Source organism: Leopardus geoffroyi, chromosome B2, assembly GCF_018350155.1.
Source record: "Leopardus geoffroyi isolate Oge1 chromosome B2, O.geoffroyi_Oge1_pat1.0, whole genome shotgun sequence".
NCBI lineage: Eukaryota > Metazoa > Chordata > Mammalia > Carnivora > Felidae > Leopardus > Leopardus geoffroyi.
In genome coordinates, this window is record NC_059332.1 from 78,053,577 (window position 1) to 78,197,755 (window position 144,179).

The window sequence follows — 144,179 nt, forward strand, 5'->3', positions numbered from 1 at the left end:
CATGTTTCTGAGTTCCCAAATGGACATACATTTTCGTTTTCAAGTACTCACAACAAAGGGAAACATGTTAAATAAGTCTACTATGTAATAAAAATAGAGTTAAGATTAATTTTAAACTGCTAATTAGTAATAATTTTGGTGTTTTCTTAGAATTTAGAGGGACTTTGAGTAGAATGAATTAATGGACTCAATAAATTTCAAATTTTTAAAAAATTTTAAAAATACCCCACCTTGAATGAACCCTGTAGTACTGGATTAGAATCAGAGACATCAGTATAAACTCATGTTTAACTGAATATAAATACAAATGGATATATACAAAACCAAGTATAGACAGGGGTGTGTAAATGGGTTAGTATACATATATATATTACCTAGCTCTGTCTTCAGAGAGGGCCTAGAAGCAATGACACCCCAAACTAGTAATGATCAAAACCAAACTTTTGCTCTATGGAACTCATCCAAGGGGGTGGGGGACAGGCAATATAACAACAAATATAGAAAGTATCAAGGATGGTGAGTTCTTAGGATGAAAAAGTATGGGAGCTAAACATAGTAATTTCATAGTAAATTTTGAATGAATTAAACTATCAACCTGATAATATTTTCCCAAACCTGAGATTCTAGTTATTCTCAAAGCTACTTAAAAGTTGAAAGGATAAACCCATAATTACCTATATACTGTTCTCCTAAATTCATCAATTCTTTATTCTTTTTTTTAATTCAGCAATTCTTAACAATTCCCTGCATTTACTTCCTCTTTTCCCCAGTAGAGAGAGGGGGGGGGGGGGGAGACTGTTTTTACATTATTTAACCTTTTACTGAACTATTTGAAAATGAATTGTAAGAATCATGACTTTATCCCTATTTCAGCATGCATTCCCTAAGAATAAGAATATTCTCCTACCTAACTCCAACATACTTATTTCACCTAAGAAAATTAATAAGGTATACTTGTTGCTGCTGGGGTATAATTGCTTCTGAGATATTTTAGTGAAGATAGACAAGAATACATATACACAATTAGTTCATACTGCTATCTCCAATTCAAACCCAACATCCCAGCAGCCTTCCTTAACTACTCCCATTCCATATTTGTATCCTCCTTCTCCCACAATGAAAAGCCTTGTTTCCCTCCAAAATCTACATATTCACTCATTCACTAACTACTACACGAACAAGATAGTTGCAGAGTTACAACACCGATATCACTAACAACAAACCCAATAAGAAGAGTTCATATTTGTTTTGTAATTGTCTTTATCCTTGAAATAGTTCATCTAAGTGTATATGATCAAAGTACTGTGTTCAAAGTTACTTTAGTTAATTCCTTTTTCTGTGTTGTTATGATAACAACTTTAGACACAACAAAGATTGTATTTGTATTAACGTTTGGTTTTTATTTCATCCTTTTATTTGCTTATTTTTGAATATATAAAATGTTTATGTGAATATATAAAATATTCCAAAAGTCAACACTATATAAAGGTATATTCAGAGAAGTCTAGTTCTCAGCCCTATCCCTTTCTCAATTCTCACCTACTTGCTTATGTAATGACTTTCATTAGTTTCTAGTTTGTCATTCTTGTGTTTCTTTTTTGAAAAATTAAGGAACGTGTGAATGTGCTCTTATTTATTTATTCTCTATTACACAAAGATAGTTTACTGCATACCCTTGCTTTCTTTATGTAATGATATATTCTGGAAATCACTCCATATAGTTATACAAAGATTTCTTTTTGTCACTTTTTCAATGAAAAATTACACCATTTTGTTTCTGTTTAATCTAAGATTCGGTAGTTAGGTTGATTTCAGTATTTTACTAATATAGGTCATTTTGCCATGAGTTGTTTGGGGGCATTTTTGTTTTGTATTTGTAAGATATATCTTCAGGGGCTTACTACTATTTTTATATTTGGCATAATGACTGATTAATGCTAGAGAAATGATTAGGATGGTGTGATAGTTGTCTATATAATATCCAACTTCTACCTACAAACAGAATCCTGGTTTAATTATATGCCTCAGTATGCCTACTGGAATACCATGTATTCCCTACTCACTAATAAGGATACAGACTCAATAAGGAGGGGATTTTGTTGTTCTTTTGTCCTCTGCATTATTGTTGTCTAAAACTTGAACAAAATGTCTACAACCAACCGCAGCTGCCACTTTGCACCATGAAGCAACCTCAAAAGTTAGAATCTAAGTACAAAGATGGCATAGAAGAGAAATGGCACACTGAGTTCTGGCCCAAATTGCCTGCCTCCGGACTTATTTTACATGAAAAAGAAATAAATTTCTATACTGCTTGAGTTATTTATATGAATTTTTCTTATAAATAGCCACATAAAATCTTAGTGACACAAGGGCACCTGGGTGGCTAGATTGGTTGAGTGTCTGACTTTTTGATTTTGGCTCAGGTTGTGATCCCAGGGTCATGGGACCAAGACCTGCATTGGGCTCTGTGCTGAGCACTGAGCCTGCTTAAGATTCTCTCTCTCTCTCTCTCTCTCTCTCTCCCTCTGCCCCTCTCCCCCACTCACATGTGCTCTCTCTCTCTCTCTCTCAAAAAAAAAAAAACCACCTTAGTGACACATAAATTGGTACTTGAAAGTGGAATGCTACTAAGAACTCAAGCCAAAGAACGTCAAGGGTTAGTGGAGGCAAAACACCTAGGAAGCTGGTGATCCTTATAATGACGCAGCAAAATACTTAGTCAAATGCTTGCCTCTGTACTTTGGAAGAATGTCCATGTTCCAAGAAAGACTCCAGTGTCAAGGGAAATAGTTGGAATATCCACAATGATCCATGGGTTGGCTCTTGTTTGTCATTTTTAGTAAAGTCTACTAGGGAGAAACAATCTCAGATCAGAGCTATCAAATCTATAAACTGAAATTACAGGAAACTGCCTTAGTGAGGGGGGTGTTCTCTGCCTGAGGTCTGCAATCTTAGTTGAATTACAGACCAACAGTTCAAAGCCTCCAAGCTACAAAAGCAACCACTGCTTCTGTACTTTCAACCAGAGCAATAATAAGTGTCTGTAAAACTGCAGCCTTAACAAGATTTAAGATGGAAGGTGCATCTGTTGGCAATGACAAGATTAAGGATGCAGCTACCTACTAAAGCCATTATTTCAAATCAACCTTGAGGTTGAGAGTTTGGGCCAAAACTAAAACTTGAAACTCTCCAGGCTTTAGAATTATATATCTACAGAAGAGCTAGAGTAGTATCATCATTTTTGGAATAGATATAAGGCCACTGCAACAGCCTGACACTATAACCATGAAAACTGTCCCTGCCTCCTTGACTTCTATCTTCCAGAGGAAAACCAGCTGCTACTAATGCTCAAGTGTTTACCTTAAAGCAGTTATATCAGACATGCTGCATGGGTGAAAATCTGATATTAGCTTCTTCTTCCTAAGACTAAGAGGAGGTCAGGAGGTCTAGCTGCTATTGGATGCACTAACGACAAGTTCACTAACTCAGAACATTCTTCCAGCTGGGTCCTGCTGACCAATACAATGTTACCTCATAATCCCTGATTTCTTTTGAGCCAAAAGATTTGAATGCTGGTCTTTGACTCTTTTCAAGGGAAGGAAAAAAACATCTTCAAAAGAAGACACCTATGCCAAGATTAAAGTCTGCTTTTCCTTTTTTTCAAATAAATCCCCTAGATAAGATCATCACAAGGCTAAATTGAAGAGATGTCTCTTACAGACTTTATGAAGAAGGTGAAACTTGAAAAATGCATAGAACTTAAATTACATGTTACTTATTTCAAGTATAATAAACAGCATACACAAAGGGTGTATGTAGAGAGAGGGCTCAGGCCTGTCTAAACAACAATAGACTGGTTTGGCTGAAGCTTCAGGCACAGGTGAAGGGATATATTTGGACAGGGCCTTGAATGCAAAGCTCAGACATTTGGACTTTGTCCTGTAGGTGACAAGGATTCGTAGAAAACGATGGATGCTATTTGCAAACACTATTTTCATACAATTTACATAGCAACACCCAAAGCTAAAACATGGACTCAGCTAAGGACCCATAGGAAACTGCACAAATTCAACTGAGGAGAATGAATAAGCAAAATGGAGTAAATTGGTGGTCAAATTAGCAAATCCCTCTAGTGCTCACCAGCACAGGCAGCAATGGCAGGGTGTGAATGAGGCCAACTCTGCTGGTTTGCAAAAACTCTTCCATTTGTATTTCTACAGAATCAGACAAATCGGTTTGGAGACTTAGGTAGCATATGATGTATTTATCGTTACCAGCTGAGAACTTTTAAATCTTGCCTGTTTTCTCTCCATCATTACTTGATAGCAAGTCAGCATTAGAATGCATCTAGGAGCACTGTAATTCAGATTTGTGATTTGTCCACCATCTGCATTAAAATCTGTTCAAATACATGGTGAACTATTTATGATTGTGCTAGCAGTGTCTAACCAAATACAAAGACAGAGCTCTTCTAAGCTTACTAAGCAATCTTGATTTTTTTGCGTCAATTTATATAGTACTCTATATAAACCTTAATCAAAATAGGATACAAAATACTATCTTTTGATCTCATTTATGTCCAATAGATAGTGTCACTTCACTCTGAAATGCACTATGATTTTTCTCAACCTTAGACAGTGTGGTCCCGAAACATGGTATAATCTCAGGTGACTTAGTGAACAACCATTATACCCACATCTGGGCGGTCATCTCAGCCTCCAGATTGTAAATTTGATCTACCAGTTCTTGAAGCTGGGTCTCAGAGAGAGAACATCAGGCCTGCCTTTAAAAAGGCACTAGAAACTAAAATGGATTCAAAGGTAAAAAGAGTATTAAAAAACAATGAGACAAAAAAATATATATACTATCAATGTCTCTTTAAACAACAGAATAAATTTTCTTAACATGAATGCAAGAGGAGTATTACTATTTGTTAGAGTTTATATTTCTCTCTCTCTCTCTCTCTGTCTTTCTGTTTATATTTTTACCACTCTCCTATTTGGTACAAACATCTTTTAAATTATGTCTTGCCAAAGTCAAAGATAGTTTTCATTGGTGCTTCCCTCTGGAGGGAAAGCAAGGGTGAGTATCATTTGAAGGTAGACAGCTTCTTATTTGTTCTGTTGAAATCCTTGCACACTGCAGAGACTTGATAAAAGCTTTAAAAATAAGGAAAAAATCTACTATCAGTGGTACCATCAAGATCAATGTCCATGGTTATACTGAGAAAAAAAAATTAACTCCACAAACTCCAGAGTTTGTGTTTCTGTAGACACATGAAAACCCTTCTGAATTCAGGCACTGAGAGTTCTGATTATCTTTTTTTCCTCCACAAAATGATACTTTCTACTCCTAAAAGGAATGCATAGCCATCAGTTTAAAGATTCATTTAAATTAATAATGTTCTCTAAATTATAGAACAGTCTCCTCAGTGGATAGCATATTATATTAATGTGGAGACAAAGGTGATTGTCTGGTACAGAAATCCAGGAGCTCTTCCTGGGTTACCAGATATTATGAGTTGAATTGTGTCCCCAGAAAAATATGTTGAAGTCCAGTCCCTTGTACCTGTGAATGTGATCTCATTCAGAAATAGGATCTTTGCAGATACAATTCAGTTAAGATGAAGTCATTAGAGTGTACCCTTATCCAGTATAACTGATTCTATAGGAAGAAGAAAATGCCATGTGAGGACAGACACGGCAAGAACATCATGTGACAAGGGAGACAGAAATTAGACTGATACAGCTGGAAGCCAAGGAACATCAAGGATTGCTGGCCACCACCACAAGCTGAAAGAGGCAAGGAAGGATTGATTCTACCAGATTCTCAGATGGAGAATCCTGCCAAAATTTTGATTTTGAACTTCCACCCCCAAAAACTGTGAGAGAATAAATTTCTGTTGTCTTAAGCCATCTAGTTTGTGGTACTTTGTTATAATATTCCACAAAATTAATATAACAATATTGTATTAGAACAATGGCAGGAAATAGGAGTCAAGCAGGATTGGGAAAAAACAAAATTTGTCTCAGAAAACTTGGATTTGGATCTTGGTTCTGCCACAACCCTGCTACATGTATATTATGTTATTATTATACGCTAGCAAACTATTTTCACTTGAATTACAAAATGATTCTTTTATCCTCAAATTATAAAAGTTTATAATTATGTGCAAGTGGTTCAAGAATCAAGAGTAACCCTACTATTCTGGACTGCTAGGATCACCCTGTTATATTTTACCAAACAACTGTTTGTTTCACTTTGATGCTTTTTAGTTTTATTTTTCATTTTTTTGCCTTTTAGTTTTTTAATTTAAATTTTTGTTGGTTAATACACCAGGAAATATTGGTTTTAGGAAGAGAATTCAGTGATTCATCACTTACATACACCTAGTATTCATCACAAGTGCCCTCCTTAGTGCCCATCCCCCATCTAGCCCATCCCCCACCCACCTCTCTCCATCTGTCTAGCCATTGTTTGTTCTCTATCATTAAGAGTCCCTTGGGGTTTGATTCCCTCTCTTCTCTTTTCCACCCTTCCCATATGTTCATCTGTTTTATTTCTTAAACTCCATATATGAATGAAATCATATGGTATTTGTCTTTCTCTGGCTGACATATTTCACTTAGCATAATATAGTCTAACTCCATCTATGTCATTACAAATGGCAAGATTTCATTCTTTTTGATCACTGATTAATATTCCATTATATATATATATACCACATCTTCTTTATCCATTTGTCAGTTGATGGACATTTAGGCTGTCTCCATAGTTTGGCTATTGGCTATTGTTGATAATGCTGCTAAAAACATTTGGGTGCATGTACCCCCTTTGAATCTGTATTTTGTATCCTTTGGGTAAATACCTAGTAGTGTAATTGCTGGGTCATAGAGTAGTTCTATTTTTAATTTTCTGAATAGTGGCTGTATCAGTTGCATTCCTACCAACAGTGCAAAAGGGTTCCCTTTTTTCTGCATCCTCACCAACACCTGTTGTTTCTTGTGTTACTAATGTTAGACATTCTAACAGGTGTGAGGGGGTATCTCATCATGGTTTTGATTTGTATTTCCCTGATGATGAGTGATGTTGAGCATCTTTACATGTGTCTGCTGGCCATCTAGATATCTTCTTTGGAAAAGTGTCTATTCTTGTCTTCTGGCCATTTCTTAACTGGGTTATTTGCTTTTTGGTTGTTGAGTTTGATAAGTTCTTTATTGATTTTGGATACTTACCTTTTATCAATTATGTCATTTGCAAATATCTTCTCTCACCCACAGGCTGCCTTTTAACTTTGTTGATTGTTTCCTTCGCTGTGAAGAATATTTTTACCTTGCTGAAGTCCCAATAGTTTATGTTTGCTTTTGTTTCCCTTGCCTTCAGTGATGTGTCTAGTAAGAAGTTGCTGCATCTAAGGTCAAAGAGGTTGCTGTCTGTTTCCTCCTCTAGGATTCTGATGGTTTCTTGTCTCATATTTAGGTCTATCACTCATTTTGAGTTTATTTTTGTGTATGGTGTAAGAAAGTGGTCCAGGTTCATTCTTCTGCATGTTGCCATCCAGCTTTCCCAACTGCATTTGTTGAAGAGACTTTTTTCCATTGGATATTCTTTCTTGCTTTGTCAAAAATGAGTTGACCATATAGTTGTGGGTCTATTTCTGGGTTTTCTATTCTGTTCCATTGATCTAAGTGTCTGTTTTTGTGCCAGTACCATACTGTCTTGATGATTACAGCTTTATAACATAGCTTTAAATCCAGAATTGTGATGCTTCCAAGTTTTTTTTTCTTTTTTTGGGATTGCTTTGGCTTTTTGGAGTCTTTTGTGGTTCCATACATGTTTTAGGATTATTTGTGCTAACTCTGCAAAAAAAAAAAAAAAATGCTGGTGGTATTTTGATAGGGATTGCATTAAATGTGTAGATTGGTTTGGGTAGCATAGATATTTTCACAATATTTATGCTTCCAATCCATGAGCATGGAATGTTTTTCCATTTCTTTGTGTCATCTTCAATTTCTTTCATAAATGTTCTATGAATTTTCAGAGTATAGATCTTTTAACCTTTTCAGTTAGGTTTATTCCTAGGTATCATATTGTTTTTGGTGACTTTGATGCTTTTAAAGAATTTGTTTCTTGATATCACAGATTTTTTTTTTAAATTCCTACTTTGTAAATTTTAAAACAGTGGTGAGAGAGGAAGTAAAGTATTAATAACTGTAATGAAGAGAAGCTAGAAAGACACTCCGTGTTTATGTGTATCTTATTGTTGATAATCTCACTTGAAACAGTGAGGTTGGCTTCACAGACCACTGTTATGGACTGAACTGTGTCCCCCTAAAATTCGTATGTTGAAACTATAACCCCTCCTGTGACTATATTGGAGATAGGGCCTTTAAGGAGGTAATCAAGGTTCAATGAAACCATAAGAGTGGAGTCATGATTCAATAGGACTAGTGACCTTATAAAAGAGAAGAAACATCAGACCTCTCTCTCTCTATCTCTCTCTCTCTCTCTCTCTCTCTCTCTCTCTCTCCCTGCCTTCCTCTCTCACCCCCAACCATCTCTGTCTCTCTGTCTCTCACTGTCTTTCTCTCTCTCTACCATGTGAGGGCAGAGAAACACAACCATCTGCAAGCCAGAAAGAAAGTCTCACCAGAAACTGAATCCTGCTAGAATCTTGATCTTGGACTTTACAGTCTCCTGAACCATGAGAAAATAAATTTCTTTTTTTTAGCCACCCAGTCTATGTTATTTTGTTATGGCAGCCTGAGCAGACCAAGACAACCATTAAATGTCTGACAGGGTAAAAGAAGGGCTGCATAATGTGTACAGTTAGAGAAAGTCAGATAATCTAAGTCAAAACTACTATTTTGAAAATACATTGTATCTGAGTCTTCAGCAACATCTTGGTTTTCTTTTTAACATATTAAGGAATAATTTTGGGAAGTCTTTGAAAAACAAAGATTCCTGTGCCATTGGGCCACAGCCTCAGAGATTTTAATTCAGTAGGTCTAGGGCAGGGTCTGGGTTTTGTTGGTCTTGGTTTTACCTTCCCCAGATGATTCTGATGCATTACCAGATTTAGAAACCACTGTGCCAGGGAAGCATATCAGAAAGGATAGAGTCAATGAGTGCAATACCCTTCTCTCATGTTTTCTTCTCCTCTTCTCAAACCTGCGTATCCCTTACCAACCATTCTCTTACCAGTAAAATGATTTTAAATTAATCAGTGTTGAATTGGAATCTGTGTGTAGAAATTTTCTGAAAAACAACAAAAAAAACCCACCACTCTCTGGTCCAACAATTAGATGGTATGCAAAAAAGCGGAACAAAAGCCTGAGAAAGCCACTGAATCAATTCTATCTGCTCAAGAGGTCTGTTACAGATTTCTAGAATCTTGTATTCAAAATGGCCTTCTGGATTCATCTATTTACTTTCATTTCACCTTTGCCTTTTTTTTCTCCCAGACTAGAAAGAAGTGAAATTCCAACATTCCTTTTCCCTCCTCTCCCTCCTCTCTAGTTGGTCACCAAATCCTACTGATTTTGCCTTTTTAAGTCTGTCTCAAATACTTCTCTACTTCTATATTATCCATAAGCTCTCTTATTTCTGATACATACAATTTCACACATAATTATTGCAATAGCTCTGGTTTTCCTTGCTTGCAGTCTTGACCTGCTGTGATCCAATCCAGATTCAGGTCTTTCATAGTCCTGACAGTGACTGGCAGAGTTCCTCTTCCTTTCAAACTTAACCTCCACAGCACTACCCCAGCTCTGACCCCTAAACACACACTGACCCCAGTCACACTGAACTGTTTTATTCTCTCAATAACTTATTATTCAAATGAATTCCCACATTAGCTATTGTCAACCATGTCTCTGCTCAGAATAGGACTTCCCCAAGACTTGTCCAATTGTAATCATCATTCCTTCCAGACCATTTTAAGTTCTGCCTCTTCCATGAAATGCTATAGCTCTTCCCCTTTAGGGTTATTAGGGAAAAAATCATTTCTGTGAATAGCTCAAATCTCTGAATAGGCCTATTTTGGATAAGAAAAGAGTATGGGGAGGTAAAAATCAAGCTTTGACATTGTGCCTCTAGAGCCTGGGATGTAAAACAAAGTCTGAAGAAGCTATGATGAAGAGAGAACCCAGTGCCTGGAGAGAGTCAGCTCTGCATCTTTTATTTCCCCAACAGCTCCCCAACAGTATTGGGGGAGGCACAGCCTTTTCTTCACCATGCAATATGGCCATGGAGAACAACACCGCCATGAGGGGAAGGCCTGAACCATCTCCCACATGAAGGACCATTTAAGCTATAACATCAGGGACCACTACTCACAAAGTAAGGAGAAAGGAAGGAGTTGAAAATCCACTGAGGGAAAGGTAAAATATCAGAATATTCCACAATTGGCACTACCATTATAACGTCTGAAGTTCCTAGAGCTGAAATTTTGAGAGAGGCTCTTGTGAGAAACTCAATTAACTTTCCTTCCAAGGACTCGCTTTGGGAAGTACTTATTGTTAATAATTTCCAGGGCCTGATGTAACTAACTTTAAAAACATTTTTTTAGAGGGAGAGCACATGCACAAATGGGTGAGAGACAGAGAGAGAGAGAGGGAGAGAAAGAGAATCCCAAGCAGTCTCCATGCTCAGCTTGGAGCCCAATGCAGGGCTTGATCCCATGACCTCAGGATCATGACCTGAGCCAAAATCAAGAGTCACCACTAAAAACCTTTTATAATATCAACCTTTTCTCTCTGTACAGACAAATGGCACACATGGAATTCCCATGCTGGCCCAGTCACCTGTGAATTTAAGAATTTGCTGGAACTAAAGTAGGTTTGGGGCCCTCAGACATGCAGTCTTTGCATCCCAGACTCAAAGAAAAGCAATTATGTCTCTTTCATGTTTTCACTCCCAGTTTCAGCATCCTCAATACAAACTCACTCTTTTTCTGTCTCCCATCACATTAGGCTTTGTATCAATCCTTAAGGAGGATGCTGGTGACAAAAGTACCAACTTTGGAGTCAAGACCTCTGACCAGATGTGTGACTTTGGAAAAGGCCATACATATCTTTCTTTTCATGGCCTATATCTTTATCTGTACCAAAAAACAAAAAGCATACTGTATATTAATGTCTAAGGTGTCAAATTCCTCTAAAATTCTTGGGGATCAGATATATAAATTTATATTGAATCTATCTGCAGTGAGAATATACCTCCATGTCCTAGCAATGGCATTAAATAACTTATCTACTGACTTTTCTAGGCCTTACTCCTGGTACCAGATTGCCAGATTTTAAACCTGTTTTGCTACTTACTGGCTACAAAAAATTGTGAATGTTACTTAACTTCTTTGAACCAGCCTACCAATGTAAAAGATGAGAATAACAGCTCTTTCTGCATAAGGCTGCTACAAAGATTAAAGGAGTTAATACACACAATATGTTTAGCGTAGCACTGCACATAGTAAGAGCTCCATGAATGTCAGCTACTATTACCATCCCTATTGTCATGATAAACTGAGAATAGCAACCTGCTTTGAGTTCTCCCCTGATTCACGAGAATCAATTAAGATAATATATGCCGAAGTGATTTGTAAATGTAAAAGTGCTATTTAAAGTTAGGGAATTATACAAATGCTCAGCAACTGGTGACAAGATTAGGAAGAAAAAGTACCACATATCCATATAGTTCAAAACAATTCAGCAACTGGAAAGGAGGAAGTACTGGTACATGCTACATACAGATGAACCCAAAGACATTTTGCTAGGTGAAAGAAGGCAGACACATAATATTGCATATTTATATGCACTGATCTGCAAATTTATAAAGACATACAGCAGATGAGCAGTTGCCTAGGACAGGAGGTGAGAGCAGGGAAATTGAATATAAACAAGCACAAAGGAACTTTTTAGGGTAATGGAGATGTTCTACAGCTGGATTGTGATGATGGCTGCACAACTCTACACATTCAACAAACCATTGAGTAATATACTCAAGACAGGCAAGTGTTATGTTATATAAGTTATACCTCAATAAAGCTTTAAAAATAAGTTAGTAAATATATATAAAGATAAGGAATTATTATCTCATAGGTGGTGTTATAAATTCTGTTTCTTTTTTTAAAATGATTCGAAATTTTGGGGTTTTGTGGAGATAGTGAAAGTGCTTTAAAAGTTGTAAATCTTGGGGCGCCTGGGTGGCGCAGTCGGTTAAGCGTCCGACTTCAGCCAGGTCACGATCTCGCGGTCCGTGAGTTCGAGCCCCGCATCAGGCTCTGGGCTGATGGCTCAGAGCCTGGAGCCTGTTTCCGATTCTGTGTCTCCCTTTCTCTCTGCCCCTCCCCCGTTCATGCTCTGTCTCTCTCTGTCCCAAAAATAAATAAACGTTGAAAAAAAAAAGTTGTAAATCTTTACGCAAAGTATTATTACCAATAAAAATAAATCACAATAAACATATCTTAAGGCATTCTATGATTGGTCCATTCCAATCCCCCAACCACCACACACACACACACACAAACACACACACACACACACACACACACACCCTCACTGAGAAACTGAGAAATACTCCCACAGGAATACCCTGCTTTGGTGAGCGTTGAGTCCCACAGCCAACTGATTCCCATAACCAAGCTTTCTCTCCCTTTCCCTCAGCACTTCATCACCCCATCTCTGGAACACACTGTAATATCTTTAGAGCTAGTCCTCAGTCCAAATCTCAGCTCAGCCACATGTATCTCCCTAGGCAAAGTATTTACTGCTGAGCTCCTTTTCCCTGAGGGCAGGAAGACAGGCACAGAAGCAGAAAGATTAGCCATACATTGAGAGAGCCTAGTAATACTCTACACAGGATTTCCAAATTCAGCTTAGCCCCAATCCCTTCACAGAAGCTTCTCTACTCCTTCAGCTCTTTCATGTAGTAATCCATGTAAGTGCCTTCTCCTACCTTGACTTTGAAGTTCCTTGAGAGCGGGGATCAGGTATATATCTTTCAAACTTCTAGGCTGGAGGTGTTTAAGAAATGTTTATTGAAAATGTGTTATTTCTACTCTTCACTGAGTGAGCTGGCTTCTCAGGATCACTTTCAGTGAAGAAGCATATTGGTCATGAGTCAATATCATTAGAGCCTGAAGTTTAGTTCCATGATAGGTTTATCCTAATCCACCTAGTCTGTCTTACTTATTTCCTTATGGGAACAAATATTAATGTGTCCAACATGGAGAAATAGCCAGTGTATGCCGAGAGAATAAAGCTTTTTCTTAGTACAAGGCCCACTGTGCTTATAAAGTTTGGACACTGATGACATATTCTAATCAATTAAGTTAATCAACTTAGATTCATTACTTTGTTCCCTATATCCCAAGGTTGGTAAACACCATTAGCAAATAGAGTCAAGTAAATATTTTAAAGAGAAAATACCTTCATACAAAAGCATCACCAGAAACTGTTGTCAGTTGAATAATTTGTTTACAATATTTTGTCACTAGCAGGCCCATCTCTACAGAGCCCCTCCTGGTATCCCTCCTTGGAGAAAGTATACTAAGCCATATGACTTATTTTAGCAAATGGAATAAATTATCCTATAATTGAATAAAATCGTTAAAAGCCATTGTGATGTTCTACCATTATTCTTCCCTCTGCCTAAAAATGGTCTGACCCCATCAGCCTAGGTCACCTAATGAACATGTGGAGTGGACCTCCAGCCAATCCACAGCCAATATTTACTGTGGGCAAGATATACACTTAACTGTATATCTTTGGGGGTTATGCTTTGATTAGTCACTAATAGCGGACTAGTGCAGAAAGCTATCGATAGATGTTTCATCCTCTCCCTCTGGCCTTTGTCACACCACGGGCATAGAATGCAGTTTGAAGTTCATTCTTTAATGTTTATTTATTTTTGAGAGAAAGAGAGACAGAGTGTGAGTGGGGGAGGGACAGGGAATGAGGGAAATACAGATCTGAAGCAGGCTCGAGGCTGGGCTCAAACTCACAAACCACTAGATCATGACCTGAGCCAAAGTCAGACGCTTAACTGACTGAGCCACCCAGGCACCCCTTGAAGTTCATTCTTTAAAAGCAATCAGTAAAAGAGATAAGACATATATCATAAGGATGTTGAGATTATCTGGTGAGATAACATACGGAGAGAACCTAGGATTTTATGAGCTCAGTAAGCATGAGCTCCGCCCTCCCACAACTTCTCCCTTTCCCATTTTATTCCCACTACAGACAAATGTCTACTATAGTCTTGACTCTATACTGGTGACATGAAAAAGTCATACATAGTTTCTACCTTAAGAATCTCCTTGTCTAATTCCTATGAGGAAAATGCAGCATGGGCATGCTTGCTTCCTCATATATTTAAGTAAGTCTCCAGCATCCAAGCAGAAAGTTAAAAAATGGGATTAGGATGTGCCTTGAACAAGCTATTGTTCATCATTTTCCCCACTCTTCACCACAACCAACCACCCCTTCTCCTATGCACACACAACTATCACCCCCACCTCCAGCTGGTATTCCTTGATCCTCAAGGTGGGATCCTTCCTTGAGGGATCAATGCCGTCCTTTGTGGTTCCACAGAACTCTGTACTTCCCCATTCTTCTAACTATTACTTAGGATTGGATTTGTTAGTTTGTGAACTGGTCTTCTCACTAGATTCTATGACCCATCAAAGAAGAAACTGTATCTTCTTTATTGTATTCCTAGAAGCTGGCTCATGCATGGTAAAAGGAAGGTATTTATCAACATTTTTGAATAAATGAATGAATGAATGTGCTCAATTAATTCTCCTTCATAATGGCTTTTGAGTTCTCACTGCAAGTTGATAAATTTGTTATGCCACGTGCCCAAGGCTCCACTCAATATCCTCATAGATATTTTTTTAACTGGCAAGAAATTCTCTGTTATGAAATCAGTATGTAATTTACATATACCCACAATCTTAAAGTACTCTCAGAGCCCCATAGAAATTCAAATGGGCAATCGACAAATTAAATTATCAGCTCCTAATTAAGCAGATGTTGACTTTCACTAAAATTGGTAACATATATCCTAGAAATTAATGAATAGCTTGAGAATAACCATGAACTTCATGAAGCTAAAATCTGCCAAAGCCAGGGATGCTGAAGTATGTTCAGGAGAGTTTCCAAATGTATATGTTTCTATAGTTGCTTACACTGTAAGAACTAAAGAATAAGTAAGCTAATTTCCTTTAAAAAAAAAAAAAAAGACCAAATTGAACTCAAATTCTATTCATCTTTTGGAAGGACTCTAGAGTTGCCAAAGTAGGACCACATCCTCACTTACTCTTGGGGTATCCAAAAAACTTTGATTATATGAGGTTCTTTTTTAAAATGAAGAAAAATTGAAGGGCCAAGATGGTGGAACAGCATGGGAGTTTTTTTGCATCTCTCATCCCAGAAATACAGCCAGATCAACACTAAACCATCCTGAGCACCTAGAAAACTGATTTGAGGATTAACACAACAATCTGCACAACCTGAACCTGAGAACTTGGCAGGTAGGCGGCATGGAGAGGTGAACCTGGGGAAAAAGCTGCAGAGGGCAGGGAGTTGGTTTTGCTTGTGGAGAGAGGATGGAGATGGGGGGGTGGTGGGGAGAGTATGGAAGGCATCCCCCCTGCCCAAAAGCAGCTGGAGAGAAAATAAATAGTACACAAGGACTGAACAAAAAAAAAGGAGAAAGGAGAAAGGAGAGGGTTTAAATTCCATTAAGACTCTATAAACAGGGGGAGCGCAGAGTCTGAAACTCTGCAGCTCTATACCTGGCGGTGCTCTGGTGGGAAGGGCAAATCCCCAGGAGCATTTAGCAAAGTCCTCAGGGTCCTTGGGCCACACAAGGAGAGGCAGTTCCCCTGCTGGGAGGACATTTGGTAGAGGCTGTGTGGCCTCCCCACAGGCAAAGGTCCCAGTGGACTCCAGAGAAAAACCACATTCGCTGGTGTTGTTACAAGGACGTTAAAGGGGAATCCTGGCCCCAGATGTGTGTTGTGATTTTCCATAATCCCTCAAATGCTGCTGCTATACAATCAAGTGAAATTTTTGGGGGGCAGGCTGGCACCCAGCCACAGTCTCTGGGCATCTGCAGCAGCGCAGTATCCTGAACATTCCTGGGGATGGCCAGCACCTGGCCATTGCTCAGCGAGACCCTACCCCAGAAGGTCTGAGCTGGTCAAAGCCACAGTCCCATGGAAGTGAGATAAAACTCAGGAAGGAGGTGCCGCCTGGCAGCTTGATGGCTTGGTCATGGAGAGCATAAAAGCAGGGAGTGGATGGAAGCCAGAGACAAAGGACAGGTGCTTGACTGTCAGTTGGGGAGAGTACAGAGTTTTGATTCCAGAGACTGGGTATGGGGTGACACCATTTTCACCCCTCCCTTGCATGCGCATACAGGCCTTCACGCGCCACAGCAATCTACCCCAGTAAGCTAAGCAGCGCCATCTAGTGGGGAACGGAGCCATTGCACTAAGCCCCGCCCAACTGGGCCAACCTTGCTGTTCAGAAACAACACAAGTCTCTCTGCCTGCTTAGTTTATAGGCTATAAAGTACTTCATACTTCGACTTCTGGGGAACAGATGTAATTTCAATCATACTCCAGTCTGTTTGCAGTGTATCTATTCAATTTTTTTCTTTTCTTATTCTTGACTACAAAAGAGAAAAAATTTATTTTTATTTTCCATGTCTATTAAAATATTGTTCTTTAATATTTTCTACTATATTTTTTTGCTTTTTTGCAAATTTTTCAAGTTCTATTTTTTAATTCCATCATTTCACTTTATTCTATTTCATTGTATTCATTTTTTCAAATTTTCAAATATTTTCCTTTTTTTCCCTTTTTTCTCTAATCTATCAAGCTTCTTTCCACAACCAGACCAGACCACACCTAGGATCTAGCACCCTTTATTTGATTTTTTGTGTTGTTTTTAATTTTTTAATTTTAATCTTTTTACCTTATAATTTCTTTTTCTCCTTCAAAATGATGAAACAAAGGAAATCACCCCAAAAGAAAGAATAGGAAGAAATGACAGCCAGGGACTTAATCAATTCAGATACAAGCAAGATGCCTGAACCAGAATTTAGAATCATGATCATAACAATACTGCTGGGGTTGAAAACAGATTAGAATACCTTTCTGAGGAGATAAAAGCTAGTCAGGATGAAATAAAATATGCTATAATTGAGCTGCAATCTTGAATGGATGCCACAGTGGCAAGGATGAATGAGGCAGAGGAGTGAATCACCAATATAGACGACAAACTTATAGAGAACAATGAAGCAGAAAAAAAGAAGGAGACTAAGGCAAAAAAGCACGATTTAAGAATTAGAGAAATCAGTGACTCATTAAAAAGTAACAACATAAGGATCCTGGGAAGATGTTGGCACAGGAGGACGCTGGGCTCACCACGCGTCCTGCTGATCACTTAGATTCCACGTACACCTGCCTAAATAACCCAGAAAACCACCAGAAGACTAGCAGAACAGAGTCTCTGGAGCCAAGCGCAGACGAGAGGCCAACGGAAGAGGGTAGGAAGGGCGGAGAGGCAGTGTGCGCTCCACGGACTGGCGGGAGGGAGCCGGGGCAGAGGGGCGGCCTGCCAGCCAAGCAGAGCCCCCAAGTTTGGCTTGCAAAAGCGGAGGGGCCGGAAGGAGTGTGTTCCGACAGCAAGTGGGACTTGACATCTGGAAGGTTATAAGCTAACAGCTCTGCTGGGAGAACGGGAGGGCTGGAGGACAACAGGAGGGAGAGTTGTTGAGCCCTGACGACAGAGCTCAGCTTGGCGGGGAACAAAGGCGCTCACCAGCGCCATCTCCCTCGCCCAACCCCAGCCAAAATCCCACAGGGAACCAGTTCTTGCCAGGGAACTTGCTTGCACCGTGCAAACACCCAAAGCTGTGTTTCTGCGGATCCATCCCTCCGGCGGGTCTGACTCCCTCCTGGTGCCGCAGGGCCCCTCCCGAAGCAGATCACTGAAGGAAAGCGAGCTGAGCCTGCACCTCCCGCCCCTGTGAACCTAGCCGGTCCACCCCAGCTAATACACCAGATCCCCAGCACCACAAGCCTGTCAGTGTGCAAGTAGCCCAGGCGGACCATGCCACCCCACAGTGAATCCCGCCCCTAGGAGAGGAGAAGAGAAGGCACACACCAGTCTGACTGTGGCCCCAGCAGTGGGCTGGGGGCAGACATCAGGTCTGACTGCAGCCCCGCCCACCAACGCAAGTTATTCAAGACAGCACAGGGGAAGTGCCCCGCAGTCCTGCACCACTCCAGGGACTATCCAAAATGACAAAATGGAAGAATTCCCCTCAGAAAAACGTCCAGGAAATAACAACAGCTAACGAACTAATGAAAAATGATTTAAACAATATAACAGAAACTGAATTTAGAATAATAGTCATAAAATTAATTGCTGGGCTTGAAAACAGTATAGAGGACAGCAGAGAATCTCTTGCTACAGAGATCAAGGGACTAAGGAACAGCCAGGAGGAGCTAAAAAATGCTATCAATGAGCTGCAAAATAAAAATGGAGACAACTATGGCTCAGATTGAAGAGGCAGAGGAGAGAAAAGATGAACTAGAAGATAAAATTATGCAAAAAGAAGAAGCTGAGAATAAGAGAGATAAAAAAATCCGGGAGTATGAGGGGAAAATTAGAGAACTAAGTGATGCACTAAAGAGAAATAATATACGCATAATTGGTATTCCAGAGAAGGAAGAGAGAGGGAAAGGTGCTGAAAGTGTACTTGAAGAAATAATAGCTGAGAACTGCCCTGATACGGGGAAGGAAAAAGGCATTGAAATCCAAGAGGCACAGAGAACTCCCTTCAGATGTAACTTGAATCGATCTTCTACATGACATATCATAGTGAAACTGGCAAAATACAAGGATCAAGAAAAAATTCTGAAAGCAGCTAGAGATAAACGTGCTCTAACATATAAAGGGAGACTATAAGACTCCTGACCGATCTCTCTACTGAAACCTGGCAGGCCAGAAAGGAATGGCAGGAGATCTTCAATGTGATGAACAGAAAAAATATGCAGCCGAGAATCCTTTATCCAGCAAGTCTGTCATTTAGAATAGAAGGAGAGATAAGGGTCTTCCCAAAAAAACAAAAACTGAAGGAATTCGTCACCACTAAACCAGCCCTACAAAAGATCCTAAGGGGGATCCTGTGAGACAAAGTACCAGAGACATCGCACAAGCATGAAACCTACGGATATCACAGTGACTCTAAACCGGTATCTTTCTATAATAACACTGAATATAAAAGGACTAAATGCGCCAACCAAAAGATATAGGGTATCAGAATGGATAAAAAAACAAGACCCATCTATTTGCTGTCTACAAGAGACTCATTTTAGACCTGAGGACACCTTCAGATTGAGAGTGCGGGGATGGAGAACTATATATCATGCCACTGGAAGTCAAAAGAAAGCTGGAGTAGCCATACTTATATCAGACAAACTAGACTTTAAATTAAAGGCTGTAACAAGAGATGAAGAAGGGCATTATATAATAATCACAGGGTCTCTCCATCAGGAAGAGCTAACAATTATAAATGTCTATGCGCCGAATACCGGAGCCCCCAAATATATAAAACAATTTCTCACAAACATAAGCAACCTTATTGATAAGAATGTGGTAATTGCAGAGGACTTTAATACTCCACTTACAACAATGGATAGATCATCTAGACACACAGTCAATAAAGAAACAGGGGCCCTGAATGATACATTGAATCAGATGGACTTGACAGATATATTTAGAACTCTGCATCCCAAAGCAACAGAATATACTTTCTTCTCAAGTGCACATGGAACATTCTCCAAGATAGATCACATACTAGGTCACAAAACAGCCCTTCATAAGTATAAAAGAATTGAAATCATACCATGCATACTTTCAGACCACAATGCGATGAAGCTTGAAATCAAACACAGGAAAAAGTCTGGAAAACCGCCAAAAGCATGGAGGTTAAAGAACACCCTACTAAAGAATGAATGGGTCAACCAGGCAATTAGAGAAGAAATTTAAAAATATATGGAAACAAATGAAAATGAAAATACAACAATCCAAACGCTTTGGGATGCAGTGAAGGCAGTCCTGAGAGGAAAATACATTGCAATCCAGGTCTATCTCAAGAAACAAGAAAAATCCCAAATACAAAATCTAACAGCACACCTAAAGGAAATAGAAGCAGAGCAGCAAAGACACCCCAAACCCAGCAGAAGAAGAGAAATAATAAAGATCAGAGCAGAAATAAACAATATAGAATCTAAAAAAACTGTAGAGCAGATCAACGAAACCAAGAGTTGGTTTTTTGAAAAAATAAACAAAATTGACAAACCTCTAGCCAGGCTTCTCAAAAAGAAAAGGGAGATGACCCAAATAGATAAAATCATGAATGAAAATGGAATTATTACAATCAATCCCTCAGAGATACAAGCAATTATCAGGGAATACTATGAAAAATTATATGCCAACAAACTGGACAATCCGGAAGAAATGGACAAATTCCTAAACACCCACACACTTCCAAAACTCAATCAGGAGGAAATTGAAAGCTTGAACAGACCCATAACCAGCAAATAAATTGAATCAGTCATCAAAAATCTCCCAACAAATAAGAGTCCAGGACCAGATGGCTTCCCAGGGGAGTTTAAAGCAGAGATAATACCTATCCTTCTCAAGCTATGCCAAGAAATAGAAAGGGAAGGAAAACTTCCAGACTCATTCTATGAAACCAGTATTACTTTGATTCCTAAACCAGACAGAGACCCAGTAAAAAAAGAGAACTACAGGCCAATATCCCTGATGAATATGGATGCAAAAATTCTCAAGATACTAGCAAATCGAATTCAACAGCATATAAAAAGAATTATTCACCGTGATCAAGTGGGATTCATTCCTGGGATGCAGGGCTGGTTCAACATTCACAAATCAATCAATGTGATACATCACATTACTAAAAGAAAAGATAAGAACCATATGATCCTGTCAATCAATGCAGAGAAGGCCTTTGACAAAATTCAGCAACGTTTCTTAATAAAAACCCTCAAGAAAGTCGGGATAGAAGGAACATACTTAAAGATCATAAAAGCCATTTATGAAAAGCCCACAGCTAACATCATCCTCAACGGGGAAAAACTGAGAGCTTTTCCCTGAGATCAGGAACACGACAGGGATGCCCACTCTCACCGCTGTTGTTTAACATAGTGTTGGAAGTTCTAGCATCAGCAATCAGACAACAAAAGGAAATCAAAGGCATCAAAAGTGGCAAAATGAAGTTAAGCTTTCACTTTTTGCAGATGACATGATATTATACATGGAAAATCCGACAGACTCCACCAGAAGTCTGCTAGAACTGATACATGAATTCAGCAAAGTTGCAGGATACCAATCAATGTACAGAAATCAGTTGCATTCTTATACACTAATAATGAGCAACAGAAAGACAAATAAAGAAACTGATCCCATTCAAAATTGCACCAAGAAGCATAAAATACCTAGGAATAAATCTAACCAAAGATGTAAAAGATCTATAGGCTGAAAACTATAGAAAGCTTATGAAGGAAATTGAAGAAGATATAAAGAAATGGAAAAATATTCCATGCTCATGGATTAGAAGAATAAATATTGTCAAAATGTCAACACTACCCAAAGCTATCTACACATTCAATGCAATCCCAATCAAAATTGCACCAGCATTCTTCTCGAAACTAGAACAAGCAATCCTAAAATTCATATGGAACCACAAAAGGCCCCGAATAGCCAAAGTGATTTTGAAGAAGAAGAAGACCAAAGCAGGAGGCATCGCAATCCCAGACTTTAGCCTCTACTACAAAGCTGTCATCATGAAGACAGCATGGTATTGGCACAAAAACAGACACATAGACCAATGGAATAGAATAGAAACCCCAGAACTAGACCCACAAACGTATGGCCAACTCATCTTTGACAAAGCAGGAAAGAACATCCAATGGAAAAAAGACAGTCTCTTTACCAAATGGTGCTGGGAGAACTGGACAGCAACATGCAGAAGGTTGAAACTAGACCACTTTCTTATACCATTCACAAAAATAAACTCAAAATGGATAAAGGACCTGAATATGAGACAGGAAACCATCAAAACCCTAGACGAGAAAGCAGGAAAAGACCTCTCTGACCTCAATTGTAGCAATTTCTTACTTGACACATTCCCAAAGGCAAGGGAATTAAAAGCAAAAATGAACTACTGGGACCTTATGAAGATAAAAAGCTTCTGCACAGCAAAGGAAACAACCAACAAAACTAAAAGGCAACCAACAGAATGGGAAAAGATATTTGCAAATGACATATCGGACAAAGGGCTAGTATCCAAAATCTATAAAGAGCTCACCAAACTCCACACCCAAAAAACAAATAACCCAGTGAAGAAATGGGCAGAAAACATGAATAGACACTTCTCTAAAGAAGACATCCAGGGCGCCTGGGTGGCGCAGTCGGTTAAGCGTCCGACTTCAGCCAGGTCACGATCTCGCGGTCCGTGAGTTCGAGCCCCGCGTCAGGCTCTGGGCTGATGGCTCAGAGCCTGGAGCCTGTTTCCGATTCTGTGTCTCCCTCTCTCTCTGCCCCTCCCCCGTTCATGCTCTGTCTCTCTCTGTCCCAAAAATAAATAAAAACGTTAGGAAAAAAAAAAAAAGACATCCAGATGGCCAACAGGCACATGAAAAGATGCTCAACATCGCTCCTCATCAGGGAAATACAAATCAAAACCACACTCAGATATCACCTCACGCCAGTCAGAGTGGCCAAAATGAACAAATCAGGAGACTATAGATGCTGGCGAGGATGTGGAGAAACAAGAATTCCCAACTGTTGGTGGTAATGCAAACTGGTGCAGCCACTCTGGAAAACAGTGTGAAGGTTCCTCAAAAAATTAAAAATAGACCTACCCTATGACCCAGCAGTAGCACTGCTAGGAATTTACCCAAGGGATACAGGAGTACTGATGCAGAGGGACACATGCATCCCAATGTTTATAGCAGCACTCTCAACAATAGCCAAATTATGGAAAGAGCCTAAATGTCCATCAACTGATGAATGGATAAAGAAATCGTGGTTTATATACACAACGGAGTACTACGTGGCAATGAGAAAGAATGAAATATGGCCCTTTGTAGCAACATGGATGGAACTGGAGAGTGTGATGCTAAGTGAAATAAGCCATACAGAGAAAGACAGATACCATATGGTTTCACTCTTATGTGGATCCTGAGAAACTTAACAGAAACCCATGGGGAAGGGGAAGGAAAAAAAAAAAAAAAAGAAGTTAGAGTGGAAGGGAGCCAAAGCATAAGAGACTCTTAAAAACTGAGAACAAACTGAGGGTTGATGGGGGGTGGGAGAGAGGGGAGTGTGGGTGATGGGTATTGAGGAGGGCACCTTTTGGGATGAGCACTGGGTGTTGTATGGAAACCAATTTGACAATAAACTTCATATATTGAAAAAAAAAAAAAAGTAACAACATCAGAATCATAGGGGACCCAGAAGAGGAAGAAAGAGAAAAATGAGTAGAAGGTTTACATGAGCAAATTATAGTGGAAAACTGTCCTAAACCAGGGAAAGACACAGACACAAAAATCCAAGAAGCACAGAGAACTCCCATTAGAGTCAACAAAACCAACCATCAACAAGGCATATCATAGTCAAATTCACAAAATATTCAGGCAAGGAAAGAATCATGAAAGCAGCAAGGGGAAAAAAGTCCTTAACCTATAAGGGAATACAGATCAGGTTTTCAGCAGACCCATCCACAGAAACTTGGCAAATCAAAAAGAATGGCAGGACATATTCCATGTGCTGAATCAGAAAAATATGCAGCCAAGAATTCTTTATCCAGCAAGGCTGTCATTCAAAATAGAAGCAGACATAAAAAGTTTCCCAGACAAACAAAAATTAAAGGAGTTACTGACCACTAAACCAGCTCTGCAAGAAATTTTAAGGGGGACTCTCTGAGGGGAGAAAAGATAGGGAAAAAAAAGATCAAAAGCAACAAAGACTAGAAAGGACCAGAGAACACCACCAGAAACTCCAACTCTATAGGCAACATAATAGCATAAATTCCTATCTTTCAGTACTCACTTTAAATGTCAAAGTACTAAATGCTTCAATCAAAAGACACAGGGTAACAGAATGGACAAGAAAACAAGATCCATCTATATGCTGTTTACAAAAGACCCACTTTAGACCTAAAGACACCTTCAGATTAAAAGCAATGGGATGGAGAACCATCTATCATGCTAATGATCACTAAAAGAAAGTCAGAGTAGCCATATTTATATCAGACAACCTAGACTTTAAAATAAAGACATAACAAGAGATGAAGAAGGGCATTATATCATAATTAAGGGGTCTATTCACAAAGAAGACTAACAATTGTAAACATTTATACTCCAAATGTGCAAGCATCCAAATATATAAATCAATTAATCACAAACATGATGAAACTCATTGATAATAATACCATAATAGTAGGGGACTTGAACACCCCACTTACAGCAAAGGATAAATTATCTAAACAGAAAATCAACAAGGAAACAATGGCTTCGAATGACACACTGGACCACATGGACTTAACAGATATATTCAGAACATTTCATCCTAAAGCAGAGGAATACACATTCTTCTCCAGTGCACATGGAATGTACTCTAGAATAGACCACACACTGGGACACAAATCAGCCCTCAGCAAGTACAAAAAGATCAAGATCATACCGTGCATATTTTCAGACCACAACGCTATGAAATTTCAAATTAACCTTAAGAAAAAATGTGGAAAGATAACAAATACTTGGAGACTAAATAACATCCTACTAAAGAATGAATGGTTAACAAAGAAGTTAAAAAGGAAATTGAAAAGTACAGTGAAGCCAAGGAAAATGATAACACCACAGCCCCAAACCTCTGGACCACAGCAAAGGTGGTCATAAGAGGAAAGTATATAGCAATTCAGGCTTTCCTAAAGAAGGAAGAAAGGTCTCAGATACACAACCTAACCTTACACCTTAAAGAGATGGAAAAAGAACAGCATATAAAACCCAAAACCAGCAGAATACAGGAAATAATAAAGATTAGAGCAGAAATCAATGCTATGGAAACCAAAAAAAAACAGTAGAACAGATCAATGAAACCAGAAGCTGGTTCTTTGAAAGAATTAACAAAACTGATAAACTACTAGCCAGTTTGATCAAAAAGAAAAAGGAAAGGACCCAAATAAATAAAATCAATAATGAAAGAGGAGAGATCACAACCAACACAACAGAAATAAAAACAGTAATTAGAGAATACTGTGAGCAATTATATGCCAATAAAATGGGCAATCTGGAAGAAATGGACAAATTCCTAGAAACATATATAAACTACCAAAACTGAAACAGGAAGAAATAGAAAATTTGAACAGACCCATAACCAGTAAAGAAATCGAATCAGTAACCAAAAATCTGCCAAAAAACAAGAGTTCAGGGCCAGATGGCTTTCCAGGGGAACTCTACCAAAGATTTAAGGAACAGTTAACACCTATTCTCTTGAAGCTATTCCAAAAAATAGAAATGGAAGGAAAACTTCCAAACTCTTTCTATGAAGCCAGCATTACCTTGATTCCAAAACCAGACAAAGATCCCACTAAAAAGGAGAACTATAGACCAATTTCCCTGATGAACATGGATGCCAAATTCTCAACAAGATACTAGCCGACCAGCTCCAGCAATACATTAAAAAAATTATTCACCACAACCAAGTGGGTTTATACCTTGGATGCAGAGCTGGTTCAATATACAAAGAACAATCAATGTGACTCATCACATCAATAAAAGAAAGGACAAGAACCACATTATCCTCTCAACAGATGCAGAGAAAGCATTTGACAAATACAGCATCCTTTCTTGATAAAAACCCTCAAGAAAGTAGGGATAGAAGGATCATACCTCAAGATCATAAAAGCCATATATGTAAGACCCACCGCTAATATCATCCTCAATGGGGAAAAACTGAGGGCTTTCCCCCAAGGTCAGGAACAAGACAGGGATGTCCACTCTCACCACTATATTGGAAGTCTTAGCCTCAGCAATGACACAACACAAAGAAATGAAAGGCATCCAAATCGGCCAAGAGGAGGTCAAACTTTCACTCTTCACAGATGACACGATACTGTATATGGAAAACCCAAAAGATTCCACCAAAAAACTGCTAGAACTGATCCATGAATTCAGCAAAGTTGCAGGATATAAAATCAACGCACAGAAACTGGTTGCACTCCTATACACCAATAATGAAGCAACAGAAAGAGAAATCAAGGAATCGATCCCATTTACAATTGCACCAAAAACCATAAAATAGCTAGGAATAAATCTAACCTAAGAGGTGAAAAATCTATACGCTGAAACCTATAGAAAGCTTATGAAAGAAATTGAAGAAGACACAAAAAAATGGAAAAAGATTCCATGCTCCTGGGTAGGAAGAAAAAATATTGTTAAAATGTCAATACTACCCAAAGTAATCTACATAAACAATGTAATCCCTATCAAAATATCCCCAGCATTCTTCACAGAGCTAGAACAAACAATCCTAAAATGTGCATGGAACCAGAAAAGACCCCAAATAGCCAAAGCAATCTTGAAAAAGAAAACAAGAGCTGGAGGCATCAAAATCCCAGACTTCAAGATGTACTACAAATCTGTAATCATCAGGACAATATGGTACTGGCAGAAGAACAGACACTCAGATCAATGGAAAAGAATACAGAACCCAGAAATGGATGCACAAACATATGGCCAACTGATCTTTGACAAAGCAGGAAATAATATCTAATGGAATAAAGACAGTCTCTTCAGCAAGTGGTGCTGGGAAAACTGGACAGCGACATAGAGAAGAATGAACCTAGACCACTTTCTTACATCGTACACAAAAATAAATCCAAAATGGATGAAAGACCTAAATATAAAACAGGAAGGCATCAAAATTCTAGAGGAGAAAACAAGCAAAAACCTCTTTGACCTCGGCCACAGCAACTTCTTACTCAACACGTCTCTGGAGGCAATGGAAACCAAAGCAAAAATGAACTATTGGGACCTCATCAAAATAAAAAGCTTAAAAAGCTTCTGCACAGCAAAGGAAACAATCAGCAAAACTAAAAGGCAACCAACGGAATGAGAGAAGATATTTGCAAATGACATATCCGATAAAGGGTTAGTATCCAAAATCTATAAAGAACTTATCAAACTCAACACCCAAAAAACAAATAATCCAGTAAAGAAATGGACAAAAGACATAAATAGACACTTGCAAAGAAGACATCCAGATGGCCAAACGACACATGAAAAAATGCTCAGCATCACTCATCATCAGGGAAATACAAATCAAAACCACAATGAGATACCACCTCACACCTGTCAGAGTGGCTAACATTAATGACTCAGGCAACAAGAGATGTTGGTGAGGATGCAGAGAAAGAGGATCTCTTTTGCATTGTTGGTGGGAATGCAAACTGGTGCAGCCACTCTGGAAAACAGTCACTCAAAAACATTTTTGAGGTTCCTCAAAAAATTAAAAACAGAGGTATCCTACAACCCAGCAATTGCACTACTAGTTTTATCCAAGGGCTACAGGTATGCTGATTTGAAGGGGCACATGCACCCCAATGTTTATAGCAGCACTACCACAATAGCCAAAGTGTATACACACACGCACACACACACACACACACACGTGTGTGCATGTATGTACACAATGGACTATACACACACACACATGTGTGTGTATATACACAATGGACTATTACTCTGCAATAAAAAAAGAATGAAATCTTGCCATTTGCAACTAAGTAGAGGGTATTATGCTAAGTGAAATTAGTCAGAGAGAGACAAATATCATATGACTTCACTCATATGAGGACTTTTAGATACAAAACAGATGAACATAAGGGACGGGAAGCAAAAAATAATATAAAAACAGGCAGGGTGACAAAATATAAGAGACTCTTAAATATAAAGAACAAACAGAGTGTTGCTGGAAGGGTTGTGGGAGAGGGGATGGGCTAAATGGGTAAGGGGCTTAAGGAATCTACTCCTGACATCATTTTTGCACCGTGTGCTAACTTGGACGTAAATTATAAAAAATAAATAAATTCTAGAAAGTAAAAAAATAAAATAAAATAAAATAAAATAAAATAAAATAAAATAAAGTAAAATAAAGAAACATTTTTGTTCTGCTTGTTTTTACATAACAGTTCTATCACCTAACACATTTCAAACTGATGACTTGGAAGCACTATCTTTCTTTGGTAGGAAAACATCGTCCCATCCCATGTTCCTGTTTGGCTTTAGTCCACTTAAGCTTTTTCTTTTAGTGTAATAGGATTAACAGAAGCTAATCACAGTTCAAGACTATAGTTTACCAACCTGCCTTTCTCTTGTTTAGTGAAATTCCCCTTCACACCATCACTCAGCCCCTGCTGATCCTGAGAGGCACTACAGAAGGCAGGAAGAAAGGAATGCATGCTTGCTTTCTGAATTGAAAAAGAAGGATTTCATTTGTTTTAGAAAAGCCAAGCTACCAAAAATTAAATCAAATCAAATAAAGCCTTCTCAATTCAGCCATAAAGCCACACACTAGAAAGGCAAGTGTGAGGCAGGTATTTTGGGGAACTACATAGTTGTCTACAGAGGTTCCAAAGTCCTTTCAACTTCTATCAGGATGACTATAGATCATATAGTCTGCATAAAACTTGCCATTCCACAGCATTATCAACAATAGCCAAACTATAGAAAGACCCCAAGTGTCTGTTGACTGATGAATTAGAAGATGTAATATATATAATATATACAACTGGATATATACATAACATATAATGGAATATTACTCAGGCATCAAAAAGATGAAACCTTGCTATTTGCATTGACATGGATGGAGCTGGAGTGTATATGCTAAGCAAAATAAGACAGAGAAAGACAAATACCATATTATTTTCACTCATATGTGGAATTTAGGAAACAAATCATATGAACATATGATAAAAGAAAAAAAAGAGGGAAGCAAACCATAAGAGACTCTTAACAATAGAAAACAAACTGAGGGTTGATGGAGGGAGGTGGGTGGGGGATGGGCTAGATGGAGGATGGGTATTAAGGAGGATACTCGTTTTGATATGTAAGTGATGAATCACCAAATTCTACTCCTCAAACCAATATTACACTATATGTTAACTAACTAGAATTTAAATTAAAAATTGGAATACAGAAACGAAATAAAAACATCTTTAAAAAAAAAGATTTGCTATTCCATTTTATAACTCCCAATCTCTCCTCTCCCATCTGCCAGGGTTGTAGTTCAAATAATCTGATTTTTTTTTCTCCCAAAATATCAGGGAATCAATGTATATACAGCTTCAAGTTTTCAGAACCACTTAAGTTCCCTCTGGGGAAGTAGTAACCAAAGCCCTCAGTATGCTTCCTTCAGCAGTGCCAGGATTCTATAAAGTCCCTCCCAAGTTAACTCCTCTGGCCTGGCAGCAGGTGAATATCCCTGGAACACTGGGAAGAGCACAGAGACCTTTGCAGCCTGAAATATCAACTCCAACACCTCCTTTTCTCTTTTTCTCCTCTGTTTTCCCCCACCTCTCTTCCCCTTTCCACTTTTCCCCACCCCCAATGCTCCCCTACTTCTTCCTCACCCTCCTCTTCCCACCCCTCTCCTTAAAGCACCCTGTGGATGCTGACTGTAATTTTCCCCCTGGGGAAAAAGGAGTAATTCACTTCCAGAGGATTTGCCTGGAGGAGCCACAGACAGGCAAAGTCCAAACCTGTCAGCTACTGTATTCCCTCTCTCCCCAACCCAAGCTGGCCACAGAATAAGGATATAGGGTCTGCCTTTCCTTGCACCACCTGGACCCTTCTCGCCTGGGCCTCCACCAACAAAGGGCTCAGGAGGTGAGACCCTGGTCCACACCGCCAACCCTGTAGGCCAGGTTTATAGCGTGGACAGCGCTGCCCTCTAGCGTTTGCAACCGGGAGCCCTGAGGGCGCCATCAGCTTCAGAATTTCTCTTTTACAGGCTAAGCAAGATCTGAAGCACCTCAGAGCTCCGACCTCCAAGTTCTCCTCCACCGCCACCGCCCTCATCGCACCCCGGCTCACCTTTTCATCCCACCCACCCCCTTCGCTGTTCAGTGGTGTCCTGCGCGCCTGCAAACCTGCCTGGTGATTTAGTAAACTGCTCCCTGCTCCTGTTCCTGTTCCTGCTCCTGCTCCTCCTCCTCCTCCACCTCCTCCTGCCAGCTCTCGCTCACGCCTCCTCTTCCAGTCGGGGCACCCAGACTTCGCAAAGCGCAGCGCCTGCCGCCTGCAGCGCCACGGGGCAGCCCAGCGCATCGCGCTCCCAGCTCCTTCTGGCCGCAGCCAGGGGGCACGGGCGCTGGCAAAGGACGCTCGAGGGCCCAACGCCCCTGGACTCAGCGTGCTCCAGAGCTGGGTGTTGAGAGAAGCTGTGCTTTCATAAAGCTCGGGAGAGAACGGAGCGCGTTCCGTGTGAGACTTGGGGAGCCAGCGGGACGCCCTAGGTCGCCCAGTACGACGCGGATGCACGCACCGTCCACAAGGTGAGGGGCGCACGCTTCCGGGGACGACCTGGGCCTCCCTGCTCACCCCCTCCCCAGGCCAGGGGCTCAAGCTCTGGTTGAGGGATTTTTGCCCCCTCTGAGGCGCGAAGGCGGCCGGATTGGGACAAGGGGAGGGAGACTACAGGGGTCGCGTGGGCACTGTGCCTGCCCCCTGGACCTCTTAGTAAGAAACGCATTTCTAGGTTAGACAATCCCCAAACGTGTGAAGCTGCGTGTCGACATTGTGTATAATTGTGGTTGAAGAATTTTATCCTGCTGCCCTTGCCAAAAGACTTGAGGCGGCTTAAAGACGAAATGAATGTGGGAGGGGTGCTAGGAGGAAAAAACTTGAGTGGAAATCACGCGGAGATGGGTGTGCGGCGAGGACCGCTGGAGGATGAGGTGATTTCAAAGCCAACGCTGATTGAAAAACCTTTGATTGGAAAGGACCGTACGGTTGCTCCAGCCCTCAGAAAATAATGATGTGCTTAGCCTGATAAAGAAAATACCCAGATGGGGAGATGATGGGTTTGACTCATTTTCTTAAATTACAAAATAAACCTTGAAAGTGCAAGTTAAGACGTGAAGTTTAGTCTTTGGCTATTTCCAAACCCAATACTGCAAGGTGAGAGACTGGCCTCCTGCGTAATGAAAAGGAAAGGGAATCCAGGCTAAATGGAAGTGATTCCTGCTCCTATCACAGGATGATACATGATTCTGCCTTGTTAATACATATATACTTTTGCTTTTTTGTGCCTTTTTTTTTAACCTGTATCCAGTTTTGTATAGGACCTTGTATTCAACTCCACCCTGCTTGTCCTTGAGTTACAAGGGTGAGGCAGAGGGTGTCAGCATCCCAGGATGATGCTTTCTAACCTTCCTCACTGTCCTTCCCTGCCTCCTGCACCAAATCTGAGTCCAGGAGGGAATAATAGATGGTCAAGTAAGTTGGGGGAGGGGTGTTTTTCCAAAATATGTCAGGGTTCTCCTACCACTCTTCTTTTACCCCAAGCTCCAGCAGTTTATGCTCCTGTTCTGAACTTGACATTACTAATACATTTTCCATGGTTACACATTTGGACATAATGTGCATGACCTTAGACACCCAGGGTGGACTTATGAATCTAGGGTTTCCCTGACTTAACCCTGTTTATGGAGCAGGAAGCAGGGGCCTGGATCTGGCTCTCCATGCAGCTTCTTTCATAGGGAGCATATTTGCAATACTTTCAAAATACAGATTTGAAATACAGAAAGGAAATTATGAGCCAGCCTTTCTGTACTTCTGGTGCACTTGTATTCCTACTGAATTAAATGAGATGACCCTGTCTTCAACAAATAAATGAGTGGAGGCGTTTGAGGCCCATTTAGCAAGTGCAGAAAATATGCCTGCCTGCCTTTCTCCTCCCTTCAGAACTTTAGCCCTTAGACCACAGAACTGTGAAAATGAAGCTAGCCTCCCAAGTGGGACTCAGTTCAATTTCTGTACCATGTTTAAAGCAAAGTGTGTTGCTTATTTCTGAAATTGCACAGCACCTCCACAACTAACTATTTTGCTGCCTTGAAGTGGGAGAAGTACTTCTGCCCAGATATTTCATCACTAGAGATCTATACAGAGAAACTCATTCAAATCCTGACTCATCATTGTTGATAGAACTTAACTATTATGTCATCATCATCTGATATGGGCTTTTGAAACCCAGGGATTTCTACAGATCTCTGTATAAATTGAGACTTGTAATGATGGAACTGGAAAGGAGCTCAAAAAATAATGTAGCCAAAACTGTGGTTCTCAGAGTCTTGGTAAATGCATGCCTAAATATTCCTTTAGGTGGTAATTCTTCCTCTTATAAAGATTTCCAGTGATGAAGACTTCACAGATTACTTTTATATTAAAAAGTATTCAAATTGACTATTTATATCTACAAGCTGGCAAATTTAAAATTCTACAGGAATCAACATCACAAACAGTAAACTCAAGTTTTCATTTTCTCTTCTCCTGCCCATGGTAACTTGACTTGGGGCATATTCCTAGGCCAGGTGTTCCTGGGTATCTTCCTGGACACACCTTTCCCTTGGGCACATGATGACACATCAACCACAGCGTACCTTGATACTCACCCTGATGTCACCTTTGTTAGCCATTTTGGTATCTATTCAAAACATTTCCTCCCCATTTCTTCTTATTGATGCCTGGCCAGCATTAATTATGTAAACAAACTTCCTTTTCTTTTGAGATAAATAACCAAGTCAGGATTTCTCAGAGATAGTATTTAGGAAGAAACAAAATCTAGGACACACCACAAGCTCAGGTGATGCTGCAATATGTTCCCGTTCCTGTTTGATGAGGTTATTATTGGAGAGCAAAGTGAGGTTATCACCAACAGCATCTCATCCCCAACTAGCTGAAGCTCCTCTCTATCAACATATTACACCATCACCACCACCAAGATTCCAAGGCTTCAGATTGAAAGCAGATCCCTTTACAGAAAACCTTAGGCCCTGACCTGATGGGTTATCTTCTCATTACTCAAGCATCTGATTCCCTACACCTCACCTTTATACACATGTCATTTTTTCATGCCTGTGGTCCTTCTTGGAATTTTATTTCTATGCTAGCCTTTAAAAGTAAAAGATCTGAAGCTAATATTTTAATATGGGGAGGCTTTTCCTCCATTTCTGTAGGCTTATTTACATGAGAAAATAAGCTTGAGGCTGCTCAAGAAGTGAGTTTCCACAAAACAGGGATTTATTATTCATACCTTATGTTATCAAGGCCATTTCAGGGTAGAGGTGAATCTGGGCATCTCATGCTATATGCTCCTTTCCCCTCCACCTCCCACATTTTTATATGTATGAAATTATATGAACATTAACTTCATGAAAACACTGAATATGCTCTATGGGCAAGGAGGGGGCAGATGGATGGACAAGGAAGGAGAAAAGGGAGAAGAAATGGGTGAACAAGGGAGAGAAAGGGGGCAATGGGGCAGCAACTCTTTAGAGTGGCTGACTACTCCCTTGTTTCCTCCTCCCTGAGTCGTTTTGTAGAACCAGTATTGTGGCCCCTAAAGCTTAGGGCCCAGGTGAGTGAATTTACCAGAGTCCATCCTCCTGGGAATAAAAGGACTTTCATCAATATTCTATCTACTTTTCATAATTTGGTGTCCCTTTTCAAATTTTTTGGATTAAAAAACTAAGAACCAGAATTTATAAAGATCAATTAATCAATTTGTTGTTCCTAAATCATAACAAATTGGTAAAATCCTTGAGAATTCTATTTCTAATACAGTTTGATTCTAATCTTGTTTTTCATTTTTAGTGTTCTCTCTCTCTTTCTTTTTCTCTTTCTCTTTTTTGTCTTGCCCACTGTGGATTAGCTGATTCACTATGGTCCTTATCCTAATAGATTTCAATGCTTTCATTTCATGATTTTATTCTCCTAAGACATGCCAAATGAAAAATAACATAGCCAGTGGAAAACTTGTAATAGGTTCATTGTTAGCACTCTCTCCTGTTGGTCAGTCCTCAACACATACAGCTGTAGGATTAGGAAGACAAAATCCTTTAGAAAAAGCTGTAAAACCCAATTCTTCTACATCTGGATCATTTAAAACTACAAGTTGTAAGAGGAATGAGCATCTCAAGATTCTAGTTATCGGTACAGACCAGATGGAAAGTCTTTATGAAATGTGGCATGAGAAGGAAAGCATTTTTATAGCAAGAATATAATATTTTGAAAAACAGCAACCAATAGAAGCAGCAGCATGCAATTCTAAAATTCTTAGATCCTTCTAATGACCCCGTCTACCTAAAGCACCCAAATAAAGTAAAACCAGACTCCAGGAAATGTCTTTCCTTAGCTGCAGCTGTTCTTTATCCCTTTATCAGATAATGGGCATGTGGTGATATTTCCAAGGGATTTTGGAGGAATCTGACTTAAATGTTAAAGTATGAGTTTTGTCGGGACAGCTTGCCCAAGAAAGTCACATTTGTGTCAAGATTTGTAATCTTGGGACTTGAAGACAAGCCAGAGTGTCTTTGGGGAGTAAACTTCACCAAATGGATAATGAGAGTTATAGGCAATACCTCTCAAAAAGTGACTTCAGCTACAATACCCTAATAATGTTCAGAGGTATCATAGGTCCATTCATCTGCACTGGTGGGAGTGGGGAGGAGGAAGGAACCAATATGATGAACGTCTGCGTCGGCTATGCTTCAGGAACTGTACCAAGAACTGCACATACATTCTTTTATTTAATCTTCAGAAAAGCACTGTAGGGTAAGTGTTATCAGCCCCACAATTATCAGCTTCACATTCTTTCATTAAAAACCTGTATTTGCCATCCAACCACCTGACCTGCTGTCCTTTTCAGGGAGCTTCAAAAAATCCAGAACATACACAAGGAGAATACCTAGAGAGAAGGTCTGAGAAGTATGCTGGTAATTGAGGGGATCCTATGAATTTGGACTTTACCCTATAGGCCTGGGGAAATTACTATAGGATTTTTAAAAGTATTTATTAATAATAATGTTCATACAGAGATGTATACAAATCCTAGTTGTTAAGCTCAGCAACTTTTCTCAAAGTGAACATACCCATGTTACTAATCACCACCAAGATAAGAAATGGCACATCACCACACAAGTAACCTTCCCAACCCCACCCAGACATCACGTCAACCTCCCTAAATGCAACTCCCTGCATTCCAACATCATAGATTATTCTGAGCTTTCTATCTGTGTAAAGTGTAGAGAATGGTATCTTTTATGATTTGGTTCAGTGTTATATTCATGAGATTCATTCATGCGGATGGTTATACTAGTAACTTGTTCACTTGTTGCTGTTGTTATATACCATTGTGTTGTATGAATATGCCACGATTTAATTATCCATTCTACCACTGATGGGCGTTTGGGTTGTTTCCAGGTTTTTGCTATGATAATGCTTCATTATGGTATTTTAAGCTGTTGACCAAAATAATTAGTTTGGTATTATAGAGAAGCCATTCTCACTGCACTACAGAGTGAAAGAGAATAAGTGTGGAGGAGGCAGTTGCCCTGAGAGCCCAAACCAAGGTAGTAGCAGTAGACAAGGAGAGAGGGAAACAAGAACACAATTAATTAGGGCTACAGTGGAAGAAGGAAATGATAATGTACAAATAATAAATAGACATAGAGAGTGAAGGAAAGTATGGAATGCAGGACAACTCTCAGCTTCCTAAACTTGATGAATAATGTTTCCTTTCACCAAGACTGAGAACACAGGAGAATGAACAAAAACATATTTGTTGGATCTCAGAAGATTAAAAGAATTGCCCAAGATGACTCCAAATCTGTGCTTCTGCCACAAAGCACTTTGTTTCTCCTCTGGCTCCCACCAAGCCCCTTCCTCCTGCAAAATCACCCCTCACACCCCAAATGGTAATAGTCACCTAAAAAGAAACATGAACTACTTCATGTTTCCTGAACTGTTGACCTATGAATCATTTGCTTTTCCCTTCAATTTTGTCTCACAATTACCAAAAGAGAAGGAGATGATAATGAATCAGCTAAAACTTTGTTTTACTGCAAGATAGAATTCTTCGCAAGAGAGTAGAAATAAATGAAATAGACTGCAGATGGCCTAGTCTTGCTCTGGTTCATTCAGGAGGGCAGATGTAGTTAACAAAATGTGCAGAGAGGCTGATTCCGGCACTTCATGGAAGAGTTGCCCAACACTATCTGACTCACAGTTAAGACTACCTGTGAAGTATGCACTCTGCATCACTGGGAAGTGCAGCATGTTTGGGGACATGTCACAGGTTGGGTTCTCAGTGCTCTAAGAGAAACACAGTCTAAGATGGGTTTTATTGTGCAGTATGTTGATTAGGGAATGCCCTTGTCTTGAGAGCCACAATGGAGGAAATGAAGGAAACAGGATTGGACTGAGGGAGAAACTGAGCTGCAGAACAACAGCCTCAGCCAACCCTGTGGGGAATCTGAGCTAAAAGGATCCATCATAGTTGCCCCAAACTAGGTGAAAAGGGTCCGGCTTTCCAACCCCTTCCTCCATCAGGCACTGAGTGGGAGCTACCCCGAAAAGAGCACCATTTTGGGAGAGGCAGCTCTCAATGGCCAAGGACATCCCCAAAGGGGCTGATGGCTGAAGGCTGTCCAGACCCAATCTCAGCAGCTGGCTATAAGCTCTTTCTTGAAGGAGGGATCTGGGCAGTATGCCTCTGTGTCCTTCTCAGGATATTTTTTTATTTGGACTTTGACTACAGAGGATTAAGCTAGATAACCTTGCAGGCCTTCCAGCTCTGACATCTGCATATACTTATTTCATTAGATTTTCCAGGTTCCTGGCAGCATTGGGATTTGCATTTACTTATTTCATATACCCAGGTTTGTAAGCCACTGAAGAGTTTACAAACTTGTAAATATTTTTCCATTTCACCTTTAGTCCCTCCTCCTTCCCATTTCAGCACGTAAATATATCACTTGAATCACTGAACGTGGATGGAAAGCAAGAATTCCTATAAACATATGTGGTCCCTTGATGCAGAACTTCTCGTGAGAAGGTAGAGAGGGTGAACTGCCAACTGTCTTGGGAAGGAATTTTTAAATCATCATAAGGGGACTGTGTGTGTGTGTGTGTGTGTGTGTGTGTGTGTGTGTGTTTAATGCTTGAACTTGAAATACACTTTGCCATAACTGCTCCTTTTATGATTGGACCTGCATGACAGCTGAAATATAACAGAAAAACTGCTCACGAAAAACCTCTCCTTGATATCTCTGCCTGTTCAATTAAGTAACGTAGTACCCCACAAAGAGATTTTATGCTGTACACTTTTGACAAGGGCTGACTGAAACTTGGCAGCTTGAAGAACCTCTCAGAACAAATTCTACCAGGGAAACCCCTGCAGTCACATCCGACACAGCAGTTCCTGAGCCGGAGATGCTGCCTCTGACCTCATGCTGCATTCTACCTTTGCCTTCAATTCTGGGGCTGCTGCTCCCAGCTATACCACAACTGTATTTAGCGAACTGCTACCAAGAACCACTCCACACAATTTCTATGGCCCAGAAAGGACAGAATTACACTCTGTTTTCTACATCCATCCCAGCTCCATTCCTTGGTGCTAGTTTGGTTTTCTTTCAGAAATAATTTTTGTGTCTACAAAAGCATAATCTTTTTAAATTTTTTTAATGTTTATTTATTTTTGAGAGAAAGACAGTACATGAGTGGGAGAGGGGCAGAGAGAGAGGGAGACACAGAATCCAAAGCAGGCTCCAGGCTTTGAGCTGTCAACACAGAGCCCAATGCAGGGCTCGAGCTCACAAACAGTGAGATCACGACCTGAACCAAAGTCAGATGCTTAACCGACTGAGCCACCCAGGTGCCCCAAAAGCATAATCTTTTAAGAAAACATCACTAGTTTTTTGCCTTCATTGTATTGATTTTCCATAGTGTTATTATTCTGATTCTCCAGTTTGCTTCTGTTGATTGTAATCTGATTCTCTCCCCTTTGTCCTTATCACCTAAAGTAATTTATTTGATTCCTCTGTGCTTCATTGTCCCATCTCTAAAATGTGAATCACAACTCCTGCCTTATAGACCAATTGTAAGGAGTAAAGAAAACTTAGTACAACTTAGGCCATGAAGAAATGGTATTATTACAATTATTGTCATTATTGTTCTTATGGGGGTGTTGTACAAACAATCCTGACCTAAAATGAGGTGAAGAATGTGGTCCTGGCTTTGGAGAAAATAAAGAGAAATGGGTCCAGGCCAAGTTCCACTGCCCTGAACCCTGTTGGCAAGAATTTTTCTCTTTTAATTACCATCATTGCCTCTGATCAGATATATCCTCAAACCCCAGAGAATGCCTTTCCCTGCTACTTTCTCCAACCACTGAATCTCTACACCCTGAATCCACTCACACATCCTTTCTTTATACACACAGGACACGAGACTGAGCCCAGTATGTGACTCTGGAGTTTCATCTGCAATTTCTCTGCACCTGGAAAGTGCACACTCTATAGTGATGCCTCTCAAACCATAGTGTGCAGGAGAAGCACTGGGAAAGCATGTCAAACCTCATGCTCCTGGTCCCCACCTGCAAAGCTACTAATCAGCAGAGGAGGGGGGTGAAGCCAAGGATTTAAATTTCTCACAAAATCCCAGGTAATGCCGATGCTGCTTATCTGGCAAACCACACTCTGGGTAGCGCAGATCTATGGGAGTCAGCATGACATAAAAAACTAAATGTTTTTGTTAAAGCTAAAGAAACAGGAAAATATGTCAGGGAACTTACTCTTAAAGAACTACAGCCCTGATGAGAGATAAGTAATCTTTAAGCAATAAAATGTGTTGCTGTCATGCTGGAAGTATTTTATTACCAGAGAACTCTTTATGGGGAAGGCAAACTGCCTTTAAAAATGAGCAAGAATATCACATCAATGAGACAATGGCCATCTCAAAGGGTACTAAAAATTTACAAAATTCAATATACAGTAAAACCTTGGATTGAGAGTTACTTGTTCTACTAGTGTTCCTCAAGACATTTCCTCAACACTAGTGTTCCTCAAACATTTCTAATAAATTTTAACTTGATAAATGAGCAATATCTTGCAACTTGAGTAGTACATGAGGCCAAATGTCACATAATCACAACTGAGCCAATGATTCTTGAAATTTGCTTTGATATATGAGTGCTTTGGATTACAAGCATGTTTCTGGAACTAATTATTCTTGCAAACCAAAGTTTTACTGTATACTTATGATTTTTTTAAAACTGGCAAACTAGCAAACTAGAAATAGAAGAAATAAATTTCTTAGTAAACTGGAAATAAAAAGGAACAGTTTTTCACATTAAGAACATCTTTCTCAGGGTGCCTGGGTGGCACAGTTGGTTAAGCAGCTGACTTTAGCTCAGGTCATGATCTCACAGTTCATAGGTTTGAGCCCCATGTCTGGCTCTGTGCTGACAGCTCAGAGCCTGGAACCCACTTCAGATTCTGTGTCTCCCTCTCTCTCTGCCCCTCCACCACTAGTGTTCTGTCTCTCTCTGTCTCTCAAAAATGAATAAAAACGTTTAAAAAAAATTTTTTTTAAAGAACATCTTTCTCGGGGCACCTGGGTGGCTCAGTCAGTTAAGCATCCAGCTCAGGTCATGATCTCGCAGTTCCTAGGATCGAGCACCACGTCAGGCTCTGTGCTGGCAGTGTGGAGCCTGCTTAGGATTCTCTGTCTCTCCCTCTCTCTGCCCCTCCCTCACCCACACTCTCTCTCAAAATAAATAAATTAATTTAAAAAAAAGAATATCTTTCTCAAACACTAGACAACATCATGCTTATTGGTAAAACCCTATAAAGACAAGGATGCCTAACAGCAGCAGTATTTAACAGTCATCTGAATGTTCTAATCAATGTGATAGAAAGAAGAAAAAGAAAAAAATAGAGAAAGTGATATAAATTTATAAGTACTGGTCATGCAGTAACTATATTATTACTTACAGATGATGTGATTATCTACTAGGAAAACACAAGTGAATAAATGAAAATGCCATTAAAAAGTATGCAGACAATAAGATGTCTAGCTACAAACTATATAAAAGCCAATAGTTTGCCTGATTAGCAACAATATAATTGTAGACATTTCTACTAAGCTTGCAAATCACTGGGGAGAAAACAGGCCTGAGAAGTGTAAAAAGATTCTGTCAGAGTCCAGGAAGAATGAGAATTAAATGCTCACCTCATCTGAGGAAGATGGAGGACGAGGACCCTGGAGAAAAAGACTCCACATTCCAAAACCAATCCCTATGAACTCTGTAATATTTATCCCTCCACAATTTCTGACAACACAATGTGGCATTGTAATTAACTCTGTCCTGTATTACTGTAAATGTACAAGAAGAGTATACTTACTTAAGTAGCTTACACCTTAAAACTTTATTACATAGTACAAATTTTAATTTGAACTCTGTCCTACTCAAGGAAATTTTCGTCACCTGCATGAGAATTTGGCATTTAGTAATCCATAAATCTCTCCTGCCATTATTGTCCAGCATAATTTAAGTAAACATTCAGGGAAGGAGAACGGTTTCCTTTTTCATTACATTTTCATTTGATCATTCTGTCCCTCTGAACCTAATTAAATTCCTTACACAGATGTTTTTAAAAAATCAAGTATTAAATATGACATTTAATTAGTAATTAGCAATTTTGCAAATTACTAAGATGCACTCACATTGGCTAGCATATTTTATTTCAAAGATTCTAAAATGGCAAAGCAATGTCATCTCCTGACCCTTTCTGTGACATGATAAAGCCTGGTTCTGTGGGCAGCTGTGGCCTTAATTTATGCCCAAGGCATTGGAGGACCAAAATGTACTCACCCTAGGTTTTGGTCACTTACATATAAATGTAGCACCTTACAAAAAGGGATGAAAAATGACTTTAGAGGAAACAAAAGTCTCAAAGCTCAGAAGATTTGATTAGTTTTTCAGCCTGGTAGAGCAACAATGGCCCTGTGATTCAGATGGAGCAATTTTCTCCAGCACATCCATGGCAGTTTATGCCTTTGTACCAAAAAGGTGGCCAACTGGGTCCCATTGACTTTTGCAGAATCTCTCACTTTGCCTTGAGTGTACTAAGTGCCTCTTTCGCAGGCATATATAATATTGGTATGCATTTAATTAATAACTGATGATTCTATAATATTGTTATTATGATTGTTATGCATTACTATTATATTAAAATATATAGTATTTGTAGCATATGGTTTGTCTGTTTAAATAAAAGATGAGTATGAATGTAGGGGTAAGAAGGGATGGAGTAGAGATTTAGGGTCAGAAGGCCTAAGTGAATGTCCCAGCTTCCTGGCTGTGTGTGCTATAGGGTCTGTCATCACTATAATAGGACAGTAATACCTGCCCTGCCTCCCTAGCCTCCTTTTAGGGAAGTGACTCAAATCAAAGTGTGGTGTTGGAATTCATCCCTTACATCATCATTGTGTTAAGTCAACTGCATCCTGTCTCACTCCTAGGGAGCAAATCAACACAGGGCTCAAGCTCTGGTGTCCAATGAGCCAGGTTCAAATACTACCTCTGCCACTTGGTGACCACTTGCTTTGGGGAAAATTACCTCTCTAAACCTTAATTTCCTCCTTTGTCAGGCTGTGGGAATTTAAGATATGTATTAATCATCTGTTGCTGCATAACCAATTACCCCCAAATCTAATGGCTTAAGACAACAGACTAATTTTCTCACAGTTTATGTGGGTTGGGAATCTGGGCATGGCTTAGCTGGGTCCAGTGGCTCAGGTTTCTCTCAAAGCTGCAATCAAAGTGTCAAATAGGACTGCAAACCTCTCAAGACTCAACTGGGGGAGGATATGCTTCCAAACTCACTAATGTAGCTGTTGACAAGCCCAGATCCTGGCTCGCTGTGACCCATTGTCAAGTGTACCTCTATACAGGGCTATTATTAACAGAGCTTGCTTCTCCCAGATGTTGCAGCTTGCTTGCCCCAGAGCAAGGGCTGAGAGCAAGAGATTCCAAAACAGAAGGCACAGCCTCTTTGTCACTTTGTCAGAAGTGACATCCCATCACTTTTGCTGTATTCCATTCATTAGAGGCAAGTCTCTAGTGCCAACATGTACTCAAGGAGGGAGGGGGGGAGTGGCAGAAATACCAGGAGGAACAGATCATCGAGGGCCACCTTAAAGCTGCCTACCACAATATAATATACTGAAAGCCATTTGATAAGGACTTAATTCATATCAACTGCCACAACTACCTCAGTACTGTTCTTAGACTGAAATTAGATAATCTATGTAAAAGAAATTTGTAAAATGTAATGAGCAATGCAAAATCAAGATTTTATTAGTTTTGTTTTTGTTTTTGTTTAAATTCCAGTTAATTAAGACACAGTGTAATAATAGTTTCAGGTGTACAATATGGTAATTTGACACTTCCATACATCACCTGTGCTCATCACAACATGTGCCCTCCTTAATCCCCATCACCTACTTAACCCATCTCCTTTCCCTCCTCCCATCTAGTAACCATCAGTTTGTTCTCTATAGATAAGAGTCTGTTTCTTGGTTTGCCTCTCTCTTTCTTTTTTGTTCCTTTGCTCACTTGCTTTGTTTCTTAAATTCCATATGAGTGAAATCATATGGTATTTTTCTCTGACTTATTTAGCTTAGCATAATACACTCTAGCTCTATCCATGTCATTGCAAATGGTAAGATTTCAGTCTTTTTGATAGCTGAGTAATATTCCTGTGTGTGTGTGTGTGTGTGTGTGTGTGTGTGTGTGTGCACCACCACACCTACTTTACCCATTCATCAGTTGATGGACATTTGGGCTTTTTCCGTAATTTGGCTATTGTTGATAATGTGCCTATAAACACCAGGATGAACGTGCCTCTTCGAACCTGTGTTTTTGTATGCTTTGGGCAAATACCTCCTATTACAATTTCTGGGCCATAGGATAGTTCTATTTTTAACTTTTTGAGAAACCTCCATACTGTTTTGCACAGTGGCTGTACCAGTTTGCATTTCCACCAACAGTGAAAGAGGGTCCTTTTTCTCCACATCTTCACTAATACCTGTTGTTTCTTGTGTTTTTGGTTTTAGCCATTCTGACAGATGTGAGGTGATATCTCACTGTAGTTTTGATTTGTATTTCCCTGATGATCAGGATTGCGGGCATCTTTTCATGTGTCTCTTGGTCATCTCTGAAAAATGTCTTCTCTGAAAAATATCTATTCTTGTCTGTCCATTTTTTAACTGGATTATCCATTTTAGGGGTGTTGTGTTTTGTAAGTTTTTTTTTTATCTATTTTGGATACTGTTTATTAGATAGGTTATTTGAAAATATCTTCTCTCATTCCATAGGTTGCTTTTTAGTTTTGTTGATTGTCTTCTTTGCAGTGCAAAAACTTTTATTTTGATGTAGCAGAAAGAGAAATTAAGGAATCAGTCCCATTTATAATTGCACCAAAAACAATAATGTTCCTAGGAATAAACCTAACTGAAGTAGTGACAAACCTGTACTTTAAAAACTCTAAAACACTTGGGGCGCCTGGGTGGTGCAGTCGGTTAAGCGTCCGACTTCAGCCAGGTCACGATCTCGCAGTCCGTGAGTTCGAGCCCCGCGTCAGGCTCTGGGCTGATGGCTCAGAGCCTGGAGCCTGTTTCCGATTCTGTGTCTCCCTCTCTCTCTGCCCCTCCCCCGTTCATGCTCTGTCTCTCTCTGTCCCAAAAATAAATAAACGTTGAAAAAAAAAATAAAAAAAAAAACAACTCTAAAACACTTATGAAAGAAGTTGAAGATGACACAAATAACTGGAAAGATATTCCATGCTAATTGGTTGGAAGAACAAATATTGTTAAAATGCCTATATTACCCAAAGCAATCTACACATTTGATGCAGTCCCTATCAAAATACCAGCAGCACTTTTCACAGAGCTAGAACAAACAATGCTAAAATTTGTATAGACCCACAAAAGACCCCAAATAGCTAAAGCAACCTTGAAAAAGCAAAGCAAAGCTGAAGATATCAAAATTCCAGACTTAAAGCTATATTACAAAGCTATAGTCACCAAAACGGTATGGTACTAGCACTAAAATAGACACATAGATCAATGGGACAGGATATAAAACTGAGAAATGAACCCAGAACTATATGGTCAATTAATCTTCAACAAAGGATACAAGAATATACAATGGGAGAAAGACAGTATCTTCAACAAATGGTATTAGGAAAACTGGACAGGGGCACCTGGGTGGCTCAGTCAGTTGAGTGTCCAACTTTGGCTCAGGTCATGATTTCACAGTTCATGAGTTCAAGACCCATATTGTACTCGCTGCTGTTAGCACAAAGCCTGCTTCAAATCCTCTGTCCCTCTCCCTCTCTGCCCCTCCCCTGCTTGCACTCTCTCAAAAATAAATAAAAACATTTTTTTAAACAAGGAAAACTGGACAGCTAAATGCAAAAGAATGAAACTGAAAAAAGAAATCAAAAAAATAATAAAAAATAAAAAAAAATAAATGAAACTGGACAACTTTCTTATACCATACACAAAAATAAAGTCAAAATAGATTAAAGATATAAATGTGAGACCTGAAGCCATTAAAATCCTAGAAGAGAGCACAGGCAGTAAGTTCTTTGACATCAACCTTAGCAATATCTTTCTAGATATGTCCCCTGAGGCAAGGGAAACAATAGCAAAAAATAAACTATTGGAATTTTATTAATTTTATTAACAGTGAGAATCTAGCTCCAAATTACAGGTGGTGATAAAAGAATAGCAAATCAAGGATTAAGATACCTGAATTCTACACCTTACTCTCTGAATGACCTTGGCAAAACCATCTATTTGTTTTATGACTTAGTTCTCCTATAAGAACAATGATCATAACAGCTTTACCAGGACAAAATGAGATAATATATATGAAGTTATGCTTAAACCTAAAGAAATGAGGTGATGATGATGGTGATGATGATGATGATGACAGCAATGATAAAGACAATTACATATTTCAGCTACTGCTTCTTGGTCCTCTGTTGACAACTGAACTAAGCAGATGTGATTTTTATCAGTTTTGTTTCAAATGTATGTATCAAATCCAGCTTCTTCCAATGTTTACAATACTTTTATATGGCTTAATCTTATCTTGCTTTCCACACTAGATATGCTACCCTGAAAAGAGGATAAAAATACAATTTTGGGAAACTGACCCATAATTCAAACGCACAGAGGTTTCCATGTATCTAGTGGAATTTTAAAATGTACATGTGATATTGTGATATAATTAATATTTTTGTAATAGAAATCTTTAATTAGCTTGAATTTTCTGACATTATATCACATTCTGTAGAATTGGGCACACCAGTTTACACCAATATGTAAATATTCTTCTAGTGTATAAGTAATCAAGCTTTATAGTGATTGAAGAAAGAACTCACAAAACGGCCTTCTGAAGTAGGCAAATATAACCAACTCTTGATTATCTAAAACAGTGTTTTATGTTTGATTCTTATGTTATCTACATTTCTTTTCTCACTGTACAGTGACATAAATTTAGCAGATACAAAACAAGTTAAGTTCAAACTCCTTCATTCAAGTCACCTTAAGGGTGACTTTTTTTTCCTCTGCTTAAAATGTTATACATATTTATTGTAGAAAATATGGAGATACAGAAAAGTATATGGAAGAGAATTTAAATGACTCATATTCCCACCACCCTCTGCTTAAAAATGTTATACATATTTATTGTAGAAAATATGGAGATACAGAAAAGTATACGGAAGAGAATTTAAATTACTCATATTCCCACCACCAAGAGATTGCCACTGTTAACTTCTGCCTCTGGGGCTTTCCTCTATATGGATGGAATTTTTTTTATATAATTAGAAACATACTATGTATTTTTTTATTTCTACATTTTTCCAATTAACATTATATCTTTAGTACTTTCACATATAATTAAATATTCTTTTAAAACATCACTCCTAGTAAATATGTAACATTCTACTATATGGATATACCAGAAGTTTAACCAATCATTATTATTATACTTTCAGGTTGTGACCAAGGTTTTTTTCAAACACTATAAATCATAGTGTAAAAAGAAATTTTGTACATACATCTTTGTCCTTTATCATTCTGGTTATTTTAGTAAAAATCCTATAGTAAAGGAGTCCTTGAAGTCATTGGCAGGAAATAAGGTTTGGTAATTTAAGTGTGGTAAGGATTTATACATACCCCATGGCCTTCTTTTACCCCTCCCTGCCCATTCCCCTTTGGTAGCAATGTACAGGCTTTATTGCTGGAAATTGCCAAAGCAACAATCTAATTGGGGTAGCCATCTGTCATATTTTTGCCCACCCAGCATCCATGCCCCTCTTTTGGTAATAGTGTCCTAGTTTTCCTTGAGGAACCTCACCTCTTCATTCTCAATTTGTATGGCTAAGGTCAAATTCAATGCACCCTTTGCTCCAAAAGTTATGTGTGACCTAGACTAATCGCAATATCTTGTTCTCCTGGCCACTGTGATTGGTTCAAAGATGGCCCATAATCCAGAATAGGCCAATCAGATTCAGTGCAACACAGTTGAGAGATTTACAAATACCATCAAGGCATCCTGTCTACACTTGCTTCAGAAATTTGAGGATCAGTGACTGGAACTCCTGGGACCAGATTTAATGAGACAACCTCCTAAGGATAAACCTCCTTACATGGAGGAAAGAAGAAATGGATCAAGATTCTTGATTTTTACTGTTTGGGTTTGGGTTTTTGGATCCACCTGTGCCTGATCTCCTGTGGACACTGAAGTCTCATGAGCAAATACATTCCTGTTTTTGCATAAACCAATTTAAGAGGATTTCTGTTATATGCCTTTGAAAGGATCTTCAATAATCCAGAGATCTTATACCCTCAATTGATGAAGATGAGTTTTGGCTAAGATACTGTAAGTACATACTTGATGAGTTGTTGGTTAAGGCAGATCCTGGAGCTGAACCCTAGTTCCACTGCTTACTATGTAATGGAGGGAAAGTTACAAGACCTTTCCCCACCTCAGTTTCCCTATCTCATTCCCTAATGAGGAGAATGTTAATACTTAATCCGTAGGGTTTTTGTAAGGGTTAAATAAGTTGATATGTAAAAAGTGCTTTGAACAGTGCCTGGCACCTCATAAGTGCTGTGTATGTCCCTGCTGTTGCTGTTGATTTTTTTAAGGTGGAAAGCGAAACACAGGAGAGTAAATTTCACTCATGCAGAGATTGATTGGCTAAGCGAAAATTCAAACTTAGGTCTTCTCTATTCTCTGCTTGGTGTGCCTTCTCAAAAGTTAACCTTATCATCGTCTTTATGACAGAGATTTAAGCATTAGCTTTGAGAGGGTTTCTGTCCACATATTTAAATATTTCTATGAAAAGCATTTGAGGGAAGTCTGAAGCCCATAAAATAGGTATATGTTACAGCAGTGACCAGACCCTATCGTTAGGATTGTAGGTTATTATAACTTGTAACTGAATAGCTTTTATTATAATAAATTTAATTAAATTTATTGATCAAATTTGTGTTAAAGTTAAAATACATTTTATTGTAATTTCCACTACAACAAGTGACTGAAAAAGAAACACTTGGTAACTTTTGCAGCTTTTTTATTTTTTAAATAAAATTTATATTTTTAAATAAAATATACCTTCCCACTAAACCAGTTGCTCTTGCAGAATGCTTGAATCATTTGGCTCTCAGCTGGAAGGTTCCCATTACCTTCTGAGCGCTGGGTGAATGTGTGCTGGGGGAGGCAGCTGGTCTCTCCTAAATGTAAATCAGATTCATCATGTCTGGCTTGGAGAGAATGTGGCATATGGCAAATGAATACAGCTCCTTGGTTAATTTTTCCACCAAGAATTGGTCTAATACTTAAATTCAGAGTGAATAAAACATTTTCTAAATAAGGATATTATGTTCAAATTCCTTATCACTATTAAGTATTAAATCAGGCCATTCCCCTGAATTAAAACAAAATCCTACTATCCTATTCAAAAAAGTACATGGTATCTAGTATCCAATGTCATACTATTCAAGTCCAACAAGTACCCTCCTTAATGCCCATCACCCATCTAGTCCATTCCCTGCCACCTCCCTCCAGCAACTCTAGGCTGCCTTTTTATTTCTATTATTAAAAAACATTTCTAGGGTACCTGGGTGGCTCAGTCAGTTAAGCAGCTGACTTCAGCTCAGGTCATGATCTCATGGTTTGTGAGTTCGATCCCCACATCAGGCTCTCTGCTGACAGCTTAGAGCCTGGAGCCTGCTTAGGATTCTGCGGCTCCCTTTCTCTCTGCCACTCCCCTGCTTGTGTTCTGTCTCTCTCTCTCTCTCTCTCTCTCTCTCTCTCTCTCTCTCTCAAAAATAAATAAACATTTTAAAAAAATATTTCCAAGCAGCTACATTGCCTATTATTAAAACACAGACTATTCTTTGGGTGGAGAGCTTTTCCGTAAGGCTTTTATAAACTACTGCTGAAGGAGATGGAGAGTATGGACGAATGGTAGAGTTGGGGGAAGATCCATGGCCTGGGGTTTTGGAGCAGTCAGACCAGAGTTCACAGGCCTGCCACTTCTTGGCTACCTGGCACCAAGCAAGCTACGAAACTACCCTCTGCCTTAGTTTCCTCATATATAAAATGATAGTAATATCATGCAATGATGATAATACAAACCTCATAAAAATTGTCAAAATCAAAATGAGGAAATGCATACAATGCTCTCAGCATAGCTCCTGTTGCATAATAAACATTAGCAATAATGTGAGCTGCTTTATTGTTGGTCGTAAAGTTTTGCTGAATTGTCTTTATAACCATGGGATAATTATCAAACCTTTCTGGGCCTCAGTTTTGTCATCTTTCTGAGTAAACTGGGTCAGTCCATATAAAATGCCTTTCAGGTTTAAAATACTATGACAATGCCTGCAGGTATTGAGGTAAACCAAAAATCTCTAACAGTGTCAAAGTGGGGAGAATTTTTTCAAACCTATTCATGCAGAGTGAAGTTGAGCCTCATCCTTTCTCCAAGGGTGACCATCCCCTCAAAGAATTCAGCAAGGACCATCTATTCATGACTTTCATCCATCTGGCGCTCAGACTTTTCAGCACTTGTGTGGGGAAGAGAGTTCAACAGCTCATTGTGGAACTTTCCTCATTTATGACAATTTTTTATATGTTTTTTTACATTTATTTATTTTTGAGAGACAGACTGAGACAGAGCACAAGTGGGGGGCAGGGGGACAGAGAAAAAAAGAGACATAGAATCCAAAGCAGGCTCCAGGCTCTGAGCAAGCATTCAGCACAGAGCCCGACATGGGGCTAGAACCCACAAACCATGAGATCATGACCTGAGCCGAGGTCAGTCACTTAACCAACCAAGCTACCCAGGCGCGGTTGTCATTTATGATAATTTTAAAAGTACTACAGCCACTCTTTCAGATTCCATAAATGAATTCTTATCATAATCAAAGGGTATCATGAGGTTGATAACACAGACAAATCCAATTCAAGGATTAATTTTATTAGTGAGGATCACTAATATAGCTTATTCCCTCCCAATTGTTTTGGTGGGGTGGGTGTTGGGTGTCCTATTTAGTTGTCCACATTGATCAAACTAACCTGAAAATCTCCTTCTCAGACCATAACTTTGTACTTCACCAACAGAACTTTTGAAGTATTTGTGTTTTACTTTTCATGAGGGGCTCTTAAAGTTTTTTTTGCTTAGACTCCAAAGTCAGAAATTAATTTAAATAGCATTACTTTCACACTAGACTTCTGAAAGCCTCCACATATCATTAAATCCAAATTGGTATTTTTTTCCTTAAAATATGTAACTTTTAAAACAAATGCCACTCTCTATGTGAATAGAGCTATATTGATTTATGAACTCCAGGAAGAATTACCACTAGGGAAAAAGACAGACTAGAGGAGTATTAGTTGTTAGGCAGATAAAATATTTTAAACTGGTGGTAATACTCCTCTTACAACATGTATTTGTGTTCATTGATATTTATACTCATTTTCCAATAGTGAATTGTAGATTGATGCAAATATATTCAAAACTCAATTTGCTAAAAGGAAAAACAGTAGACATATCTATTTAAAAATTTTTAACGTAGGGGCACCTGGGTGGTGCAGTCGGTTGAGCGTCCGACTTCAGCCAGGTCACGATCTCGCGGTCCGGGAGTTCGTGCCCCGCGTCAGGCTCTGGGCTGATGGCTCAGAACCTGGAGCCTGTTTCCGATTCTGTGTCTCCCTCTCTCTCTGCCCCTCCCCCGTTCATGATCTGTCTCTCTCTGTCCCAAAAATAAATAAACGTTGATTATAAAAAAAAAAATTAAATAAAAAAATTAAAAAAATAAAAATAAAAATTTTTAATGTATTATTTATTTTTGAGACAGAGAGAGACAGAGCATGAGCAGGGGAGGGGCAGAGAGAGAGGGAGACACAGAATCTGAAGCAGGCTCCAGGCTCTGAGCTATCAGCACAGAGCCTGAGGCGGGGCTCGAACTCACAAACCACGAGATCATGACCTGAGCCGAAGTCGGACGCCCAACCAAGTGAGCCACCCAGGTGCCTCAGACATATCTACTTAAATATACACTGCAGGGCCACCTGGGTGGCTCAACTGGTTAAGTGTGCAACTTCAGCTCAGGTCATGATCTCATAGTTCATGGGTCACAGCCCCACATCGGATGAGCTGTGCTGACAGCTCAGAGCCTGGATCCTGCTTCGGATTCTGTGTCTCCTCTCTCTCTGCCCCTCCCCTGCTTACGTTTTCTCTCCTCTCTCTCTCTCTATTTCTCTCTCTCAAAAGTAAAGAATAAACATTAAAAAAATTTTTTTAAAGAATCAAATATATCCCGCAAAACTGAAGAATGCCTTCCTAATAATATAAATGGAATAATGCAAATAACGTCACTTAAGTTTAAGTGGCACGCAATATTTTTAGCCCCCAGATTGACTACTGGCATAAGTACCAGAAAATAAAATAGAAACTAGGTACAGCCAGGCATGGGCAAATATCCTTTCATACATTTGTTAAGAAACTCAGAATAACTGCCCCTTCTTTGGTGTGACTTTTCCTTAGTTGAGGCTCTCCTGATTACAAGTAACAGATTCCCACTTCAAATTAGCTTAATTAGCAATCCCTATCAAAATAACACCAGCATTCTTCACAGAACTAGAACAAATAATCCTAAAATTTGTATGGAACCAGAAAAGACCCGAAATAGCCAAAGCAATCCTGAAAAAGAAAACCAAAGCTAGAGGCATCATAATTCCAGATTTCAAATTGTATTACAAAGCTGTACTCATCAAGACAGTTTGGTACCAGCACAAAAACAGACACTCAGATCAATGGAACAGAATAGAGAACCCAGAAATGGACCCACAAACATATGGCCAACTAATCTTTGACAAAGCAGAAAAGAATATCTAATGGAATAAAGACAGTCTTTTCAGCAAATGGTGCTGGGAAAACTGGACAGCAACATGTAGAAAAATGAATCTGGACAACTTTCTTACACCATACACAAAAATAAACTCAAAATGGATGAAAGACCTAAACATAAGACAGGAAGCTATCAAAACCCTAGGGGAGGAAACAGGCAATAACCTCTTTGACCTCGGCCACAGCAACTTCTTACTCAACACGTCTCTGGAGGCAAGGGAAACCAAAGCAAAAATGAACTAGTGGGACCTCATCAAAAAGGCTTCTGCACAGCGAAGGAAACAATCAGCAAAACTAAAAGGCAACCAACAGAATGGGAGAAGATATTTGCAAATGACATATCAGATAAAGGGTTAGTATCCAAAATCTATAAAGAACTTATCAAACTCAACACCCAAAAAACAAATAATCCAGTAAAAAAATGGACAAAAGACATGAATAGACACTTCCAAAGAAGACATCCAGATGGCCAACTGACACGTGAAAAAATGCTCAACATCACTCATCATCAAGGAAATACAAATCAAAACCACAATGAGATACCACTTCACACCTGTCAGAATGGCTAACATTAACAACTCAGGCCACAACAGATGTTGGTGAGGATGCGGAGAGAGAGGATCTCTTTTGCACTGCTGGTGGGAATGCAAACTGGTGCAGCCACTCTGGGAAACAGTATGGAGGTTGCTCAAAAAATTAAAAATAGAACAACCCTATGACCCAGCAATTGCACCACTAGGTATTTATCCAAGGGACACAGGTGTGCTGTTTCAAAGGGGCACATGCACCCCAATGTTTATAGCAGTGCTATTAACAATAGCCAAAGTATGGAAAGAGCCCAAATGTCCATGGACAGATGAATGGATAAAGAAGATGTGGTATACACACACACACAATGGAGTATTACTCGGCAATCAAAAAGAATGAAATCTTGCCACTTTGTAACTATGTGGATGGAACTGGAGGGTATTATGCTAAGTGAAATTAGAGAAAGACAAATACATGACTTCACTCATATGAGGACTTTAAGATACAAAACAGATGAACATAAGGGAAGGGAAGCAAAAATAATATAAAAACAAGGAGGGGGACAAAACATAAGAGACTCTTAAATATAGAGAACAAACAGAGGGTTGCTGGAGGGGTTGTGGGAGAGGGGATGGGCTAAATGGGTAAGGGGCATTAAGGAATCTACTCCTGAAATCACAGTTGCACTATATGCTAACTAACTTGGATGTAATTTTTTTAAAAATTAATTAAAAGAAAACAAATTAGCTTAATCATGACAGGAATTATTAAAAGGTGCTAGGATATTTGGGGGAACCCAAGAGCCAGAACTAGCTGCTAGGAAGTTATCAGGATCCTGGGACCTAGTATGTATCTGTCCCTCTTCTCCTCTCTCCCCTTTTCCCTCCCCCAAGCTGGATTTGTCTTTCAGTGCATCTGTATGCATGTAGTCAAATGCTGATGTCTACAGCTCCTTAGTTTAGATGTCCATGTTGAAGTAATGCAAAGAAAAAAACAGTGTTTCTCACTTGAAGGTCCAAATGTTTAGAAAAGAGACTGATTGACCCAGACATAATTAGGTGTCTATCCCTGGACCCAATAAACAATAGCCAAGCAGTGAGGTTACCGAATGTAAACATGGTGCTGTGAATCTAGTCCTAGCAGGATGAGAACACTATGCAGAAAAAATGAGGATATAGGTTGTAGATACACTCCCCCAAAAGTTGTCTATTCTTTCTTTGGCTGGCACGTGTGCGCACGCGTGCACACACACACACACACACACACACACACACACCTACTTTTATACATTTTTATTAAGAGTACTCCTGCCATATATGATTTAAGAATCTCTCATAGGGACAGTTAAGCATCTGACTTTGGCTCAGGTCATGATCTCACAGTTTGTGAGTTCAAGCCTGGCATCAGGCTCTGTGCTGACAGCTCAGAACCTAAAGCCTGCTTTGGATACTGTGTTTCCCTCTCTCTGCCCCTCCCCTGCTCGTGCTGTGTGTGTGTGTGTGTGTGTGTGTGTGTGTGTGTGTGTCTCTCTCTCAAAAATAAACATTAAACAAAATTTTTTTAAAGAATCTTACATTGAACTATGCTCTTATCCACCTTCTTCCTATAGGGAGATAATCCAATCAGTCATCTAGCAACTGAAACCAACATTTCATCAGTTGGCCCCTCACCTCATAGTGAATGATTTCCAGATTCATCCATTTTCCTTCTAAGTCATATTCCATTTTGTTCGGACAATGCTCTTTTCCATTCTGCAACTCAATGCTTAAGTGGCAAAATTAGAAAGCTATCCAAACCACAAACACTCCCACATAGAAAAAGACACAAGAAGCAAAAATGTTCACTGGAACACCACATTATTGGTTACCAGACCACAGAATATATTTCATTCCACAGTACAAGAATTATAAGGTAAAGGGTAGAATAAACATATTTCATGGGCATCCACTGGTGCTGGGTTGGGTTCTTTCCATAATCAACTGTGTCACCACCTTATAATGCAAATGAAGGAATTCTTTGTGCATGCCACCCTGAGTGACTTAGGCAATCAGTTCCACATTCCTTCTATAACTCTATTAATTGTAGCCTTCTCTATTGATATAATGTCTCCTTTAGTGAACATTCTTTCAGTTGCAAGTAAAAACGTACACAGATACAAAACTACACACTTTAAGTTAGTTTAGGTAAAATTTAAGTTAGAAGTTTTTTGGAAGGGTACAGGGATGTTATCAGTTAGCTTTTGCTGAATAACAAATGATCCCAAAACTTAATGACATAAAACAGCACCCTTTCTTTTGAAAATTGGCTGGGTAGTTTTTGTCACCTCAGCTGGTCTCTGCTGAGATTACTCATGCAACTACATACAGCTGGCAGGTCAGTTACAAGTCTATCTGGTATGTTCTCACATTTCTGGGTGTTGGCAAGCTATCAGCTAGTACAGAAGAAGCTGGTGGACTATGTGGTTCTCATCATCCAGGAAACTAGATGGGATTTCTTCACATGGTGGTCACAGGGTTCTTAAAAGAGCAATAGAGTAAACTGCAAAACTCTTAAGACCCAGACTGAAGAGTCACCCAATTCCATTTGTGCTATGTTCTTCAGATCAAAGTAATTCATAAGTTCAGCCCAGATTCAAGGAATGGGGAAACAGATCCACCTCTTGATGGGAAGAGCTACAAAAGACATTTTTGCAATCTCCAGGGAATGATGTTTCAAGGAAGTCAAAGATAATATGTATAGCCAGACACCACCAGAACTAGGAACTGTAGACCTCACAGAACCTAGGAGATTTCAGTTTTTATTCAGGACATCCATCTGCCTCTCATCACATGGTCTCTTGCTCTGCTTCTCTCAATAAGATAACTAACTTTATTTTGTGACTTTCTTCTCTTTGGTGTATGTATACAAGACAAGAGAGAATGGCCCCACAATTCACCAGTGTGCATGTCTTCAGTTCAAGTGATCTACACAGGAAACTGAATAGTGTCTTTTGATACCAATGGGCAACTGTTCACTCAATCCACCTACTATGTCTGGGTGAAGAGCCACAGGATAGACACAAAATTGCTGGGAGCCCACCCTGGGAAAGGGGGTGTGGGATCCTTCTCAGAGGATGAGACCCAGGAGGCACATTCTATCACAGTGTGTAATGACAAAGCCTGTGTGCCATGAAAAAAACAATTCTTCAAATGATATAAGTACTCTATTACCAAGTCATTAACAAGCAAGTGCAACAACAATGGAAAACAAGCTTGTCATTTTCTTTTATTCCTTCTGAATCTGAAGTTCCTGTAAATACTCTCTGTTCTTTTAAAAGGTTGATAAACAATATTTAATGGGAGTTAAATTTGGTCTACAGCTTATTTTTTTCATTTGCTTTTCTCCCCTTTTCTTCCCCTATTGAAGGAAATAGTCTAGAGCACCATCACAGGATGTGCCTGGGAAATGAGCACAGCATAAACCAGAGAAAATAGACTATCTGCGTCCTGATAGCAAGCTTGATTTTCAGGAACTTCCCTGAGCCATGTCTTACAACTTCACCACACTCTCCTAAAATTTCCAGAGGCCCAGAAAAGAATCCATTTCCCTGACAGTCTTGATGTGGCAAACAGTATCTCATGCCGGCACCACTGCTTATTTTCTACAGAGTGAATGAAGGGAACATGGGCCCCATGCAGGTTATCTTCACATCTGCACTCACCAATCATGTGACCAATGCACTTACCAATCAGAGCCTCCCCTCTGTCAACTTGTCATATGAAAAATTTAAATTTAAAATATCTACTCTTGGGCATCTGGTGGCTCAGCTGGTTAAGCGTCCGACTCTTGGTATCAGCTCAGGTCATGATCTCATGGTTCATGGGTTTGAGCCCCACGTCGGGCTCTGCGTTGACAGTGTAGACAGACCCTGCTTAGGATTCTGTCTGTCCCTCTCTCTGCCCCTCCCCCGTGCTCATGATCACTCTCACTCTCTCCCCCACCCCAAAATAAATAAATACACTTTAAAAACTTTTAATAAAAATTAAATAAAATATCTGCTGTTGCTAGTATTTCATATATTGGTTATTGAGATCAAATGAGATCATATCTCCATGTGGTAGCACCTTGAAAACAGTAGAATATTCTACATTTGAGAAGAAATGGAACTTCTCTCATAGATACTTGGTAGTGAGATCAATTGTTACAAGTCATTTTATGCCCAGTGTCATAGAACAGAAGTAAAATCCAACCTTACAAATGTAGGTGACCATATATAGAGTTTTTCTCTACCTACCCAAGCCTGCTGCTGCCCCTTGCAATATCTTTGAGGCTTTTCTCCTTAGCCTTCCTCTTTAAGTAGAAGCACTTGAATAAATCCATGAGAAGAAGATTGAAGTCATGAGAATTTAACAAATTTTGGTTCTTCTGGAAAAAGCCTCCAGAAAGCTTGCCAGTAGTTTCAAAGATGATTTGTCACTCTGGTCTAGTTTAGAACCACTTTGGAATACGCATCTTCTACTATTCCTTCATAGTTTTCTCCTAAATTTATCATTATTGTCTTTTATGATTTCCTGTGAATTTTACTTTAACGGATCATGTTTTCCCATCCTTTAAGTTACTCCCAAAGTGTCAGGAGGACTCATAAAATGCTAAAACAATCAACCTTCAAATTATGTTCTGGATGGAGTAACTTTTCATATTATTCTTCATTCTTACATTTGAAATTTTCCCATACTCCAATATTTTATTTTGATAAATGTCAAATTTACATAAAATTTGAAAAACTAGTACAATGAGCATGATTCTTTAATTATTCTCTAATTATTCTAGATTCTCTAATTATTAACATTTTCCCACATTTATTTGTCTTCTGACTTTCTCTTTCTCTCTATATATAGATGGTAGATAGATGATGGATAGATAGATAGACAGATATAGATATACAAATTAAACATAAATACCTTAGGCATATTCACATATGTCTATATGTGTGTATACACACACACACATATATAGGTTAAACTATTTGAAGTGACAAGATGTTCTGGGCTCATCTTAGACTTTCCCTACACCAATTTGGAATCATCCATTTCTTGAAGAAGTACTGGTTTCTTAATGGAGAATGGTATTTAGAAACCACAGTCTGAGCTTTAGGTGTACTTGTTACTAGGGTGTCATTGCTTCTAGGCATTTTTAATGAAAAGAACTAGGATATGCATAACGTATTTATGTTTAATTTGTATGTATATCTATTTCTGTCTCTCTGTCTCTCTATCTCTCTCTCACCCTCCCTCTCTTAGAGAGAAGGCAAATAAATGTGGGAAAATGTTAATAATTGGAGAACTAGAAGAACAATTTTAAATTATGAGTTAATATTGTTTCCAATTCAAATCAAGCACCCTAGAGGTTTTTCTCACCATCCCCTGATTCATATTAAATGTATCTCCCTTCTTTCATGGTGAGAACTCTTATATAGTTTGCAGCTACATACAGGTATTTACTCATGTAATCTATCTGGCACGAAATCATTTCAGAATTACTCATCCAAAACTATTGCTGACAATAAAGCTTCTGGGGGCATCTGGATGGCTCAGTCAGTTAATTGTCTGACTATTGATTTTGGTTCAGGTCATGATCCCACAGTACATGGGTTGGAGCCCCACATCAGGCTCCATGCTGACAGCACAGAGCCTGCTTAGGATTCTCTCTCTCTGCACCTCCCCCACTCATGCACACACTCTCTCTCAAAATAAATAAATAAACTTAAAAAATGTAAACAGGGAGCCTTCTAAGAAAGGTCAATATTTCTTTGCAGTTTCTTTTTTTCCCTTAGAATATACATTATTTTGTAATATAGAGTATGTGTCACTGTATTATCAGTTTGATTACATACATTCATTTCTACTTACAGTTTTATAATTTGTTTTTTCCATTGTTTTTCAATTATTTTTTGAAGACAAAATATTTACTGAGTTCAAAAGTCCAAACATATTTTTACAAAGAACTTAGAAAAGTAAGTATGCCTACTCTTGGGGTGCCAGAGTGGCTAAATTGGTTAAGCATCCAACTCTTGGTTTTGGTTCAGGTCATGATTTCACAGTTCATGGGTTGGAGCCCCACACTGGGCTCCACACAGTGTGGAGCCTGCTTAGGATTCTCTCTCTTTCCCTCTCTCTCTCTCTCTGCCCCTCTCTTGCTCACACTCTGTAAATAAATAAATAATATTTATAAGGAAGGGAGGAAGGAAGGAAGGAAGGAAGGAAGGAAGGAAGGAAGGAAGGAAAGCAAGTATGCCTACTCCTTATTTCCTTCTCACTCACTCCCCATTGGTAACAATTTATAGTTGTTTCTGGTTTACCTTTCTTGTGTTTGTTTTCACAAACTACAGATATACATTTCCATTTGTCTTACACAAAAAGTAGCATTTAAGATCAATTCTTTTATACCTTATATTTTTTGCTTATCAGTAAATCTTGGAAATAGTTCCATATAAGTTTATACAGATCTTCCTCTTGATTCTTTTTTCCATTACTACATAGTCATTTTGTGGATGAACCATAGGTTATTCATCCTGTAGCATATGCAATGGCTTTAAAGTTGTTTCTAATATTTTACGTTTCTCTAAGTTTATTTATTTTGAGAGAGAAAGAGAGAGAGAGAGAGAGAGAGTGTGTGTGTGAGTGGGGGAGCAGGGGAGACGCAGAGAAAAACAGAGCTAGAGAGAGAGAGAATCCCAAGCAGGCTGTCAGCACACAGCCCAATGCTGGTCTCCACCCTACAGAGTCAACACTGGGCTCCAACCCACAAACTGTGAGATCACGACCTGAGCTGAAATCAAGAGTAGGATGCTTAACTGACTGAGCCACTCAGGCACCCCTAATATTTTACCTTTAAAGTAATATTGCTATAATTAACATTGTGCTTTTTTAACTTTCAGAGGTAGAATTTAAGCCTATTAAAACAAGGCTTAAATATCCTTAGAAATGTTATTAAATATAAATCAGCAGTGTGGGAGAGTGATGTTTTCTCTCAACCTTGCCTAATAAAGTATATTGTCAAATTTTTAAATTTTTGCCAATCTACCAGATGACAAATGATATTTCAGTATAACTTCTTTTCATTTCTTTTATTGTGAGTGAATTTGAACATGTTTTCATATGTTTAAAGGTCATCTGCCTATCCTTTCTGTAAACTGTCAATTCATGTCTTTTGCCCATTTTTTATATTGGGTTTGGGTATTTTTCACTCAATTTTAAGAGGTTTTTTTTATATTAGGGAGATTAGACCTTTATTTTCAATACATGCTACAAAAAAAAATTTCCCTGTGTGTTTGTGTATGTCTGTGTTTTGCAATGTAACTTTTTAAATGTAGTCAAGTTTATTAATATTTTTTTCATTGCATTTGTATTTTTAATCAACATTATCAAGGCTTTCCCCTGGGTTATAAAGGAACTCACCTATATTTTCTTCTGTTCTTGGATGGTTCCATTTTTATATTTAAAACAGATTAATTTGGAATTCTGATACAGATCTAATTATATCTTCTTTCAAATTGCTATCCAGTTATCACAACACCATTTATTTACATGTCCATCATTTTCCCAGTGGTTGTAGATGCCACTTTTATCTTAATCTAAATTTCTATTTGGGTCTACTTGGATGTTTCTATTCTGTTTCACCAGTCTATCTATTTATGCACTAATATAAATTTGGTACCTTTTCACTTAGGTTTCATACAACAGCCACTCCTTCTGTAGTTGGTTCCTGTAAGGGCTGAAGTTAAAGAGTCCCATCAGGCCCAATATCTCATGATTTTAAAACTTGGAAAGTGTTTGTAGTTTTAACAGACCCTAAGGTGATTCCCAATGATTCTGCTGTCTGGTATTCATCCTTTTATATACTCTGCTCTCTTTGAATATAAGTAAGACCTGTGATTCTCTTCTAACCAATAAAATACAGCAAAGCTGATGGGATGTCATTCCCTTATGTTAGAGAAGGCTGATTCTTGCCAGCAGACATACTCTCACTCTCTTGGTGGCCTTGAAGAAGCAAACAGCTATGCTGCAAACTATGGATCAGGCCACATGGCAGAGAACTGCTGGCGGCCTCTAGAATGTCCACACCAAGACACATAGTAATTTAAAAGGCAAAAAGTAGTGATAAGGAGAGAATGTTAAAAGAAGCAAGAGAAAAGAAAACAGTTACATACAAGGGAAACCCTATGTGGCTATCAGCTAATTTTTCAGCAGAAACTGCAGTTTCAGCAGAAACTTTGATATATTCAAAGAAAAAAACCCTGCCCCCAAGACTACTCTATCCAAAACCACTATCATTCAGAATATAAGGAGAGATAGTTTCCCACACAAACAAAAACTAAAGGAGTTCGTGACCACTAAACCAGCCCCACAAGAAATGTTAAAAGGGACTCTTTGTGTAGAAAAGAAAAACCATATGCAGAAGTAAGAAAAGTGGGGGGGAGCAGAAAAAAATAAGTATATTTATAAAAATCAGTCAAGAGATTCATAAAGTAAAAGGATGTAAAGAATGACATCATATACCTAAAACATGGAGGTGGGGGCAAGGAGAAGTAAAGAATGGGTTCAAATTTAAGCGACCATCAACTTAATATAGACAGCTATATGCAGAAGAGGGTATATACAAACCTAATGACAACCACAAATCAAAAACTAGTAACAGATATGCAAAAACTAAAGAGAAAAAATCTAAGCATATCACAAAAGAAATCCAGCAAACCATGAGAGAAGAGAGCAAGAGAAGAAAAGAATAGAGAAGAACTATGAAAACAACCATAAAACAGTAACAAATGGCAGTAAGTACATACCTATCAATAATTACTTTGAGGGGCTCCTGGGTGGCTCAGTGAGTTAAGCATCCAACTTTGGCTCTGGTCATGAACTCACGGTTCATGAGTTTGAACCCCGCATCAGGCTCTGTGCTGACAGCTCTGAGCCTGGATCCTGCTTCAGATTCTGTGTCTCCCTCTCTCTCTCTGTCCCTCCCCTGCTGGCTCTGGCTCTCTCTTACTCTCTCTCTCTCTCTCTCAAAAATAAAAAGATTAAAAAAAATTTTTAATAATAATTACTTTGAATGTAAATGAACCAAACACTGCAATCAAAAGATATACAGTGACAGAATGCATAACGAAGCAAGACCAATGTTGCTTACAAGAGATTCATTTCAGACCTAAAGTCACATGCAGATTGAAAGTGAAGGGATGAGAAAGCATTTATCATGCAAATAAAAATGAAAAGAAAGCCAGGGTGGCAATACTTATATTGGACAAATCAAATTTAAAACAGAGACTATAACATGAGACAAAGAAGAACATTACATAATCATAAAGAGAACAGTCCAATGAGAAGATAAAGCAATTGTAAGTATTTATGCACCCCACATGAAAGCACCCAAATACATAAAGCAGCTAATAATAAACACAAAGGAAATAATTGATAGTAATATAATAATAGTACAGGACTTTAACATCCCACTTACACGAATGGATAGATCATCCAAACAGAAAATTAACAAGGAAATAGTGGCTTTGAATGACACATTGGACCAGATGGATCTAACAGATATATTCAGGACATTCCATCTTAAAACAGCAGATTACAACTTCTTTTCAAATGCATATGGAACAATCTCCAGAAGAGATCACCTATTAGGCCACAAAACAATTCTTAACAAATTCAAAAATATGGAGTCATACGATGCATCTTTTCTGGCCACAACGCTACGAAACCAGAAATCAACCACAAGAAAAAATCTGGAAAAAACACATATACATGGAGGTTAAATAACATGCTACTAAACAATGAATGGGTCAACCAAGAAATCAAAGAAGAAATCAAAAAATACATGCAGACAAATGAAAATGAAAATTCAATGGTCTGAAGTCTTTGAGGTTTATCAAGAAAAATTTCAAATAAATAACCTAACCCTACACCTAAAGGAACCAGAAAAAGAAAAACAAAATCCAAAACAAGTATAAGGAAGGAAATAACAAAGTTCAGAGCTGAAATAAACTAAATGGAAACTAAAAAAAAAAAAACAGCAGAACTGAACAATGAAACCAGGAGCTAGTTCTTTGACAAGATTAGCAAAATTGATAAGCCTTTAGACAAATGCATCAAAAGAAAGAGAGAGAGAGGACTCAAGTAAAGAAAATCAGAAATGAAAGAAGAGAAATAAAACCCAACACCACAGATACAAACAATTATGAGACTATTATAAAAAATTATGTCAAAAATTGGACAACCTAGGAAAAAAATGATAAATTCCTAGAAACATATAACCTCCCAAAACTGAACCTATAACCTCCAAAAATTTAAACTGAACCTATAACCTCCAAAAATTTAAACAGACCAATTACCAGCAATGAAATTGAATCAGTAATTTTAAAAAAAACTCCCCAAAAAACAAAAAGTCCAAGATCAGATGGCTTTAGGGAATATTCTACCAAACATCTAAAGAAGAGTTAATATCTATTCCTCTCAAACTATTCCAAAAAGAAGAAGAAGAAGAAGAAGAAGAAGAAGAAGAAGAAGAAAAGCTTCCAAATTCAATCTATGAGGCCTGCATTACCATGATAGCAAAACCAGATAAAGACACCAGAAAAAAAAAGAGCTACCAAATCTTTGGTGAACATACATGGGAAAAAATCCTCAACAAAATACCAGCAAACAGAATCCAATACATTAAAAAAAATCATCGATGGGGCACCTGGGTGGCTCAGTCAGTTAAGCGTCTGACTTCAGCTCAGGTCATGGTCTTGCAGTCCATGAGATTGGGCCCCGCATTGGGCTCTGTGCTGACAGCTCACAGCCTGGAGCCTGCTTTGGATTCTGTCTCTCTCTCTCTCTCTCTCTCTCTCTGCCCCTCCTCTGCTCATGCTCTGTCTCTCTCTCTCTCTCAAAAATAAATAAACATTAAAAAAAATTTTAATCATTCACCAAAATCAAGTGGGATTTATTCCCTGTATGCAAGGTTGGTTCAATATTTGCAAATCAATCAACGTGATAAATCACAGCAACAAGAGAAAGAAAAAAGCATATGATTATTTCACTAGACAATAGATGCATGAAAAGCATTTGACAAAGTACAACATCAATTCATGATAAGAGCCCTCAACAAAGTAGATTTGTACCATTCACACCTCAACATAATAAAGGCATATATGAAAAACCTAGAGCAAACATCATACTCAATGAGGAGAAACTGAGAGCTTTCTCCTTATGGTCAAGAACAAGACTAGGATGTCCACTCTCACGACTTTTATTCAACATAGTACTGGAAGTCCTAGCCACACCCCTCAGAAAATAAAAAGGAATAAAAGGTATCCAGATTGGTGAGGAAAAAGTAAAACGTTCTCTATTTGCAGAAGACATAATACCCTACATAGAAAATCCCAAAGACTCCACTGAAAAACTATTAGAAGTGACAAATGAAGTCAGTAAAGTCACAGGATACAAAATCAATGTGCAGAAACCTGTTGCATTTCTAAATACCAATAATGAAGCATCCGAAAGAGAAATTAAGGAATCAATCCCATTTACAGTTGGACTAAAACCAATAAGATACCTAGGAATAGACCTAACCAAGACATGAAACACCTGTACTTTGAAAACTTTGATGAAACAAATTGAAGATGACACAAAGAAATGGAAAGATAGTGCATGCTATTGGATTGGAAGAACAAATATTGTTAAAATGTCCATACTGCCCAAAGAAATCTACAGATTTAATGCAATCCCTATCAATATATCAACAACATTTTTCATAGAACTAGAATAAAAAATCCTAAAATTTATATGGAACAAAACAATCAAAGAAAATTTAAGGAATTTAAGAAACAAAACAAAGGAAAATGAGAGAGAGAGAGAGAGACCAAGAAACAGATTCTTAATTACAGAGAACAAACAGATGGTTGCCAGAGGGAAGGTGGGGGGGGGGGGGCGGTGAAATAGGTGAAGGAGTTTAAGAGTACAGTTACATGATGAGCACTGAGTAATGTATGGAATTGCTGAATCATTATGTTGTACACCTGAAACTAATTAACATGGTATGTTAACAATACTGGTATTAAAACTTTTAAAAAATAATGATTATCAGATATGGGGGGAAATGATGCAACTATATGCTGTCCACAAAAAAAAATAAAATGAAATAAAAATAAAGTACCTTCTTTTTCCTCACTCTGTCACTGCTTTCCTTTTTTCCCTCAAACTTGCCACAACCCAAAATTAACTTGTGTAGATGTTTACTGGCCTCTGTCCCAACTAGAGTTAAGGTTTTGTGATAGCAGAATTTTCATCAGTCTTGTTCAATTTCAATTCTCCAATGTCTAGAAGAGAACTTACATCGAGTAAATGGTCAATAAATACTTGAATGTTTGGATGAATGAGACAGATACCATTTGCTTTGTACCATTCTTCTCAGCTGCACAATCCCAAAGTGGCAAGAGCTACAAGAAAAAGTAGCCATTTTTACAAGTTTTACATCTGCTTCTGAAGAAAACCTCTCTTCTTTGTTAGAGACACTTTTATCAAGAGCCTCAAATGTTTACCCAACAGAGGATCCTGGCAGTCATAGACTTGAAAGGGAAGGGAAGTGTCCACCTACCACATGTTGGTCTAGTCCCCAAACAGTATGAGGCAGCATGTTAGTCAGGATTCTCCAGAAAAAAAAGAATCTCTCTCTCTTCCTCTCTCTCTCTCTCTCTCTCTCTCTCTCTCTCTCTCTCTCTCTCTCTCCACACATTATAGTTCTGTTTATTTTATAAAAATGCAAAACATGGATTTTTTTTTCCAATAGGGAGAACACAAAAGAAAAACTACAGCCACCATCTTATGTATAGAGCTATGGTCCCATACCAGATTGTGACTCTCATCACAGACTTTTAGTGAGGCAATGATATTGTTCAAAAGAATCCAGAATTGGTCTCAAAGTATCTGTCTACTAGCTGGAAGTAGTAAAGAAGTGAATTATTCTAGAAGAAGAATAGAAAATGTTAGATATAGTATAACATGAAGGAAACAAAATTAAGTAATTAATTCTCAGTAGTCAGGGCTTTAAAAAAAAAAAGGAGCATAAATTTAAGCTTGTATCCATCTTCAGGAGGTTAGATGTGATGAAAGAACAGCAGCACATGACAAGGAGGCCCTACTATTGGGAGAGCATAACATGAGCTTCCAGAATTGCCACCGTGACATTTAAGATGTTACTTTGTACTTTGAGCACATTGTGAATTGGGGATTCATCCTCTCTCTTGTCCTATTCAACAGCTCTACTAGCTCTAGAAGCATCACTGCATCTACTACTGAAGAGAGAGAGAGAGAGAGAGAGAGCGCGCTTAAGGTACCGGCTTACAAAATTAGTTGCTATGTCCAATATTTACACAGCAGGCCAGCAGGCTGGAGACCCAGGGAAGAGTTAATGTTCCAACTTAATCCCAAAGCAGTCTGCTGGCAGAATTTCCTCTTCCTTGGGGAAATATTTTTCTTTTAAGGACTTTGACTGATTGGATGAGGCCTACCCTCATTATAGAAGGTCTGCTTTACACAATTTCTACTGATTTAAATGTTAACCTCATCTTTAAAAAATACCTTCACAGAAACATTTAGACCATTTGACCAAACATCATGGTGTCATGGCCTAGCCAAGTTGACACATAAAATTAACCATCACAGGCAGGATGACGGAGGTTCAGTGGATGCAGTTGGGGTAGAGGATCCTGTGGTAAAAAGATCAGAAACAAGGGCATATATGAGGAAGAAGGGGTAAGTTTATGTAACTTCCTGAAAGATTTTGAAGCTTTCTTAACCTTCTTTTATGCAATTTTTGGAAAGAGAATCAGAGGATAGAGCCAAGTTCATTGAATCACTATGTTGTCCACGAGAAACTAATGTAAATCATGTGTCAACTATACTTCAATATAGAGAGAAGGGAGATTGAGACAAGTTCAGCAATGGAAGGCCTAGCTTTCCAATCCCATTTCAGCCAAGAGCCCACATAAAGCTGTTGGCAGAGGCTGGGTAGCTCTGAATCCCCAGGTTGTCTGTGGTGACACTCTTCCCTAGTGTCGCTATAGTCTTGAGTAACAGTAAGGAAGCCAAGCCATTCTACCCAGTTTACAGATAAGTACATTGAAAGGCAGAGTGTCTAAATAAGCAAACTTAAGGGGCACACTGAAAAAGCTGCCCAGATAAGTCAGGATAAAATTTGGCAGATAAGTTTGAAAAGCTTATATTTGGAGTTCACATTATTCCAGCTGGTGAGCTTTGCTAGTCAGATACCTTTTAAGAGTCAACTGAGGCGGATGTTCTGTCCTCATAGGTGTCTTTTCAAGTTTTGTTGAGGTGCAAGTGGGGAGAGGAATGGATCAGGTACAACCACTGTAGGAAAGTGGGAGTTAATGAAAGACAGGCCAGACTGGTGTTAGAGCAACAGAATTCTAATAACTTTTAGTACCTGTCTAGGTAATTTGGGACAAGTCACTTATTCCTCAAGCCTCAGCTTCCCCTCTGATTCTCTCCCAGCCTTACAATTTCATGAGATTTCTAATCCCAGACACTCTGTTGGCCATAATGGCCTCAGACCCTTCTCCTAATGCCTGATGCTAACCCTATGTGCCTTCAAATACACTACTGCTGCTGTTGATTTTATTTCTACCACTTGAGTACTGAAAAATCCAATATTAAAAAACATTGATTTTTCCCACAAGGTGAGTCAGAATACGGGTTCTGAATTGCTTTACACATATACTATATATTTATCCAATTATAAATGGTAATAATACTATGCTAGTAATAAAAAATGAAGCTAGGATCTATCAAGAGAGCCTGGTCATATTTCCAAATACCATTACATTCTTTAATATTTTGGCCTCAAATAAGCTTCTGATATTTGGGGAATCGGTTTTTCTTTTTAATATTCTTGCTGCTCACTTGATTCAGAAAATCTCTTGTTGCTATGGAAGTCAAAGGGGTTTTTCATCTGTTTTAAAATCCTCTTTTCATGCCTTTACAATTAAAAGTCAGACCTAATTATAATGCTAAGCATCTGAGTGCAAGAGCTTGTGTGAAATAACGGATACTTTTTCTGATTCAGTTTATTACTCTACCAGACTTTAACTCTTTCCTGCTCTTTCACATGCTACTTGAATCGGACTAGTGTGTCTAAAATCAATTATATGAGTTTAATTTTCCCAAGCTCAGGAAAAAATTTTATTACTTTTTTCCTAAGCACTGGGTTATTCTAATTAATTTTCTCTTCCTTATCAGCGGATTTAATGATTCACTTCCATGCTCTTGTCGCCAAGTGCGTCACAGCAGTATTGTTAGCCAGAGGGGTCTCCATTGCTGTTAAGAAGCTCTGACTCTGGATGAAGAAACAGAAGGAGTATGCTGAGCAGGAGAAGAGGCATGAGGTCATGCCAGTGAGCAATGACTGTCACCTTCACTTTGCCCTTGGATTTTATTATGTATACACGTGCACACACAAATACATGGCTCATTGTAGGTATCATGTTAGATGAGTGGCAAGTGAAGATGAGGGAATATTCCACATTTTTTAACCTAGTCTAAGTTCAGCTCCTTTGTAGAGCTTCACTCCTTTTAAATATGAGCCCTCTAATTACTCCCGATTCATTTAACACTTGGCTACTTATGTGCCTCTGTTGTCAAAGCAAAGTCACAGCCTGACATCCACAGCAGGGAAGATAAGTAACGAATGCATGAACTTGTGGCACAAGATCCAGGCATACATGCTCATGACTGCCATTAAGGGAAATGTCAGATCTTCTTTAAAAAGTAAGAATATGATGTGAGTGCGTGGAATTAAAAATGGAGACATATTAAACCTGAAATGGTATGTACGGCACCTGTCCATGGAAGGTGTGAAAATGTTCCTGGTCCACTCTAGCCCCCCGTAGGTTTATTTACTCCTTCCCTAAGTTGTATCCTGGATACATGGCTCAGCCTCAGACACTGAATGTCTGCCAATACTGCAAAATGTGTGGGAAAACAGATGCATGAACGTGAATACATCCATGTGGAAATATACTATCACCACCAAACACTGCACTGAGGCTAACACCAATCATGCAGAAAGAATAAATCAACAACCCATGCCTGTGCTTTTGTTTTGCCTTTAGTTCCCAAGACTAATCTTCTAAGAACTGCCTTCCCGAGGGCATTTTTTCCATGTACCTTTTTCCTTGTTTACAGAAAATGGGCAAAGAAGAAGGGAACATAAAGCAGGTGAGATTTTGTTTGCACATTAAGGAGACTTTCTTAGTTATGAACAATCAAATGGTTTAAAATGTGGTTGTGTGATCTCCAACCCTTGGAGAAGCAACACATAAAGAAAAAAAAATTTTTTTTTTCAACGTTTATTCATTTTTGGGACAGAGAGAGACAGAACATGAACGGGGGAGGGGCAGAGAGAGAGGGAGACACAGAATCGGAAACAGGCTCCAGGCTCTGAGCCATCATCAGCCCAGAGCCTGATGCAGGGCTCGAACTCACGGACCGCGAGATCGTGACCTGGCTGAAGTCGGACGCCTAACCGACTGCGCCACCCAGGCGCCCCAAGAAAAAAATTTTTAAAGAACGTTTGCCTGAAGTCATTTGGGTCACAAATAACAAGGATTGAATACAGACTGTCATACCTCATTAAACTGGCCAGATATTGATATAGGGAGATTTATATAATCATTTCTCCTGTAAATACTTGCTGACCACTTACTATATGCTGAACACTATGTGTAGCACTGAAAACACAATGAACACTCTCTTTTCTAGGCCCTCATAATCTTAGGGGCGAGACAAAGAGACAGCCCAAAATTACTATGCAATTAGAGACATAATTCTAGAAAACCCTAGAAGGAAAGTGTGCACTGGGTACTATGTAGTACAGCAGAGAGTCATCTTACTTGAGGCAATTCATGCTAGGGAAGGCTTCCTAACAGTATGCAGCCCTCCAGTTCTAAAAACTAAATCACCATTGATTTTGAATAAAGCTCATATAATCATCTGTAGGAATAAAATAATATGCATTGGAATCATATCTTGGGGTGTGGGGAAGGTTGCACTATTAGCACACTATACTTACAATTATTTGTAAAATTCTTGCATGTTGTCCATAAAACACTATGTACATCAATATATGCAACTTTATGTTATAATTATATTCAGTAATAAAGATGCATAAATATGTGGTCTAAGCAATAAGAATAAATCATATTCAGGGCACCTGGGTGGCTCAGTTGGTTAAGCATCCAACTTCGGCTCAGGTCATGATCTCACAGTTAGTAAGTTTGAGCCCCACATCAGGCTCTGTGCTGACAGCTCAGAGCCTGGAGCCTGCTTCAGATTCTGTGTCTCCCTCTCTCTCTGCCCCTCCCTGCTTGCTCTCTGTCTCTCTCTCTCTCTGCCTCTTGAAAATAAATAAACATTAAAAAAAAAGAATAAATCATATTCAGTGAAGCACAATGCTCTCGATGTGAGAGATGCAAGGAAAATGGGATAGAGGGTCATACACTCATTTAGTGATATAGCAGAGTTGTCTGCAGTGTTTAAATTATTTCTTCCTGGGGCGCCTGGGTGGCTCAGTCGGTTAAGCGTCCGACTTCGGCTCAGGTCACGATCTCGCGGTCTGTGGGTTCGAGCCCCGCGTCGGGCTCTGGGCTGACAGCTCGGAGCCTGGAGCCTGTTTCCGATTCTGTGTCTCCCTCTCTCTGACCCTCCCCCGTTCATGCTCTGTCTCTCTCTGTCTCAAAAAAAAAAAAAAAAAAACTTAAAAAAAAAAATTATTTCTTCCTTCCTGTCTTTATATATATATTTATTTATGTGTGTATTTATGTGTGTATTTACTTATTTAAATGCTTATTCATTTTATATATATGTATTTAAATGTTTATTTATTATATATATATATATATATATATATATATATATATATTTAAATATATATATGTAAATGCTTATTTCTTTTTTGGAGAGACAGACTGTGCAAGGAGGAGACGGGGGAGACAGAGGAAGAAAGAATCCTAAGCAGGCTCCACACTGTCAGTTCAGAGCCCGACATGGGACTCCATCCCATGAACTGTGAGATCATGACCAGAGCCAAAATCAAAAGTCAGATGCTTAACCAACTGAGTCACTCAGGTGCCCCTGTCTTTATATATTTTTTGAAGCATGAGTAGTTAGATTTGCCTAAGTTAAATGAGCACATGGTGTGATTACACTGCGTTACTTCAACTTGTCTTGACAACAGTAATAAATTGCAATTTGAACAAAAGTCTTCGAAATATCTTAAATTCTCTTAAAACAGAGATTCACAGTATTGAGGAACTAAATGAAAAAGCAATAAAATAAACCTTTACAAGTAACAAATGTTTGCTAATTTTAGTATCCTTACATATTCCTAAAGCTCTGCAATTGTGAAGAATTATTTCATTTGTAGGAATAACTTTCACATAAAACTACAATTGATAACTTAAAATTAATAAATGAAACAATATGATACCCTTAAAAGAGAAGGAACATCAATAGAAACATATTCTCCAAATTTCTTGTGCTTCATCTGCTCCCAGATTGTGTTGTTCAGGCTATTGGTTGAGAACCAAATCTGCTCAATTAATATCACCTTCTGCCTTGTTTCCGTTGCCTCAACTGGCCAAGTTCTCCATCACTGCACCCATTCCATGCCCCACTTCCAGCTCTCTAGACCAGTCCTGACTTGAGGGACTTGGCGTCTTGGGCTTCTTGCGCCTTTTAGGGGAGCTGTCTAAAGTGGGGGGGTCTCCATCATTCCTGGGGAGTGCTCACTGTGCTTTGACCCAAACTGTGACCAGCACTAACCACTGCCTCTAGGCAGTTCATCACCCTGTACAGGAGTGCTCCATACCTGATAATGAGGCTTCTATCCCTGGCATGGAATGTATGTCACTCCCTCAACTTTCTATAAGTCCCAGTTCAGGGATTCTCAGTGATTCTCAACTGAAAACATCAGAATTCTCTAGTGCAGTGTTTCTCAAACATGATGCTGTGATTTACTCATCTGGGAAGTTTTGTTTTTGTTTCCTTAAATATCACTGTCTGGCCCTGCCTCCATAGATTCTGATTTAATGGTTCTGGGGTGGGTTACAGTGATCAGCATTTTGTAGAAGTTTCCCAAGTAGTTCTAATATGCATGCAGCCAGGGTTGAGAACCACTGCCCTAGTAAGCTTCACAAATAATCTCAGTCTCACCTTCTCAGGTAATACCAACAGCCAGGTTGATCTATCCAGGGGTTCCCAACACACACACAAACACACACACACACACACACACACACACACACACACACCCCACTAGCTATAAGTAAATACCTTGAGGAATGATTACAAATAGGTTGGTTTTTCTCTAAAATAAGTACTAATAACTGATAGAGTCTCAGAAGACAATGAGTGATGAAATGATGGGGCGGTTTCATAATTTTCCAGACTCTGAAAAAAAATGAATAAAAGAAATGCCATGGCCATGCAGAATTTAAGAGAGAAAAATGATATACCAAGAAAAAAAAGAGAGAAAAAAAAAGTCAGGTGAAGTAATTGTGTCCAAAGTAAAAAAGAGATACAAGGGAATAGAGAAAAGTAAAGAGGGAATAATTGAGATTTTAAGGAAGGTTAACCTTACTTAAATTAACATTCACAAATAAGAGAAATCTCCAAGTATTAGCATCATCCAATGACTGAGATCCTGTGGTGTAATGAAAAATGTGTAAGTCTTGAACTAAAATGGACAGAGTGAATCTCATCTCTACCTCTTTCTAGATCTGAAACCTTGGGCTATTGTGGCAGATTTTCTAAGATGCTCACAAGATTTCTTATCACACATCCTCTTTTTACAATGAGATGTTAAATCTTCTTTTATAATTTTTTTTAATGTTTATTTATTTTTGAGACAGAGAGAGACAGAGCATGAACGGGGGAGGGTCAGAGAGAGAGGGAGACACAGAATCCAAAGCAGGCTCCAGGCTCCGAGCTGTCAGCATGGAGCCCAACGCGGGGCTCGAACTCAGAGACCGTGAGATCATGACCCGAGCCAAAGTCGGACGCTTAACCGACTGAGGCACCCAGGCGCCCCAAGATGTTAAATCTTCTAATGAGAGGAGAGGTCTATTTCGCCATCCCTTGAATGTGATTACAGTAGATGTGGCACTACATGACATCTGAAACTATGTCATGAGAAGCAGTACAGCCTTTCTTAGTCCTCTTCAAGCACTCCTATTGGATCACAGGCACCATGATATGAGGAAGTGAGAGAACACATGTAGAGGCCAAATGCAGGTGTTTTGGCCAAAGCTCCAGTTGAGGTCTCAGCTAACTACAACCATCAACTTCTAGGCTAAACCCTTAAGTGATTCTAACTCCTAGCTTTCCAGGAAGACCCCAAGTCTTCCTAACTGAGGCTCTAGACATAGAAGACCAGAGACAAAGTACACACAAATTCCTATTCCTGACCTGCAGAATCCAGGAGTATAATAAAATAGTCACCATTTTATATAATTATGAAGGTATAAAATAGAGATAGATAAATTGGAAAGAAAGTTATATAACTTTTCTAAGGTTTGGTTCAATGGTTTTATAAGGTTTTAGAAGGTTGTGTTGAAAATTAGAAATAACGTGTAATTTACATGGCACGAAATAAGTGCTGAATAAATTATCAGTTACAATAAGGATTATCGTTCATTTCCATTAACCATTGTCTCTTCACTTTTTTGGTTTTTTGGTTTTTGTTTTGTGTTTTTAATTTACATCCAAGTTAGTTAGCATATAGTGCAATAATGATTTCAGGAACAGAATCCAGTAATTCATGCCCTACATATAACACCCAGTGCTCATCCCAACAAGTGTCTTCCTTAATATCCCTTCCCAATTTAGCCCATCTCTCCACCACAGTCCCTCCAACAACCCTCAGTTTGTTCTCTACACCTAAGAGTCTCTTATGTTCTGTCCCCCTTCCTGTTTTTATATTATTTTTGCTTCCCTTCCCTTCTGTTCATTTGTCTTGTATCTCAAATTCCACTTATGAGTGAAGGCATACGATATTTGTCTTTCTCTGATTGACTAATTTTGCTTAGAATAATATACTCTAGTTCCATCTACATTGTTGCAAATGTCAAGATTTCATTCTTTTTGATTGCCGAGTAATACTCCATTGTGTGTGTGTGTGTGTGTGTGTGTATATATATATATATATATATATATATATATATATATATACACATACATACAACATCTTCTTTATCCATTCATCTGCCAATTGACATTTTGGGCTCTTTCCATACTTTGGCCATTGTCAATAGCACTGCTATAAACGTTGGGCTGCATGTGCTCCTTTGAAACAGCACACCTGTATCCTTTGGATAAACACCTAGTAGTGCCATTGCTGGATCATAGGGCAGTTATATTTTTAATTTTTTGAGGAACCTCCATACTGTTTTCCAGAGTGGCTGCACTAGTTTGCATTCCCACCAGCAGTGTAAAAGGGTTCCTATTTCTCTGCATCCTCACCAGCATCTATTATTGCCTAAGTAGTTAACGTTAGCCATTCTGAAAGCCAATGAGGTGGTACCTCAGTGTGATTTTCATTTGTATTTCCCTGATGATGAGTGATGTTGAGCATTTTTTCATGTAGCTGTTAGCCATCTGGATGTCTTCTTTAGAAAAGTGTCTATTCATGTCTTTTGCCCATTTCTTCACTGGTTTATTTGTTTTTTGGGTGTTGACTTTGATAAGTTCTTTATAGATTTTGGGTACTAGCCCTTTATCTGATATATCACTTGCAAATATCTTCTCCCATTCTGTCTGTTGACTTTTAGTTTTGCTGATTGTTTCTGTCTCCATGCAGGAGATTTTTATCTTGATGAGGTCCCAATAGTTCATTTTTGCTTTTGTTTCCCTTGCCTATGGAGACGTGTTGAGTAAGAAGTTGCTGCGGCCAAGGACAAAGAGGTTTTTGCCTGCTTTCTCCTCTAGGATTTTGATGGCTTCTTGTCTTACGTTTAGATATTTCATCCATTTTGAGTTTATTTTCGGATATGGTGTAATAAAGTGGCCCGGGTTCATTCTTCCTCACATTGCTGTCCAATTTTCCCAACACCATTTGCTGAAGAGACTGTCTTTATTCCATTGGATGTTCTTTCCTGCTTTGTCAAAGATTTAGCTGGCTATATGTTTGTGGGTCTATTTCCGAGTTCTCTGTTCTGTTCCATTGGTCCAAGTGTCTGTTTTTGTGCTAGTACTTGCTTATTACAGCTTTGTAGTACACGTTGAAATACAGAATTGTGATGCCTTCAGCTTTGGTTTTCTTTTTCAGGATTGCTTTGGATATCTGGGGTCTTTTGTGGTTCCATACAAGTTTTAGAATTGTTTGTTCTAGCTCTATGAAGAATGCTGGGGTTATTTTGATAGGGATTGCATTGTATATGTAGATTGTTTTGGGTAATATCGACATTCTAACAATATTTGTTCTTCCAATCCAGGAGCATGGAATATTTTTCCATTTTTTTGTGTCTTCTTCAATTTCTTTCACAAGCTTTCTACAGTTTTCAGCATATAGATTTTTCACTCTTTGGTTAGGCTTATTCCTAGCTATTTTATGGTTTTTGGTGCAATTGTAAATGGGATCGATTCCTCAATTTCCCTTTCTGCTGCTTCATTACTGGTGTATAGAAACGCAACCGATCTCTGTGCATTGATTTTATATCCTGCGACTTTGCTGGATTCATGAATCAATTCTAGCAGGTTTTTGGTGGAATCTTTTGGGTTTTCCATATAAAGTATCAAGTCATCTGTGAAGAGTGAAGGTTTGACTTCCTACTGGCCAATTTGGATGCCTTTTATTCCTTTGTGCTGTCTGATTGCTGAGGCTAAGACTTCCAATACTATGTTGAATAACAGTGGTGAGAGTGGACATCCCCGTCGTGTTCCTGACCTTAGAGGGAAAGCCCTCAGGTTTTCCCCTTTGAGGATGATATTGGTGGTGGGTCTTTTGTATATGGCATTTATGATCTTGAGGTATTATCCTTCTACCCTACTTCCTTGAGGGTTTTTATCAAGGAAGGATGCTGTATTTTGTCAAATGCTTTCTCTGCATCTATTGAGAGGATCATGTGGTTCTTGTCCTTTCTTTTATTAATGTGATATATCATATTGATTGATTTGCAAATATTGAACAAGCCCTGCAACCCAGGTAAAATCCCACTTGATCATGGTAAATAATTCTTTTAATGCATTGTTAGGGCTGGTTGGCTAGAATCTAGCTGAGAATTTTTGCATCCATGTTCATCAGGGAAATTGGTATAGTTCTCGTTTTTAGTGGGGTCTTTTGTCTGGTTTGGGGATCAAGGTAATGCTGGCCTCATAGAATGAGTTTGTAAGTTTTCCTTCCATTTATATTTTTTTGAACAGCTTTAAAAGAATAGGTGTTAACTCTTTAAATGTTTGATAGAATTCCCCTGCAAAGCCATACAGCCCTGAATTGTTGTTTTGGGGAGCTTTTTGATTACTTATTTAATTTCTTTACTGGTTATAGGTCTGTTCAAATTCTCTATTTCTTCCTGTTTCAGTTTTGGTAGTTTATACGTTTCTAAGAATTTGTCCATTTCTTCCAGATTGCCCAATCTATTGGCATATAATTGCTCATAATATTCTCTTATTATCGTTTGTATTTCTGTATTGTTGGTTGTATCTCTCCTTATTCATTTTTTTATTTTATTTATTTGGGTCATTTCCTTTTGATCAAATGGGCCAGGGATTATCAATTTTGTTAATTCTTTCAAAGAACCAGCTCCTGCTTTCATTAATCTGTTCTACTGTTTTTTGTTTTGTTTTGGTTTGTTTTGGTTTGGTTTGGGTTTGGTTTGGTTTTTTCTGTAGCATTAATTTCCACTCTAATCTTTATTATTTCCTGTGTTCTGTTGGTTTGAGGTTTTATTTCCTGTTCTTTTTCCAGCTCTTTAAGGTGTAAGATTAGGTTGTGTATCTGAGACCTTTCTTCCTTCTTAAGAAAGTCCTGTATTGCTATATACTTCCCTCTTATGACTGCCTTTGCCACATCCCAGAGGTTTTGAGCTGTCATGTTATCATTTTCATTGGCTTCCAGGTACTTATTAATCTCCTCTTTAATTTCTTGGTTAACCCCTTCATTGTTTAGGAGGATGTTCTTTAACTTCCAAGTATTCATTCCAAATTTTTTCTTATGATTGATTTCAGGTTTCATAGCATTGTGGTCTGAAAATATGCACAGTATGATCTCCATCTTTTCGAACTTGTTGAGGGCTGATTTGTGACCCAGTATGTAATCTATTCCGGAGAATGTTCCATGTGCACTCGAGAAGAATGTGTATTCAGCTGCCTTAGAATGAAATGTTATGAATATATCCATTAAGTCCATCCAGTCCAGTGTGTGATTCAAAGCCATTGTTTCCTTGTTGATTTTCTGTCCATTGCCATAAGTAGGGTGTTGATGTCCCCTACTATTATGGTATTAATATCAGTGAGTTTCTGTATATTTGTGATTAACTGATTTATATATTTGGGTGTTTTATGTTGGGGGCATAAATGTTTACAATTGTTAGATCTTCTTGGTGGATAGACCCCTTAGTTATGATATAAAGTCCCTTCTTCATATCTTGTTACAGTCTTTATTTTAAAATTTATATTGTCTGATCTAAGTATGGCTACTCCTGTAGCCATGATACATGATACATGATAGGTTCTCCATCCCCTTACTTTCAGTCTGAAGGTGTTTTAGGAGCGCCTGGGTGGCTCAGTCAGTTAGGCGTCCGACTTCAGCTCAGGTCATAATTTCATGGTTTGTGAGTTCAGGCCCCGCATTGGGCTCTGTGCTGACAGCTCAAGGCCTGGAGCCTGCTTCAGATTCTGTTTCTCCCTCTCTCTTTGCTCCTCCCCACTCATGCTCTGTCTGTCTGTCTCTCTCTCACTCTCTCTCTCTCAAAAGTAAACAAACATTAAAAAAAAGTTGAAGGTAATCTTAGGTCTAAAATTGGTCTCTTGTAAACAGCATATAGATGGATCTTGTTTTCTTATCCATTCTGCTACCCTATGTCTTTTGATTGCAGTGTTTAGACCGTTGATATTTAGAGTGAGTACTGAAAGATATGAATTTATTGCCATTGTGTTGCCTGTAGAGTTGGAGTTTCTGGTGGTGTTCTCTGGTCCTTTTTAGTATTGTTGCTTTTGGTCTTTTTGCTGTTGTTTAATCTTTTCTCCTCTCAGACAGTCCCCCTTAAAATTTATTGCAGGGCTGGTTTAGTGGTCACAAACCACTAGTTTTGTTTGTCTGGGAAACTATTTCTCCTTATATTTTGAATGACAGCTTTGCTGGATAAAGAATTCTTGGCTGCATATTTTTCTGATTCAGCATGTCCTGCCATTCATTTCTGGCCTGCCAAGTTTCTATGTACAGGTATGCGGTGAACCTGATTGGTCTATTCTTATAGGTTAAGGACTTTTTCCCCTTTATGCTTTCATAATTCTTTCCTTGTCTGTGTATTTTGTGAATTTGACTATTATATGCCTTGTTGATGCTCGGTTTTTGTTGAATCTAGTGGAAGTTCTCTGTGCTTCTTGGATTTTGGTATCTGTGTCTTTCCCCAGGTTAAGAAAGCTTTCTGCTACGAGTTGCTCGCATAAACCTTCTACCCCTCTTTCTCTCTCTTCATCTTCTGGGATTCCTATGATTCGGATGTTATTCCTTTACAGTGAGTCACTGAGTTCTCTAATTCTTATATCGTGCTCTTTTGCCTTAGTTTCCCTCTTTTTCTGCTTCATTATTCTCCATAATATTGTCTTCTATATCACTGATTCGCTGCTCTGCTTCCTCCATCTTTGCCTCTGTGGCATGCTTTTGAGATTGCATCTTAGTTATAGTGTTTTTAATTTGTCCTGACTAGATTTTACTTCTTTCATCTCTGCAGAAAGGGATTCTATGATTTTTGAACCCCAGCTAGTATTCTTATAATCGTGATTCTAAATTCTAGTTCAGACATCTTGCTTACATTTGTGTACATTAATTCCCCAGCTATCGTTTCTTTCTGTTCTTTCTTTTGGGGTGAATTCCTTCATTTTGTCATTTTGGAGGAAGAAAAAGAATTAATACAATAAAAAAGGAAAATTAAAAATAATAAAAACAACACAAAAAATCAAATAAAGGAAGCTACATCCTGGGTATGTTTTGGTCTGGTTTTTGAAAGAAGCTTGACTGAATAGAGAAAAAAAAGGAAAGAAAAGAAAAAAGAAAAAAGAAAGTAAGAAAACATTTAAAAATTAAGAAAATGTATACAATGAAATCGAATAAAATGAATTGGAGAAGGTAAAATAGAATAAAAACAAATTTCAAAAACTATAGTAAAAAATTTTCTTAAATGTTTTATATAAAAACACAAAATAAAAATAATTGTTTTCTCTTTCTGTATCCAAGAATAAGAAAAGTAAGGAAAAAGAAAACACAAAACCAACAACAAAAAAAAGCCGAATAGATGGACCAGTGAACAGAATGAAACCCAAATGAAATTACATCCAGTTTCCCGTAGAAGTCAAACTATGAAGCACTTTATAGTCCATACACTAAGCAGCGGAAAGACTTGTGGTCCTCTCCCCAGGGCTTGGTTGGTGCTGTTGGTTGGGGCTTGGTATAATGGCTTCATTATCCACTATGTGGCACTGCTTAGCTTAATGTGGTGGATCAGCGCTGCAGGAGAGGTGAAAATGGTATCATGCAGCTTCCTAGTCTCTAGCATCAGAACTCTGTGCTCTACCCCACCAGCAATCAAGCACCCCTCTTTTGTCTCTGGCTTCCTTCCACTCCCCACTTCTACACTGTCCACATCCAAACCATTAGCCTGCCAGGCAGGACCTCTCTCCCGAATTTTATCTCAGATGGAGCTGTGTTTCCAAACCCCTCACATCTGAGGACCCTGTAGCTTGGACCCACTCTGACACTCTGGGGGAGGGTTGCGAGGAGCAATGGCCGGATGCCAGCTTGACCCTGGGAACGTCCCTGCAATCATGTTGCTGAGGCTCGGAGGTTGTGACAGGATGCCAACTTGCCCCAGAATAAGTTTGTGCAATTTCATATCATTTGCATTTCAGTGGTTATGGTAAATCACCACATACAACCCACATCAGGTGCCACTGCACCCTGGAATTTTTGTTCTAATACCAGCAATTGTGTTCTCTGGGGTCTGCTGGGACCTTTGCCTGTAAGAAGGCCATACAGCCTCTACCAAATGCCCTCCTAGCAGGGTGGCAGGGGAACCACTTCTCCCCGTGTGGCCTGTGGACCCCTCGTCCCTGGCTGCCAGTTCCTGGGGATTTTCCCTTCCCACCAGAGCACCACCAGGTATTGGGCTATGGAATTTCCAATGCTGCTCTGCCCTGTTTATAGAGTCCTAATGATATTGAAACCCTCTCCTTTCTCTTTTCTCCCTTTCTTATTCAAACAACTGTGGGTGCTTCCATTATTTCTCTTTCTCTCCAGCTACATTTGGGAGGAGTACTTTTCCTGTACTCTCCCCCCTTTCTCTGTCCTTTCTCCACAAATACAGCTCCATATCCTTCGAAGCTTCTCTCTCCCTCAGTTCACCTCTCCCGAGTTCTGTGGCTCAAGTTATGCAGATTGTTATGTTAATCCTCAGATCAATTTTCTAGGTGTGCAAAATGGTTTGATGCTGATCTAACTGCATTTCAGGGCTAAGAGAAGCAGATAACTTGCATGCTGCTCCACCATCTTGGCCCCTCCAACCATTGTCTCTTTGAGACCTGGACTCTGCCCCCACTTTATAGTTGCCCTTCAAATCTGAAGATGTATAAGAACATGAACAAATACTTCTGTATAGAAGATGCTCTTTTAAAACTAACGATGCATAAAGACCAGCCCTTTGGTTTGAGATGATATCTATCATTTGCCCCACAACTCAATCATAGGTTATTTTTTCGATATGTGTTTTTCTGGGTGATGTACTGAATATTTACAGTGTGCTATGCACAATAACACAGAAAATAGAATCCTTGCCAAAAGGAGTTTGTGATCTTAATTAAGAATACAAAATCATCAACTAGACCTGAGAGAGTTTCTAAGATATCCCTTCATTTTATACTTGAGGAAACTGAAATCTGGAAAAGTTCATCAAGTTGCTCAGAACCACACATTATTAGCAGCAGAGCTGAAACTAGAACCTAGGACTCCTCACTTCCAATAATTATTCATTCATGCCTTTGGGAAACATTTGTTGAGCACTTCCTGTGTTCCAGCCACTAGGGATTCAAAGATGAATAAGAAACACTCTTGCCAATAAGGAGTTCACAGTCTGATGGAAGATGCAGTCACAAAACCAGATAAGTATAGAGCTCAAGAGAATGTTGCACATTGTAAGATAGCATGGGATCAGAGATGGCTCTTCTTTGTTGGGCAAAGGTTCAGAAAGGAGATGATATTTAGGCTGTTTTAAATGCTGAGTAGGAGTTTGGCAGGTAGAGAAAGGGCATTCCAGGTAAAAATAGCCAATTTTTGTGAATCCTTAATAATATGAATATGCATTTTCATTGTCCCAAGGTTTCTGAAACTCAGCTCCATGGACGTATTCTTAAAGGATCTAGAGAATTTTTATCCTTTTAGAGGATTACTATTTTATTGAGGCTTATTAAACAGACATAATTCTTCATAACCAAAAACAATACAAGACACATATAATGTACATCTTCTCTAGAGACACATACAGCATCTGAATTGGAGGGGTTCTTAGAGATCATTATCTAAGCGCCTGTGTACACATGTGCCATAGCTGAGAAGTGATATAGCGTAACGAGCAGGAAAACTGAAACTACATACATAGTTAAAGAGCAAAAGCAATTAAAGGTTAAAATTAGGTTATTATTCCCTTTGATGCCTTCCTCCCAAGGCAGATCACAAAATGTGAAAGCAAAGGGAAGGGAGAAAAACAGCAAATAGGAAGACTATACTCTCTAGCCAGCCTATCACAGTTATAATATGGTATTTGAAAAAAAGACATTTCAAAAGGGCACCATTATTAATGCCACTAAGAAGGAATTGGAAAATTGCAGTTTAAATCATTGGTTTTGTGCCAGTTCTCTTTTTTATATAAATATCAATTCTCACTGTGAGGTTTTGCACCTTAATTTAGTTAGGAATACATTTTAAAAATGGCTTGCTAAAAGGTGTGATTCAATGGAAGGAAAGTATTATCAAGTGGTGCAATGTTCCATAAATAGCTATTATTATTATTTAATATTCGTTAAACACCCACAGTGAGCTAAGCACCGTACTAAACTTTGGAAAGATATGGCTCTTTCTCTGACAAGGAAAGATTAAATACATAGAAGATAGGAGAGCTTAAATCTACTTAGGATCTGAAATTTATTTTTCTACTCCAACTTTTCCTTGCTTCACTTGTCAAATTAACATAATTCACTATATTAGAGGAGGACTAATGATAGTTATTCCTTACCTGTGTTCAGTGTTTTATATTTTACACGGGTTTTTATATGTATATCTTATTAGATAAGTTGACAGATGGTCTCTGGAAGATGTGAGCACTAAACAGAGGTAGTTTCATTTTAAGAGAAGACCAAAAACTTGGAGGGGTCAACTGGCCCGTCAGAGCATCAAAAGGCAGTTGTACTTAGGGGGAGGAGAGAGAGCTTTCAGATAGGCAATAGGTGCACAAAACAACTCTCTCTACCACCTTAGCTACCAGTTTCCCTCCCTGGAGGCAGTCACCAAAATCGATTTCTTGTGTATACTTCCAGAGATATCAAATGCACTCACTAGCATACAGTTTACACATGTGGCTTCATACTATATACACTGTTCTGTACCCCGCTTCTTTCTCTTTATGAAATATTACAGAGATTATTTCATGCTACATTACCATTTTTAATGGCTACATCAGATATTAGGTATAACTGTACCATCATTTATTTAAAGAGCCTATTCTTAAAGGATATTTAGTGGGTTTTGTTTTGTTTCATGTTTTGTTTGTTCCTGCAAACTTCTGCTGTTATCATGATTCAAGTAGATATATAATTTCCTATAAGGGAATTGCTGGGCCGAAGTATATTTGAATTGCTAATTTTGGTAATTGTTGCCAAATTCTCCTCTGAAAAATCTATATTGATTGAAATTCCCAGCAGCAATGTATAGGAGCACCCATTTCCCCACTGTCACTAATGCAATGTTATCAAAATTTGTGGTCTTTGATCATCTGATAAGTGAAATATAAGATTCCAGGATAGTTTCATCTGCCTTCCTTCTAATTATGACACTGTTTGAATTTTTTTTCAAGGTTTAAAAAACTCCAGTATTTCCTTTTCTGTGCACTCTGTTTATACCATTTCAGTTTGTCTTTTGGAGTGGTTGTTCTTTTACTGGTTGATTTTTGGGAATTCTTCTCATAATAATGAAATTAGTCTTTAGTACATAATCTGAATTACATATATTTTTCCTAATATGTCATTTATCTTTTGACTTTTTTAATGACATTTTTTGCCTTACAAATTTAGGTTTAATTGTTTGACAAATTAATTTAAACTAATTAATAAATTAATGAATTAATCAATTTGGGTTTACTTACCTACAAAATTATTTACTAATACAAGATTATTTAAAAAAGAAATTCCTTCATTTTCATCCAGTACAATGATTTTATAGGTAAAATATTAATCCATTTAGTATTTATTTGATGTGAGATAGGGATCTAACTCTGGTTTTTTTTCTTGATGGGCACTAAGTGGTCCAAAATACACTAATGAATAATATAATTCACCTTCCCCCCACCAATGTGAAATGCCACCACCATCATATATTATTTTATAAAGAGTAGTGCTTTAGTAAGACTATTATTCAGTTTAGGAATCTAGAAATTCCTCTGGGTGAATTCACCACAATTGGTGCTAAATATGACCTACTGAATCCAAGTAGATGTATGTGGCAAGGAACACAGAAAAAGTTATATGCAGGACACAGGCAGAATGCATAGCTGGAATTCAGATAGCAAATAGGAACAATGAAAAGTTGAGATTAAAATATAAGGGGAAAAGTAGAGAAGATTCCAAAACAAATGTCTGAATGATACAGAGGGTAATAGGAAGAGACATATTCCAGTTGCCTTCATGATGAAGTCCAGACTCCACCACGTGAACTCTCACACCTGTCTTATCTGGCTTCTGCCTACCCTTCTAGCCCAGGGCATGTTCCCCTTAACTTTTCTTTCAGATTTCAGCTTACACATTATTTCCCCAGTCTTCTTCCCTGACCTGGCCAAGACTGATATTCCTCTTATGTGTCTCTGCATGATTCTGTACTTTAGACTCTAACAATCTAGTCTCTTAATGCTTTCACCCCTGTTGTGGACATTTTCCTTCACTCCCCAGATTTTGTAGCTCTTTGTCCTGGTAACTAAATTTCTCTCCATACGTCTTTGTGTGTGTGTGTGTGTGTGTGTGTGTGTGTATCCGTGTGTGTGTGTGTGTGTGTGCGTGTGTAGATAGAGGAGGGGGAAGGGGGTAAATTGGACCTGATCTGTAATTAAGCAACTGGTGCTTCTTTCTTTTTTTAATTTTTTTTTCCAGAGTACATCTGACTCACAATGTTACATTAGTTTTGGGTATACAGCATAGTGATTCAACTTCTCTGTACATGATGCTGTGCTCATAGTTGGAGCTTCTTATGAGGTAGGCTCAGTCTATTTCAACACAACTTTCACATTCAGGTTTCTGTATCCACTACTTGGTCAAAAACTCCCAAATACCATTGGGCCCACATGCACAGTTGTCAGTGCAGCACTAAGCCCTAGAGTGGTTTTCATCTCACAAAGGAGCAGACTGGGCCACAGTCCCCTTGGGCAGCCAGCTCATCTCCTGAGTATCTTCAAGGGAAGGGTTTGGCAAATTACAGGCCATGAGCCAAACCTCCCCCCTGCCTTTTATACATATATATATACACACATATATATGTGTATATATATATACATGTAAAGGTTTATTGGAACACACATGCCATGATAATGATAACTACATATATCAAAAACTTATTCTTAGATCTGATTATTTCACTCTTTTTCTTATACAGGTTTAACGCCCTTCAGAATCTTTATGGATTATAGAACTCTCTAAACTCTGAAAGGAAGATATCATAGCTATGAGAGATTACTCTGAGTTCTGCAAATAAAATTATGTTTTTATTCGGCCTCCAATTGTCTCTGCTAATGAGAGAATGCAAAGTAGTGGATAATCAAAAGTCATACATGTTTGGAGACTTTGTTCTATGATGGGTGCAGTAGTAAATTTTCCTTCCTAAGTGCATTTTCCTACAGTGGCACCAAAATGAGCTTGGATTGTCTGAGCATATATTAACTGGGAGACAAAGATGATAATTGTTGTGCTGGGCAGGAATAGAAGCCATTTAAAAATGTTTAAAAATTTCATTTTCTCTTATCCTGAAAGCAGATAATCCACAAAGCAAAGGGGTGAGGGTCAATTGAGTATAAGAAATTTTTTGTTCTAGTGCACCATTATGATTTTTAACATAGCATTATAATTTTTATTTTGCAATAATTTTTTAAAAATCTTGCATACTTAAGACATTCATTAACTGTAAAATTTTGTACCAAATAATTTCATGTTTCAATTACTATCTTCTTAAAATAGCTCATGATGTCTAAAGCATTATTTATTCTATTCATAAGTTAATGCTGTTTAAATTCTGTTAGCGAAATGTATTAAATTTTTTTATGCATTTTTCACCCTTCATATTTTTAGTTATGCAAGGTTTAAAGGTCAGGCAGAGTATTTTAATACTTTGGGCATTCTTAGAAAAAAAATTTACCTAAACTGGATGAAGCAAACCATTTTTACAAGAATCTGGAACCCTTGTTGTGGTTCGTGGTTGTGCACATTGATATATTATTTCTGGAGATCAGTTTTCCTATTTGCATAAAAATCCATGAAATATTTACCATTTGACTCAATTAAACCTTGAGGAGTTGTCTTAAGAAAATAATTAACACAGGGGTGCCTGGGTGGCTCAGTTGGTTGAGCGTACGACTTCGGCTCAGGTCATGATCTCACAGCTCGTGAGTTCGAGCCCCACGTTGGGCTCTGTGCTGACAGCTCAGAGCCTGGAGCCTGTTTCAGATTCTGTGTCTCCCTCTCTCTCTCTGCCCCTAACCCACTCTCACTCTGTCTCTGTCTCTCTCAAAAATAAATAAACATTAAAAAAAATTTTTTTTAAAGAATTAACACAAAAAAATGTCATTGCAACACTGTTTATTATAGGGAGAAATCTAAATTTCTAGCAGTAATAGCATATCTATAACTTCAGAAATCATGTTTTCAAAGATAAGTTCATAGCCTGGCAAGATGACTATAATGTAATTATTATTAAGTAAAATTAAACACACACACACACACACACAAAGGCAGAGCATTATCTCATATATCTATATGCATGTGTAGGGGCAGCGGCAGGAGCTGGAGGAAGGAATGTGGAAGAAAATTTACTAGTGATTATTAGAGTTGTGAGATGATAATTTTTACTTCTCATTTTCAACTTTTACCATCACAAATTTCTGTAACACAAAATTCTGTAGCTTATATAAGAATGAGTTTTATTTCAATAACTAGATGCTGGTTCCCAGAGCAGGTAGATAAGGTAAACAGCCCTCTTTAGAAAATGCTTTCTACAATTGAAACTAGACCACTTTCTCACACCATTCACAAAAATAAGCTCAAAATGGATAAAGGACCTGAATGTGAGACAGGAAACCATCAAAATCCTAGAGGAGAAAGCAGGAAAAGACCTCTCTGACCTCAGCCGTAGCAATCTCTTACTTGACACATTCCCAAAGGCAAGGGAATTAAAAGCAAAAATGAACTACTGGGACCTTATGAAGATAAAAAGCTTCTGCAAGCAAAGGAAACAACCAACAAAACTAAAAGGCAACCAAAGGAATGGGAAAAGATATTTGCAAATGACATATCGGACAAAGGGCTAGTATCCAAAAGCTATAAAGAGCTCACCAAACTCCACACCCAAAAAACAAATAACCCAGTGAAGAAATGGGCAGAAAATATGAATAGACACTTCTCTAAAGAAGACATCCGGATGGCCAACAGGCACATGAAAAGATGCTCAACGTCGCTCCTCATCAGGGAAATACAAATCAAAACCACACTCAGATATCACCTCACGCCAGTCAGAGTGGCCAAAATGAACAAATCAGGAGACTATAGATGCTGGCGAGGATGTGGAGAAACGGAAACCCTCTTGCACTGTTGCTGGGAATGCAAATTGGTGCAGCCACTCTGGAAAACAGTGTGGAGGTTCCTCAAAAAATTAAAAATAGACCTACCCTATGACCCAGCAGTAGCACTGCTAGGAATTTACCCAAGGGATACGGAAGTACTGATGCATAGGGGCACTTGTACCCCAATGTTTATAGCAGCACTCTCAACAATAGCCAAATTATGGAAAGAGCCTAAATGTCCATCAACTGATGAATGGATAAAGAAATTGTGGTTTATATACACAGTGGAGTACTACGTGGCAATGAGAAAGAATGAAATATGGCCCTTTGTAGCAATGTGGATGGAACTGGAGAGTGTGATGCTAAGTGAAATAAGCCATACAGAGAAAGACAGATACCATATGGTTTCACTCTTATGTGGATCCTGAGAAACTTAACAGAAACCCATGGGGGAGGGGAAGAAAAAAAAAAAAGAGGTTAGAGTGGGAGAGAGCCAAAGCATAAGAGACTCTTAAAAACTGAGAACAAACTGAGGGCTGATGGGGGGTGGGAGGGAGGCGGGGGTGGGTGATGGGTATTGAGGAGGGCACCTTTGGGGATGAGCACTGGGTGTTGTATGGAAACCAATTTGACAATAAGTTTCATATATTGAAAAAAAAAAGAAAATGCTTTCTACAAAAAGGCTGTAAGACTGAATCTTGTTTTACAGCTGCTATTTCTCATTAGCCAGTTCGTTATCATCATTGCACTTTACAGCTTGGTCTATGATGGAGAAATTATCTAGCAAGGTTGGATACTTCCTTGGTATTCAGAAGGATTTACCTTCCTGGAGAAAAATATTCCCTTTCTCTCTCATGTCTCTCCTATGCTACGATTCACTTTCTCATCTTAAATCCTTGGCTTAAAACATAGTAGGTTCTATGCTTCTTGTCTAGAAGCAGGAAGATCTGTTAGGGGACAGTTATAATAGTCTGGGCAAGAAATGATAAATCTAAACCAAGTCAGTGGTTTATCACCTCCCTCACATAGACATCTTCCTTACTCCACTCAGGCCATGATCATATATGGATGTTCTCCTCACCCTGTTCAGTCACAAAACCCCATGCCAAGTTACTCTACATAATCCCTTCGTTGTATACCATCTTCAACCTGTTCTATCACTGACACCCCCATGCCAGGCCACTGGCCCCCATGTGAAATCCAACCTTACCCTGCTTGCGCTCCAGTACCCACCCAGGCCATCCTACATGTGTACCCTCCTAACTCCATCAGGGTGCCCCATACATGTTTTTCCTTATTTACAATAATAAATTATTACAAATTTTAAAATAATAAAATTTTTAGTTAAAGGAAAAGAGACACTGGTAGAACTTTTAGTCTAAAGATATTCTAATACCTTAAAGTCCTTGGCCAAACCCTGACTTTATTAGAATACGTGAAACACACTCAAGGAACATGGATTCCTTCTTTTGCTACAGTTATCAATGTAATCATTGTTTAAAAGAGTAAACATATCAGTTTTACATTAAATATCATGCACATGCAGCCACACACTCATATTCTTTCACTGTCATTCATTCCTCTGAGGATCAAAAATTGGCAAAAGATGGGTACCTGGATGGCTTAGTCCACTGAGTGTCCAGCTCTTGGTTTTGGCTCAGGTCATGATCTCACAGTTCATTGGTTTGAGCCCCACATCAGGCTCTGCAGGCTCTATACTCACAGCACTTGGGATTTCTCTCTCCTTCTCTCTCTGCCCCTCCCCCACTTGCACGTGCATGCTCTCTCTCAAATAAATAAACTTTTTAAAAATTGGCAAAAATAATAAAATTATTAGCATTTTTAATGAAAAGTACTGCCTATTGCATTCTGTTGCTAAGAGTCTTCTGCTACAACAAGAACGATGGTAACAACAAAGGGGATACAAGGAAGGTATTAGGGAAGACAGAAGGAAGGAGAGAGATGAGAAAATAAGAAAGTGAAAAGGTGGGAACAAGGAAGGTAGCAAGAAGAGAGACAGAAAGAGGAGACCTAGGAGAGAAAAGGCAGAAGAGGGAAGCTAAATGTGAAAAGGAAGTGTCAAGATGACATTCAGGAGAGTCTGACTTGGCCACCAAATCCCATGGCACAGGGTTCTAACCCTGTGCCCCAAAGCAGTGTCATTGTCAAGTCAGCCCCAAAGCAGTGTCATTGTCTAATCAGCCCCAAAGCAGTGTCATTGTCAAAATAAAAACATATCTACTCCAAGATTGCTGACAAGTAATGGAGAAACTGTTAGTTCATACATTTCTTTAATACACAACTGAATGAAGCTGACATCCAGAGTTCGGTACAGCCAGCTTCTGGATGTTGTTTATGTATTTGTTTAATGACACCTTTAAATGATTCCTATTTTGAGAGTCACTTTTAGAGGCTACACAAGAATCAGCATCTGCAAATGGTGAGAAAGTTCTTGGTTGGTCAAAACTTCAATGAGAATATAATGGATATTATATGTATAACTGGAACACTTGCAATGCTTTGCCCACATCTCATTTTGCTGCTTTGATAAAGAAAGAACTACATATTCTGTAAATAATGATGTCCATGTTTCAGATTCAATCTCCTACCAACCATGCAGAAAGATGTCTTGTCCAGTGTTGTGGTTCTTGTTAAAGCCAGGGTATTAAGCCATTCCCTTTTAAACAGTTTTGTCGCAAAAGAGTGTAACAGAATATAAAGATTTTTCTCTACTATTCATATGATTGTTGGATTTACAAAAGAGTATTCTTGAAACACAATAAAACTTAAGGCAAAACTTTTAGAGAAAAGGGATACCCTTTCTCAGAGTAACTCAACAGAGTTATTTCATGGGTTAGGTTAATTGGCAGATATTTTTAGCTGAGGTGAATCTATATATTTCCTGTAGGTGCTATTATAAACACTACCAAAGATATCAAGAGAGAACGTTACCTTCCCAACATCCGTTTTTTTTTTTCCTTCCTAATAGAATCCTGATTTTGTTTGGATAGCGCTATCCCCACCCATCCACCCTCCCCCCAACCCAATGACTGAGGGATAACAGACCTCACTGTCAAGTTATTCCTGCTTCACAGAAAGCAGTCAGCACATGACATGGCTCTGGCTCCTGTTGTAAGTAAAGAAGACACTGGTCTACATTTGTCCAATTATAGTTGGGGGAAAGGGTTTTCTCTCATTTAGGAGGTGAGCAAGAATGTATGTTGATTCAGATAGTGCTTGTATTGTATAACCATAAGAGTAGCAAGTCTAAATTCAACACTCTCACACTGAGGATAACAGAGCAGAAATATAGAACATGGATCCTTGATGGTCACCATTGAATTATTGCAACACCAACCTGACCAAAACTAATTCTACTTCTGGACTTTCTGTTATGTAAGATAATTAACTTTTTTACTGTATAATTTTTTCTTGAATTGGGCTTTTTTATTTGCAGCCAAAAGCATACTAGTTGATCAAACTATGTCCAAGCTCCAGTAGGAAAGCCAGAATTGCACACAGACATCCGTGCCAACCTTGCAGTGCTAGGGAAGGTGCTTTTATAGGTTACAGTCAAGAGTTACATGGCCTTCTCAGTGTCCCTGCAGAAAGAAATCTGAAAATAATTGGAAATACTGGAGACTTCTCTCACAGATTCCTTCTATTTAGACAACTTTAAAACTTAAATGTGGACTCACAGTCTTTTCTTTTCTGGCATAGAGGAAATCAATAATGCAAGCTTTGCAAAGGTAAACTTATTGATTTGAGGACAAAGGAAATGATGCTATATAAATTCAACCAAAAAGTCTTGGGAAATTCTGATATTCTTTGACAACAATCTACCTTTGAATTATAGTTTTTTAGCACTAGCTGCCATCAAAATAAAAATGTCAAAATCAGCTTAGTGCCCAAGATAAATGTTCACGTTGCTATGACAACCTCTTTTTCAAGTTTAACATCAGAAACCTTAATTTGGGTAGAGTTAATATTTACTTTGGGAGGTTTTTTTGGGGGGGAGGGGGGTTGTACAAATTAGACTTGTTTCAATTATTTCCAGAATATCACTATTAGATTTTACATTATCTTTTCCACAAATAAAATATTCTATGATCAAAATCAATTTCCAGTTTAGTAACCTAAATCATATGCAAATTTGTTATATATGTGTTTTATATACTGTTCTAGGGAGAAAAATTCTATTTTCATCTGATTCACAAAGGAGTCATGACTCAAAAAGTTAAAGCTATTGCTGGAGACTGAATAATAACTGTAGGTGGTCAGAGAAATTACCATGAAAAGGTAAAACAGATAGAAGGAATAAAATTAGATGTATTTTTTAAGTTTTGCTGCAGTAAATATAATAGAGGACAGATATATGGAAAGTGCCTCCTGGATATGGCAAGTGGTTATATAGGTATTTGAATCTGTTACAGTTTGTTGTGGGAAACGCTACAAACACACAGGAAGCCACTGGAGCCCTTAAGATATTTAATGACAATATATTGTGGTATATGTACAAATTAGATGTATATCTGTCAGTCAAAGTCCTGGCAGGACATTTGAAAACAAAAATGGAGACATTTGGTTCTACAACAACTTTGGTACACATTTTGGGCTAAGATGTATATTTTAGAATCCTTTCCATTTTGTTAATGTTAGTTTTTAGTCATTATACTTCATGTTGACAACTTTTGAATATAAACAAATACATGTTTCATAATCATTAACTTTCTCATATAAATCCAATCCTTTTTTCTTCAGGCAAAAATATTCTTCTAGTTCCAGAAACCTGGCACTACTTTATTACTGTCAAAGAGCGAAGTGTTTATGTAAACTTCAAAGACAATTTGCATTGATTCCATTTCCAAACTATACTCTTGGATTCATATTTCTCTTTTAAGTTGTTATGAACATAAATTGTGTGTGGAGTGTGGGTAGGTGCATGGGTGTAGTTTACTGAGCTGATCAATGGAGAATCCATGTACACAGACGATCTCAAGCCACCACCAGCTCATCATGTCTGTGTCTTTTCAGGAACTGACTGAATGGGTTGTTTGGTGCAATGGCAAGTGTTCTGGACTTTAGGTCTGGAGGTAATGGCTATTATTAGTCTTTTCATTAACAAGCTGTAGGACTCTGGCAAGTCCCTTCACCAGCTTATCTTTTATTTCCATAAAAGGGGTTGAGGCACGGAGTCTCTGATGTCACTTCTAGCTTTAAAATTCTGTGGTTCTCACTCACATCCCTAATTATCATGCCTAATAGAAGCCATAAGTTTTGCTGCTTTAGTTTGAAAGGGCCTTTTTCAAACTGACATTGAAAATGATAAACACACTATTTTAAAATTTAGATAAAGAAATTAGCAGATGATATTAAAATACAGCAAATCCCCAGTGACTTTTTGAGTCTAACAATTACAGCTTCCCATGAACTTTGACATTTTCCTGAATTGCATAAATTATGTTTATCAATTTGCAGGTAAATATTTATATGCCTAAGTAATGATTCAACAAAACTATGAGAAAAGAAGAGGATAATTTACACTCTAGAGTAGATATGTATTTTTAATTCAGCTTCACTGAAGAAACTCTCCTTAATATCCTTAATATCTTCTTCAATGTCTTAGAACAAAGGAAAGAGCTATTTATCCACTGCAAAGGCTGAAGTATTCCATGCAGCTATCACATGGGTATTCAAAAAGCATTACTGCATTGTATAAATTCCTATGTACTTAATACTTACTATTCACTGTATTAAGTGTATTATGTATATTGTTTAATTCTCACAACTGTTCTTTGACATTATCTCCATTATTTCTGGTCTCAAAGAAGTCAAGTAACTTAACCATAGACAACAGCTAGTAAGGGACAGAGCCAGGATTTGAACCTAAAATTCTAAAGCCAGTGCTTTCAATCTCGCTACCCTAGTATCTCTGGCAACACTGCCCAGACATATCCACTACATCTCAAATACTTCATCATTTTTCACAGATAAGGAAGCTGTTCACTTAACTTTGCTTTCTCCCTTGAGTGATGCCTCTGCACACTGAACCCCTCCACATGTCCCTCTAGCAACATCCACTGATACCTCAGGAACGAGAACGAAGTAGGTTTGGTCTCAAATGTCAGTGTTCTCAAGCTCTGTAACAGGGCAACTGACACATCAACATGGCATGTCTTTTGACATCAAAAGCCCTATCTCTTTTCTCTTGATTATAGACCACATTTTTTCGTAAATATCTACCCCGTCTCTCCTTCCACCATAATTACCCAATTGTCCCTACTCCAATTTTCTCTAGAAGACATCTACCTTCTAAATGTGCTTTAGAAAAGTTTTGACCTTTACTGGTCTTTGAGAAATAAAGAAAGATTGGAGGCACTGCCCTGGACTAATCCACTTCTGTCTTAGACTGGATTTCTTGAAAACATTTTGAGATGAAGAATTGTGTGCATAAGGATGGTTGGGGAGTGCTCTCAGGAGATACACTCCAAAGAAGTGAGGAAAGACTGAGGAAAGGAAGACCCAGTGATAGGTCAGCCCTGGGGAGGGGTCTGGGTGCACTATAACCCTGTCGGACTGGTGGATCTAATTTGTGTCTTCAGTTTAATTATGTTTCTCTTCCAGAGAAAGGGCTTTTAAGGTTATAAAGACCAGTCTGAAATCTGACTATGCAGAATTTTAAGAGCCTGAGCTTTCTCTCCTGGGAAAATAAATGGAATAAAGAAAAGTTATGAAATATGAAAGTTCTAAAAATAATAGCAGATCAAATAATTTAGTTATATTCTACTTACCATGAAGTTTTCACACCCTGAGCCTCCCTGTGTGAAGTCTGTGTTATCTGATTAGAGAAAGCAGAAAGAGAGAGAAAGAGAGAAGCCATATGAAAGAGAAGCTTAGTTAAGGATGGGACACTGCACTGCAAATTCAGAAACGTCTTTAATATGTACAAGAAATGGTGTAAATTCATCTTTTGTTTTCTATAAATAATCCAGGTTTGATGATCTTAAACTATTGGTAAGAATATCTTTCCCTTTCATCTTTCCTGGACTTGAGCCAGGAAAGAGTTAACATATAACTCTTTGTTGTTTCAACTGAATTTAGCAAAAACCCAGAAAGAAAATTCCTTCCTAAGGCATAATTAATTTCTACAACATGTTGAAATAAGAGCTGCTAACTTAGGCACATACACATATCCCTATTGCTAGGTTCTCCTGGTTGGATTTTAAAGATATTCTTTCAAAGAATATGTAAAAGTATAAATATATTTTTAAAGATATTCTTCCAAAGATAGACAGATATATATATATATATATATATATATATATATATATATATATATTACATATATATATATTTCAAGTTCTAGAATAAGGAGGATTTATTTTTAAGGGTTTTTTTAAGTTTATTTATTTTGAGAGAGAGAGAGAGAGATAGCACAAGCAGGTGAGGGGCAGAGGGAAGGAGAGAAAGAATCCCAAGCAGGCTCTATGCCATTAGCACAGAGCCAGATACAGGGCTTGAATTCATGAACCATGAGATCATGACCTGAGCTGAGATCAAGAGTCAGATGCTTAACTGACTGAGACACCCAGGTGCCCCTAGAATAAGGAGGTTTCACTGACTGAAAGATATTGAGGAAAACATAAAGCTCTTATTTAAAAGTATCAAGTCAAATACATCGGTGGTATAATCTAGGCTGAAAACAATTATTTACTTTTCTCCTGATGGGAGATTATATGATAAATATGCAAATAATGTTGATCAAACTAATATGGTCAAATAAATTAATAACTCTATAAACACTAAAGGTTTAAGGAGTGTTTCCATGTAAAGAATAAAAAGGTATGCATGTATGTATGTATTTAAAACATTTCCCATAAGTTACAGTATCCTGGGAATTATATAAAATGTACTTTTAAGTACATTTTAAGTCTCTAAGGGAATCACAATTAACATTTCATTTTAAATAAATTATGCTAGGAACAGGATATAAACTTGTGGAAGGTATAGTTTATTTGTTTTCTTTATTTATACTACATCCCCAACAGGTGAAATAGTAACTACACAAAATAGGTGCTCAATAACTATCTGTTGAGTTAATAAATTAGGACAAGGCCAGTGAGGACTATAAGACAGTACTAAGAATAAGAAATTATCCTGGCCATTCAATGAATATACTTTGTCTTAGAAAGAGAACTAGCAGATATTTAAAGCAAAAGGAGTTCAATCCAGGTTTGGGTTAACACTAAAACACTATTTACATTTGTCCAAATTCTATTCACAATCTTGGGTTCTTACATAAATGTTCCAAATTCTTTTAAAATAGCACAACAGGCATAAGCCCAGAACCATGACAGCTTTGTTTCAACAGAGAGTTAAGAGATGGCCTGTTTATGAAATATCTTTACCATGAATTATTCATGTTGGGAAATTAACAATATACTTACTAATTCCACTGTAATGTCTAACTATGTTATTTGACCAAGACTTTGAAATTGTCCTGGAAAAGCCAGGAGAGAAGTGAGAAACTGGCAAGGAATATCACCCCATGGTGTCACATAAAAACACTAAATACTCTATTATCATCACTATTATATAATGTGCTTTATACTTTACAAAGCAAATTGATATGTTATCTAAATTGATGATCATGACAACCACGTGAATCAGGTAGCAATACTGAATCATGCTGGAAGTTTGGGAGTACTAGTGCCAATCTTCTGCAATCTAACCAATTGAAAATAATGATAACAATAATCATGATCATACTGATCATAACTAGTACCTAAACAGGACTTATTCATTGCCAAGTGTGACCTACCTGCCTCTACATGTTAGCTCCATTACTCCTCCAACAATCAGAAGCCACCAAATTGGAATCGAGGCATCTGCTTTATTCAAGTTGGTTGGCAAATTCACTTTCCACCTGGTAAAAAAAATAATGCACTTTTTGTCCCTCTCTCCTGGACTGAAAATAACCAGGGAATGACCACGCTGACCTTTCCACCCAGTGTCATGCTATAAAGCTGGAACAGAGAGAACTGACGTGTAGCTGGGACAGGCTTATGTGGTCTGATGGTCTGTGTACTGACAACCTGAGCATGAGAGCTCCAGCCTCTCCTGCACCCTGGCAGGTCTGTGAGCTGGGGGAGGGGGTGGGCACAAATGCCAGGCTTTCCCCAATCTCACACTCTCAAGTTTTTTCAGTAGGTGGAAAACTGTTACTGAACATGCTGCTGTTCTCTCCTGGGAAGGAAAGCAGATAACCGCCCCCCGACCATGCCTCCATGGGACACTGCGGGGAAGAAAATGAGTGTTCCGGTGCATCCTGCCCCCAGCATCTCCAACAGCCAAATGAGGGAAACTGAGGACTATGTAGGCCTAGTTTCTTCCTCAAAGGCAAGGAACTGGCAAGCAGCAAAGACAGGTCTTGAGCCCCTAGCACTCTGACCACAGATTACACATCATATTTACTCTTCACTATACTAGAAACCTTGCACTCCGACAAGTTTGATGAACACTGAAAGGCAAACATTCTAGAAGTCAAACTCTTGAATGCTCTTCTGGAAATGTTTTCATGCCCTAACCAGATTCTCTTTTCCCATAATTTCTTGTCAAATGTGCTGAAAACATGTCACTGAAACCATTTCTTTCCAAGCCAAGTTAAGAGATAGAGTAAACAACAAAAAAGGAAAGGAAAAAAAAATTGTAATTATAGTTTATCTCACAACGGTATATTTAAAATTTGACTCAATCTGACTTTGGTGTATTTCCATTACTCTATAAGTACTCATTATATTGTATAACAGGGTAAAACATCTGTTCATAGAGTTACCATTTGTGCCAAAAGCACTAATATTTTGCTTTCCTAAATATCAGACTCAGGAACAGATGTTACTTTATTCTCTGTGACTGTATTTTGTCATCAGTCTTCATTCAACAGGTATCCCAATATGGAACTGTTGTTAGTTTGCTTTCCAGTAAATATATATATATACATATATATATATATATATATATACATATATATATGTATATATATATGTGTATATATATATATGTGTATATATATATATATATAATTAATATGTGCTGGGTCTTAAAGTGTTTATGTACTGCTTATTAACAAGCTCAAACTGTAGGCCATGAATAAATTTGACTGCATTTTGTGAAAAGCAGCTCAGAGTCTTGAACTTCCTAGTGAGAGTAGAATTATATCATCTTCCACCCTGGAAGAAAATTTTATATTTTACATACATGTATTTTGTAACCACTACCACTGTTATTTACTATTTGTGCTGTTATGGAAGGGAAGAAAGTTACATCACTTCCTTGCTGTGATTCTTATAAACAATAAAAAAAGTAGCATTAAGGGTCACAATTCTATCAGTTGTCTGATAAGAGCTTCAGTTCATAAGCATGGTGATTGGAAGAATTTGTTTTTCTCTAGGCAGAACTGGAATTGAAATTAAATTGAATCAAGACGATAGTCCTCAATACCTTTGCTGCCATTTAGAAAGATAATTATTAATTTTTTTATTTCTAGGAAAAAAAAACTTAAGATTTTCAGATAGCAATCTAGGCTAGTTGCTAGTGATTTATCATAATCAGTCATAACTCTGGACTGAGTCCAGACACTACCTCTGAATCCTCCGCCCAGCACTCCAGCATCTAGGACCCATGGGTTGGAGTTTATATGAGGTGAAACTATTTGCCTTTCCTATTACATTTGAAGTACCTCACCTGTGGCAGTTTAAAAAGGAAAAAAAATAAATAAATATAATCCTATAATATTTACAGAGGTATCAGTGCCCTTTCAAATTCTGATTAGTGCTACTAATCCTTATAGACTCTTTCAACATTTTGCAGGAAAATAGTGAAATCTAATTAACTATATTCTAAAAGGGACTGTGGCTGATAATAGTTTAGCAACTAAAAGGGTTCATCAAGTTTAAAAGAAACATAACAAAGCCCCTGTTAAATATTTGAAAAAATGGCACCAGTATAACCAGGGAAATGATTTTTTCATTTAATTTAGTTTTAACTTAAACAGTCATGTATGGCTGCCATAGTGGGTAGCACAGGTATATAAAATCTTGTTTTACCTTCATAATAACCTTGTGAAGCAGGTCGTCTCCACTAAAAAGAGAAAGAAGTACAGAGATATTAAGGGACTCGCCAGCATTACAAAGCTGGAAAATGACCAAATGTAAACTTGAATCCAATTCTCTGGAAATCCAAGTTCTCAATTCTTTTGATGGTACCATATCAAGCTCAAGGTAAGTATGAATAAAGAGAGGACAACCCCCCAAAACTAGTGATTGTACACAACCCTCTGAAAGTTCACAAGGGAAGTATAGTACAAAGAACTAACTGTCAAAATATGCTATTTTATCCTACTTATAAGCTAACAAATAAGCGTGCCACAGTTTTATGGAAACCACATAGAAAACAGGAGATTCCTGAGTCAGAGAGTAAGGACTTTACTATAGCAATAGCAGTGGCCACAGTATTAGCATTTTCTTGTACCAATTTCCCAAGCCCAAATTCACACAGAGTGATGCCAAGAAGGTCAGCTGACTCTCACATGCAGTGAGTGCATTACAGGCTGCATACTGAGTTTAGGGAACTCAAATATTTTATAATGGGCATTAAGCATCCTGCTCATTACTCCAAAGCAGGCATTATCTTTATCATACTAGACAATAAGCATGCCTCCCTTTCCCAATCCCTACCTTTAAAGACTATTCTCTATCCAAATATCCTTGAAATTGATAGTATGGAACAAAGGCAATCTCAAGATTTGCATAAATGTGAGAGACCACACACCACCTATGACAAGTGACAAACTGGGAGAAAACCAGCCAAGGGAAGAGAGACATGGCTAAATATCAACATGAGAGTTAAAGTGAACAGATAAATGTGTATGTTTGATAGAAAGATTATGTGTCCAAAGTAAAAAACAGAAAATTAATGTTGAAACTACAAAATTAAGGTGAAAGTAAATTTGAAAAATAATAGTGCCATATAAATGTCAAGAAACATTGGCATTTTTATGGAGCATCAATAGATGCCCATTTACAAATATAATTTCTCCAAAACTAGAGGCTACTTCACTCTTGGAATTGAATTGTAAATATATGCACATACCCCTCTTCCAGCCACCATAAAATTATAGCATAAAAATCATAAGACATTAGATCTGAGAGATGGTCAGAAATAATGAAGTCCTGGTAACACAGGGAAACTGAGATCCAAAGGCATAGAGTGTCTTTTTCAGGGCCACACAGCCAACCATCAATAGATCTGAGATGCATTCACAGGAGTCTCTACTCTTGGCCCCTCCATTTCATTATAACACACTACCTCTTGCTTCTCAGCACGAAGTAGATTGAGCCCCACACACCCCCCAAAAAAGATACTTGCAAACCTCCCTCTTGTAGAACATGCCCTTGGAACTAGTCAGAGCAGAGCCAAGTAGTCTAAGTTAGCATGCTTCCCCAGGTGGAAGCCCAGTAGGAAATCTTAGTCCTGCAGATGGCTTAAATGCTCATTCCCTTGAGTCTGCCACAAAGGCACATTGCACTGCAGAAGATTTAAAAGAAAATTGTGTGCACAGCACAGGAACGAGCCCAGATCTTCCCTGAAGAATTGAGTACTTCAGTAATATCATTAAAGCTGGGTCAAAAAAACATCATTTCATTTTTTTAATATGCTAATTTAACCTCAGGCACCAGCTCACTTAAATGAAAGGCACTTCATAAAGTTCATTTTTATTATTCTCAGCTGAAAAGTAAACAACATTTCTACAGGTGTCCTTCATACTAAAAGGCTTTATTTGCTGGCAATAGAGATTCTCTATTGACTAAAAACCTTATCTATACTTCACAGAGCAGATTGTTTTTCCCCAACACCCTTCAAAGAGGTGTAGCCTGTCCATTCTGGACAAAGGAAAATAGTGTGATAAAAGAGACAATGTATCAACAGCCAACTGAAAGAGCTCTTGATGGCCAATGCTGGAACAACTTAAGCAGCAAAATAATGCAGTATTCAATTAAAAAGTATAAAATAAATATTCGTAAGTCTATATTGATAAACAAATAATGTAACTAGGCATCAACAGCACTTTTATAAAGATAATTGTCCCAAAACCAGAGGCTATGGTTTTCTTTGGACTGAGTCATAAATGTACAGACATATAAGTACAAATATAAATTACTGAATAAGTAGAATAAATGGTAGAGGAGAGACAAATCTTCCCCACAGAAGAATTCTAAATAATATATACACATATTCTCCCCCCCCCCCAGGAGGTGGCGCTTAATTCCCTACCCTTGAGGGTGAGCTACACTTAGTGACTCACTCCCAAAAATTAGAGCAGGGAAAGGGGAAAACAGTCCCTTTGCTGTGGAGAGTCCTGGAGAGAGCTGCCTTAACCAAGTGATGAAGGTTAACATCACCAGTAATGCCATGTGGATATGATGTACTCTGATGTGAGGTAATGAGAAGGTATTCTTCCCAAATCCCATAACCCCAGTCTAACTATGATAAAGACATCAGACAAACCAAGATCAGGAGACATTCTACAAAATACTTGGCCAGTACTCCTCAAGACCATCAAAGTCATGCAAATCAAGCAGAGTGAGAAATTATCACAGACCAGAGGAGACTAGGAAAATGTGACAACTAACTATGATGTGTCCTGCAATGAAACAGAAAGAAGGCATTAATGGAAAAGCTGGTTAAATCCAACTAAGGTCTGGAGTTTAGTTAATAGTGATGAATAATGTTGCTTTCTTAGTTTTGATAAATGTACTCTGTAATGTAAGATGTTAACAATGCGTAAAACTGGGTGATGGATATACAGGAACTCTGTACTATCTTCACAACTTCTCTATAAATATAAAATTATACCGAAACAAAAAGTTTATGTAAAAAAAAATAGATGGTACAAATTTATCTCATCATATGCTGTCTGTCTGAAGCATGGCAGAATTCTATAGCTAATGCATTGCCCAATCCAAGACACACATTTTAAAAAAGGTTTGGGGAAGCTGAATGAGTTTAACAGCCAGGGGTGGAGTGGAAACAGCACACTGCACAATAAAAGGAAAAGCAATGTCGGGGTCCTGGGTAGCTCAGTCGGTTAAGCATCTGACTTTGGCGCAGGTCATGATCTCATGGTTTTTGAGTTCAAGCCCTGCATGGGGCTCTGCACTGACACTGTGGAGCCTGCTTGGGATTTGCTGTCTCCCTCTCTCTCTGCCCCAGTCCCACTCTCTCTCTCTCTCTCTCTGTCTCTCAAAATAAATAAACTTTTTTAAAAAAGGAAAATCAATGTTTGTTCTTCACTGAATAACCTGAGTATTATTTATAATAATTATTTGTAGTAATCCGAGAAACAGAATGTGTCCTGAACATAACAAAAATTGAGGCTCTCCTTATAGGTCAGCAAAAGTACTAAGGTAAAAGCCCAAACCAGTAAACTAACCAGATTTCAAAGAAACAAAAGTGTGCTAGCTATACAATAGTGTCTATGTTTAATAGCATAAAAGACTCAAATTAAAAACATAAGTTTTAAACAAACCTTCAAATTTGAGAAACTTCTCTAAATTCTCTTTACTCTAGAAGTTATCTAGGATATTATAACAATATCTGAAATTTATATTATCATCTCCAAAATAGTAAAATCATTTTGCCCATAAATCATAGCCCCTTCCTGCCACCCAGTTCTCTAAATTATTTCCTTTTCCCAAGAAAAGGCCTTTTCCCACACAGGCCATCCTCTGCTTTCAACCTTGAAGGTTTCAGCCCCAACCTAAACTCCACCACACCCCCATCCTCACTCATCACCTAAATCCCTTAGCTTTGTCAAAGAAATCTCAACCATCTCTTCCTTTAGACATCTTTTTGGATTTGTCTTCTAAACAATAATCCCTTCAAAATGACTTTGTGAATGAATGGAAGTGACTTGGTTAAAAAAAAGGCATATATCTGCTTTCCACATAAATTTTATATAGATGGGGAAAACTTCCTTGCTCTTTTTCTCCTCATCTTTTCATATAATTGTGTTTCCAAAAGATACAAGAAAGGCATGAGCATAACCTGTAATACATGTGGTATGAATTTTCTTAAAAACAGTCCTTAAAGTCAAATTCGACTATGAATTCTGTTATGGGGACTGACAAATGCATAATATTCTGATCAGTATATATGAGGTTTACATTTTGTTTCATCACTTTTATTGCTGAAGAACACATTTTAAAGGGATGGATTAAATATTCAAAGACACAAATACTAGTAAATACCTTTTAGTTCAATATGAAGATAACAAACCCATTAGTATATCTACATGTGAGTATGCTCAGCAAACAGGAGACTGAACAAATGTTTATTGAGTACCTCACATTACAGGAAATGTGCAAGCACTTTGGCAAATGCTGTCTCATTTCCTTTTTTTCTATAAATATGTGAGGTTGATATAATTATCCTCATTTTTCAGGTTGTAAAACCAAACATCCAGAGATTAAATCACTCAAGGATGTGTTACTTAAGGTAAATAATTAGTTCCTTTAGGTGATAAGCCCCAAAGTATCAGTGACTTAACACAGTAAAATGCTATTTCTCATTTATATCACCATCTAATGCAAGTCAGAAGGAGAGGGGTTGCATTCTGCCCCACCTCATCATTCAGAGACACCCCCCCCCCAGGATACTTCCATCCCACCCACCAGTGGATGGAGATTGAGAGCTAGGATAGTACATTAAAAGTTTTTGTACACCAGGCCTAGAAATGGCACATACCACTTATGCTCACCTTCCATTCCCCAAAAATGATCCCTCTTCTGTTAACAGGGAAAGAATGGATGCTTTCTCCCTAAGGTAGGGAGAAGCTAAAGAAGGATGCTCTCACTACTGATAATCAACATAGTACTGGAAGGTCTAGCTACTTCAAAAAGGCAAGAAAAGCAATACAGATAAGAAAGAAGAAAGTGTTCCTATTTGCAAATGACATGATCATCTATGCAGAAAACACCACAGTCTACCAAAAGAGTCCTATAACTAATAGGTGAGTAAGCAAGATCAAAACACAAATCACATTTCTGTATCCTAAAAATAAACGTGTCAAACCTGAAATTAAAGAAACAATGCCATTTACAATCCCTCCAGAAAAAACTAGTAAGATGCTTAGGTATAAATTTACCATCACATGCACAGAACTTGGATGCTGAAAATCATAAAGTGCTAAAAAAATCAAACAAAAGGATACTTGATTAAATAGAAAGTAAATACAAACATGGTAGAATTAAAAACAAGCACATCAATAATTACATTATGTGTAAATAATCTAAACATCCTAATTAACAGGCAGAGAAAGACTGGACAAAAATGCAAGAGGCTATCTATAAGATATCTATATCTTATAAATAGAGGCTATCTATAAGAAACCCACTAAGTATAAAGACATAGATAGGTTAAAAGTAAAAGTATAGAAAAATATATACCATGCAAACATTAATTAAAAGAAAGCTGGAGTGGCTTTATTAAAATCATACAAAGTAAACATCAGAACATAGAACACTGGGGACAAACAGAGGTATATAATGATATAACGGTCAATTCATCAAGAAGACAGCAATTCTAAATGAGTATATATCTAATAACTTACTTTCAAAATACATGACTCAAAAACTGACCTAACCAAAAGAGGAGATTGGCATATCTAAAATTATAGTTACAGATTTTAACCCTTCTTTCAACAATTGACAGAAAGTTGACAAAACATCGGCAAAGGTATAAAAAATTTGAACAATTCTGTCAAGCAAATAACATGGAAGAATCACAGAATATACATTCTCTTTAACATACACATAACATCACCACAGAGACTATAAGCTGAGCCATAAAATAAGTCTGAATAAATTTCAAATGACTGAAATCATACAATGATTACAGCCTGAGTATGACGGAATTAAAAGTCAATTTTAAAAGAACATATAAAATCCTTATTTTTGAAGTTAAGAAGTGCACTCCTAAATGTTGCATAAGCCAAATAAGAAACCACGAAGATATTAGAAAATATTTCTGACTAAACAATAATGAAAATACAAACACTAAAATGTATACGGTGCAGCTAAAATAGTGCTTAGAGCAAAATTTATAATTCTAAATGCTTACATTGTTGGTGAAAAAGTTCTAAACTAATTTTCTTAGCTTCTACATTAAGAGACTAGAAAAAGAAGAGTGAGTTAAACCAAGGTAAGGAAAGGAAGGAAATAATAAATATAAAGGCTAAAAGTAATTAAAGAAAGATAATAGAGAAAACCAAGTCATTCAGAAGCTGATTCTTTGTAAAGATTAATGCAATTGAAAAATCCTTACCTAGATTGATCAAACCAATAGCAAGAATGAAAGAATATCACAAAGATATTACAGGCATTAAAAGAACATGAAAGGAATATTATGACTAACCTTATGACTATGAATTTGACAACTAAGATTAAATTCTTAGTTAATTAAACTAAGATTAAATGGAAAAATTCCTTAAAGGATATAAGTTACCAAAAGTGACACAAGAATAAATAGAAATCCCATAAAGCCCAATATATGGTGTTTTGGTGTTGCTGTTTATGGGGTTTTTTTTATTTGAGTAAAGAATTTGTACTTAAAAATCTTCCACAAGGAAAACTCAAGTTCCAAAGAGATCCACAAGTACATTCCATCAAATATTCACAAAAGAAATGACATTGATATTTCTCAAAACCCTTCAGAAAAATTTTTAAACTCATTTTTTAAAAGACAGCATAGCCTTGATACCAAAACTCACAAATTAATACAAGAAAAGAAATTTTCAGACAAATATCACTCCTTAACATAAATGCAAAACTCCTTAACAAAAAATAGCAAATCAAAGTCAGCAATAGATGTTTTTTTAAAAAACTAATTAAAAAAAATCGAAACTAATTATGATGTTTTTCCAAGACTTGGAAGTTTTTCCAAGACTGCAAGATTGTTTTAACATCCAAAAATCAATTACTGTGATTCACCACATTAACAGAATAAAGAAATCACAAAACCATCTCAGTAGTTGAAAAAGATACATTTGATTAAATTAAATGCCCACTTATTATAAAAACTATCAGCAATTTAGGAATAGAAAAAACTTTCCTCAAACTAATAAAATGTATCTAAGAAAAACTTGTAGTTAATATATTAATGATAAATGATGAACATTTCCCCCATGTATATTGGGAAGAAGATAAGAATGTCTGCCCTTACCACTTCTAATCAGCATTTTTTAATGGACTATTTATTTATTTATTTACAGACAGCACACAAGCAGGGAAGGGGGCAGAGTGAGAGAGAGAAAGAGAATTTTTTTTTTATTTATTTAGTGTTTAATTTACATCCAAGTTAGTTAGCATATGGTGCAACAATGATTTCAGGAATATATTCCTTAATGTCCCTTATCCATTTATACCATCGCCCCTCCCACAATCCTTCCAGTAACCCTCTGTTTATTCTTTACATTTAAGAGTGTTTTATGTTTTGTCCCCCTCCCTGTTTTATATTCTTTTTACTTCCCTTCCCTTATGTTCATCTGTTTTGTATCTTAAAGTACTCATATGAGTGAAGTCATATATTTGTCTTGAGAGAAAGAGAATCTTTTTTTTAATTTTTTTTTACTGTTTATTTATTTTTGAGAGAGAGAGGCCGAGCGTGAGTAAGGGAGGGAGGGCAGAGAGAGCGAGAGGGAGACACAGAATCTGAAACAGGTTCCAGGCTCTGTGCTGTCAGCACAGAGCCCAAATGTGGGGCTCGAACCCACAAACCATGAGATCATGAACCGAGCCAAAGTCAGATGCTTAACGGACTAAGCCACCCAGGCAGCCTGACAGAAAGAGAATCTTAAGCAGGCTCCACACTCAACATACAGCCCAATGTGGGGCTCAATCCCAAGACCCTGGAATCATGACCTGAGCCAAAATCTAAAAAGAGTTAGATGCTCAACTGACTGAGTCAAACAGGCACCCCCTATTCAGCATTTCACCGTAGTACTAGTCAGTATAACAGGGCAAGACAAAGAAATAAAAGGAATAAAACACAAGAAATAAAACTGTCTCTGTTTGCAAATGAAATTATTGTTTTCACAGAAAGATCATAAGAATCTACAAAATATCTACTAGGATCGATAAGAGTATTTAACAAGATCACAGATTGAAAATCAATATCCAGAAATCCACTGTATTTCCCTATGCAAAAAATAAAAATGGAAATTGAAATACAAGTACCATTTACAAAAACATCAAAAATATTATAATGCATAGGGATATTTCTCTTTTTGCTACTTGATTATTAGTTTACAGAAATGCTACCAATTTATACACCCTTAGGTTTATTGCAGCATTATTTATAATAGCCAACATATAGAAGCAACCCAAGTGTCCACTGACACACAAATACATAAAAAGATGTTGCATAGATACAGATAAATAGATAGATATAGATACAGATATAGATATACACAATGGAATATTATGCAGCAATAAAAAAGGTTGAGTTTTGTTTTGTTTGCCATTTGTGACAACATGGATAGACCTAAAGGGTATTATGCTAAGTAAAATGAGTCAGACTGAGAAAGACAAATACCATATGATTTCACTCATATGTAGAATCTTAAAAACAAAACAAATGATTAAACAAACAAAAAGGACAATCAGACCTATAATACAGAGAACAAACTGATGATTTACAGTGGGTGTGTGTAATAGGTAAAATGGGTGAATGGGTGAGAGATGTAAGATTCCAGTTACAAAATAAATAAGTCATGGGAATAAAAGGCACAACATAAGGAATACAGTCAATGATGTTGTAACAGCAGTGTGTAGTGACAAATGATAGCTACACTTGTGGTGAGCATAGCATAACATATAAACTTGTCAAATCACTACACTGTACACCTGAAACTAATGTAATGTGTGTCAACTATACTCAAATTTAAAAATTAAATAAAAAATACAGGCCTCTCCCTGCCTCTCCCTCGCTCTCTCTCTCTCTCTCTCTCTCTCTCCCTCAAAAATGAATGAATAAATAAACAAACAAACAAACATTAAAAAAAAGAATAGAGTGACACATACAGTTGACTGATTTTTGACAAAGACACCAAAGCATTTCAATTGGGGAAATAAAGTCTTTCCTACAAAAGTTGCTGAAATAACCAGATACCCATATTGGGAAAAAAGATAAACCTCAACACTTACCTCATATCCAAATGCTAAAATGTATTCAAGATAGATCATGAACTGTTGGTTTACAAATTCGGGAATTTCTCAGTTGAAATCTGAAATTGGCCCCTGAATGGAGGGCAAGGAGAGTCTAAGAGACAGACCACTCCAGATTGGTAGGCGGCCGGTTTAATAGGAAAGGAAAATTACACAGGAGGCTTGTCTGCCCATGAGAAGAGTAGACCTCCACACCCATCCTCCAGAATCTTTATATAGAAGCCTTACCTGGGTTCAGTAATGCATTCCATCCAGACAGTCTCATCTACAAATTGTTCTCTCAAGGCTGCATCCTTCAAAACGGTTCCCACTATGGGAATGAGTAGGCTGAGCACACATTCCAAGGATAGGGGAAGGTAGGTGGTGAGATGCCTCTGGTTGTCTGGATCAATCAGTGGTCATGTCCACTGATGACCTCTTCCCACATGAAAGCTAAAGATTTTAATCTTCTAGAAGAAAATACAGAAAAACATTTTTGTGAACTTGAAGTCATTTCTTTGACACAGGAAGCTCTAATCATAAAGAAAAAATAGATAACTTAGACTTCATCAAAACTAAAATCTTCTCATCAAAAGAGATCATTAAAAAACATAAAAGCAAAGCTAGAGTAGAAGAAAATGTTCACAAAACATTCTTCTGACAAAAGACTTGTGTCCAGAATATATAAATATCTCCTAAAACTCTATGTATTGTTTTGTTTGATTTTTACAATGATAGTATTTTCCTGTTATTATGAATATAATAACCTCATAATAATCACATGTCATGTCTCAATCACAGTTTACATAAACAAGAAAAAAAAACAATGAACTCCACAATCCAGTATCTCCTGTGCACCTTCCTTTGCTCTCATTGAAGAACAAACCGAGAAACTACTATGTACCCCTTTCTTTCCTATAACAGGCCAAGGAGAAGCTTTATGAAGGCTGAGGAAGTGAATTTAAAACAATTAGAGAGATAAAATTATCTCTCTATATGAGGGCAAGCAGCTACTCCCAAAATTTGAAGAAAAAAAAAAAAGAAATTAGCACCCATTGAAGATTTTTTTCTTTTTTTATTGAAGTATAGTTGACGTGCTATACAATATTAGTTTCAGGTATACAACATAGTGATTCAACATTTATATATATTATTAAGTGGTCACCATGGTAAGTCTCATTACCATCTATCACTATACATAGTTACTACAATATTATTGACTATATTCCTTAATGCTGCACTTCATATCCCATGACTTACTCATTTTATTATTGGAAGTTTATACCTCTTAATCCCCTGCACCTACTTCATCCTCCCATTCTCCTCCCCTCTGGCAACCACCAGTTTGTTCTCTGTAGTAGAGTGTGTTTTGTGTTGTTTTGTGTGTTTTATTTCTTAGATCCTACATTAGAGATTTTTTAAATTTAATTATTTGAAGAAATTAGGGCAAAATGAAAATAATCAAAGAAGAAATGAAAGAATATTTATGGTAAATCATAAAGAGTTGTTGAAAACTGGGGTGCCTGGGTGGCTCAGTTAGTTAAGCCTCCCACTTTGGTTCAGGTCATGATCTCATGGTTGGTGGGTTCAAACCCCGTGTCGGGCTCTGTGCTGACAGCTCGGAGCCTAGAGCCTGCTTTGGATTCTGTGTCTCCCTCTCTCTGTCTGCCCCTCCCCCGCTTGCGCTCTGTCTCTGTCTCTCTCTCAAAAACAAATGAACATTAAAAAAATTTTTTTTTTAAAAAGAGTTGTTGAAAACCAAGACTACGTAAGATGGTGAAATTAAAAGTAAGTGTGCTAGGGGCACCTGGGTGGCTCAGTCGGTTAAGCATATGACTTCGGCTCAGGTCATGATCTCACAGTCTGTGAGTTCGAGCCCCACATCAGGCTCTGTGCTGACAGCTCACAGCCTGGAGCCTGCTTCGGATTCTGTGTTTCCATCTCTCTCTGCCCCTCACCCTTCTCATGCTCTGTCTCTGTCTCTCTCAAAAATAAATAAACGTTAAAAAAATTAAATTAAAAAATAAGTGTGCTAGAGGTGCATGGGTGGCTCATTCAGTTGCGCATCCAACTCTTGATTTCAACTCAGGTCATGATCCCAGGGTCATGGGATCAAGTCCTGCATTGGGTTCCAAGCTGAGCATGGAGCCTTCTTAAGATTCTCTCTCTCTCCTCTGCCCCCTCCCCTCCTCACAGCTCTCTCTCTTGCTCTCTCAAATAAATAAATAAATAAGTAAATAAATAAATAAAATAAAAATTAATTAATTAATTAAATTTAATCTAAAAATGAGTGTGCTCATGACCTATCCCTGGCGTTCTGCCACTGGGGTAGTATACTAAATCAGAGGCTCTGAAGCATCTCAGTAAATGAAAGCAGTATACCCCGACCCATTTGGTTTACAGTGATTCTCCCTATTTGTAATTTCAATGAAAAACTATTTAATTTTTTTTTTTTCGACGTTTATTTATTTTTTTGGGGACAGAGAGAGACAGAGCATGAACGGGGGAGGGGCAGAGAGAGAGGGAGACACAGAATCGGAAACAGGCTCCAGGCTCCGAGCCATCAGCCCAGAGCCCGACACGGGGCTCGAACTCACGGACCGCGAGATCGTGACCTGGCTGAAGTCGGACGCTTAACCGACTGCGCCACCCAGGCGCCCCTGAAAAACTATTTAAATATGGCTTTGGACTGCACTGGTATTTTCCATGTCATAATCAGAACAGAAACTAAATTTTATAAACCTCCCCCCATTAACTCCTGATAGGATATGTCCATTTTTAGCTGTGATTATTGCAGTTAATTTTGCATCCCAGTGGACTAACGCAAGCTTGGTGTATTGATATTAGTGTTTGGATTGTTCTGCAGCATGTGTTTTGAGTTAAGTGTTACATAGTTCCTCCTCTCCTACTATGTTAAAGGCAAAAGAGACTTAAATTTTGGGGGGCTACTTAACAAGCATTGTTCTAATTAGAAATCATACTACCTCTAGAAAAAATTTTAAAAAAAGAAAAAAGAAAAAAAAAAGAAATCATACTACCTCCTAAGGAATTGCTAGTGATTATAAAACCATGTGCTATTTCCTTAACAAGGTAAAGGAACCAAGACAATTGAAGTTGGATCATTTCCTGAGTATGGCTATATCTTTTTCCCTTTCATGATCCCCAGTGTAATCCCTGAAATTGCTCAGAGAATTCTACCTACCTGGTGCCCCCACCCCACTGACTCCCTGCCTATTCCATCACTGCTTTCCTCCTTCCTCTTTTACATTTCACTCACTCCAGAAATGCTCTCTGCCCCAATATAAAGTATATTGGGTGTAGCAGCAAAGAAAACTGTAAACAGTCCAGTTTAAAAAGACAATCTCTCATCCTAAAAAGAAAACAACCTTGACCCCACATCTCCCCCCATAGCTACCTTATTTCTCTGTTCCCCTTTTCAAAGGCAAAACTCTTGAAATACTTGTTCTTATCCAATCCTCTATTTCCTTTCTTCCCATTCTTTCTTGAAACTACCACATTCAGACTTTCATCTCCACCACTGCACCAAATGGGTCCTGTCAAGGTCATCAGTGTCATCCACATTGCCCAGCCCAATGATCAAGTCCTCGTCACCCACCGACCTGTCAGCAGCACTTACACAGCTGATTGCTCTTCATGCACTTTCTTCACTTGGTCTTGGGATTATCTCCATCATTCTCCTCCACCTCAAGAGCTGTTCTCCTCTGTTTCACTGGTTCCTCCTTTCCTTCCTGACCTTTGATTAGTGAAAAGCTCCAAGGTGCAGTTCTCAGATTTGTTCAATCTGTAATTGCTCCCGTGTCATCCCACCCAGTGATTCGAAAGACTGCGTTCCATATGGTGTTATGGAACAAACTTTAAGATATATGTTAAATGAAAAAAAGATAAAAGATGGAAAGCTGGATGTGTGCAGGAATTTGGAGTGACTGACAACACAAGGATACAACACTCAACTCCTATTCTGAAAGGCCTGGGCACAAAATAAACCAGGGAGTCACATTAAAGAGCTGACAATACAGCCTCAACCAGTAATGTTTTTGCTAATTTAACTGAAGGCAGCTAAAAAGATGAATCAGGCATACATCCCACCCTCCAGAATGTATAGTCTTCTGGGGGGGAATGAAAAATAAATAGTGACAAAATAAGGAAGAAAATGATGTCACTGGAGAAATGACAGGATGTATGGAAGCTCAGATAAATAGAGCAGCTTTTAATTTTTTTTAACGTTTATTTATTTACTTTGAGAGAGACAGAGAGAGCAGGGAGGGGCAGAGAGAGTGAGTCAGGGGAGGAATCCCAGTCAGAGTCTCTGCTGTCAGAAGAGCCCAATGCGGGGATCAAACTCACGAATCCTGAGACCATGACCTGAACTGAAATCAAGGGATAACTGACTGAGCCACCCAGGTGCCCCTAGAGCAGCTTTTAAAAGCTTGATAAAGCTGAATTATTTGATTTTTGTTTTACTTGATGCTTTGAAAATAACATTTCCTAATTATCTCTATTATCAAACTAAAACTTCTGAAGTTTTCTGTCTCTTCTCCATGGTACTCTCCAAACTCTCAATCTTCTGATCAGAATGGAAAATCCTTTTTATTTAGAACTGCTCTCCCAACAAACCTCAAGAACTCAAGAAAAACATAACTTAGGATTAATTTTTGCAGAAAAAAAAAAAAAGAACTTTCCTTCATTTAAAGAGAAAGGGGTTGGACAGAGAAATAAACACGTGGGACACAGGGGGAAATGTAGTGAGGTTGCCCCAAGCTGATGATGGCTCAGCAACAACCCGGGTCTCCCTGATTCCAAAGCCCATATACTTTCAATGCTACAGCCTGTCTTAGATATAAATGTAAGTTTAAACTGATTATAAAAGAAGGGTAAATAACCAGTGGAGACGAAAACATTTAATTTACAAAAAGGAGGGGATTGTTGGCAGAACAAGTCCCATGGAAGAACTAGAGAAACATACGAATTTCAAAAAAGGGTACAATCCACAGAAATGCTGTAGAAGCATAATGACAACAGAGAGGCAGAATGAATCTCATTTCACTGCAGAAAAATAAAGACTGTCTTAAAAACAACTGCCCCATTTTTGGTCTTCAGTGAAATCATTTTCTTTTACTTTCCATATCTAAAGGATAGATGGTAACTATCTCTCCGCCTCCTTGGGTTTTGCCCAATGGGCAGAAGCAATTAAATCCAGAGCCAGAGAGATCTCACCATGGCTGGAGATTTTTATTCCTGCCCCCTGACTTCAGTCCCCATTCCACCCGAAGACTCCTACATACTCCACTCTCCATTTTACACATGCCTCACCTGTTCCTGTCCTCATTCTTTGCTAACATCATTGTGCCTGTTAAGCCTAATCCATATCAATCCATGTCCCTTCTTAAAACCGCAAAAATGTCAGTTTTCTTTGAAGTTTTCCTGGACCGAATCCCACAGAGACAAATTAGAGGATTTGATTGGCATTCTGACCAGCAGCCATTGGCTGTGAATATTCCTATGTTGATTTTAATTGTCTTGTTTTCATGAGTATACATTTATATTTGAGTTTACAGTAGTTCCCCCTTATCCCAGGAGATATATTCCAAGACTTCCAGTAAATGCCTGAAATTGCAGGTAGTACCAAATTCTGTATGTACTATGTTTTTTTCCTATACTTACATACCTATGATAAAGTTTAATTTATCAGTTAGGTTTAGTAAAGATTAACAACAATAACTAATAGACAATAGAACAATTATAACAATATACTATAATAACAGTTAATGTGGGGCACCTGGGCGGCTCAGTCGGTTAAGCGTCTGACTTCAGCTCAGGTCATCATCTCACAGCTTGTGAGTTCCAGCCCCAAATCGGGCTCCGTGCTGACAGCTCCGAACCTGGAGCCCGCTTCAGATTCTGTGTCACGCTCTCTCTCTGCCCTCCCCCACTCATGCTCTGTCTCTCAAAAATAAATAAACATTTTTTAAAAATGTTTTTAATTATGTGAATATGGTCTCTCAAAATATCTTACTGTGCTGTACTCACCTTTCTTGTGATGATGTGACATAAAATGCCTACGTGATGAGATGAAGTGAGGTGGATGACGCAGCCATCGTGACGTATTGTTAGGCTACTACTGACCTTCTGCTGATTCGTCAGAAAGGATCATTGGCTTGCAGACCGTGGTAACTGAAAGTGCGGAAGCGAAACTACAGATAAGGCGGACTCTTGTACTTTTTTAAAATTCCTTACAATTATGCATTCAATAAATGTCAGTATCTCAGTGATTGCCCAGCTTAATCACAGCTATCCAGGAGACAGACAGATCATAGATGGTAGGTAGGTAGGTTGATCAATTGATCAACTAATAGATAGATAGATAGATAGATACTAAAAGAACACAAATGTTAACCAAAACTAAACACATTTTTTTAATGTACATTTCTTTGACCTTGATGATAATGCTATTTCACAGTCAATTTACCATATTACTCTGAGAACAATTTGCCATAAACATCAAAGTAGTGTTATATGCTTTTTTTCTCTCTTTTCTCCAAAGAAATTCACAGTGGGATAGTAAAATGTCAGAAATAATTAGACAAAATTGCACAATTCCATTGTGACATTAAAATATCTTTGGAGTTGAAATTTGTTATGGAACTTTAAAACTGGTTTGAAATCTGCTTATTATAAACAATATAATTTTTTCTTTAATGTCCCTGAATTTCTAAAATATGATACAATGTGAATGTATGTTTCCAAATGTAAAGAAGAAAAACCCTTTTACATATAAATGTTACATATATATGAATAAATATAAATAAGAAAGTAATTCAGGTGGCAAGATAGACTTTAAAGTTGGTAATGTTTTCATGAGAAAGAGTTTGGGAACTTAACTTTTTAAGAAGTATCTTTTTGGTAGCTACACTTGTGGTTAGCACAGCATAAGGAATAAACTTGTGAATCACTATGTTGTACACCTGAAATTAATGTAACATTGTGTGTCAATTATAATTTTTAAAAGGTATCTTTTGAAGAATAAAAATAAACTTCACACCCACAGATAAAAAGGAAATTATATCAAAAATATGTGTAAAGAATTTACGAATACTGAAATATGATAATGTTTTCCAGAGGGAAAAAAATATGATTTTTCACTCATTAACCAGTAGCATACTATTTTCCAGGAACCCTCCATTCAGAAGAAATGCTGTGGTGCTTCCTTTTACCCCATACAAAATGGAACATAAGAAACTACAAAGCTGAACAAACTACAATCTTCTTATAAATGAGAGGCACTGAAGTCTGAGCAGTTTCCAGCTGAGGGAAAATAACCAACAGCTTCTCCACAGTGTAGATCAAAGCAGGGAAAACATGAATATCACTAACTGTACCACAGAAGCCAGTGTGGCTGTGAGACCCAAGACCGTCACTGAGAAGATGCTCATTTCCATGACTCTGGTGACCATCACCACCCTGACCATGTTGTTGAATTTGGCCGTGATCATGGCCATCTGTACCACCAAGAAGCTCCACCAGCCTGCCAACTACCTGATCTGTTCTCTGGCCGTGACGGACCTCCTGGTGGCAGTGCTCGTCATGCCCCTGAGCATCATGTACATCGCCATGGAAAGCTGGAAACTAGGGTACTTCATCTGTGAGGTGTGGCTGAGTGTGGACATGACCTGCTGCACCTGCTCCATCCTCCATCTCTGTGTGATTGCCCTGGACAGGTACTGGGCCATCACCAATGCTATTGAATATGCCAGGAAGAGGACGGCCAAGAGGGCTGGGCTGATGATCCTCACCGTCTGGACCATCTCCATCTTCATCTCCATGCCCCCTCTGTTCTGGAGGAGCCACCGCCAGCTGAGCCCACGCCCTAGTCAGTGCACAATCCAGCACGACCATGTCATCTACACCATTTACTCCACACTGGGGGCATTTTATATCCCCTTGACTTTGATACTTATTCTGTATTACCGTATTTATCATGCAGCCAAGAGCCTTTACCAGAAAAGAGGATCCAGCCGGCACTTAAGCAACAGAAGCACAGATAGCCAAAATTCTTTTGCGAGTTGTAAACTTACACAGACTTTCTGCGTGTCTGATTTCTCCACCTCAGACCCTACCACAGAGTTTGAGAAGATCCACACCTCTATCAGGATCCCTTCCTTCGACAATGATCTAGATCCCCCTGGAGAACGGCAGCAAATCTCTAGCACCAGGGAGCGCAAGGCAGCACGAATCCTAGGACTGATTTTGGGTGCATTCATTTTGTCATGGCTGCCATTTTTCATCAAAGAGTTGATTGTAGGTCTGAGCATCTATACAGTGTCCTCTGAAGTGGCTGATTTTTTGACGTGGCTCGGGTATGTTAATTCTCTGATCAACCCTTTGCTCTACACAAGTTTTAATGAAGACTTTAAGCTGGCTTTTAAAAAGCTCATTAAGTGCCGAGAACATACTTAGATTGCAAAAAGCCAAAAAGCATCACTTTTACCAGCCTTGTGAGTGGACAAGGGTAAGGGGTGCAACTTATCAATTTGTGAACATAGTTGGTTCAGGAAATTTTGTGAGGTAGTGTGGTCTTTTTGTTTGTTTTGTTCTGTTTTGTTTGAGGTTTGTTATTTGGTGTGCCGTTTTCTACCTCTGGTTTTATTGTGGTACATGATTTCAAATAAACATTATCATATAAAGACAGAAATTTCATAGAAATAATAATAAGGTGAAATAGTAACTACTTTTTTTAGCCATTTCAGTTAATCCTGCAATTAAAGAATGCCAAAATAAGTCTTCATTTGCAGAATTTCTTATTACTTATAAATCAAATACCTGATAACTTGCCTTCGTGTGGCATTAAACCTGGGGTCATGGCTCCATATTTGTGCAAATTTTAGTGGGAACTGCATGACTCCATAAAGCATTTTTTAAAAAGTGATGTGCTGCCATCTGCTTGCAGACCTGAACCAAAGTCATTTACTGTGACTACATCCTTTTAGGTGCAAATAGTACAGCTGATGTATCCTTTTTAGTTCATGATTAAATACGCTTCCTCATTCTCTAAAGAGAACCTGGAATGAATCCTCTGCTTTCCTGGGTCTTTAACTATGAACATGAAACATAAACAAATACAAAATAACCTAAATATACTTCGGTCCATGTGTTGCTATACTCCCTGACAGGCACACTGGACTTCCTCCTATTCGGAGAAGTGTCCCCCTAAGCCTCGCACACACTCCCTCATGCCGACAGGATTCAGGTGGGAGTACAAGCAGTTTCACAGGGTGGGGTGATCAAATGAAGGGATATATTATCTGAAGAACTGTGCTGGAGAATGCTACTCATTAAATTACCAGTTGCACTTGGAAAAACAAAAGTTGAACATCTGTGCTTACACCCATCAAGGAGATGAGTGTGAAATTGTGACCCCTGGAACCTCTGTGGCTTCCATGCCAGACTGCACCCTGGGGCCAGGAGGCTACAGATGGGACCTGAGGCCACACGCGCCTCTCCTCAGCTGGGGTGACTGCTCTAGTCACGAGGAGGAGCTTACCACTAAGTCACGAGTGATGACAGAAGGGAATGAAAGTTTGCAAATGCTTGTGCACTCTCAAGTCAGTGACTGTTCTACACCTCTGCTCCTCATCTCATCCACAGCTTCTCCTCATCTCTTCACCCTCCAAGGGTCATATCTCTTCTTGGTTTACAGAGAAGACCTGCATTTGCTCCCTCTCCACCTCCATGTTTTAGCCTTAAATCTAAGCTCTCTAACCTTTTCTGTAATCTTGCACCTCTCTCCTTTGCCCCCAACTTCTTTCCCCCATACCTCTCCTCCCTCACTTCCCCCCTCCCTACCTCCCATCCCTTCCTCTCCCCACTCTTGTTGAATTTCACCTTTTCATTTGCTCAAGTCTCTTGGACACTGGTGTATACCTCCCCTGACCCTGCTTCCCACTCAAGCTCCTGCTTCGTCTCTCTCCTGTCTCTCCCACCTGAGCTTCTCCACATGTCAATCCTTCATTCTGCTCCACCTCTCACCTTCCACTGACTTTCACATCCTTTGCCATCTGGGTGTGCCCTTCCTAGCTCTCCTGAAACACATCTCCCAGTAGGCGAATATAGTGGCCTTCCCTCTGTCCTCATCTGCTTCACAATCTGTCATCAGGTAAAACAGCTAAGGGGAGCCTGGGTGGCTCAGTCGGTTAAGCATCAGACTCTTGGTTTCAGCTCAGGTCGTGATCTCAAGTTTCGTGAGGTCGAGCCCCACATCGGGCTCTGCCCTGACAGCGTGGAACCTGATTGGAATTCTCTCACTCCCTCTCCCTCTCTCTCCCTCTCTGCCCCTCCCCTGCTCACAGGTGCGTGCTCACTCTCTCTCTCAAAACAAATAAATAAACATTAAAAAAAAAAAAAAAACAGCTAAGCCTCCCTTTCTTGTTTAAGCCTGTGCTTTCCAGAATACTTTACTCCCCTGTTTCTCCAACCACCTCATTTTTTGTCTCCTTTCCTTTCTCCTGGAGCATTGTCCTCAGCTCTTACCTCCTGTGTCTCCATGCTCAATCCTATCCTATCATTTTAACAATGAGGTCCATTCCTATGGCTCTTCAATTTGTGTCTTTAGTTCTGATCTCTGTGTTTCTCAAATTCCAGACCCATGAATTACATCCAGTGAACATCTCCCTATGAACTGTCTGTTGGTTCCTCAAACACAGCTTTTCTAAACTGAACTCAGGATCATTTTCCCACACTCAAACCTTCTCCTCCTTCCACCTTCCCCACCTCAGATAACAGGATTACCATGCTTTTTATCATTCATATTAAATAAATGTGATCCTCTCTCTTTGTGGCTTGTCTCTCACATCCAGACAGTCTTACTGTTTACCTCTACAGAAATGTTTGAATATGATCCCTTCTTCTCCAATAATTTGGTTTCTTCACCCATTCCAAATCTTCTTATCTGATCTTACCTCTCAAGTCCTTCACCTGTCACTCTGTGGCCACATATCTGCACACCTATCAGATATATCTTCCTATGACAGTGGTCTATCAGAGACATCTTCCTAGGACAGTGGTCTATCAGAGACATCTTCCTAGAACAGTGGTTTTCAGAGGGGCAGCTCCCGACCAGCAGCATTAGCATCAGCCAGGAAGTTGTTAAAAATGCAAAGTCTAGGGCCCCATTGAAGACATACTGAATCAGAAATTCAGAGTGGGGGGTGCCTATCAACTTCCTCTTATAAGCCCTCCAGGAGATTCTGGTGCACACTAAAGTTTGAGAATCACTATCCCAGAGCATGCCATTGGTTTTTAATTACAGTATTAATTCCCATGGTGCAATACTGACTTTATTTTTCCCCAAAACTTACCATACAACTTCCCAACTTTGTTCCAAAAAAATGCTAGAAAAACCTTCCCTATGGAAAGAAAAAGAATTTCCCATTGAATAAATGAATAGACTTTATTCATTAGGATTCAGTCTAAGTTGCTTTCAAAGAAGAAACCTCCAAATATGGTAGTTCAAACAAGACAGTTTTTTTCTCTTTCATGTGACAGTCAGGAGGTAGGAGGGCAGCCCAGAGTGAGTAGGGGACTCTGCTCCACAACATTATCCAAGGACTCAGTTTTATTCTGTCCTGTGGTTCTGCAACCCCCCCCCCACCACCACCACCCAGGTCTTATTCTCATCTGCATGGCCAGAGCTGACGCACCATCATATCAACATTCCAGTCCATAGGAAAGAAGAGAGAGAAGTAGAGAGGAATTTCCTTTTAAGGAAGTTATGTGGATCATGTAACTTCTGCTTATACTCCATTGGCAATGATTAGGTCACATGGCCACACCAAGTTGTAAAAGAGAATAGGAGAGTAAATCTCTAGCTGGGCAGCCATGTGCCTTGCTAAAATTGGGGACATTATAATAAGAGGAAGAAAGAGAGAATGACCACAAAGGGACAATGAACAGTCTACCCCAAAGGGATATTGGTTTCTGTACGTACGGCTCATATATTGCAGGCAAGTCAATTGGTTACCCAGCTAGTGGTGATCTATGTACAAGGATGTTGAGGTTTAAATCACAGGTTACTTGACTGAAATTGTGCATATGCTGAAAATCCAGTATTTATCATGCCTATATCTCTACTATCTAGAAATTATATGAGCAACCCTCTTGCTTTCCCATCATCAACCACATATCATCATTGAAAATTCTTGGCAATTATAAACATTTTAAAATGTTAAGAGTCTAAGTAAATAAAAAAACAAAAAGAAGATGCATAAGTAATTTTTACTTACTCATTTTTACTAACTCATTTCAATTTACTAGATAAGTCCTAGTTAAATGCAATTCTCTCACACCTATCTTTGCCCTTAGCAAAGAAGAATCTGTATTTATTTCCTAGTATAATCAAACTTGTTGGGAAAAAAAAATCTGCTGTTTGGTTTACTCATTTAACTAATAGTCTAGCTGGTATTGACCACCATTGCCAGTTTCAATTAAAACTTGAGTGAAGTAATGGTACCTTCTGATATCGTCAGTTTTTCCAGTGTAAACAGCAAATTAAAAGTAAACCCCAGGGGTGATATTTTGAACACTTCCATTAACAATAACTAATAAATTAGAACTTCCTGATTTGTGTACCCAGTGAAAGAATTCTTGGATATAAGTCACTCCCTTGCAGACCTGGTAATTATCTGGTTATAACTGGTAGCAATAAGAATCCTTACGAGCATCGCTACCTCTGTCTGCTTTGGATAACTGGATAGTTTCCTATACTTATGAATTTCAGCTTGCAAACTCTGACAGGCATGTAGAAGGGAAGTTCCAAAGTGAAGTTCAGCAACTGTTCTGGCTACCAGCACAAAACATCCATTATCATACTGATCTCAGACTAATGTGTGTTTGCTGTGTTTGCTTAGTTTTTAAGGTCTTCTATACGCAACAACTTTTAAGTCCTTATGTACAGTATTTGCAAATACAGTAAGAGGATCAGAAAAGCTAGTGAAAAGAACCTTATGACTACAAAGGAAAGACAAGTAAAGGCAATGTTTTCAATTAAAAGGGCTGAGAAAATGACTATCATTGCATAGGAAAATGGGATCAAATCTTGTTCAGCTTTCAAGGACCATCATATGCAATATGGGAAAAAGTACTGTGCCTCAATTATTGACTGTAATCAGCAGGAAAGAAGGAAAAGTGATTAATGAGATGGGAAAATGTCTGAGCACCACCCAGTAGTTCTAAAAGTTGTTTCAGAGTGTGTGTGGGCATGTCTAGTTATCTCAATAGAGAACCCTAATGGTATTTTCCAGTAGGAGACAATGGAGGCTAAATCTTACAATTAAAAAAAGGGGGGGGGAAGAGTCCCACTCAATAAAGAAGTACCACACCCAAAATACCAATATCATTACCTGCTAAGAAACACATAAGTACCAGCATTGACATGGGATGCTCAGAAGCTGAATGTTAATTCAGGTGTTGGCTAGGGATTATTTGAGATTTTAGAAGACTAATCATGGTGAAAATGCTACTATGAACTTTTATTGCAAGTCATGGAGGGTTTCAGAGTTTCAAGACCAATTTGAATCTGTCTAATATCAAAGTATGGGTCAGGCCAACAAATATAGACACCACATTGGTTAAAGAGTTTCCATTGACATTGACAGAGATCATTAAGAAATGCGACACAATAAAGTACCTATCAGCAAGAAGGAGGTATTGGTACTTCAAAGGATTGACTCATATCCTTATTTGGTGGAAAGGCTTTCAAAGACCAAATATAGTCTCACCTAAGTCACTTCAGACTCAGAATTAAAAGAGACTCTCAGGAACCTGTCAGTAGAAGGAGGAGATATTTCAAAAGTTAGGAAGTATGACATTAGATGTTTCTGGAACCCTTAAACTATCCAAGGTCCCTCCTTTCTCCCCATAAACCTCACCCTGGAGAATATACAGCAAACTTCAGCCTTGCCACAAAAATGGTTTGAAATTATTTCCTTCATAATAGAAAGGAATCACTCTGAAGAGAGAATTGTTTAAAGAAAGTAATCTGTTGGCTCCCTAAAAGCTCCTAGTACCTAACACAGAGGGTGGTGCATGATGGCACTCAAGTTATATAATTTACATGTTTATTGAATTTAATTGAAATGAACACATTGATTACAGACTTCAAGAAATTTAGAGGTAGAACTATGTAGTGGGTAAGAAGGTTCTCATATGGAGGTGGAGTCGCCACATATTTAAATTTTTTTTAAAGAAAGGGACATCAGGACAATGATGATACAAAGGAAACAGCAATGGGAGGAGTTGGGAGATAATATCAGCAGAGTTTTAGGCAATAAAAAAATTGACCATCTGCTGTGAGTTTGAATAAATTGTAAAAGTTTTCCATTGAAAAATAAAAAATGGTATAAGAGCAGTAATATGAAGAAAGCAAGACTACAGCAATGGAAAGAGCAAAATTGGGGAGATAATGGTGGTGGTGGTTTGGGGTTCACAAACACCAAGTGAGCATTTGCCATGAGCTTGACATTGTACTAGGCACTGGGATCTCTATAAGGAAAAAAGCAGAGGGACAGAAAGAGGCAGACAATCCAGGTAGAAAACTACAAGGCCCAAATCTTAAGAGCATATTTGTAGGAAGGTGACTTTATTTATTTTCTATTTGGATAAAATAGCATTTCGGAGGGAATTAGAAACATTGCCTTTGCTTAAGGGGATGGGAGAGAAAGAAGACAGAAGAGCACATTTTGCACATCAAAATCTTGGGGGGAAAAAAGTAATACCAGAGACTCTGGAGGATGGATGGTTCTTCAAAGAAAATGTATAAACAACATGGATACAAGAAATAAGGTCACAGGTGCATGTGTTTCTAGTTTGCATGGTATCAAATAGTGGTACATCAGAAGATGATTTAAGAAAAGCTGATTTAGGGGCGCCTGGGTGGCTCAGTCAGTTGGGCATCCGACTTCGGCTCAGGTCATGATCTCATGGTTCGTGAGTTCAAGCCCCACGTCGGGCTCTGTGCTGACAGCTCAGGGCCTGGAGCCTGCTTCAGATTCTGTGTCTCCCTCTCTCTGACCCTCCCCCGTTCATGCTCTGTCTCTCTCTGTCTCAGAAATAAATAAATGTTAAAAAAAAATTTTTTTTAAAAAAGCTGATTTATGAAGACATCCACAGGAATGAGGATGGAAACAGAACTCCGAGGAAAATTCAGATTTATAAGCAGTCTAATAATAAGTAGACCAGTTACCCCAAGTGTTTCTGGTTCATGGGTAAGCACTCAGTAAGGGATTGGCAAATGAATAAATTAACTACTCAGGCCACCAAGTCTGAGTCAGCATTTAGATGGCAAAGGAGAGCAACTTGGTGGTATAACCAAAGTATCTGTGTAAGTCAGTAAGAAGGATGCTAATAAAATCCACACTCAGAGGTAAGAAGCAGTTATATAAAAATACTAACCCATCAGCCATCCTCTCTTTCTGCACTTGGAGGGGAGGGGCAGAGAAGAGGTGTTTTATAAAGAACAATAAGAACAACCACAATGTAAACAGTGTTACCTGACAACTTTACCTGATCACTTCTTATTGATCCATTTCTCATGAAAAACTAAGGCCTAATTGCCCTTTCTAATCACACACACACATGCATCTAGAAATAAAAACAATATCCCATTAGGAAACCAAAGGCAAGTTTGGTGCAGGCAAATGTCATTGGTATAACTGTTACAAGAGTCCGATTAAAAATGAATGCCAAGTGTACTATGTATGTACATGTTATTTCATGTTTAATTGTTGGACATTATACAAACTGGAATAGGAGGATATAAAGATAACAACCTCATTGCTAATACTTAGGAAGAATCATCAGAGTTTCCAAAATATGTCTATATCAGAGAGATCTTGCCTTAGAATGACTGCCTTGCCAACAAACTCCTTCTAAATGTGTTACAAGACACAGCTCCTACTAAGAAAAGCAGCTCTAAGTGATTCTTTAAGCATAACTCACCATGTAGCACCAGGTGACATCCCCTGCCTGTCCCCAGCTTCCCTATCTGCAGCTGATGAGTTAGGGCAGTTGGGCACTGGACCCAAGAACAGCAGGCCTATATACTGGCCATGTACTATGAGCTGGTCTGGTGTGAAAGCTCCCCTTACATATAAAGTGATTGGTTGTGATAATGACATTCTTACCTCTCAAGAGTTTGAACAAAAAAAACACATAGAGAGTCATTCCATTGTCAGTGGAAGCAGAAATAGAAAGACAAGCAAAATGAGACAAAAAAAAAAAAAAAAAAGAAAGAAAGAAAGCAACCAACCAACTGGCATCCATGGCAAAGCACAAGAATGAAACTCAATTAATTCCTGCTGCTAAGAAACTAACAATGTTGCCTGTCCTTTAGAGTTGCCTTTTGCAATCCCAGACAACCTTCCGGGTCCCAAACTATGCTCCAGGTCCTTGAGGTTTAGCTGTGAGAATACTCCAGAGACTCCTTTCTTGCTTATTGCAACAGTTACCATTACAATTGACCACCACTACTTAAGGAAATCTGCATCGTTCTCTTTCTTCCAACTGAAGGATCCTTAATGCACAGAGTTCCTGGGTCTCTGAGCCATAAGCTTCTGGAATAAGCACACTGGCTCCATTTGGACAGTAAGTGCAGTTGGACCAGATTCAAGTCTTTTCATTTCCATTGACCTTTCTAGTGTGGAAATGTACATAGTCTCCATGACTCTAATATGTCTCAGTTACCTTCATGAAACTAAATTTTTCCATTTAGTTTTTTACTCCATGGATGTAGTTCTATTCATCATAGGTTGCTTTTTATTTTTAAGTTGTTGTTATTTGTTTTTACTTTACTTCTTAGGATAAAATGACCTTCCTTTCCTTAACTCTTAGCCTTGGGAGTGGGAAGGAATAGAATGGACAGGGTGGGAGGGGCAGTGGGCAGAGATCAAAGGGCCGTGTTAGTCTGTTTGGGCTGCTATAACAAAAATACCATAAACTGGTTGGCTTAGAAACAACAGAAACTTATTTCTCACACTTCTGGAGGCTGGAAGTCTGAGATTCAAGGTTCCCGCATGGTTATGTTCTGGTGAAGACCCTCTTGCGGGTTGCAGACTGCTGAGGAAGGTTTTTAATATATGAATTAGAGGAAGACACAATATCCATTTCATGACAGGTACTAACAGTCATCTTTAAAGGTTTGTCACATTTAAAGGGTGCCTGTGTGGCTCAGTCAGTTAAGCATCCAACTTCGGCTCAAGTCATGTTTGAGCCCTGCATCAGACTCTGTGCTGACGACTCAGAGCCTGGAGCCTGCTTCAGATTCTGCCTCTCTCCCACTCACGCGCTCTCTCTCTCTAATACAAATAAACATTAAAAAAGAAAAAAGAAAAATTAAAAAATAAGGGGTTTGTGAACTAGTTACACTTGCGTCCTCAACAGGTGTTTTGAGGGATTTAGGTGAGGAAAGGAAATATTCCTCCTCTACCCTCATGGTCTTCCAACTGGACTAAGAATTACATTTACATGAGACAGACTAATGGGAGAAAAAAAAGTTTTAGTGTGTGCACATGGAGGCCAAATAATGAAATTGAGACATAAAGAAATGACCAAGACAGGCAGGTTTTATACTTTTTAGACAATGAGACAATAAATCTTTGAGTAATTGGCAGGACAAAGAAAACTTAACTTTGGGAGCTTCTATTAGTAAGAAATTCTAAAGATTTTTTAAAAATTTTTAAGTAATCTCTACACCCAACATGCTGGAACCCACAACCCCAAGATCAAGCGTCACATTCTTTACCAACTGAGCCAACCAGTTGCCCCCAGTTAGTAAGAAATTCTAAACAGGATTTGGCCTGGAGTAGTAAATTAGTAATATAACAACAACAACAACAACAACAACAACAACAACAACAAGGGTTGTTTCTACAGACTTCTTGGCTCTCAATTTCCCATCTCTAGTGGTAAGGATGTCTCTTTACATCCTGGTACAAGGAGGGTACTTGCATATGGGAGATTTAGTTCCTGCTCTCAGGAAGCAGAGAAGGGTCTGAGTGTCCTTCTTGCACAGGCTGTCTCTTAAGTAATTTTTATTTAAAATAATCAATATGCCACTGTGGCCCATATTGGTGCAGCCTGATCTTGACCTCTCTAGAGTGGAGCAAAATCATGACATTAACAACCGCTCTATACTCACCCAGGCTTAGCTCAGTCACAAGCATCCTAGGGTATAGAATCACCTCTTTGACTCTTATTAAAATGTCATAGATCTGAATATACTCCAGCAAATGGGCATATTTCCAGTGATATGACCCCTTTCTTAATAAAAATAACCAGGAAAAATTACCAAAATCCAGTAAGGGTGTGTGTGTGTGTGTGTGTGTGTGTGTGTGTGTGTGTGTGTGTGTGAAATTTAGTCTACTAAATAATAATTTGAAGATAAAGTTCATTCAACACACATTTATTAACATCTGTGTGTCAAGCTTTGCAGCAGATTGTCTTGTGAATGAGACCCAGCTGTAGCCCTTAAGAAAAATATGGTCTATTGGAAGAGAAATCCAAGTAAACAACAGAGTATGATACATGGCATTGTAGAGATATGTACAATCTGCTATGTTTGTGCAGAAGAAGAAATAATCAGTTCTGTGGGAGATAGAGGAGAGGAGCCTTCACTGGTACATGATGCAAGAGTTCACTAGGCGGGTACATAATATAAGAGTTCACTAGGCTGACAATTCATTCAGATAAACAGCATGAATAAAAGCATGGAGACACAGAGATTTAAATGGCGTTTAGGGAATGAGAAGTGGCCTGAGGTGGTCAGTATATGGGGTAGGAAGGAGAAAGTCAAGAAAGGAGGCTGATGGTCCAGGCATGTCCATGAAGGGTCTCAAATGCCTCACTAAGGACATTAGATCTTACCCTGAAGACAGCAGAAAATTGCCTGACGTTTTCAACCAACGGAGAACATGATCAGACCTGAAATTTTGAAAGAATCCTTGAGATAAACCAAATTTATCCAGAAAATGACCTTTTTAAATTGAAAGAGAGCAAAGTTTCAGAATGCCAAAGAGAATGTACAGTAACTTTAGCAGCAGATCATAAATTCCACAATTTGAGGACATAATAGAATAAAACAAGAGTCACCTTCTTTGCCAAACAGACCAATCTTTTTTCCACATTGCAGATTGTCTACCCTTGCTTAATCACAGTCAACTGGATAGAAAATCCTTTCTAGGAAATAACAATAGGTTAATTACACACCTCATTTGTCTCCACTGTTAGCACTACTCTTTGCCTGAGTCCTTCTAAACACACTGGTTACTTAACAACTCAGTTAAGCAAACAACCCTTACTAGGGCAGATATTCAATTCATTTGTCATTTAACAAATATTTACTGAGCACCTACTACCTGCCAGGAATTATGCTAGGTCTTAGATATTTGGTGCTGAACCAAACAATACAGATTCTTTCTCTAACTGAAAGTTTAGTCTAACGGAAGAGAGAGTTAATTTAAGTAGCATTTTCAATACAGTGTGTTAAAGTGCAGTAAAGAGCAATATTTCTCCAACTTCTGATATGGAAGGTCTGAAGTAAGGCCAGAGATTGTATATTTCTTAAAAATTCCCAGGTGATGCTGATGTTACTGGTCTAAGGACCGCACCCTGTATGGCACAGTCTAAGACATCTCCATCCAAAGCCATTTGAGGAGACATTGGCAGGAAAATAAATTCTCCTGCATTTCCTACATTTCACAATTTGAGCCATGGCAATTAAGAACCAAAAAGAAATAACAAGAACAATACAAGTGGTGTATCTCCAGATCTGATGGGATTGAAGCAGAAAATCTGAGCTGATCTTTGAGCAAGTAGGGACAGAAGAGAGTGGGGATGACAGTGCCTACACTTGGGACCTCAAACAGAATCATGGAAACTGAGCCATGAAAGTTTGCAGGATAAGAGCCAAGACAGAGCACTGACCTCATCTTTCAGGCTTATGGTTTTTTGCTCACAGCACAGTGTAGTGGGAATCATATTTAATAGCTTTTCCCCAAATTAGTTGTATCAGTACTTTATAATAATTTTCTGTGTGCTTTTATGCTTATATTGACTATCCTATAAGTAAACGCACTTTATCCCATGGGTTCATATCTCCCTAACTAATCCTTATGTTACAAGGCCAAGAGAAATGGGAAAGAAATGGGAAAAAGAAGGAAGTTGCTACTGTTTAGTTAGCCTGTTTCACACCTGACTGTATTGGACATTGCAAACCCAGAATCCTAACAAATGCAACAGCAAGACACAGAAACATAAAGCAGGAAATCTGGAGATATCAGTGAAAGATTCTTCCTTAAGGGAATAGTTTTTATTTTGCACTTTAATACTGTGTAAAATCTAAAATGTGTGTTTAAGCTCGAAGATCTATACCTGCATCATTAACAGAAGATATTTAAATGTGTACCTAAGTCAGCATCCTAAAAAATGGTTCACCTGGCTTCCAGAGCTCCATCAGACCATATTCAGTGAGCTTTTACCTTCTAGAAAGCTGTACTTCTCAGCCCTGTGCATTCTGAGGGCAGTGAGCCCCAGGTGGGAGGTACATCATGCCTGTCAAGAAAAGCCAGGAATCATAGTTTTGCACAGTTTTCCTTGGCTTTTGTTATATTGGTAACCAAAAAGTACCTTATAGGATACTTCTGAAGATCAACCCTTAACACCATTAGATTCTTTGGGCCTTTCCTACACTTGCTTTTGGTTGCATTTATCGGCCAACCCCCAGTGAAGGCCCACAGATCTTCGCTGAGGCACCCACACTGGGCCAATAACCCATGCTCCAAAATCATTTCTCTGTTCCTCTGGAAACAGCTCCTTCAGTAATTTGGAAAATTCTCCCTTGCCTCCATTTCCTGTGGCTCCAGGGATCCAATCAAAATCTTTTCCTAAAGGTTATGTTTGGTCCCTGAGAATTGTAAAAATAGGAACCCAGTGGCCATAGGCTCTGTTCTTTGGAGGAGACTGAGCTAATGAGACCAACACAAGAGACAAGATGAAATGGAAGTTGAAGATCTGGAGAGAGTCATAAGCATTTTTTGCTAATGAGGAATTAGAACACCTAATTCCTTCTATCTCTTAAATCTTATGATTCTTGAAAATATATCCATGAGTAGTTGTAGTGTAATAAATTCCTTCTACCAAACAATCATTTGGAGTTAAGTGTAGACTTTCTCTTGTAGACTGAAAAGAATATTGGACATGAAGTAAGAAAGCCTAGATTTAAATTTCTATCCCAAAATTAATAAGTGACATCAGGAAGTTGTTTAACCTCTCAGAGCCTCAGTTTCTTCATCTATAAAAATAAGGGTATAAAGACTTACTCTCCAGGTTGCTGTAAGAGTTAAATGACATAATACTCAAAAAAGGTGTTGGGGTGCCGGGGTGGCTCAGTTGTTTAAGTTTCCGGCTCTGGATTTTGGCTCATGTCATGATCCTGGGGTTTTGGAATGGAGCCTGCTTAAGATTCTCTCTCCTCTCTCTCTCTTTCTCTCTCTCTCTCTCTCTCTCTCTCTGTCCCTCTTCCTCCCACACACCACCTCCTGCTCATGCGCACGCACACGTACACACATTCTCTCTAAAAAAAAAAGGTGCTTTGGTGAGCCACAAAGCCAGAGAGAGAGAGAGAGAGAGAGAGAGAGAAGAAGAAGAAGGGTGGGTGGGAGGGAGAGAGAAAGATTGAAGAGGATGGGAAGTGAAACCAGAAAATCTCTAAAACTGCCTAAGATAATGAATTATCTTTATTTTGATTAAAAAACGCTAAGAAATCAGACACATTATGTCCACAAACTGCAAGGGACTTTTTTTTTTCTTTTTTTTTTTTTTTTTTTTTTTTTTTTTTTTTTGCAAGGGACTTTTAATCCAAGTTCTGATCTGATGCTGGGAGCCCTCCAATGGCTGAGAGGTAAGAATACATCTGAATTCTCCTGTTTGCGCTAGTATTCCCAGAAGATGAATAAAGATTCATTGTCACATTGTGATATAAGTAGAAAAGACCTTGGAGAGTACTTCTTCAATCTCCCACATTTAAAAGATGAGGAAATGAAGACACTGAGGGGCTCTATATACTTATTTAAAAAGTTAGAAGTTATACTTTTCATTTTTAAATTTAACCCTTTATATTTTTCCGAAGAATGTCAAAATTCAACAGTTTCCATTTTGACATGAGTAAGAGGTATTCTTATCTCAAAATGTATAACTAAGGCATGTCTATAGTTATAGACTGGGACCCAAAATTACCACTCAGTAGTGTAACCATGATGCTTTGAATATAGTTACGTCATGAAATTATTTTTGTATGCATGTTTTGGCTGAAATTGTTCTGCAATTTAAACACCAATATTTTTGTCTTAGCAAAACCTGTACTTGGGACAATTCCTTGATGCCCTCTACTGGCCATAATGTTATTATCCAATGTACAATATGAATTATTTCTACATAGACTACTAATCTACTTTATAATATGCCTGAACACTAAAAAGGTTGACTTTGGGGATAAAAAAGGTAAATAAAGAAATATACAGAATATAATAATGTATCAAAAACATTTAGGCAATGAAATAAACCAAAAGCAAGCCATCACTGGGGTCAATATTTGGAAAGTTAAGAAATTATGACATCAACTAGTTTCACCTAATATTTGCTCTACAAAATATAATAACTAGGCTGTGAATTTTATTCTTAATTTACATATTCCGACAGTACCAGATTCTATAAGGATGGTCTGTTGAACAATATATTATTGAATTTAATACCAAAAAACAGGATTAGTAGAATTATATTACCAAATGTTGAGAGATGCCATGTTTAGAAGTGCAAGCAACAGAAAGATATGAGTGAATGCACTAAACACCCAGATATCCTTAAGACTAGCCTTCTCCTTCCCTGAAACAATTTTATCAACCTTAGGAACAGCTCCACAGTTCATGTCGACCATTACGCTGGTTCCTCTGGCCTATTGGGTGGGTGTCAGGCTGAATCACAGGTTCATCTACCTCCTCATCTACATCATATTGCCAAAATATTACTACTACTTATAATAATAATAATTAAAACATTAATTGAGTTGTAGCCATGTTCTAGGCACTGTTACAAGTGCTTTTCATGCATAAATCTCACTACAATGCTGTAAATTTGCTGCAAAATAGATGCTCAATAATTGCATGAATAACTTAATGAATGACGACTATAATTGTCCTCATTTTGCAGATAAGAAAAATGTCAACTCATAGGCATTAAGTAGCTTTTGCATTGCCACATAGACAGCAAGTGGCAAAGCTGGGTTCACCAAAGCCTGTGATCTTTACCATGCCTCACCAACTGCCATGCTTTGTGCGCACCCCCTGAGTTATAACTGCTAAGCCATTTACTGCCTTGTTTCTCTTATGACTCATCCCTGAACATTCAAAGATATGAGACAAGTGAAAATTGTTCTATGACATTCCAAATCAAAATTCAAATGGTAGATAGACACTGACATGCACTAGGGTAAGAAATGTATTCAACTCAAAACCATGATGAGATATCACCTCACACCTGTCAAAATGGCTAAAATTAACAACACAAGAAACAACAGGTGCTGGTGAGGACTTGAAGGAAAAAATGTGAATGCAGTGTTGTTGTGAATGCAAACTGGTACAGCCACTCTGGAGAACAGTATGGAGGTTCCCCAAAAAGTTAAAAATAGAACTACCCTATGATCCAGCAATTGCACCACTAGGCATTTACCCAAAGGATACAAAAATGCGGATTCAATAGTTGTATATGCTTGGCTGAGGAGCTAGTGGAGTGAAGCTACCATCTGTGGGACTATGACTGAATGCCTCTAAGTCAGAATCCCACCCAGGCAGAACGATACAGCAGCACTTTGGGGCCTCAGTTAGCCTTGGATAGCCTGTCCCACACCCACCCTGCAGGTGGCCACTGCACTTGCCCTGAATATGTGGCAAACCCCACCACTCAGTGTGCTGAGCCCCTCAACCTGGAAAACCGGTGAAGGCTGGAAAGGAGGCCACTCCCTTGCCCATCACTCAAGGCATGTTCACATGTTCAGGGAACCTAGTGCTAAACCATTCATAGACAACCTACTTCTAGGTCAGGGTTTCATAGGTAGCAGAGTAGCTCTCTTGCAGCAATCTATTGGAAGTCAGCCCTCCACCGACACAAGGGTTTGTAAAAAGGAAAAAAAAAGAAAAGAAAAAGTACAGATTCAAAGTGGTACATGCAATCGGATGTTTATAGCAGCATTGTCAACAATAGCCAAATTGTGGAGAGAGCCCAAATGTCCATCAACTGATGAGTGGATAAAGAAGATGTGGTATAGGGGCACCTGCGTGGCTCACTCGGTTAAACACCCAACTTCGGCTCAGGTCATGATCTCACTGTTCCCGGTTCTGGAGTTCGAGCTCAGAGCCTGGAGCCTGTTTCAGATTCTGTGTCCCCCTCTCTGTCTCTGCCCCTCCCCCACTAGTGCTCTCTCTCTCTCAAAAATAAACATTAAAAAAAATTTTTTTTAATTTTAAAGATCATCAATTTGAAGATGATCATCATTTTAAAGATCACACACACACACACACACACACACACACACACACACACACACACATATACATATAATGGAATATTACTCAGCCACCAAAAAGAATAAAATCTTGCCATTTGCAATGACATGGATAGAGCTAGAATGTATCATGCTAAGTGAAATAAGACAGCCAGAGAAAGACAAATATCATATGATTTTACTCATGTGTGGAATTTAAGAAACAAAACAGATGAGCATATGGGAGGGGGGAAAAAGAGAGAGAAGCAAACCATAGGGACTTTTAAAGATAGAGAACAAACTGAAGGTTGATGGAGGGAGTTGGGTGAGGGATGGGCAAGATGGATGATGGGTATTAAGAAGTGCATTTCTGGGGCGCCTGGGTGGCGCAGTCGGTTAGGCGTCCGACTTCAGCCAGGTCACGATCTCGCGGTCCGTGAGTTCGAGCCCCGCGTCGGGCTCTGGGCTGATGGCTCAGAGCCTGGAGCCTGTTTCCGATTCCGTGTCTCCCTCTCTCTATGCCCCTCCCCCGTTCATGCTCTGTCTCTCTCTGTCCCAAAAATAGATAAACGTTGAAGCAAACTATTAAAAAAAAAAAAATTAAAAAAAAAAAAAAAAAAGAAGTGCACTTCTTACATTGAGCATTGGGTGTTGTTTGTAAGTGATGAATCACTGAATTCTACTCCTGAAACCAATATTGCACTGTATGGTAACTAACTAAAATTTAAATAAAAATTTGAAAAGAAAAAAATTCTCACCACAAACCTACTCAATCATAAAATGATAATAATAATAATAATAATAATAAAGTTGAAAACACTTATTGCTTATGTCAATTTTAAAACTTAGTCCCCAAATTATATGATACTACCCCAACTTCAAGGTGGGGTACATGTCCTCTTTCTTTGAATCTAGATGTGTTTGTGACTGCCTTGATCAATAGACTAGGAATAAATTGCACTCTGACATCCTCTGCTAAGTCAGAAAAGACCACCAATTTGCTACCTGGTCCTTTTGGGATGCTCACTCTGGAAGAAGCTAGCCACCACACATAATAAATCTACCTACTCTGAGATCACCATGCTGGAGAGTTCAGGTGCCAGTGCTCCAACTAACAGCACCAGATGAGCTCCCTGCTGACAGCTAGCATCCACTGCTTTGAGAGTGAGCCATTGTTTCTCCAATTGACTTGAATCTTCAGACGACTACAGTCCTAATTGACATCTAAAAGCAAATATGTGAGACACACCAAGCAAAAACTGCCTACCCAAGCCCTTCCTGAAGTATTTACCCAAAAATTGTGAGCAAACAAAATGGCTGCTTTGAGCCAGTATGTTTGGGGGTAATTTCTTATGCTGCGATAGTAAGCAGATCATGACTCCGCTCAGTTTTAATTTCTCTTGTTACCCCAAGGTCCTGATCTTGTCTCAGTTGGCTTAACATGGGAAAACTCTAACAACCATGTTCATCTCTGGTTGAGATGTCTGTTAGATATGTTTCACAAAAAAGACTCGTAGAAAACAGGAAACTCATGGAACTGAAACAAAGTATATAGACACACTTCCTATAATTTAAGCTAACCAGTTTTTACTTTTTAAAAAGAAATAAATATTGCTGTCTGGAATAAACACACAAAGAAGCATAAATGAACTCAGCTTGTGCACTCCAGAAAAATATGAGAGAAAGCCCTTATTCTCAGGCCATTCTCCTTTCCCAAATGATATGGACCATTGAAGGTGTCATGTTCTGCTGTCACTATATTTTCTTGGTGTCAACTCTGTTGTGGGGACTTCTGAGGCACCCAAGGCCCCCACACTTACTAGGGCACCCACGTAGGCACCCATGCAATGTCTTGCCACCTGTTAAGTGCTACACACAAGTAAGACACAGGGATCCAATACCCATGGAAACAGCCACCTCTGTGCCTTCCTAGCCTCAGGAAATTGAACTCTTAAATGTTGGAACATCTCCTACTTCTCAAAACAAAACTCTTCACCCCCAACCTAGAAAGTCTATCCTAATTACCTGCAAGGTCTTCAAACTATAGTCTAAACCCTCTCTCAGATTTTGGTCTCCAGGTACCAGAGTTGCTGGAAATTTCTTCATTGATTTATGATCCACTCAGATCCACATGTACAACTATTTACTTCTTTTCTGATATCGTGGAAATTCTAAATTTAAAAAATAAAACTAGCCCTCAAGACAATGAGCATATTCAGTGCCCAGATCTTGATCTTCAATGTCATTCTCTAATGAAAAGAACTGGCATTCCTTAGAAAAATGGCTGATTCTAGGGCTGGGGCAGGAAATGCACAAGACAGACTTAAAGCACCTTGTAGTTCCAGAAAGCCAGGGTGTCCTCAAAAAACACAATGATAGAGGCATATCAAAGAGACACAGTAGCCCACTGATAGAGCTCCCAATTGCCAAAGCTGGAATAGTTTTAGGAAAAAAATAAATACTGTAGTATTGGATTGTAGCCCAAAATATAAAATAAGTATCTATCCATGAGTCCATAATGATATAAATAACTTATAGAATAAATTAAAAATGACAGAGAATAGGAAACCTACCATACAGAATTCCAAATAATCTATGTGGATAGTGCCCCCTCAAGGTGATACAGCATAACTCCCCATCACTTAAGTGTGGATTGTGCATAGTGACCCCAACCCAAAGAGTACAGTATAGAAAGGGGGACAAAGAGTAATTGTACCAAACTTTACCTGAAAAAATACTACTTCACCCAGGTGATCAAGGTTAATATCAACAATGATAAGTCATGTACCTTAATATGATGTGATGAGAATGGCACTTTACATCTGTGGTCATCCTCCTTAAAACTCGTACCTCCTGTCTAACTAGGAGCAACATTCTAAAAAACACCTGAATCATAATCCTCAAACCTGTCAAGGTCACTGAAAACAAAGAAAGTCTGAGAAACTGTCACAGTAGAGGTGCCTAAGGAGACATGCTGACAAAATTTAATGTGATATCTGGACAGGATCCTGGGACAGAAAAAAGAATATTGGGTTAAAAACTACTGAAATATAGTCTGATAATAGTCTATTGTTAGTGTCATATACATTACATATGCATTAGTTGTGACAAATGTGTCATGTGGAATGCAAAATGTTAACTATAAAAGAAATTAGGTACAGAGTACACAGGAACTATCTAGCTATCTTTGCAGCTCTTTTGTGAATCTAAAACTGTTCTAAAATAAAAATTTATTTTGGGGGTGCATGGATGGCTCAGGCAGTTAAGTGTATGACTCTTTTTTTAAAGTTTATTTATTTATTTAAAGAGAGACAGCACAAGTAGGGGAAGGGCAGAGAGAGAGGGAGAGAGAGAGAGAGTATCCCAAGCAGGCTCTGTACTGTCAGTGCATAGCCCAACACAGGGCTCGAGCTCTCAAAACTGCAATATCATGATCTGAGCCGAAACCAAGAGTTGTGCACTTAATCAACTAAGCCATCCAGGTACCCCAAGTGTCTGACTCTTGACTCTCACACTGGGAGTGGAGCCTGCTTAATATTCTCTCCCTCCCTCTCCCTCTCCCCCTGCCTCTCTCTCTCTCTCCCTCAAAAATAAATAAATAGATAGATAAGTAAATAAATAATAAAAATTCATTTTAAAAGAATATTCTACTACAATGACATCAAATTTTCACAACTGTTTACAGAATGTTGGTGTATTTCATCATTCATTTCTATATATTTAATTGTAAGCCCAATTAGCAATCACGTTATTCTTAGATGTGACACTTAATAAACCCAAGAATTGAATGTTGCACTATTGATTTGAATGCTTTCCTAAGTCGTACTCTCTAATATGTTCCCTGTAGTTTGGCACTTCATGTGCATGCCCTAGAAAGAGTTCTCATAATAAAATATGTGTCTAAGACAGCATATGGTATATTTACTATCTATCTTTGAATGTCCCTGGTAACATGTATTGCAATGCTCACAATTCTAAAATATACTTTCCTGGGGTGCCTGGGTGGCTCAGTCAGTTAAGTGTCCAACTTCAGCTTAGCTCATGATCTCACGGTTTATGAGTTCGAGCCCCAGTCGGGCTGTGCTAACAGCTCAGAGCCTGGAGCCTGCTTCAGATTCTGTGTCTCCTCCTCTCTCTGCCCCTCCCATGCTCATGCTCTGTCTCTCTGTATCTCTCAATAATAAATAAATGTGAAAAAAAATTTTTTAATATACTTTTCTGTTATAGCGTACTGTTGTAAGTAACAGTATAAGTAACAGTGTGCTACCTAAGCAAGTAAATGCAAGCAAAGAAGTTTCTTGTTCAGGGGTGCCTGGGCAGCTCAATCCGTTAAGAGTCCCACTTTGGCTCAGGTCATGATCTCATGGCTCCTGGGTTCAAGCCCCACTTTGGGCTCTGTGCTGACAGTTCAGAGCCTGCTTCAGATTCTGTGTCTCCCTCTCCTTCTGCCCCTCCCCCGCTCTCTCTTTCTCTCTCTCTCTCTCTCAAAAATAAACATTCAAAAAATTATTTACAAAAATAGGATGTTAAATGGGACCTTCCTAATTTCAGCTGAAATGAATAGGTGTCAGGTGTCCCTACATTCTAAATAGAGGTGCCAAATACCCCCACAGGACTGGCTAAGAAGCATCCCCTAAAAAAGAAAATTACAATCCTTAGCATATCACCAATCTCCAGGGTATAGGAAAGAAAGCTAATACATTATTTAAGCTTGTTGGTGAATATTTAAATAAAATTCTGAGTGCTCTGCATGTTTACCCCAACCCCTTTAGAAGAGTACCACCCACTGCCACTAGCCTAGGGACAGAGCTTTCAGAAACTGCTCAAAAAGAACAGAGGTGTTTGCTGGGAGGACAAAGGATGGACAATGAGGACAGGAGCCCCAGGAGAACATTACTGAGCAGGGAGCATGTGTAGCCATGGGAAATAGTTTGACTTGTGTCTTGTGGAGTTGGAGAGTGCACATTCTGGGGTCTGTTATTATCTGGGAAAGCTTAAGGTGAGAGCCTGGCTGGAGTGACTTTTAACGAGAGGGGCAAAGAGAGAAAACAGCACTTGCACCCATAGTGAGCTAAGCAGAAGAGCATCAGGCTTGAATGAGCTGTGAGGGACCCTGCCGCAGAGGACTGCTAGAGACATGAGCCAAACCACACTGAAAGATGCCTCATGGCATAGACCAGAGCAGACATTGGAAGGGGGTAGCCAGTGAACACAAAACCAGCTTCAAGGAAATTTTGAAGGCCCTTGGCCAGGGACAGGGAGGGACATCTGAAAAATCCATGAAAAGTTCCACAAGAGAAAGAGCTAGCATTTGGGCATAAGCCACAGAGAGAACCAGTTCTAGATTTAGTCATACCAAGCAAGGCCAAATTGCTTCTGTTCCAAATAAAATGATTCGAACTGATTTCAAACTATATTAATTATCCTACTAAAGGAAATATTTGTAAAACCTGGAAAACAAGACATCTTAACAGGTTCTGCTTGAATTAAGAGATTTTTTATGGCAAAGAGATTAAGAACAGGTAGCAGTTTTAAAAGGAGAGAGGGGGTGAGGGAAGAGGTGATATTATTATTGTGCATCCTGTGGCACAAAATAGTTTCTGGCAGACCAGTTTTTGGGTTTTTTTTTTTTTTTGAGGGGGAGAGAGAGAGAGAGAGAGAGAGAGAGAGAGAATGCAAGTGGGGGAGGGGCAGAGAGAGAGGGAGAGAGAGAATGCTAAGCAGGAACTCCACTGTGGACTGGAACCCACAAACTATAAGATCATGACCTAAACTGAAATCAAGAGTTAGACACTTAACCAACTGAGCCACCCAGATGTCCCAGGCAGACCAATTTTAACCTTAGAATCGTACAAATTGATTTTCAAGGAAATAGAAAACCCAGAAGAGTTCTAGAAAACACAGGTGAGAATCACCTTTCAAAACCATATTGATTCTGCCTGGAAACCAGCTATTATACAAATACAAATTGCAACACCGGTTTGTTCATGAGAAAGAGCTTGTTGGCACAGCACCAAATAAAGACAATCTACTTGCTATGCAAACAGATGTGTTGGTCCCTGCTATTGTCAAGAGATCAATCACTCAGCAACCTCAATTAGAGCCTGTAAGTCAATACTCTGTTTTAAGAAGCATAACTATTCTCATCCACACAAAAGTATGGATTTCCTCAGGGAAATTCTCTCATGAACTTCCCACCCATGACCAAAATCTACAATAGTCCTTGCCAAGGTATTGTCGAAAAAGTATCCCCTGACACTTGAAAGCTGTATGTACATGATGATAACAAAGTCAGGATCTGGGGCCTCACACTCTTTACAGTAATTCGATTAGGAAGCTGAAAGCCTAGATCCTCCCTGTGCCTGGTGTGGACGACAAGCAAGTTAAGCAACTGTAAGCCACAGCCCACAGGGCCCAAATGTCGTTCATTTTGGTGCTTGCTACCTGTGTTAGTTTGCTAAGGCTGCCATAGCAAAGTACCACAGGTTGGGTGGCTTAAACAACAGAAATTTATTTTCTTACAATTCTGGAGGCTGGAAGTCCAAGATCAAGGTGTAGGAAAATTCAGTTTCTGGTGAGATATCACTTCCTGACTCGTAGATGGCCACCTTCTCACTGTGTTCTCAATGACTGCTTTCCTCTGTTCTCAGGTGTCTTCTCTTCTTATAAAGACGTCAATCCTATTGGATTAGGGCCTCACCCTTGTGACCTCATTTAACCTTAACTACCTCCTCAAAGGCCTTGTCTCCAAAGCAGTCACACTACAGGTTAAGCTTTTGATGATATACAGATGTGGATGGGGGAATGATGACACAATTCAGTCCATAACTACTTCATCAGAATTCTAAGGTAACTATTCAACATAAGTAATACTTTATTGATTCAGATACCACTAATTTGAAATGGTGCTGTTCAAACTGGAGAATCCAAAGCTTTCCCTTGTACCCTATAAGCAAAAGTAATTACTGAGGCAATTGCAAGAGGTTAATTGCAATTAACAAGATTGCAGAAGAATTGAGGATCCAATAGAGAATAAATTTCACCACTCCCATGGGTACATGGGATTACTCCCATGGGTACATAGGGTACATTTGAATTACCCTTATCTGGCCTTAAAAGCTGCTTGGCCGGCTCTTCCTTCAGTAATCACTACTCATCATTAGTCAGGTAACTATATGTTCACTGCTCTAATCTTCAAAGATATTTCTTTTCAAGAATTTCTGAGTTCCAGGTGCCTGGGTGGCTCAGTCAGTTGAGTGACTGACTCCTGATTTCGGCTCAGGTCATGAATAAATGGTTCATGGATTCAAACCCCCCATTGGGCTCTGCACTGACAGCACAGAGTCTGCTTGGGATGCTCTCTCTGCCCCTCCCCCACTCATGTGTGCATGTGCTCTCTTTCTCTCTCTCAAAGTAAATTTTTTAAAAAACGTAAAAAAAAAAAAAAAGATTTTCTAAGTTCCTAATGTATTTATAAATCATAGCCAAGATTCTCATTTGGGTAGTCAAGGTCCTCCTAAATCCAGCTCTATTTACGTGACCACCACTGGCTCCCATTACTCCCCAGTATGACCCCCTACTGACATGACACCACCCTGCTTTTGGCCCCTGGGCATCCCTGCAGTTTGATTCCCAACTTGCCCCTTCTGTCCTGGGTGCCTCGGGACCTCACCATTGGGAGTGGATTCTAACAAAGTGGAATCTGGAAATTAGAGATGCCTTCTATGCTTAGGACTCCAGCAGCTATGATCCACGGTCTCCATTCCTTAGTCACTTTCACTATTGAGAAATCCCACTGCTTACAAATTTTACCTCAAATCTCACGTCCTTGAAGAAAGGCTTATTTTCCTAGTCATTTATACAGAGTTGCTCTTGTCTAAATTTCCAGATCCATTCTACTCACTCTCGCTATGCCATACAGCTTTCTTTCCAGTTATTTTTCATAAGTGGGTCTCAAAATAATTGCAAATTCTTTCAAGTCAGGTACTGTTGACTTTTAATGTTTTTTTTTAATTTTTTTTAACATTTATTTATTTTTGAGACAGAGAGTGAGAGAGCATGAACAGGGGAGGGTCAGAGAAAGAGGGAGACACAGAATCTGAAACAGGCTCCAGGCTCTGAGCTGTCAGCACAGAGCCCAATGCAGGGCTCAAACCCACAGACCAGGAGATCATGACCTGAGCTGAAGTCGGACGCTTAACTGACTGAGCCACCCAGGCGCCCCAGTTTTTTTTTAAAACATCCAAAGGGCTTGGGGCACCTGGGTGGCTCAGTCGGTTAGGTGTCCGACTTCGGTTCAGGCCATGATCTTCACAGTTTGTGGGTTCTAGCCCTACGCTGGGCTCTGTGCTGACAGCTCAGAGCCTGGAGCCTGCTTCGGATTCTATGTCTCCATCTCTCTCTGTCCCTCGCCCCTCACACTCTGTGTGTCTCTCTCCCTCAAAAATAAATAAACATTAAAAAAAAATCTTAAAAAAAAATCCAAAGGGCTCAACACAGTGTGGAAACATAATGTAGTAAATATTTTTCTCTTCAAAGTGGCTTGAGTTCAACCTTTCACTACTTCAATCTTCTCAAGTAATGTTAATTACTGAGGCTGTGCTGCATCTGGCATTTTATTCATGCTTGACATCCCAAACCAATTCTGGAGCAAAAAGTCTGTGATATCAAGAAAGAAACATAAAAGTGGTCTGGAAATTGATAAATTCCTCCAAAGAGGTGGAAAGGGTCACTAAGCAGTAGTCAAAGAATGCACCTAGGGAAGTTTTAATATAGAAAGTTCTCACTTGAAATGAGAAAACAATTTAACCTTAGTTTACATGTGTTGGTAGTAATTATTTAGATGATAAGAACAAAAATAATTTCTTTTCTTAAGACTAAATAAATTTAGAAGTTTGAATTTTCTGAAATACTAGAACAAAGTTTTGGGTAGAATGGACTAGGGTAGGATGAGGGTAGGATAGTGATTGCATTTTTTTTTTTTTTTCAGATGAATCCATCACCTAAGAGCAACTTCTATCTCTTTCCCAAAAAGTGAGCTACAGGGGTCACATTCTGGCCTCACCCTAACATGAGGCAGTGATGAAAAATTGCCTCTTTCTGCTCTGTGAATCACTTTCAACCCTTTCAAATTGTAACATCTTACTCTAACTTGTCTTTACAACTACCACTCCCCTAAAAGTCAACCATGCTATATAATTATATACACAAAGCCTATAAGCTAAAAATACTTACTTTTACTAAAACTCTAAACACAAAAGGATAGGATATATTGCATTGAATTACTTAGAATAACCATTCTGGAACCTAAGCAAAGATTCTCAGCACTTTCTAATGCAGACTACAATACTGTAACTCCAAGCAGAGAGAGCTCCTAACTCCTTCTGACTGAATTCCATGAAGTCTGATAATCCGAGCAGTGTCCTCAAAAGGTTTTGGACAAAGCATTAACTTTAGATAAACATATCTATTATTTGCATTAAACTTGTCTTTTTCTTAAATTTTAATTCCAATATAATTAACATACTGTATGGAGGTTCCGCCAAAAGTTAAAAATAGAACTACCTGGGGCGCCTGGGTGGCTAAGTCAGTTAATTGTAGACTTTGGCTGATGAGTTCAAGCCCTGCATCGTGTTCTGTGCTGACAGCTCAGAGCGTGGAGCCTGTTTCAGATTCTGTGTCTCCCTCTCTCTCTGCCTCTCCCCCTCCCACACTTTTTCTCTCTCAAAAATAAATAAACATTAAAAATTAAAAAAAAAAAAAATAGAACTACCCATGATCCAGCATCAAGCCTGTCTTTGACCCATCTCCAAAATATTTCTTTAAATGACAGCTTTTGCAGGTCCCTGGGTGGCTCAATTGCTAAGTATCTGACTTCAGCTCAGGTCATGATCGCATGGTTCATGAGTTCTAGTCCCATATCAGGTGAACTCGATCTCCACTTCAGGTGAGCCCCGCCTCTCTCTCTCTCTCTCTCTCTCTCTCTTCCTCCCTCTCTCTCCCTCTGCCCCTCCTAGGATTCTCTCTCTCTGCCCCTTGCTCACTTCTGCCTTCTCTCCCTCAAAAAAATTAATTAATCAAAAATTTAAAAATTAAATAAATGACGGCTTTTGGATTGTGCCAAAATTACACAACTAGGATTCCCTACTTTGGGGTGTCTGGGTGGTTCAGTCAGTTGAGTGACCATATTTGGCTCAGGTCATAATCTCATGGCTCGTGAGTTCGAGTCCCATGTCAGGCTCTCTGCCGACAGCTCAGAGCCTGGAGCCTGCTTCAGAGGCTGTGTCTCCCTCTCTCTCTTGCCCCTTCCCTGCTCGCACTCTGTTTCTCTCTCTCTCTCTCTCTCAAAATAAATAAACATTAAATTTAAAAAAATAAATTTAAAAAAAAAGGATTCCTTACTTCATTCAGTGGTTGATCTTAATAAACCCTATGCAGCATGTTGGAAAAATGGCCATACATGCTTCCTCTCCCTGTATCCATACCCCATTTATCATGTCAGTTTGAGTGCCCTTCAAACTTGGCTCTCAGATTGGCCATGGGACATGTTTTGACCAGTGAGATGCTAGCAAGCATGATGCAAGCAAAGGCTTGAAAAGCACTGTGTATTGAGGCCGCGTCTCTTGCCGCCACCACCACCACCATGGGAAGCAGCCCCAACAAACCTACTGGATGATGAAAGGTATGTGGTTCAGTGAGCCCTACCAGCCAAGCCAACAGCTACCCCATCCTCAGTAGCAGAGGCAACCAACAGCTGACTGCCGGTAAATAGGAACCAGCCTAAACCAGAAGAATCACCCAGCACATTCCAAACTGTGGATGCAGGACAGTGTGCGCTAAATAAATGGCTCTTGTTTTAAACAAGTTTAAGTTTTGAAGTGGTTTCCCATTCAGTAAAAGCTAACTGACACACATGGGATTTTAAATAATTGTCAACCGTTCCTCCTTAGCTTTTGACTTCAACTCCTATGATCCCCTCTTTAAATTGGTCATTGGCAGATCTTTTATGTTTCCTACACATTGGTATTATGGGATTGCAGTCTGCAACTCAGAGATTAAAGAGATTGTCTCATAAAGAGGAGTGTGGGAGTGTACTCGTTTTCACCAGCTGGGTTTGACTAATTTCCAGCTGTCCTATCTCTGCAACGTATTCCAAATGCCTGGAATATACACACCAAAGTCTGTATACTGTAGCTACAGAAAAAAAATAATAATAAATCATTCCGATCTCAATCCATCTGAACAGAAACTGGACTGTTATTTGGGTTAATCTTAGATCAAAGCCCAAATATCTAGTTTTTGTACTGGTTAGAGATTCCAAAATTGAACCAAGAGTTAATGGTAAAACTTAGTTGTAGCACATCCAAAATAAACCATTCGTTTGACACTGATAAAAGTTATTGTTTTCATGTTATTACAATTACAGTATTACGGCATCTATTTTTTTCTTTTTTTCTGTTTTCTGTGGGTGGGTGCTTTTTTGAGAGTGAAAGAGTGCATTCAGAGTCAGAGAGGAGCAGAGGGAAAGGGAGAGAGAAATCTTAAGCAGGCTCCACACCCATCATGGATGGAGGCACCTGGGTGGCTCCACGTTCAGCATGGAATCTGATCAGGGCTCAATCTCACAACCCTGGGATCATGACCTGAGCCAACATCAAGAGTCCAACATTTAATCAACTGAGCCACCCAGGCACCCCATGGCGTCTATTTTCTTCTGATTCCTATCACATAATATGGTATTTTTAAATTTTGCATGCTTGGCAATTATTCTTGCTTAACTTTAGGACATTTGGACAGGTTTCCTCATTAATTTCTCCAGGCTAAAATCCACCTCATACCAAAAGTTATTCTGAATTAATTTTCTCATCAGCCACTGAGGAGGCAAAAACTGACAATTTAAGTGAAGCCTCATCACAAACAAATACACTAAGGAGGATCCTTGTAACATTTGCAGAGTTAAATCTTCAGACAGTATTATTACTTCTCAAGTTTTTTTTTTTTTCTGCCATTTTTATTCTTGTTGCATTTAGGGGGAGCTTTAATAGACTCAGTGGAATTTTGATTGAGATACTGAACCTCTCCTTCTCTGAAGAACATATTTCAACCAGGGTTTCAGAAACTCTGCTCATGTAATGCCATAATGAACTAAAGTAAGAAACACTCCCTTTAGGAGTGCCTGGGTGGCTCAGTCAGTTGGTTTCAGCTCAGATCATGATCTCACAGTTTGTGGTTTCAAGCGAGGCCACCGGCTCCTCTCTGACAGCTCAGAGCCTACTTAGGATTCTCTCTCTTTGCCCCTCCCCTGCTTGTGCGTGTGCGCTCTCTCTCTCTCTCCCTCTCTCAAAATAAATAAATAAACTTACAAAATAAAAAGAAAGAAAGAAACAATGCCTTTAAAATGCAGGTATCTGATAGGTCATACATATGGGCAGTTTCTGACTACAGGCTAGCCATTTGGATTTTTTTTTTTTTTTTTTTGAAAACAAGAAGTTTGATGGAATAAAAACAGTTGACATTTTAGGGGCACCCGGGTGACTCAGTGGGTTAAGTGTCCGACACCAGCTCAGGTTCGTGGGTTCGAGCCCCGTGCTGGGCTCTGTGCTGACAGCTCAGAGCCTACAGCCTGCATTGGTTTCTGTGTCTCCCTCTTTCTCTGCCGCACTCCTGCTTAGGCTCCGTTTCTCTCTCTCTCTCTCTCTCTCTCTCTCTCTCTCAAAAATAAACAAACAATAAAAATAAAAACAGTTGACATTCTCAAGTTGAACAGGCTCAAATCTTTATTTAA

The 144,179-nt window shown here is 38.6% G+C and overlaps 1 protein-coding gene across 1 annotated transcript; it reads left to right on the top strand.

Annotated features, from left to right (window-relative positions):
- The first annotated feature begins 30,129 nt into the window (after window positions 1-30,129).
- Window positions 30,130-115,593, top strand: HTR1E (5-hydroxytryptamine receptor 1E). Its single transcript, XM_045498958.1, has 2 exons — window positions 30,130-30,666; window positions 113,988-115,593. The coding sequence occupies exon 2, from the start codon at window positions 114,175-114,177 to the stop codon at window positions 115,270-115,272; it is 1,098 nt and encodes a 365-aa protein (XP_045354914.1). The 5' UTR covers window positions 30,130-30,666; window positions 113,988-114,174; the 3' UTR covers window positions 115,273-115,593.
- The last annotated feature ends 28,586 nt before the right edge of the window (window positions 115,594-144,179 follow it).

Coding starts and splice junctions, on each gene's coding strand:
- HTR1E (XM_045498958.1), top strand. CDS start 114,175: ATGAATATCACTAACTGTACCACAGAAGCCAGTGTGGCTGTGAGACCC.